This window comes from Polypterus senegalus, chromosome 12 (genome assembly GCF_016835505.1).
Source record: "Polypterus senegalus isolate Bchr_013 chromosome 12, ASM1683550v1, whole genome shotgun sequence".
Lineage (NCBI taxonomy): Eukaryota > Metazoa > Chordata > Cladistia > Polypteriformes > Polypteridae > Polypterus > Polypterus senegalus.
In genome coordinates, this window is record NC_053165.1 from 12,127,355 (window position 1) to 12,271,533 (window position 144,179).

A 144,179-nucleotide genomic window follows, 5' to 3' on the forward strand; every position below is an offset into this window, starting at 1 on the left:
TCTCAACCTGCTAGTCAGTTCAGTTGTGAACTCCGTTTACGTAAAGACACGTTTTTCTCTTTTTGATAATTTTTCAGTATACCAGAGTGGCCATCCCCAAAAGTTTTTCTGTCTGCCGCCTAATTGTTTTATCCCAATATAGAAACATCTGGAAGGTGATTAATAGAATGGGATGCACCTGAGCCAAAGCACAGGGTTGGAATATTTGTGATATTCCATCCATCCATTTTCTAACCCGCTGAATCTGAATACAGGGTCACGGGGGTCTGCTGGAGCCAATCCCAGCCAACACAGGGCACAAGGCAGGAACCAATCCTGGGCAGGGTGCCAACCCACCGCAGGACACACACAAACACACACCAAGCACACACTAGGGCCAATGTATAATCGCCAATTGGAGCGCCCGGAGGAAACCCACGCAGACACGGGGAGAACATGCAAACTCCACGCAGGGAAGCGAACCTGGGTCTCCTAACTGCGAGGCATCAGCGCTACCACTGCGCCACCGTGCCGCCCTCTATTTGTGATATTTCAATCTTTTATTTTTAATAAAGTAGGGGGCCATGCCCCCTGCTTACTTTGCTCAACAACCCCCATGCGGGCACTATGCTCTAGCTCAGGGGTGCTCACAGTTTTTCAGCTTGCGAGCTACTTTTAAAATGACCAGGTCAAAATGATTTACCTACATTAAAAATGATATCTATCTATCTATCTATCTATATATATATATATATATATATATATACACTGTGAGTGGAAAAAAAAACACACCAAAATGTTTTTCATCACATCTTCAACAATAGTCGGCCGATTTTGATAAAATTTAGAACATTGTATAAACTTGTGTCAAAGCAGTATAAGATCTTACTTATTTATAAATTTGGTTGCCATAGATACGTGCAAACGCAGACAATAAAGTTTGTAAACAAGTTTGACCCTTGCTAAATTTGCAGATAAAAATGGGTTTCAGTACAGAAGACCGAATTTTTATTAAGAATTTGGTTCTGCTAAAGGGTTACAGCAGTCGTCGACTGATAAAGAGTTCCCACAGAAAGGTTGGAACAAAAACGGCCTCGATGTGCTGCTACGAAAGATTCGGTCGACCGGCACTGTGGACAGGCAACCAGGCAGTGGTCGACCACCCTCGGTGCGTACACTTGAAAACATTGAAGCTGTTAACGATCTTGTACTAAGCCAAGAAGACGCACCACAGACTCACAGAACAACTCGACAGATAGCTAGAGAAATCGGAATAAGCCAAAGAACTGTGGTTGAGATAATCCATAAAGACCTGAAGCTGAAGTGCTTGAAAAAGCGCCGTGCACAGTTAGGTAACAACAGCCCAGTCTACCAGACTCCAATACAAGACATCGAGGACCTGAAGCAGCGCCTCATCTCTGTCTGGGCTGAACTGAAACAGAGTGTTGTTGACAAGGCAGTTGATCAGTGGAGACCAAGGCGGAGGGCTTGCGTTCGTGCCAAGGGAAACAACTTCTTTAATAAATCATAAAACACTTATTAAAATTACTGTTCCACATCTTGTTGATAACTTTGAATGAAAAGGTAATCTCATTTTATTTATGTCAAAACACGAAGACTAATATCACAAGACCAAACTGGATTTATTAGGGGCCGACACTTATCTTCAAATCTTCGACGCCTGTTTAATGTAATATACTCACCAACTAAATCAAACACCCCAGAAATATTATTATCATTGGATGCAGAAAAAGCATTCGACATGATTGAATGGAAATACCTTTTTACTATTTTGGAGAAGTTTGGGTTTGGCCCGAACATTTGTGCATGGATTAAATTACTGTATACTAACCCAGAAGCTTCAGTTTGCATCAATAACATTTGCTCAGACTACTTTAAACTAGAACGTGGCACAAGACAAGGATGCCCTTTGTCACCACTGCTGTTTGCAATTGCCATTGAACCACTGGCAATACATTGTCGAAATACTGATCAGATAAAGGGGATTAGCAGAGAAGGACTGGAACAGAAAATCTCATTATATGCAGATGACATGGTACTGTATATATCGGACCCAGAAAATTCTGTGCCTGCAGTCTTAGCAGCACTCACAGAATTTCAAAAGCTCTCTGGTCTCAGAATTAATCTGAATAAAAGTGTACTCTTTCCGGTGAATTCGCAAGCATATAATATTAGATTAGACACCCTTCCTTTTATCATTGCAGAACAGTTTAAATACCTCGGGGTAAACATCACAAGTAAACATAAAGCTCTTTATCAAAAAATTTAGTCGTCTGTATGGAAAAAATTAAACAAGACTTGCATAGATGGTCAACCCTTCATCTCACACTAGCTGGAAGAATTAACACTGTTAAGATGAATATTCTTCCTAAGCTCCTTTTTATTTCAAAACATACCAATATACATTAATAAATCGTTCTTTAAGCAATTAGATTCAACAATAACCTCATTTATTTGGAATTCTAAACATCCACGCATCAAAAGAGCGACCCTACAAAGACAAAAGGCAGAAGGTGGCATGGCTCTACCTAACTTCCAGTTTTATTACTGGGCGGCAAATATACAGTCGATAAGAACCTGGACACAAATAGAAGAACATACACAGGCATGGACCGCAATAGAAGTAAAATCCTGCAGTACTTCTTTGTATTCCTTGCTTTGTGCTCCAATAAACACACGTTATCGGCAATACACTAATAACCCAATTGTGCTCCACTCACTTAGAATCTGGAACCAATGTAGAAAGCATTTTAAGACGGAGAAGCTTCTTTCTGTGGCACCTGCAAAAGAACCACCTCTTTCAACCCTCACAAACATATGCAGTTTTTAATATCTGGAAAAATTTGGAATTAACTTGCTTAGAGACCTTTATATAGACAACGTCTTTGCATCCTATGAACAATTACGTTCCAAATTTAACATTCCAGCTACAAATTTCTTTCACTATCTTCAAATCAGGAACTTTGTTAAACAGAACCTTCCAGATTTTCCTCATCTTGCACCCTCATCCACGCTGGAAAAATTATTGCTCAATTTCAAGGAGTTAGACTCCATCTCTACAATATATAAAATCCTTTTACAATCCCTTCCTTTCAAAGATCCAAGAGGACACTGGGAAAATGACCTCTCAATTAATATATCAGAAAAGGAGTGGAAAGTAGCAATGCAGAGAATTCACTCAAGCTCCATATGCAAAGCATACAATTATACAACTCAAAATTATATATCGAGCACATCTGTCTCGACTAAAACTCTCCAAAATGTTTCCAGGGCATGATCCAACCTGCGAACGTTGCAACCAAGCCCCAGCCTCACTGGGTCACATGTTCTGGGCCTGCACCAAATTAACATTATTCTGGACAAAAATTTTTAATTACCTCTCAGACAGTCTTGGACTCACAATCCCTCCTAACCCATTAACAGCTGTGTTTGGGGTTCTTCCAGAGGGTCTTAAAGTGGAGAAAGACAAACAAACTGTGATTGCATTCACTACACTGTTGGCACGCAGACTTATTCTGATAAACTGGAAGAACCCAAACTCTCCTCTTTAAGTCAGTGGGAAACTGATGTGTTATATTATTTAAAATTGGAAAAATCAAATACTCAGTTAGAGGATCTGTGCAGACTTTTTCAAAACATGGCAGGATCTAATCAGTAATATTTTGAAATGATTTTATAAAGCACAGAGAATTTGTTGATTTAGGTATTTTTAAAAGCCTTAAATTTTACACCGTTTGGCTTGCTCTCTCTCTCAAGGGTGGGGATCGATCTGTTCTTAGCATAATTCTTTTTTTTTGTAAAACTTGATTGCTATGTATTGATTGTAATAAAATTAATAAATAAATAAAAAAAAAAACGAAGACTTAAGTTCAATAAGCTAGTGCAGCGATGTTGTTTGTTTGATGTGAGTAATTAATACAACTGTTGTTGGAAAACATATTACATACACTTTGTATCAAACATTAAGTAAATCAGCCGACTATTGTTGAAGATGTGATGAAAAACATTTTGGTGTGTTTTTTTCCACTCACAGTGTATATATATATATACTGTATATTCATGGCATTCGTATTCTAAATCACAATCTGATTGTATGGGTAGTTACCTACCAGGTAACGCTTGCGGCTGATCTCGTAACTGAAGAGGGCACCGTGGCAGATGTTTGCCCATTTGCAATGTAAAGATAGACTAAAAAAATTAAAAATTAAAATTTTTTTGAATGCAACGCAATCTACCTGCACTACTTTTCTGATCTACTGGTCGATCGCGATCGACGCATTGGGCACCCCTGCACTAGCCTCTTCGTGGCTCTGCCGCTTGGTATGGGGAAGCGGATGTACAATTTAAACAGATTGTTATTTTCATGGCCAATTGTACATATGCATAATAGAGCTAAATATTTTACATTACAACAAGTTATTAACCAGAAAAATAGAAAAACGTAATAAATCGAAAGAAAATGATGTTTCATCTTGCGTTAGGGGTATTCATTGCGTTATACGCTTTCATTCTGTTTGGCTTTGAAATTAACACATAGATTCTTTTTAAATTTACACTTTGAAACTTCAGTAAAAACAATATTTGGAATTAACTTTTCGTCAATATCCCGTTGAATTTTGATTCCGTGTTTGGACTTACATCGTGATAACGTAGCGCATAACTGCCCGTGAGTGAATATCGTTACTTTCTCTCTAATTATTAAACCAGCATTTTTGAATGTTTGTCCCTGTGATTTGTTAATTGTCATAGCAACAGAGCAAGAAACCGTAAACGTTTTATTATGAATGGCATATTGAGACCTTCTTTGGTGCCTAACGTTATCCCCTGAAGATGGACTACATGACCTTTCTTATCGCCTGTTAAAATTTTATATGTTAGAATTGTTCGACCAATTTTCAATACAACTAATCTTGTCCCATTGCATAGCCCATCACTCAGACATCAATTACACAATTACATTACGATACCTTCTTCTTTCATCAGTAATTCGTGCGGTGGAAGACCAGACGGTGTTAACGGTTGTGGATATTCTTTGTGATATTGTAAGTTGAAGCTTTCACCTTCCGCACCATCACCACCAGCTGTTTCAGCAGAGTCTATTGATACGCATTTAATCAATTTGCCGTGTAACCGATTGACAATTTTTGCTTAAAAGCTATTGTAACAGGAAACTATAAATGTTTTAATACAAATGGCATATCGAGATCTCCTTTGGTGTCTAATGTTATCTGCCGAAGATGTACTACATTGCCTTTCTTGTCGCCTGTTAATATTTTACATGTCATTGCAGTGTAACCGATCGACAATTTTTGCGCTCATTCGTTTGAGTTCATCGTTTCTCAGTGCTGGGATTGCCCGTGTTCTCATTTCTTCTGTTGATAACCCTTCGGGATGAAATTCTTCAAAAAGATTTGGACATAATAGGTCTTCTTTAATTGAAAACTTAAAGTGAGGAAAACAGAAAAATTTATAACAGCTGAGAGCGCAGGAACTGTGTCTGACAAAAGGATTCACACGAATGAGAGGTGAGAGGACTGCGGCTGTGGGCCATCCATCCATTCATTATCCAACCCATCCATCCATCCAGTTTCTAACCCTCTGAATCCGAATACAGGGTCACGGGGGTCTGCTGGAGCCAATCCCAGCCAACACAGGGCGCAAGGCAGGAAACAAACCACGGGCAGGGCGCCAGCCCACCGCAGGGCGCACACCCACACACCAAGCACACACTAGGGACAATTTAGAATCGCTAATCCACCTAACCCTGCATTTCTTTGGACTGTGGGAGGAAAACCACGCAGACACAGAGAGAACATGCAAACTCCACGCAGGGAGGACCTGGGAAGCGAACCCAGGTCTGCGGCTGTGGGCCGTTCACTAGAAATGGTTGAGAGGAGGGCGGGACCCCCTCTACCAACTTGAAAAAAATCTCTTGGCAATAGTCTCATCTCGTCTCAAGATATGCAAAAATTCCTAAAAATCCCGTTCTTGCTTTGTCATTCTGTTGTATTAAGTGTTGCTCGATAAGGGAAAAAAACACTGCCACACAACAAAATGTGAACAAAGTGAAGGGGCCAGAATGCTTTCTGAATCCACTGTATGAATGGTGGTCTCAACAAAAGTCCAGAGATGGGTTTTTTTTTTATTTTTTTTATCCCAATTCTTAACAGGATGCAAAGCAGGGACTGTGACAGCAAGGGGCGCCAGTCTACCACTTGTGCCATTTCAAGATGTCAGAGGCCTGGATCTTCAATGGTTGGATTGTAGGAGCAAACTTGAGAGAAGCCAAACTAACACGAGGACTCACGCCGGCTCCCTGGCCGTAAACAGTTGATTTCACGTCAGTTTGTATCAAAATGAATGCCGCAGTCACACTCTGTCAGGACTGGACGTGATTTAGGTCACTTTCCATTCTGTCATTTCCCAGGATCAGCTGGGATCGTCGAAGCAATTTTCCCTCCCTTCCTACTCCTTCCATTATCATCGTGAAGACTTTAAAAGATGCAAAAAGTTACTCGCGGAGCTGTGAAATCTCTAAGTTAGCAGCTCGCTCCCTCCCTCGTTACGTTGCTGCTTAAAATGCCTTTCAGACGCTACAGTCTGTAAAACAAAGGAAGAGCGTCTTGCTGTATTGATTCTCTCAAACATGGCAGCTGCAATTAATTTCGCACTTTTCGTGCCTGCCTCACAACATTTGACACGTCCATCAAAAGTGAACAGCGCTGTGACAGGAGCTGCTCGGCCGTGGCATTGTTTAACAAGCGTGTCGGCACATCAGAGCACATCTGCCTGGGCTTCACCAAGCGCACATGAAGCGGGTTTAGTGGCTTGTCCAGCCAAGCATGCGGCTAACTGGTGCCAGCCGCGGTGAACTGGCTGTATAGGGTTAGACCCCCCTAAAGACGTGCAGGTGAGGTCATTCAGAGTGTAGCCTTTACAATATCGAGTGCAGCAGTCATGGCGTGTGTTCTTCTTCTTCAGTTAGGCTCTTAAACGGGACATTGGAGGTTTTCCTGAGGCACAGAAGTCAAACTTCACTATCTCTGATATCTCATAAGACTTCAGCCTTGCCCTAATGAGCCCATGGCCTACATGACTACACTTTTATATAAAATGAGCTGATTGATCGCATGAATCCTACACTAAAATGCCCCACCATGAGTAAGAACGTTCAGTGCATTCAGGGTTAGGGTTAGGGTTAGGGTTAATTAACCCTAATTTGTGCCTTCTGCGCACTTTATTGTGTTTATAAATTGGTAAACTTGCCATTTTTGTCCATCGATCTACACTCGATAACCCAGAATGACTTAGTGGACACAGGTTTTCACAAAGGTTTTGCTAATTTATTAAAAAACCAACACTGAAATCTCTCCCTTATAGAAATATTCAGACCCTTTGCTTGTGGTACTCCAAATTGCACCCCATTGCCTCCTGTCTGCTTTAATCCTCATTGAGATGTTTCAAGAACTTGATCGGAGTCCATCTGTGGCAAACTGAATCGACTGGATATCGTTTAGAAAGGCACATGTGGACCTGTGTATAGAAGGCTCTACAATTCACACTGCATGTCAGGACAAAAACCAAGCCATGAAGTCCAAGGAACTCTTTGTAGACCTCTGTGATCAAACTGTGGTATAGCACAGATCAGGACAAGTTGATTAAACCATTTCTGAAGAGTTTAGTGGCCTCTGAAATTATAAAAACGAAAGAAGTTTGGAACTACCAGAATGTCTCCTAGACTTGGCCAAACCAGTGACCAGGTGTGAGTGCAGCAAAAGAGAAGAAGGCACAGAGTAGGAATCAATGCTGGAATCAGACATGTTCACTGACATGGGGGACCTGACAATATATGCAAACATGACAATAAATAGTCAACTTTCTTTGCTTGATCTTTACACGCATTTGCAATTACACCAAAGTTGTAGTCAGAATGACCACCGATGCAACGTGGAACTGGACTATACAGTGGGTACGGAAAAAAGTTCTATCTTGGAGTTTGCTAAAAGACACCTGAAGGACTCTGAGATGGTGAGAAATAAGATTCTCTGGTCTGATGAGACCAAGATAGAACTTTTTGGCCTTAATTCTAAGCGGTATGTGTGGAGACAACCAGGCACTGCTCATCACTTGTCCAGTACAGTCCTCACAGTGAAGCATGGCGGTGGCAGCATCATGCTGTGGGGGTGGTTTTCAGCTGCAGGGACAGGACGACTGGTTGCAATCGAGGGAAAGATGAATGCGGCCAAGTACAGGGATATCCTGGACAAAAACCTTCTCCAGAGTGCTAAGGACCTCAGACTGGGCTGAAGGTTTACCTTCCAACAAGACAATGACCCTAAGCACACAGCTAAAATAACTAAGGAGTGGCTTCACAACAACTCTGTGACTGTTCTTGAATGGCCCAGCCAGAGCCCTGACTTAAACCCAATTGAGCATCTTTGGAGAGACCTAAAAATGGCTGTCCACCAACGTTTACCATCCAACCTGACAGAACTGGAGAGGATCTGCAAGGAGGAATGGCAGAGGATCCCCAAATCCAGGTGTGAAAAACTTGTTGCATCTTTCCCAAGAAGACTCATGGCTGTATTAGCTCAAAAGGGGGCTTCTACTAAATACTGAGCAAAGGGTCTGAATACTTAGGACCAGGTGATATTTCAGTTTTTCTTTAATAAATCTGCAACAATTTCAAAAATTCTTTTTTTTGTCTGTCAATATGGGGTGCTGTGTGTACATTAATTAGGAAAAAAATTTATTTAAATGATTTTAGCAAATGGCTGCAATATAACAAAGAGTGAAAAATTGAAGGGGGTCTGAATACTTTCCGTACCCACCGTAAATTGTTGGAAAAGAAGCGTCTGACTCCAACTCCAGCTATTCTATATATTGAACGTAGCTTTTATGGATTAAATTATGAACTCTGATTGATTGGGGACTACTCGGGGCAGCTTGAATTGACCTGACATTGTTTAGAAAGGCACACATGTACCTGTGTGTAGAAGGTCCCACAATTCACATTGCATGTTGGGGCAAAAACCAAACCATGAAGGCCAAGGAACTCTCTGCAGACCTTCGCATCAAAGGGCACAGATTGGACAAGGAGATAAAACCATATGTAAAGCTTTGAGTGTTCTCAGGAGCACAGTGGCCTTAATAATAATAATAATAATTCTTAATATTTATATAGTACTTTTCTCAATACTCAAAGCACATTTTCATAGACAGTGGGGAGCCACTAATGTGCATCCACCTGGATGATGTGACGGCACATATTTTTACGCCAGTACGCCCACCACACATAAGCTATTGGGAGGTGAATTGGCGAGAGACAGTTAAAGACGGGGGATAATTAGGGGGCCAGAATGACTAGGAGGTGGTGGGCAGTTTAGGCAGGATATCGGGATTGCCCCTACTCTTTTATGAAGGATGCCCAGGGATCTTTTATGACCACAGAGAATCAGGACCTCAGTTTTACTTCTCATCCGAAAGACAGCACCAGTTTTACAGCACAGTGTCCCTGTCAGTGCATTGGGGCATTGAGGTCCACATTCAGACCACAGGGTAAGCGTCCCTTGCTGGCCTCACCAACTCCTCTTCCAGCAGCAGCCCAAGCTTTTCCTAGATGGTCTCCCATCTAAGCACTGGCTAGGCCCAAACCTGCTTAGATTCAGGTGGATGACCTCTTCTGAAGTGAAAATCAAATGGAAGAAGTTTGGATCCACCAGGAGTCCTGAGAAGCGGAGTTAGGTGTTTGTACTTTCTAGTTTTTATACTGATTCCTGCTGCAGCTTTAACTGAAAGGTGCATAAAGAATGGTTTGAACAGCCGGCGAATATCACATTGCTGTAGCCATCTGTTCTAGACATAAATGCATACATTAATTTTGCAGTATTCTACCTATTTCATTGACACGGGGGACCCGACAATGTCGGCAAACACGATAATAAATAGGCAACTTTCTTTGCTTGATCTTGACACGCATCTGTAATTACACCAAAGCTGTAGTCAGAATGACCACCGATACAACGTGGAACTTGACTATATATTGTTGGAAAAGAAGCGTCTGACTCCAATTCCAGCTATTCTATATATTGAACGTAGCGTCTATGGACGATATTATGAACTCTGATTGATTGGGGTCCGCCTGCAGCAGATTGAATTGACCTGGCATTGTTTAGAAAGGCACACATGTACCTTTGCATGGAAAGTCCCACAATTCACATTGCATGTTGGGACAAAAACCAAACCATGAAGTCCAAGGAACTCTCTGCAGACCTTTGCAATCAAATTTTGAAGAAACCCTGTGGGCGGAGCCTTTCCTCTACAAACGTTTGCACGAGTTTGGCGTGAGCTGCCTTTGGAGAATCTCGACTGGCATTGCAAGACTAGGGGCATCCTGCTCAGAGTGAGTCCATCTCTGGGTAGGCTAGTGAAGGTCCAGGCCTCCTTTGTGGGACTTTTAGTGGGCTTCATGCCCTCTTTTATTGTGTTTGTGTGCTCTAATCACTACACCAGCAGGGCCGCTCTGACACCAATGCCATTTCTTACCTGTTCTTCAGTGTAATTAATGAGCAGAATGACTGAAGGAGTCAGAGAGCACAGGACACTGGGTACTTAGGGCTCCAGTTGCGCTTGAAGTTCACCTATGAAGACGAGAAGCAGAAATGTTTGGCAATATTCTCAGAGATCGGAGGCTAAGCTGTAATAAATATTAGTTATGCTAAAGGAAGCAGCTGTAATCGGCTCCTGTCAACTGGATCGCTTCCAAGGCACCCAAGTGTGAAATGATGTTTCTGATGAAAACCACTGGGATTCACAAGACTCTGAGCTTCAATCACCACACCCTTCCAGGTCAGGCGGTCTGCTCAGCTCGTTCAGTGAACGGGGCTCTGGGGTCTTCATTTTTCTCTTACTTTTTTTTTTTATATAAATTTTATTATGTCTGTAATCCACTTTCTAAGCTTCAGATTACATATTGGAGTGGGCTGCATTTTGTGTTGCTCTTTATAGAACTTTTTTTGAATGAAAAAACACAATGCTCAGCTAAACAGGAAACGTTTGTCTACTCTTCTCAAAGAGCTTTACAAGGGGTTCTGTTTTGCCCTGGCAGGGTCCTAAGGTGACCCGTTTTCCCTTTATACTATTTCCTAACTGTGCTATATATCTGTAATCCAAATAACTTAGACCTCAGCATTAATGTTTTTAGTGCACTGTGAAATGTTTTATGTCATTTGGTATTTGATTCGGAAAGGTAGTGCTAATGTTTGTGACGCACCATCTGTTGGAATGACACATGTATTGCATTTTATTATTAAACATTTTTTGATGCACCATTTTTTAGAATAGCAACTGGGCAGACTTAGAGACAGACACACAAACATCTATCCTGTAATTAAAGTGGATGCACCATCTGTTGGAAATACAAATGCAATGCATTTTATTATTAAACATTTTTTGATGCACCATTTTTTAGAATAGCAACTGGGCAGACTTAGAGACAGACACACAGACCCTTATCCTTTAATTAAAAAAACAAAAACTTAGAAGTAAAAAGTTCCATGGCTCCCAAGAGAGTTTTAATTACATAAACAGTTTTTGTGCATCTCATCTGGGCATGGAAATTGGAAGGATGGTTTGGCACATTCATTATTAACATCTCTTGATACTTCATGGTTGCTCTCAGTGCTGCTCCACTTCCTATTTTAAGCTGACTTTTACTATTTCTCCTTGCATTTTACTAAAAAGGCAAATAAGTGCATGCTGTGTAAGAAGCAGAAGAAGAGGACCGGAGGAGTAAAATATTTATTGGCTCACTGATGTGCTTAATGGATTCCATAACAGCATGAAAGCTTAGGAGGGAGCTGATAGGAATGACCCAGCAGACTGCGCCTCGGAAGCCGGAGGTTCATTATCTGAGCTCAATGAGTAAAGCGACCATCATTTCTGTTAATCCCAGAACCTGACAGCTCACGCGTGGAGTATGCGGGTCTTGCCGGACCGTGTCAAAGGAAATATCTTCATTTTCACTTAATGTTCCATTAGTCTCACCGTACCTTTACCTTAATGAACCCTTCAAGTCGTCTTAATACCTATGCTGTCATAAGTGATTTCTATCAGACCTTTTCCATCCTTCCATATTCTCTATTGCTTGTCCACTTCAGGTTTGAATTTGTTTTTGTCTTAATTTAAAATATCTAATTTTATAAGTGCAAACCTATATATGCCTGAGTGTTAAAAAAGGCAAATGTTCTGTTGGGCCACATGGCAGCACAATGGTTAATGCAATGGACGCAACATTAAAGCTCGGTTCTTGGCATCGCGGTTGTGTCCAACTGGGAATGAGTTCTTTTTTGCGGTGTGTTACATAATCTGAAACTATCCTTATATATAATTTGATGCTATCCGTATGTATGGTGTTCGCGTCAATACCTCGACTCAATACAAGTTAGAACCATGCAATGGGACTCTGCCTCTGTAGTCAGAACGTCACGTGGCAAACGCGGACGCAGTATTGCAAAGAATGTTCGAATGCTTCAGTGACGCCGCTGGATGGCCGAGTATCGTAAGTCGGTGTTGGTTCGAGCAGATAACAGTAAGTTTGGTTGGCTTTTGGAACGTTGGTTTGGTGGGGTGTACTTTCCAGGACTAACATCGTCAACTGACTTAAACACTTCGACAGCTCCTGAAACATAAGTAATTTAGAACATATCGCCATTTGCTTGGTATGTCGAAATCTATCTTTGGGCAGTTCGGTTTTGGCATCCGTCTTCCTGACATCTATTAGCAAACTGAGTAATGATGGCTGGGTATTAACAACGGTCATTGTTTAAATTTTAGCCGATCTCAGATCTAAAATGACCACGCCAACATAATTATTATTCCGACTCTGATTAGAGTCGTAAAATACGGTTTGTTTTGAAAATTTGTTTGCCTGAAAAAATCAAATGAGGTGCACTGAAGAGCTGAGTTTACATCTCGCAGCCCCGTTTAAACAGGAAGCTCTTCATTACATCGGCCGAAAAGGTCTATTTTAAGCGCAAATGAGTGCCATGATAACAAAATAATTTTATGGACTTAAAAAAACAAATAACTCTTTGCAGAGAAAGTATTGATTTCACAAACGTGGAATTTGTAGCCCGATTCGATCGGTCTCCCAGTCGCTAGTATAGATATAATATAAAAAGGCGATACCCCTCCCTTAGTGATGCAGCAGTAAGAAATCACATAGGAGAAGTAACTTAGTTTTGTTTAATGTCGGCTTACGCTGTATAACAGATGAAGGAAGCCAATGGCAAGAACCCAGTTCGGGTAGTAGGGACCCGATGTGTAGAGTCTGACATTTTTCAGTTGCAGTGGAAAGATTTTCCAGATCGGATGACGTTATTTTCCTATCTGTCAGTTGGCTTCAAAGGTGTGCCGGGCAATGTTCCAAGGTTTTATACTCTTTCTTCACGAGCAGGACTCCCACTTAGGTGAATCATGCCATTCCAAACAAGGCAGAGAGGATATCGTTTCATGCTGACTTTGAGAGACATACAGTGGTGTGAAAAACTATTTGCCCCCTTCCTGATTTCTTATTCTTTTTGCATGTTTGTCACACAAAATGTTTCTGATCATCAAACACATTTAACCATTAGTCAAATATAACACAAGTAAACACAAAATGCAGTTTTTAAATGATGGTTTTTATTATTTAGGGAGAAAAAATCCAAACCTACATGGCCCTGTGTGAAAAGTAATTGCCCCTTGTTAAAAATCACCTAACTGTGGTGTATCACACCTGAGTTCAATTTCCGTAGCCACCCCCAGGCCTGATTACTGCCACACCTGTTTCAATCAAGAAATCACTTCAATAGGAGCTGCCTGACACAGAGAAGTAGACCAAAAGCACCTCAAAAGCTAGACATGATGCCAAGATCCAAAGAAATTCAGGAACAAATGAGAACAGAAGTCATTGAGATCTATCAGTCTGGTAAAGGTTATAAAGCCATTTCTAAAGCTTTGGGTCTCCAGCGAACCACAGTGAGAGCCATTATCCACAAATGGCAAAAACATAGAACAGTGGTGAACCTTCCCAGGAGTGGCCACCAAAAATTACCCCAAGAGCGCAGAGACGACTCATCCGAGAGGTCACAAAAGACCCCAGGACAACGTCTAAAGAACTGCAGGCCTCACTTGCCTCAATTAAGGTCAGTGTTCACGACTCCACCATAAGAAAGAGACTGGGCAAAACGGCCTGCATGGCAGATTTCCAAGACGCAAACCACTGTTAAGCAAAAGAACATTAGGGCTCGTCTCAATTTTGCTAAGAAACATCTCAATGATTGCCAAGACTTTTGGGAAAATACCTTGTGGACTGATGAGACAAAAGTTGAACTTTTGGAAGGCAAATGTCCCGTTACATCTGGCGTAAAAGGAACACAGCATTTCAGAAAAAGAACATCATACCAACAGTAAAATATGGTGGTGGTAGTGTGATGGTCTGGGGTTGTTTTGCTGCTTCAGGACCTGGAAGGCTTGCTGTGATAGATGGAACCATGAATTCTACTGTCTACCAAAAAATCCTGAAGGAGAATGTCCGGCCATCTGTTCATCAACTCAAGCTGAAGCGATCTTGGGTGCTGCAACAAGACAATGACCCAAAACACACCAGCAAATCCACCTCTGAATGGCTGAAGAAAAACAAAATGAAGACTTTGGAGTGGCCTAGTCAAAGTCCTGACCTGAATCCAATTGAGATGCTATGGCATGACCTTAAAAAGGCGGTTCATGCTAGAAAACCCTCAAATAAAGCTGAATTACAACAATTCTGCAAAGATGAGTGGGCCAAAATTCCTCCAGAGCTGTAAAGACTCATTGCAAGTTATCGCAAACGCTTGATTGCAGTTATTGCTGCTAAGGGTGGCCCAACCAGTTATTAGGTTCAGGGGGCAATTACTTTTTCACACAGGGCCATGTAGGTTTGGATTTTTTCTCCTAAATAATAAAAACCATCATTTAAAAACTGCATTTTGTGTTTACTTGTGTTATTTTTGACTAATGGTTAAATGTGTTTGATGATCAGAAACATTTTGTGTGACAAACATGCAAAAGAATAAGAAATCAGGAAGGGGGCAAATAGTTTTTCACACCACTGTAAATAGTATACAACAGTCCTCAGTGTGACTGCGCGTGTCCCAGTTGTCTTGTCTTCTAATGCTTGCCTAGCAGTTCTATATGGTGAACCCCTGTGCTAAATCTGGCTCTGTGTCAACTGTGCATGTGAGTAGATTTATAAAATGTATTTGCACAGAGCACAGTAACATATTAAACTTATACTCTTATTACAGCAGTTCACTCACCGCCAATGGGACCCCAATTCAGTTTGTAGCCCACTCACTGAGAGCGTTTACAAGCACACACAAAGCCAGGATAAGATGAGCTCTGTCCTCTTCGTGTGCAGGTCAAACACTGACATCACCATCTCTGGGTGGTCCCTTTTTATAGCATTGGTGCAGGAGAAGGTGGAGTCTTCTGGTAGCACTGTGGGTGGAGCTAGGGGTTGCCCTTGGGAGGCCTTTCAATGCTATATGGGAGAGAGAAGATGCTGTTAGTGTCAGAGTCCCTCTTCGTCCCAGGTTGGAACTGCTTACCTCGACCAGAACCAGAAAGGTGGTCCCCTGGCACACATACATGACAAAACCTACTCTCATGATCTGGTGGGTTGCTCTAAATGTAAAAGATGCCTCCTTCCAGGAAGCCGGAACTCTTAAAGTGGAAACATTGGAAAGGGTGAGGCTTAGTGCCCTCACTGGGCGGTTCCTCTGAGTTGCGGGGAGCGAAGTGGAATATTAGCAACAGTGCCCTCTGTTGCCGCTACACCCCCTACAGGTCACAATATATACAGTGAGAATTTCACTGTATTCTGTACAGGTGACAATATTGGCCACATTTTTATAAAATGTCATGTAGCAGGTGGGTGCAACAGGGGACTTTAAGAAAATCAGCTTTAGTGTCAGTCGCACCCTGATAGATCTCCACATTGCTCCAAGAATAGCCTGATAAAACAGCGCCTGCCTCATTGTCACCTACTCTTGACTAATGTGTCACAGGTACAGTAACAGCACGTGAATCTTTGTTACCAGGAGAATCCAATGACAATGTGGCATCTCCGGCAGGCGAGTTGACAGATGCAGTCTCAACAGGCCCCCGGAGCTCAATGACAGCCTGAGGTCGCCTGGAAGTCCAGAGTGACAAGATGCTCTTCCGCATGCACTGGGAAAAGGGGGCTCTTCAGAATGAGATGATCTGCTCACTGATTCAGTCCCACCACTTTTGATCGTTTCCTAGGGCAAACATTTTAAGCATTTGCACCGCGTCTCGGGGCTTTTTCCCTCAATTGTGCCGAGTCTATTTGGATGTTTTCAGCTGCCTTCAGAGTTACGCTGCTGTTAAGAGAATGTGTAGAATGACTAAATCCCATTCCTCCTGGCAGATCCTCTCAAGCTCCAACAGATTGGACAGAAGTGTCTGTAAACCGCCATCTTCAGGTCACTCCACACATGTTCTATGGGGACTTTGGCAGGCCCCCCCAAGACGTGTACTGATGCCACTGATGACTGTTGTGGTTGAAATAAGGCACTGCAGGTTCCCACAGGAAGGGTTGGAGTGCCAACCCGGTTGTCCCCAATCCAATAAATGAAACAAAAAGGGCCCCTCTATATCTAAAGAGCAACAAAACAAGTAAGCCAATCTCTTCTGGCAATCATTCGTCAAGTCTGTCACAGCTCAATCCTTTGGCTCAGTCGAGTTAGAACTGACTGCCTACCTTGGGGCGGAGTCAATTGCCCTGACTGGGCGTGTTCTCGCCACTCCGGAGGGAAAAGAAGAGGAGATGGTTAGCGAGAGCGCCCCCTCTCAGCTCGGGGTGGTATTACCTGCTTTAGATGACTAATCCACAGACATGCGTGGGTGACCTGGAAAATGCATGGCTCTGGGCACCTGGGGCATCACAATGGAGTAAAGGCTGGGCACAAAACACTTGCTGCCACCATGGCCCTCCAGGATCTGAGTGTGACACCACTGGCTTATCTGCAGTGTGCCTTTTCCAAAAAAAGGGCGCCCTTCATATTTCATAGCAGGTCTTGAATACTAACAGCAGTGCCCGACCGTCCCTGGCACCTGCAGTAAGGCAGCCAAACATCTTCTTTTCATTTAAGCTACTTGATGCCCGGAGCTTGCAGAAAGAACAGCAATGGTTTAAGAAACCTGCCACCAGAGAGGAGTGATGGCACTATCAATAAATTCGCATTTATAAATTTACAGCCCAAAAGATTTTAATAAATATCGATTCGCATTCACCCTTCTGGCATAAACCTGCCATTCACTGAGAGGAAATCTTTTGCCTCGAGAGGTTCTGAGCAGAGATATATGGGCAACAAATAAAAGAACGAGCAAAATATGAGCCCTTTCCAGAGAAATTGTGACATTTTTTACGGCTTCCACAGACAGCTTTAGGCAGAAAAGAACACATCGATAAAAGAGTCCATAACTCAATTCACTGTGCTATGCTTACACTACTAAGACACGCTGTAATTTTAAGATTCTAATTTTATGTATAATTATCGCTTGAATGGCTTATAAAAATTGGTTACTTTCCCCCCCAAAGCAAGGGATTGTTCTTTTTGTCTAACTAGTAAGGAGATGACAAGGGCAGAGTGTTTTATGCCTGCCGTTTTCCTGACGCGCCTCCGGCAAGCCGCGCTGGGTTTGTGCTTCACGTATCTCATAATGTGACACTTACATCGCCGGCGAAGATGGATGGCAGCTGAGACGTTATGGAACCACATGCTAATTCCAAGTAATCTTTTTATGGCGTGCAAGGGACCACTCGGGTTTATCTTGAAAAGACGCGTTAATATAATTGAGACGAGAGAATTCCAGAGTCATGGAAATCTGTCACCATGGCCTCTGGTGACACATAAGGAGAAAAGGCAGCATCTGCGCTTTTTTTTTTTTAACTCCTTGCCTGAAAAGTGCTGAGTGGATTAATACGAGAAAACTGAAGTGGTCAAGTCGCCTGAATCGATGCAGCAGTAATAATATTATTTTGTCGGAGGTGGCACAGTGCTTAGTCCTGCTGCTTCATAGATCCAGACTGCTGGGCTGAAATCCCGTGTCCCGTTATTGTGCATGTGGAGTTGACATGTTCTCCAGGGGTCTGCATGGGTGTTCTTCTGGGCACCTTGAGTTTTCGAACCACATCGTCACTAACTTGTAGGCAGGCCTGTGGAGTCGGCTACTGTTTTCTTTTTGCAGTTTTTTCCCCTATACGCCGACTCCAGTACTTAAGTGTTGTAATAAGCAAACGTCCTGCTGCAGAACTTCAAATCCAGCTGCGACATCTATCCGCTTGTTATTATTATTATTAATTACTAGCCGTCCCCCACGGCTCCGCCAACGTACTAGTGAAACAGGACAGTGAGGAGGGCCCCACTCCTGACGTCACGCTTCCTCCTCCCCTCGGCCCGCAGCATCTGTTAGCGTAAATATAGCGTGGTCCAGATCCAATTATGCAATTTTCATTACGCTATAACTTATTAAGTTTATTACATAGAAAATCACCCAAAAAATCCCGGACCATCGAGAAGTGTGCGAACTGACGACATGAAGAATCGTCTTCGCGCCGAACTGGAATCGTCCCCGCATATATCCAAGTCATCCAGACGATCTGGATCTGCTTAATTAGATCTGGACCACCGTGTATATCGCTCCTGCAAGCGAAATATGATTCTTAGCGCAATGAGAGAAGTCACAAAATCAACCAGCATGTTCAAACAACTGATAGAAAATGACCCGATCGAAATCCGTTAAGTAGTTCTCTCATTCACTAGCTAAGTGGAGGTAAGGTATACACCCCGAGGCTGGAGTGTGAGTGAGGAGGTCCCCGTTCCCACCCCCTCGGCCACTGCGTGTTTCTCGCATTCGTGCAAATAAATCGGTACCGCAAGCAAACTATGATACATGGTGCAATGAGAGAAGTCGAAAAATCAACCGGAATGTTTAAGCAAATTATAGTAAAAAACCCGATCTAAATCCGTTAAGCAGTTCTCTCCTGAAAAGCAGACAGACGTTCAGACAGACGCTGGATTTTAGATATATAGAGACTAGCTGTCCCCTGCTGCTCCGCTCACGTAGTAGTGAAACAGGATGGACTTTAAAAATCAATTAAAAAATGTAACTCTGGCCAAGCGGAAGGTGGGTACGCTCGAACGTCAAACGTTGCCACTGTATCTGATCGTGTTCAGCTCTGACGAGACAGCGCCGCCCGCATGGGGAGAAAAGCATGGCTGTGATATCTCTGGCAATCAGCGGCTACCCTGTAAAACACACATAGCTCCGATTTTTCGGGCTGTAAATTTATAATTGCGAATTTATTGATAGTGCCATCGCTCCTCTCTGGTGTTACTCCTTAACAATCTGTAGATGATGATGTCTGCTGAACAAACAGGTATCACTAGCTAAGCGGAGGTGAGGTGCACTCCAACACGTGCGGAGGCTGGCGTGTGAGTGAGGAGGGCCTCGCCTGGCTCCCCACTCCTGACGTCATGCTTTCCCCTCTCCTAGGCCCGCAGCCACTGTCTCGGATTAGCACGAATATATGGCTCCTGCAAGCAAACTGTGATACTTAGTGCGATGACAGAAGTCGCAAAATCAACAGGAATTTTCAAGCAAATTATAGAAAAAAACGATCTAAATCAGGTAAGGAGTTCTCTTGAGAAAAGCGGACAGACATACAGACTGACAGAAGTAGGAATTTTTACATATATTTTTTTATAAAAATGAATGTACCACTTTTTAAACCAAGTATAGCATCCAGTCAATGACACTTGTGGGCTGTTGATCTGGTCAGTTAAGTAACAGAGGGGCTTGTTCGTCAGTTTCAGCTGCTTTGGTGCACTAGAGGGGCAACAATGAGATGACCCCCAAAACAGGAATGAATGGTTTAACAGGTGGAGGGAGGCCACTGACATTTTTCCCTCCTCGTCTGTTTTATCACTCGTTTTGCATTTGACTACGGTCAGTGTCACTACTAGTAGGTATCAAGTGGCCATACCTGGACCCTACAGAGCTGGCACAGGTAGTCCATCTTCTCCAGGATGGCAGGCACTTCAATATGTGGCATTGCCAGAAGGTTTGCTGTGTCTCCCAGCACAGTCTCAAGGGCATGGAGGAGATTCCAGGAAACAGACAGGCAGTTACTCTAGGAGAGCTGGACAGGGCCCCTCATAGAAGGTCTTTAACCCATCAGCAGGACCCACTGGTAATCTGGTCCTTTGGACAAGGAGGAACAGGATGAGCACTGCCAGAGTCTACAAAATGACCTCCAGCAGGCCACTGGTGTGAATTTGTGACCAAAAAATCAGAAACAGACTTCATGAGGATGGCCTGAGGGCCCAACATCCTCTAGTGGGCCTTGTGCTCACTGCCCAGCACTGTGAAGCTTGATTGGCATTTGACATAGAATACCAGAGTTGGCAGATCCACCACTGGCGCCCTGAGCTTTTCACAGATGACAGCAGGTTCACCCTGAGCACCTGAGGCAGACGTGAAAGGGTCTGGAGAAGCCGTGGACAACGTTATGCTGCCTGTAACATTGTTCAGCATGAGCGATTTGGTGGTGGGTCAGTAATGACCTGGGGAGGCATATCCATGGACAACAACAACAACAACATTTATTTCTATAGCACATTTTCATACAAAAAGTAGCTCAAAGTGCTTTACATAATGAAGAAAAGAAAAATAAAAGACAAAGTAAGAAATTAAAATAAGACAACATTAGTTAACATAGAAAAGGTGTAAGGTCCGATGGCCAGGGTGGACAGAAAAAACAGAAAAAAAACTCCAGACGGCTGGAGAAAAAAAAAAATCTGCAGGGGTTCCGGGCCACGGGACCACCCAGTCCCCTCTGGGCATTCTACCTAACATCAATGAAACAGTCCTCTTTGTAGTTAGGGTTCTCACGGAGTCACTTGATGTTGATGGTCATACAGACTTCTAGCTTTTAATCCATCCATCATTGTTGGAACATCACGGTGCTTTGAGTAGATGGTGGTGTTGGGACGCACAGACCTCTACAGGATAGACAACAGCACCTCGGCTGCCGTTAGGTATCGGGATGAAATCCTTGGACCCATTGTCAGACCCTATGCTGGTGCAGTGGGTCCTGGGTTCCTCCTGGTGTACGACAATGCCCGGACTCATATGGAGAGAGGATGAAGGAACTGATACCATTGACTGGCCCCCACGCTCACTCGCCTGACCTCAATCCAATAGAACACCTCTGGGTGGGACATTATGTTTCAGTCCATCCGACGCCTCAGACTGTCCAGGAGCTCAGTGATGCCCTGGTCAAGATCAGGGAGGAGATCTCCCAGGACACCATCCGTCGTCTCATTAGAACATTGTCAGGCATACATACCAGCATGTGTGGGGGCCATGCAAAGTACCAAGCATGATTTGGAGTTGCTGCAAAGAAATTTTGGCAAAATGGATGAGCCTGCCTGACGCATTATTTTTTCATTTCGATTTTCGGGATGTCTTTGAATTCAACCCTCTGTAGGTTGATCATTTTTATTTCCATCAAAGGATGGGGCATCCTTTCATTCCTAACACATTACCAATCCATATCAGATAGCCAGCAGGATGTTTTTTTTTTTTCCCATTGAGATCTGATGTGTTTTCAAAATGTTCCTTTCATTTTTTTTAACCTGAAAATAACACCAGAGGTCATGTATAATGGATGACCCCGCTCTGTGACTTCCAATGTTTATGCAAAAAGACAATTTCCCCTTGGGGATTAGCAAAACATATCCTAATCTCAGATTCATGTCAACCTCAAACAAAGAAAGCTGACTATTTAATGTCACGTTTTCATACGTTGTCGGGTCCCCCGTGTCCGCTAGGCTGCTGCCTTCCAACATTCTGCTTCTCAACTGTGGCTTTTCCAGGTTACTCTGTGCCTTCCTCTCTTTTGCTGCATTCAAGGCCCTTATTGTCCGGTTACTTAGTTTGGTGGGACAGCCAAGTCTTGGAGAGATTGTGGTGGTTCCAAAACGTTTTTCATTTCACAATTGGGCTCCTGGGAACACTCAATGTTTTAGAAATGTTTCTATCCCCTTGTACTATAGAGGTCTACAGAGAGTTCCTTGGACTTCAGGCTTGGTTTTTGTGCTGACATGGAGTGTGAATTGTGGGACCTTTTACACATAAGTTCATGTGTGCCTTTCCATATGATGTCCAGCCAATTAGCTTGCCACAGTTGGACTCCAATCAAGTTCTTGAAACATCTCAAGTAGAATTAAAGCAAACAAGAAGCCAGTGATCACAATTTGGAGGGCCATAGCAAAGGTTTCCATTTGCTTGTATGAATGAGAGATTTCAGTTTTTGATTTTAATGAATGTGCAAACTTTTCACTTTGTCATTATAGATTATTAAAATGTAGGCTGATTGATGGACCCATTTCAAATGAAATCTGCAACACCATAAAGTGTGCAGAAAGTGTAGGGGTCTGAAGACGTTCTGAATCCACTACCTGCATTCTGATGTCAGAGGCTATCTTTAAATCGGATTGGTTGAAGGCAAATAACTGTCCTGGAATGACAAGTTTGATAAGGTTGAAGAATCAACAGAAAGCCGTTGACATCAGATTGACCTATAATATGTTTATCAGACCATGGCTTTGTCTTTACTTTGACTTGGCTCTGCAGTTCTGACAAACAGAAACATTTTTTTGTATATTGAACTGCATCCCTCCTGTGGTTGACCTCATTGACCAGTTTAGATAATCCAATCCATTCCAGTTCCTCTCCTACTGAAACAGTGGTTTATGGCACATTATTTTGGATTATTTTGCAAAAAGATCAGGTCTGTAGAACAAAAGCCCTTCAAACGAAACCGATACAGGCAATCAATGTTGCCATAGAAACAAATCCTTTAGAGAAAACGGAGGTCACAGTGGAAGGCAGTGCCCCAAGATAAATCAGCGGAAGAAAAGGGAACTTTGCCTCTTTTGTTGGATTCTTTTTTTATTCCCGCGGAGAGTGTGTGAATTGAATTTTCGTGTAGCGTAGTTTTGTCAAGTTTCGGTGTGCCCTCACCTGACAACATAACTTTTTTCCTTTGACGTGTCCAGAATAATATTTTGATACGTAAAGTGAGACCGTGCTCTAGGCAGAGAATTCTTTTTTGTGAGAATTAGGAAGAAGATGAAAAAAAAAACTAAAGTCTTAAGAGGATCGTCAGAGGAAATCAGGGTCTAAACTGGGAGAAATACATTGCATCCCAGATCTCAAGGACATGTCCTACTCGGACAGACTTAGAGAACTGAGAGAGGACTGTGTGGGGACCTAATCCACCTCGTCAAAATCCTCAAGGGCATCGATAAAGTAGACCCAAGAGAATTCTTTCAATTCAATGGTGAATCACGTACTTGAGGACGTCAGTGGAAGAGTGAAATGCATTTAAAGAAATTAAATAAGAAACTCTTTATTCAGAGGGTTGGGGGTATCTGGAATAAACTACCAAGCAGAAGTTGAAAAAGAAACCTTAACAACTTTTAAAAAGTATGTAGCAGCACTAGTGAAATTAACTCCAAATCCCAGCAGCCCCGGTAGTGCATCACCATTGGTCAGTTTTGGATGTTGCCACTGGGGTTACTGGGGGAAGCTTGGTGTGGTGTGGACTATAAAGGCGCACCAGAAGAAGCCGACAATGGAAGGCTGATATTTGTCACATATCAGATTCAGAGCTGCACAAATAAAACTTAGAATGGGCCGTTTAATCACACTTCATTCTTAAACTTTTAAAAGCAATGCTGGAGTACAGTAACCCCTCCTCGATCGCGGGGGTTGCGTTCCAGAACCCCCCCGCGATAGGTGAAAATCAGCGAAGTAGAAGCCATATGTTTGTATGGTTATTTTTATATTTTGTAAGCCCTTATAAACTCTCCCACACTGTTTATAAATATTCCCTGCACAGTTATACAGCATAAACCCTTTGTATTCTCTTAGATATTAGGTAAGATTCATTGAAATTATGTATGCAAACACACTGTTTATATACAGTAAAACCTAAATATTATTTTAAAGATATCGAGCGTCTCCGATATCACATATGTTACAGCCATTATGATAGACAGGCCACCAGCAATAATGGAAGAAAAATAGTATACAGTAAATGTGTGTACAGTGACACTAAACGTACATACATGTACTAAGTACTGTAAGTAGAAAATTAATTATGGTTACTCACCAACAATGACACGATGACTTGTCCGATAACAATGAGTTTAATTTTACTGCACAACAAAGGAGAGCGTTACAGCTCTTCTAAAGGAGCCTCTTCAGGCGACTGTGTAGCACCGCCATTGTTCTTCTAACTGGCAGTCTTCAATCCAAATCCCTAAAGCAGATTCCATCCGGACTATCGCCTTATTACATCCACTTACAACTCGTTTTGCACCCTGGTTAAAGGACACTGCGGCCGTAGATCTTATATTCCTTTCCTACTTTTTAAATAAAAAGAATCGTGGACTCATTGATGCCGTAATGGCGTCCCTACAGCGGTGTAGCTTTTCCCTAACTTCATATCCAAAACGTTTACCTTTTTGGCAATCGTTAACATCTTCCCTTGGCGCTTGGGCACGGCCCCTGAAGCAATAGCAGGAGCAGATCGTTTTGGAGCCATAACGAAGGGCTTGACTATGCACAAAGATAAACACAAAAGAGCACAACTCTTTACACAGCGAAACACGTTGATGCTGAATGAGCGAGATGAGACTTCCTGGTTAACGCCGTGGAATCAAATTCGGCGCTCCGTCGCTGAGCCATTCAGCACACAGGAACTTAACTGCGTACTCTGATTGGTTAGCTTCTCAGCCATCCGCCAATAGCGTCCCTTGTATGAAATCAACTGGGCAAAACAACTGAGGAAGCATGTACAGGAAGTAAAAAGACCCATTGTCCGCAGAACCCGCGAAGCAGCGAAAAATCCACGTTATATATTTAGATATGCTTACATATAAAATATAACAGAGTGAAGCTGCGAAAGCCGACGTGCGATATAGCGAGGGATTACAGTATTTCAAAGGCAAAGAGCAAAAACTTGATAAACTACAAGACACGTTTGACTCTGTTTCTGTCTTCATGGAATTAAAACAATTCAAAGTCATCATCTGCAGAACTATCGAGATGCAGTGAGGCCACAAGGACCCCAACCTAAGGATGAACTGCTTGTATTAGACAATCAATCACTTGTGAAGGTTTTTATTACCGTGAGATATGAGACTTGTGTATGAGCACCTTTGATCCAGCATCTCTCTCACGTCTGTCTGAGTGAAAGTCTGGTTTCTCTTTAAAAAAGGAACTCTAGAAAGGGAGAGTGCAGCCTGACTCCTCACACCTTCACCCTCTGCTTCTCTCGTATCAATTCTACAAGTGGAGAAAAGATGTCACAGATGCACGTCTGAGGATCTCCTTGCTTTTTACGTTTTCCTCACTTTAAGTTCCCAATAAAAGACGAATTATTATGTCCAAATCTTATTGAAGAATTTCATCCCGATGGGTTATCAACAGAAGAAATGAGTACAAATTAACACGAAAATTGTCGATCGGTTACACGGCAATGACATGTAAAACTTTAACAGGCGACAAGAAAGGTAATGTAGTACATCTTCCACGGATAACATTAGACGCCAAAGGAGATCTTGATATGCCATTCATAATAAAACGTTTACAGTTTCCCGTTAGGATAGCTTTTGCTATGACAATTAACAAATCACAGGGACAAACATTCGAAAAAGTCGGATTATTTATTAGAGAGAAAGAAACGATACTCACTCATGGGTAGGTATACGTTGCATTGTGACAATGCAAGTCCAAACATTGAATCAAACTTCAATGCAATATCGATGAAAAGTTAAGTAAACAATTTGTTTTTACTGAAGTTTTACAGTAAAAGTGCAAGTTTAAAAAAGTATTTGCGTGTTAATTTCAAAGCCAAACAGAACAAAAATGTACAATGCGACAAAAACCTCTAACACAAGATGAAACATAATTTACTTTCAATTTATTACGTTTTACTATTTTTTACTATGGTTAATTACTCGCTGTAATGTGAAATATTTCGCTCTATTATGCGTATGTAACAATTCCCATGAAAATAGCAATCTGTTTAATTGTACATCCACTTCCCCATAAGCGAGTGGCAGATCGACAAACTGGCTGGCGCATAGCACCCACCCGGGGGTTGGTGAGCGAAGTGAGCAGAGGGTGGAGTTCACTAGTTTCAAGCTAAAAAAATTCTCGGAATATCCCAGTCCATAACAGATCCGATGTACTTCCACATCATTGGGTGCCTCGTGTTCTAATTTTAGCCAGTGATTTGCTATTGCTGGCAATCGCCGGGTCTGCTCTTCAGATAAGCCGTCCTCGTGCAGTAAGTAACACAATCACACTTCAAGGATCATACATTTCAGGGAGCTCTTCATGGAGAAAATTAATTAGACTTTTCGTTGCTACAGAATATAATAAAAATGTGCATTTTAAGCACTTGGAATATTTATAAGTGTTGTTGCTAATTAATGGAGGAATTTGCATTCTTCAGATATGATTTGTGATTAATGACATGATTTTTCTCCTCAAAGGCCCCAGAGTTCCCAATTATGGCTGTGCATTTAGATAAATTGTTTGCTTGCCAGCAGTGTGTCCTGTTCGTTTTCCTTTTGCAGTTTCTCCACAAAGGGGACATAAAGCCCCTGAAAATTACTTTGGCTTATGAACAATGATGTTGCGCTTTGGGGTCACACCAAATTCAATACGACTTGTCGCTGCAGCCCCAGTCACTTCCATTGTGTCCTTCTCTAATCCTTTTTTCAAATCTGCATTTCCTGTCTAAACTCTCCAGTTGAACCAGCAGGTCACTCCTACCCATTTCAATCTTCCCAGTGTAGATTTTGAGATTATATGGAACACCAATCAATTTTCAAAACCATGGATGGAGTTACTCATAGTTTCCATCCCAAAGGCAGTTGGTACAACTAAGTGCAAAAAAACACCAGACAGTTTGCCTTTTCTGCCATTTCGGATCTTGGAGGTCCTCAGGAGTTGGATGAAGAACACCACAGAAGCACAAATGACCAAAGAGCCAGCTGGTTTCAGACCGGACAGAAGAACTATTGAGCAGATCTACGGTGTATGGCTACGGAGAGCATTTTCAAAAGTCTCCGTTTTCAGGGGTTAATAATACCAGAGTAGTGAGGTGAAAATGGAGACTAATGTTTGGGTTTTTATTCAAAAAGTAGTATTGTGGATGTAGCCTTTGTATGTCAATAGAGAAGATCTTTAGTGAGAAAAAGCAACTTATTCTGAAATTTCATTCCAAGGATTTTTACTTTCTTATTCGCTTTCTCTATTTTAAGGCCCTGCTGTTTTGTTGCCTGTATATGAACTTTGCCCATTCCGGATAACATTTTTTTCAAGCCCTGATTGGCAGACTGCTTTATTGAAACACAAAAAAATTAAAACACCTTTTGTCTCAGCATTGTGAAAGTCAGAATACAAAGTCAAAAACAGAACATTAGGTCAAAAAATTCCAGTAAATATCACTAAGGACAGAATAACTGCAAAAGACACTCACCAGTGTCAGTGCATTTAATGAACCGCAAGGGACTGAAGGTTTTCTTTGTTCTTTACGGTTATGGGCAGATGGCCCCCACCTCTTAGGGGACCACCCACACAACACAAGGAACATTAAAGAAGATACTTTCATACTTAGAAAAAACATAATTAACAATTTGTTTGTTTCTTATTTTAATGCTTTTTTTCCCCCTGATGTTTTGTTGTCTGTGTATGAACTCTGTTCAGTCCAGACTACACTTTTCCAAGGCCTACTTTATTGAAACAAAACATTAAAAACCTGTCATCTTTGTATTGTGAAAGTCAGGATACAAAGTCAAAAGCAGAACATTACATAAAAAAGAATCCAGAAAATATCACAAAGCACAGAATAACACAAGAGACACTCACCAAGAGCAGTGCATTCAATGAACCACAAGGGACTGCAGGTTTTCCTCATCTTTTACAGGTCAGAGAGCAGTTCCTCATGCTGGTGAACAAGAGGTCCCGCCTCTTAGGGGACCACCTGCACAACACAAGGAACATAAATAAAGATACTTTCATACTGTGGACCACCCAGGCTGGCACTGCCAGCTGAAACCGACACAGGCAAGCGTGGGACACAAGTTCAAGGCACACTCTGATATTTTATTTTATTTTTCACCTTGTGGGCAACACCTTCCCCGTTCCCACATGCGCAACACAGTCCATCACAAGCACAAACACAAAACAATTCTCTTCCTTCTGTCTTCCACTACAAGCTTTGTCCTCCCCTTCTTGACTCTGGCTCCCCAACTAGTGGCTGCTGGCTTATTTTATAAGGCACCCAGAAGTACTCCAGGTGCTTGATGACTTGGGTGTGATGGAAGAACTGCCCATAAGGGCTCCACAGCTCCTGCTTCATCACCCCGTGGCAGCGCCTGTGGATCCCAACAGGGCTGAACCAAACTCCAACTCACTTGAAGCCCTTTGGGAGTCCGTGGCACTGCTGCAACCCAGGGGGGTTGCCATCTAGAATCCCAGGGGAGGTAATGCTCTGGCTACGCTTGCTCCCCTGGTCCTCCCAATGTGGAGACGTCCCGGCTTGGCAAGGGCCCAGGCCGCACGCTACAATACTTAGAAACTACATAATTAACAATTTGTTTGTTTCCTATTTTAAGGCATTTTTTTTGCTCCACTATTTTGTTACCAGAGTATGAACTCTGTCCAGTCCTTCTTCTAAGCCCCCCTTAGGCTGTGGCTTTATTGAAACACAAAGAAAATTAAAAAAAAAAAAAAACTTTGGTCCTCGTATTCTGAAAGTCAAGTCAGTTATGATACGCTTCCTGTACAAATCTGGAATCCTCTCCCAGTCCATTGATGCACTTTGAAGTGACAGATTTCAAGTGACTCGGTTTTAGGCAGACTTGTGTCCCCTTCAGGGCAGGCTTGAGTATTGCTGTGTAGAGGCTAATGAACTGGAGCGTACACCAGAAAGAGACCAGTTCATATCCCCACCATTTGGTCACTGTATGACCCTGAGTGAATCACTTAGCCTGCATGTGCCAGGGTTGAACAGATGAGCATACTTCTAAGCTCTATGTAAAACATGTTTTAGGATAGTGTTTACAATGGAAAGGTGCTATATAAAAAGGTTCTAATTTATTATACCGTAGTGTTCATTGTTAAAAATGTATAAATCTTCCATCCAATCAGGATTGCATAAACAAGTTATGGAAAATGCCCCATGTAGAGTAAAATGTGATTGATTGACTGCTCTAGCTGTCTACCTGCATCTATTACAGATGGCTGCCTTCAAGTCCCCCCTTAAGGCATGTCACAGCTGGCCACTATGATTCGTGAGACAGAGGGAGCAGTCATGGCCTGACAAGCTGATCTACCAGAGGAATCATCGGGCAGTGCCACGGCTTGACCTGCGACACCGAAATGGAAAGATCACATTTGTGGCTCCCAAGTGAAGCGCCAAGCAATTTTCTCACCTAATTGTCCAGCTGAGACAGACGGGGACGGATTTACAGGACCGCTCTGTGGCTGGGATCAACACAGCGGAGTTTCTGCTGTGCCCTTCAGCTTAAAATAAGAAATGTCATTCTTACTTTGGCTTGTAGACGCACGCTGAATTGAGCAAATGCAATTGCAATTCAGATCAGCTCTTTTCACACAAAGACCTTAAGTAAAAAGCCGATCAATTTCATTCATAAGCTGCTAAGACACCACGGCTGCTCTGTGAACGTTCAGTTTGAGATTTCCACCCTCTAGTTCTTATTCTAGCATCTTGATTTCTCTTTTTTTTTCCTTCTTTAACTCCATACGGCTACGGCACGTGGAGAACACAAGGCTGGCGGGCGTCTCGGGAATCATTAAAAAGGCAAGAATATCTGTGAATCCAGCAATTAGGTCTGCTGCGGGCATTAGGCATTCAGCCGCGCTGCTCGGCAAAACAAGCTGATCCAGCTGTTAGCTGCCGTGAGATAAGAAGAAACAATTTTGTTCTAAATTGTGCAATTTATGAAACTATGCTTGGCAGCAGTAAGATGATGCCTTTTATTTTATTTCTCACTAGTTAGAATCTTAATTGCTCTTGTGCTGCTTTCACAGTGTGCATCATCAGCGATGTTTCAATGCTACAGTCCTTCATCTGATTGCAAAATGTATTTCGGGGCCACCTCTCACTTTTGCACACACCTTTCTTACGTTTTTTGCTCCAGGTCAGGACTGATAATTGCAGTTGCCCGGAAACTGCGTTACCTGACAGTTATATCCTTAAGCTGTTTAGGATTGTGTTTCCTTAAAATGATCGATCTTAGTGAATAACGAACAAGATATTGAATGATCCACCATGCGTTAGAACCTCCTCTCATTTTTGGACTCACCCAGTAGCACACCTCTCTCATGGTTTTTTGCTTCTCAGTATGACTGATAATAACAGTTGCCCGGAAACTGCACTTACATCACAGTTATATTCTAAAGCTGTTTAAGGTTTGCATTTTCTTAAAATGATTGATCTTAGTGAATAACGAACAAGATGTTGAATGACCTACCATGTGCGAGAACCTCCTCTCACTTTTGGACTCACCTACCCACACACCTTTCTTATGGATTTTTGCTTCTGGCCACAACTGATAATTGCAGTTGCCCGGAAACCACGCTTACCTAAGAGTTAATCCCATGAAGCTTGTTAAGGGATCAGTCAGTCATTTTCCAACCCACTATATCCCAACACAGGGTCATGGGGGTCTGCTGGAGCCAATCCCAGCCAGCACAGGGCGCAACGCAGAAAAAAACCCTGGGCAGGGTGCCAGCCCACCACAGGACACACACCCACACACCAAGCACAAACTAGGGACAATTTAGGATCACCAATGCACCTAACCTGCATGTCTTTCGACTGTGGGAGGAAACCCATGAAGACACAGGGAGAACATGCAAACTCCACGCAGGGAGGACTCGGGAAGCGCACACAGGTCTCCTTACTGCTAGGCAGCAGTGCTACCACTGACCCACCATGCCGCCTTGTTTAGGGATGTGTTACGTAAAAATGATCCATCTTAGTGAATAATGAACATGATATTGAATGGTTCACCACATACCAGAACCTCCTCTCACTTTTGGACTCACCTAGTGGCACACCTTTCTTACGTTTTTTTGCTTCTGGCCACTAATGACAATTGCAGTTCCCTGGAAACTGCGCTTACCTGACAGTTATCTCCTAAAGCTGTTTAAGATTGCATGTCCCTGAATTGATTGATCTTCAAGAATATTAAATGGCCAACCATATACCAGAACCTCATCTCATTTTCAGACTCACCCAGCAGCACATCTCATGGTTTTTTGCTTCTCACTATGACTGATAATTTCAGTTGCCTGGAAACTGCATTTACCTGATAGTTATCCCATAAAGTATGTTTAGGGATGCATTTCCTGGTATGATCCATCTTAGTGAATAACAAACAAGTAATTTGAATGGCTCACCATATGCTAGAACCTCCTCTCACTTTTGCACTCACCTAACAGCACACCTTTCTGATGTTTTTTTGCTCCTGGCCCTGAATGATAATTGCAGTTGCCTGGAAACTTCACTTACCTGACAGTTATCTCCTAAAGATGTTTAGGGTTGCATTTCCCAAAAATGACTGATCTTAGTGAACAAACAACAAGGTATTGAATGACCCAGCATATACCAGAACCTCCTGTCACTTTTGGACTCTCCCAAATATTGAATGACACATGTAAAGAATAAGTGAGTTTTGTGAGCTTTTCCTGACGCCCTCCATTACTGGGCAATTAGCAAATGCGTTTAAAGTACTTCTTTGTTGGCTCCTCACTAGCATCCACATCAGAAAATCACAGACTGTTGATAACCAGAATATCGATCCCTCATATGATTTCACAGGTCCAATATAATTGGTTATATTGTCACACCAGAGATGTGTAAATGTAACAAAAACATTTATAAAAAAACAATTAAAACATGCAAAAGCACACCAAATAAATGCAAAATTAATTAATTAATTGAAAATCTATAAATGGTCTCAAAACAAGATGTGGCTTTGTTGCAAAAAAGAATAATGGTGGGCAGCAATCGGAAAAGGAAACAAAACCTTATGGAAGCGGAGGAAAAAATAAAGAAGTTTGATTTTCCAAGACTTGTGGTAGCCCCCGAGGACCCCAGAATCGCCTCGTCCAAATGAGCAGAGCACGGTCTACAAACAGTGTGAGTGCTTTGGTGTGCGGGGCTATACCTCTCCTCAGACACGGTTCTGGGGATTCAACACTGGAGTTAGGGGGTATTCATGAAGAGGATCGTGACTGTCACCCAGAAGCCAGTAACATATAATCGATTGCCACGTCCCAATAAAAACGCTAACCCAACTTTGTAATTTCCTCGATTTACATTAAAACGTATCTTTTTTAATTAAGGTAGGAGTCCAATTAAAAATGGAAAGTAAGTTGAGAGGAAATACCGCAGCCAGAGTCGTCATGTCTCTGTCAGGGTCCCTTCCCTGTCTGAGGTTTAAATTCATGCTTTGTGTCTCTTTTTTAGTTTTGGATTCTTGTATCCATGTTAGTTATGTACATTAATCTCTGTTTCTTGGTGCTGTCTATGTATACTGGTTGCCTTTGCTATATTCCATGCATTTTGTAGGTTTTTCCCCAAGAGGCGGAGCCACCTGCCAATCACTGCCAGGAACTGCCCACCACCTTATAAATCTGGAAAGTCTGGAGGCTCATTTCAAACATGCTACGGAGTTGGTGAGTTTACTTAGTGGCTCTGAGGCTAGGAATCTGCACTGGCCATCGGAAGGTGGCCGGTTCGAATCACGTAAATGCCAAAAGGGACTCTGCTCTGTTGGGTCCTTGAGCAAGGCCTTTAACCTGCAATTGCTGAGCGCTTTGAGTAGTGAGAAAAGCGCTATATAAATGCAAAGATTATTATTTTTTGATTTATTGTATTTATGAATTTTTTTAAACCTTATTGCTCATTCTTGACTATGTTTCTGGAATACTGTTTTGGAACTTTGCTTGCATTGGAATGTTCTAGTGTTTTTGGGCAGTTCTTTTGCTTGTTGTGCTCCATGTAGCTTCATTGTTTTTGAAGAACATCTTGTGAGAAGGGACTTTTTATTTTTATGAGGATATGGTGCTTGACCTCATTACTAGCCAGGGTTTGACTGTGATATCCCCCTCTTGTGTTCATTTCTAGCAAGTGCTTTTGGAACTTATTGGGATCTATGTGCTAACTGCAGCCAACAATACCTAGAACGTACATCAGGTAATGCCCACAACGTCAGTCGTGAAATGCCCCTTGAGTCCAATAACCCTAATCTTAACAATAATGTAGGTGGGCATGCAATGGGCATTTTGTGACTGATGTTGTGGCTGTCATGTGACCAACCACATAGCTACTGATGTACTTTGGGACTCCTAGTTCACCACAAAGTTGAGACACAACCACTTGGACTGAACTTGAGAAGGACAGCTCTGTGCAGGGCGTCTGACCAACATGTAGTTGTGCTCAAGTTCGACTTCCACCCACTCTCATGAAAACATCCTGAAATGTCTGCAGGCAAAGCTCAAGCCCCGCTTCATTACCAGCTTGGTGACTGAGCTGAGAAAAAGGATCCATACTAATAATACGAGTGGCAGCAGCTGAGCTCCACCAGACAGCTCGAGGCGCGACTCGGTTAATGCATGAGGCAGGATTTGGGATGTTTAAAGCGGTTACCGGGGCACCGCTATCGATTGACTCTCTGACCCGAAAGTAATGGCAGTGGCACACAAATAATAATAATAATAATAATAATAATAAAAACAGCTCGGTGATTTGTGGGTTATCAGACATGGAGACACTGCAGCACCCGGGGGAAAAGAATCCTCTGGTAGGGAAAGCGAGAGAGAGAAAGAAAGGAAGAAAGACAGGGAGAGAGTGCCGTTAAAAAAGGGGGACCGGCGTGTCGCCCTCCTGTTTACAAACCAGCTGTGCATTTCAGATCCATCAAAGGGAATTCCTCACCTCGTCCACAAAACAAATATGGAGATCTGGCGAAAAGAAAGGAGCTGCTAGCTGGCGACTGTGCTGTTAGGTAATCTCAGTGAACTGCAGAAGGAATCAAAAACAAAAAGGAAGGAAACAGAATTTGATGGCTTAAGGGCTGAATGAACACCTCTGCCAAAAATGAAGTAGTCGAATAAGTACTGTGAACTTTGACCCGGACACAGACAGACGGACAACATAGTCCCACCACACATTGTTTACTTACAATAATTATTTACAAATCCACGTGCACTCCCCAGTGCCTCTTGCACCGGTTCCCCAATTGTCCAGGCCACACAGTCCTTTGTGCCTTTCTCTCTTGACCGCCTCCCGTCCTCTCTCCAGCTCTGTCCACTTCCACCCGACATCCACTGCTGAATGGTGGGAGGCGGCCCCTTTTATAGGAACCCGGATGGGCTCCAGCTGCTTCCTGGCAATCTCCCGCAGACACACCCCCGTGTGGCGGAAGTGCCGGCTGCGCACCCGGAAGCCGTCTGGGTGTCCCCTGGGCTTCCCCGGCACTTCCTGGTGTGGTGGAAGTGCCGGGCTCCTGGGATAATCAGGCACTGGGGCGCCGCCTGGCGGTGGCCACGGGTCCCTACAGGGCTGGGCTTCCAAGCCCTCTACCCGAGGCCTCCAGTATAACCAGGACGGACGCCCCCTCTCAGTCTGGAGGAGGCACAAGCCCTCCTCTGGTCCTCCTGGGCGTCCCGGCCGGGCTCGGGGACCACAGTACGGACTAAATTAACAAATACAACAGAGAAAAAAATACAATGATACAAATTAGGAAACACATACTGTCACAATATATGTGAGAAAGTGCAGCAACAGACAATTGAAAAGTAGGCACCAAAGCAACACGTATTGTAAGCAGTGCAATGTGGCAATGACTGAAATTGGCTGCTTTGAGCGAGATCCGACTTTGCTGTGTAAAATGTATGTGAAATCATAGAGTATGCAGGCTCATACAACATGCAAGACAGTAATATTTGTCAAAAGTAAAATATTTTTTGTTGATTTGATATGTTAAACAATTTCTTTGTGTTCTTTTTTAAAAAATGTAAGTTTTCGGAAAAATATTCAGCCCTGGGAGATAAGAAACAAGAAAAAAAATTAGCCCTAAAAGAGTTAATAGACCCTGTGACTCCATGTCCCATGTGAGTGAGTGTGGGGGACACGACAGACTGCTTCCCAATCCTGACCTCTGCACAATTGCAACCATTAACTGTAGTACCAGGGTGTTGTAGCGTGTTAGCCATTATGAACGTAGAGAAAAGCCAAGCAAAATGACCCCTTTTATTGGCTAACTAAAAAGATTACAACATGCAGGCTTTCAAGGCAACTCAGGCCCCTTCTTCAGGCGAGATGTAATACAGAAACTGGAGTTCCCTGTGTTTATATACACACTAGGACAAGAAACAACATTGGTAAATCTTTAAATGAGAAATCTTAAATGTAAAAAATTAATAGATTCCTTTAGGCTAGGGTTAATGTAACAAGAGAGAGAAGAACAATGTATGGTCAAGATCTTTGGATAAGATAACTGTCCAACAACCACTAACTGTGAAATGGAGGTAAGAAGCCAGATGGGTGAAATGGTTCACATTCAGCTAATTAATCTGATCCACTCAAATTTGACAAGTGCAACAAAAATAATAAAACATATGCAAGTTTTATTAAAGGTACGAACAGATTCAGACATTGTGAAAGGTCACTTTTTCTGCTGTGGCAGACGACTGGGGACCTTGCCCACCGGGATGCCTGGTGACAGGAAGGACTGGGAGAGGTACAACATCTTCCCCGGGGCGCAAGAGGGTAGCCCCCCTGGATTACATCAAGGCCACGGATTGGGAGTTTGGAAGCTCAACCCTGTTTTGGGTCCGTGGCCACCGCAAGGGGGCTCCTGGATGATCCCTTAGCCCTGGATGGCCGCACTTACCACCACACCAGGAGATACTGCAGGAAGTTCATCAGGGCGCTCCTGGAGCACATCCGGGTGCAACATAAAAGGGGCCGCCTTCACTCCATTTGGGGAGCCAGAGTTGGGAGGAAGAAGAGGAGTGGAGGTGGCAGAAGAAAAGTAGAGGTAGGAATAGAGAAAGGGGCAGAGCATTGTGGGGTTTGTGTAAAGTGTGTGGGCAAGAAGAAGGAAATAAATGTGTGTGTTGTAAGACATTCCAAGTCTGTGTCTATCTGTGTCGAGGCTGATCGTTCACACTGCTCATTTTGTATTGGAAAAGAAGAAAGACACGCTTTTCTGATGTAGAGTGGGCTTCAAGTTTGCCAGTTGTGGACCCAATGTGCAACACAGATTTTTTAACATGAAGAGTGAGGGGCACAGACGTAGGGGGCTTACAGCATGGTGATGCAATTTTTACGATTTCCCCATTACAAAAGCAAGCACCCTTGACCTAATACTGGTGGCTGGGTATTGCTTTGATTTAGGAGCTACCATGTGATACCAGTGAATGTTGGAGGTTGTCAATTTGGAGTTTCCAGCACCACGATTGAAAATTTGGGACGCTAAACAACAGTGCCGATACTCATTTGAAAGAGCTGGTACTCAGCAGCAAAAACTCAATGATGTGCCCGTCAGCTTTGTAACCTTACCCCGTTTCTAAAAAGTCCCCCAGCCTGGTGTTATATTCGATTTTGTGGACCTCTTTTGCACGTATCTTTGGATAAAAGTGTCTTCCCCGCAAATAATTATAAAATGTACGTGTAAATGAAGAGAAATTTCATTTTACCGTTTGAGTTACCAAGTAGGTAGTGTCTCAGATACTGAGAGTTCTGGTGTAAGTATGAGTTATGGAGCTGCCTTGAATTTCAACTGCCGAGAGGTTCAGGCAAGAACTGAAGAGACCCCATCTCTCAATTACAGAAGAAGAAGCCCAGACAGGTGGATGCGTCCGTCTGAAACGAGCTAATAAATCAAGCTTTACCACCGCTTCTAATTTTAGACTAACAGCGGCGTCATTTCGCACCACTTTATGTTTTTAGGGCAATCGCTTAGCCGTCCGCGCACTCGGGTAGGCGTGGCCTGAGAAAGTCGATGACACAATGCAGCAGCAGCAGCAGCCTCTCATTAGAAATTCCAGGGGAAATCATTAGCAATTATCAATAGGTATAAAGACAGCGGCTTTGTTAAGATAATTAGAGGCTGCAGGAAGAAGGATTAACTCGGTACAGTTAATTGCCTTTACTCCGCATTTCTCTCGTGGTAACCGGCAGGGCACTCTTAATAGGCAGGCTCAGGACCCGTTTTACAAAAATGGCAAAATTCACAATGAGCCAGTGCTTAACAGAAAAAGGCTGAGTTGAGTTTTTCAACATTTAACCCCCTAAGCTCCCAGGAGTTACACACTACATCCATGATGTTTGGCATGGAATTTCTAATGGGGGTAGAAAAACTTGAAAGAGAGAAAGAGGACGAGGCTGTTAGGAGGGGTGGAGTGTATGTGAGTGTCGTGGTCAGATGCTACATTTCTTTATTTTGACTTTTTTTGTGCATTTCTTTTTTTCATTGTTCTTCGTGGTTTACTATCACATCTGATAATATTGCTCTGTTCATTTATAATTTAGCAGCCTCCTTAGTGTTATGTTTACCCCGGAAAAAACGAGTCAAAAACGTTGAAGTAATTTCAACAGGAAAAAAAAATGTTTTTATGTGCAACTGAAATATTCTTTTCTCGAGTGTGTGCCCGTAAAGCCTTTCTCGCCTCCTGTCCGGTTTTGTACTTTCCGTACACTGTGTCTTTGAAGACGACTCTCTCAAGGTGCCTCATATGCCTTCACTCCTCCTCGTGTGTCTCACACTGGCACTTCCTCTTTCATCGCGACACCAAAGCCAAATTGACCAATCCCATCAAAGTTAAACTGAGAAATCAGATTGCTCTGAAGGACTAATGTTGGTGTTGGTGCATGGGAGGGTACAGGTCAGACTATATATTAATTATATATACACTCTGCTCACTTCACTCGCCAACCCCCTGGACAGCGCTACTCGCTAGCCTCTTCGCAGTTCTGCCGCTCACGTATGGGGTTGTGAATGTACAATTTAAACAGATTTTGATTTTCGTGTGAAGTGTTACATTTGCATCCACGTGACATATAACTGCCCGTGATTGCATTTTGTTTCAGTCTCTCTATTAAATAAAATGAGTTTCTCGAATGTTTGGCTCTGAGATTTGTTAAATTGTCTTTGCAAAAGCTACTCTAACGGGAAACTGTTAAACGTTTTAATACGAATGGCATATCAAGATCTCCTTTGGTGTCTAATGTTATCTGCGGAAGATGTACTACATTACCTTTCTTAGATACATCCTTCTTTCTACAGTAATTTGTGCAGTGTATTGTAAGTTGATGTTTTCATCTTCCACATGATCACCACCAACTGTTTCACAGTCTATAGTCTATTGATACTTGTTTAACCAATTTGCAGTGTAACCGATCAAAATTGTTGGTGTAAATTTGTTTGACTTCCATGTTTCTCGGTGCTAGGAATGCCTGTGTACTCATTTCTTCTGTTGATGAAATTCTTCAATAAGATTTGGACATAATATGTCTTCTTTAATTGGGAACTTAAAATGAGGAAAACATTAAAATTTATAAGAGCTGAGAGTGCAAGAAGTGTGTCTGACAAAAGCATTCACATGACTGAGAGGTGAAAGGACCACGGTCTCGTTTGAAAAAGGGTTGTAAGTAGGATGTGACCTAAAGAATCTCATGGCAAAAGAGTTGATTCCAAAAAGTCTCTTCAAAAGATCACGTCTCGTCAAACTCGTCAAAGGATAAAAAGTGTCATCTCCCAAGATTTTTTTTATTATAATATATACAGGGGTGACTAATCCTACTTCTGTTATCTTTGCAGGCCAGATACTGGAAAAACCTACCTGTTATACCATCAACAATGTCACTTCCAGTTCTGGTGCCACGAACGATGTCACCTCCGTGTGCGGCGTCATGAATGACGTCACCTTGGGTTGCGGTCACAGATGACGTCATTTCCAGTTTTGGCCTTTAAAGCCGCCTTCTTCTCACTATTCAGTCACTTCAATCTGGGAAGACTATGTGGGTGGCTGCCCCAACCCTTTTTTTTCATGTGTTGAGACTTTTATTGTCTATCTACATATATATCTATACAAATCTTCAGTGCCACCAACATATATATATATATATAGTCACACAAGTGTGCATGGGAGACAGCTAAAGGGCCTGAATGACAGCAATTCCATGCCAGACCAGGGGATGGTGGAGTGTACTAACTCTTTCTGTCACTTTTCTGCAGACCTGTTACAGGAATTTCTGCCTGGCCACGATGATGTCACTTCCGGTCCCGGGCCTACTGATGACATCACTTCCTTCACTCTCCTTTAAAGCCGCCATCTTTTTACAAGCAAATCAGTTCTGTTCTGGACTCCAATCTGTATACTTCAACATATCAGTTCGTTCAAAGTTGCAGCCAGGAAACAATATATAGCCAGTTTTTTGTGGCTTTGTTCACGTTTGTGACTATATTATATATATATATATATATATTGTCACACACGTGCGAGTAGGAGGCAGCTAAAGGGCTCGAGTAATTGTAATAAAACATCCGACCAGGGGGCGGCGGAGTGCACTGACTGTCTTTCTCAGTTTCCTACAGACCTTCCCCGGGAAATCCTGCAAGGTTACGGCGCCTCTGAAGACGTCACTTCCGAAGCCGGCCCCTTTGATGACGTCACTTCCAAAGCCGGCCCCTTTGACGTCACTTCTGGTTCCGGCCCCTTTGATGACATCAGTTCCTCTCAAGACCATTAAAGTCTCCATCTTAGGCTACTATAACCAGTTCTGTTTTGGACTCTGTGATATGCACATCGTTTGTTTGATAAAGAAAGCCCTTTTGCAGCTGGGAAGAACAATAGATGGGTGGCTGCCCCAAACCTTTATATTGTCTTGGACTCGTTTTTATGACTATATATTATATATATATACACACACACACACACACATACATACATATACTGTAAACAAAAATGTATGTTTGTTATTCGATTAGTGGGTAGCTCAAGTGTGGGAAGCATCGGTCCTGGAGGGTTACAGTGACTGCAGGGTTTTGTTCCAATCCAGTTACTTAATGCAAAATCAATTATTGCTGATAAAGCACTTATTGCTTAAGTGTCATTATTAGGCTTCATTTTAGTGGTCTCGCTTGTTAAGGTTCCTCACCCTTAATTGCTTATTTTGATCTTAAACCGCTGCATTCACTCTTTTTAATGGGTCCTTATTAGCATGCAAGTGACAAAGGAGCCAGCAGTTCTCTATCGAACTTGTTTCCATTCACACCCGTGTGGATCCATCCTGCACTGTTTGGTTTAATAAAACACTTAAGAGAAAATGTGACAGACTGATAAATGATCCATTTTAGGCTTTCAATAATTTAGATCACGGGTGTCAAACTCCAGGCCTGGAGGGCCGCAGTGGTTGCAGATTTTCATTCTAACCACCTTCTTCATTAGTGACCAGTTTTTTCTGCTAATTAACTTCTTTTGCTTTAGTGCTAATTAACTTGACTCAGGACCCTTAGTTGTCTCTTTTTTTTAATTTGCAGCCAAACAATAATGAGACACAAAACGAGCTGCCACATGACCAGCTCACCTGTGCCCGTCACACAATATCTGAAAATAAACAAAAATGAAGGTCTCAGTAAGGTTGATTTCTCAGGTCACCAAAACATTTTGACGTACAGAAAATCAACAGTTTTGGAAATGTCTGCTGTGGTAGAATGAGAGCAGCAACAGGCCGCAAAATTAAATAACGGGCTTAATTAACAGCAAGAATCAGCTTCTCATTAAGAGACTGGTTGGAGTGAAAAATTGGTTGGAGTTTGAAGTCCCAGGTTAGCTGCTCATCTGTTGGCTCGTTTCACGTTTCATTTCTGTTTGGCTGCCATTTCATGAAGAAACGAATCAGTTCAGAAGACTGAATCCTTAAAAAACAGGGCTATTAAAATGAAGGGGAAAGGAGTTAATTAGCAGTAAAAACTGATTAGCAAAAGGGTCAGAATGAAAACCTGCAGCCACTGCGGCCCTCCAGGCCTGGAGTTTGACACCCCTGATTTAGATGATATCCTTGGAAAGGGAAAAATCTACAATATAAGAAGCTAACATTGCAGACTAACAAGCCACAAAATTAAATCAGGTCTGAGATTGGCAATTGTTGATTTTTAATTAAGCAGTTGGGTTGGAAGAAAAACCGGCAGCTACTGCAGCCCCCCAGGACTGCCATTGCCCACCCCTGTTGTATTTAGTTGGTGGCATAGAAGATTTGTTTTATTTGCTGGCCCCCTCGTGGGTCTGTGTGTGTTTTGTTCTTTTTTTTTTTTTTAACTCTTGTCCTGTTGGTGGCCTACTGCCCTCTCTTCAGAATTTCTATATAATTTATCATCTCCCTTAACATCTTTATTATTGGGTATTTTTGTCTTTTTTATTTATGTTTCATTTAAACTAGTCATATTTTTTGATGCCCATTCTGTTTTTGCACAACCCAATAAAAACTTCATAAAAAATTAAAACTCTCCAGCAGGGGGAAATATAAAAACAAAACGGGGGGAAAAAAAATCAATCCAGAGCACAACCACAGCCTGTGTGTAATCTCGGAGAGTATAAAATATCTTTTACAATCAAATAAAACCAAATCCACTCAGGCTCTGGCAGATTTGTGCTACTTTGACGCTGCATTCATTAAGCACATTCTACATTGCCAAAATCAAGCTATTTTTCTTTTATACTGTGCACAAAATGTACGCATTATTTACAAATAGAAAACAATCCCACTTTAAAAGTGGATTTTAGGAATGAAGTGAAAGATGCCATAATAATAGTGTCACACACGATAGTGTGCATGAGAGAAAACTTGATGGCTCATAAAAATGTAACTACACTCCCAGCCAGGGGTTGGCGCTGTTGCCTAATGCCTTTTCTCTTGATTGACAGTCACATCCCTAATGATGTCACTTCTGGTTCCTGACCTGCTAAACCCGCCTCTTCCTGTCCTCCCAAGTGAAAACTGGCTCTGTCGCCATATTGGGGCAGATGAAGATTGCCTCACATCATAACAGCGATTATTACTTTAATTTTGTACTAGGGGGCTATGCCCCCTGCTCACTTCACTCGCCAACCCCTGGGCAGGCGCTACGCGCTAGCCATTTCATGGATCTGTCGTTCATGTATGGGGAAGCAGATGTACAATTTAAATATTATTATTTTACATATGCGTAATAGAACTAACTATTTTACATTATAGCGAGTAATAAACCATAGTAAAAATTAGCAAAACATAATAAATTGAAAGAAAAATTATGTTTCAAGTTGCGTTAGAGGTATTAGTTACGTTATACGTTTTCGTTCTGTTTGGATTTGAAATTAACATGGAAATACTTTTTAAACTTACACTTTTACTGTAAAACTTCAGTAAAAACAATTTTTTGAATTAACTTTTCGTCAATATCGCACTGAATTTTGATTCTGTGTTTGGACTTACATCGCATCGTGACAACGCTTCATATACCTTCCCGTGAGTGAATATCGTTTCTTTCTCTCGACTTTTTCGAATGTGATTTGTTAATTGTCATAGCAAAAGCTATTTTAATGGGAAACTGTTAACGTTTTAATATGAATGGCATATCGAGATCTCCTTTGGTGTCTAATGTTATCCACAGAAGATGTACTACATTACCTTTCTAGACGGTGTTAACGGTTGTAGATATTCTTTGGGATATTGTTGATAAGTTGATGTTTTCATCTTCCACACCATCACCACCAACTGTTTCAGCAGAGTCTATTGATACGCATTGAACCAATTTGCCGTGTAGCCGATCGACAATATTCACGTTAATTCGTTTGACTTCATTGTTTCTCGGTGCTAGGATGGCCCGTGTACTCATTTCTTCTGCTGATAATCATTTGGGATGAAATTCTTCAATAAGATTTGGACATAATAAGTCTTCTTTTATTGGGAATTTAAAGTGAGGAAAATGTAAAAATTTATAAGAGCGGAGACAAAAGCATTCAAACGGATGAGAGGTGAGAGAACAGCGTAACTGGTTGAAAGGAGGGTGAGACTTGAACAAAATCTCTTGGCAATAGTCTCGTCTCAAGATTTTCTTTTATAATAGAGAGACTTTATTTTTGGACTGCCGATTATATGGGGGTCACCACGGTACCTCAACACTTTATCTGTGTTTTTTTCTCATTCTTATAATAGATAGATAGCTAATCAACATATTCAAGGCACTGTTTCAGGGGTCTGCAGAGCTGGTTCTGGAGGGTCGCAGTGGCTGTAGGTTTTTGTTCCAACCCTATTCCTTAATTAGAACCCCATACTTGCCAATAACAGACCTTATTGCGTTTTATGACGTGTTTCACCATGTCATGTCACTCTGATGTCGCAGATTTTTTTCTTCCTCCCCCTTTCCAAGGATACCATCACAATGATTTGAAACCTGAAGCAGATGAGAAATTCTGAGCTCTTCACTTTAATCATTCTGGTATCCTGTCAAATATTTCGCTGGACCATCTTCCAGTGGATTAAGAAAGTCTTTAGACCTCTTCAGTTTCGGCACACTTTACGGTGTCGTGGATTTCATTTTGAATGAATACATGTGCCAGTGATCTACACTCAATTGCCCATAATGACAAAAATTTCTTCAGAAAGGTTTGAAAAATCCAAAACTGAAATCTCTCATTTGAAGAAGGATTCAGGCCCTCAGTACAGACCCCCTTTGTAGTAGCCTCTTTTGGCAGCATTTCTAGGTTTCTTCTGAGAAAGAGAGGTCTGAGCTTCAAGGACAGACTGAAGGAGATGAACCTTTTCACTTCAAGCAAGTGGAGATTAAGAGGTGACATTCCTGAAGTGTTTAAAATTTTAAAAGGAATAAGCAGTGACATCACTAAAGGGGGGGGGGAGTGAGGACCACACCGGGTGACACCATCAACACCCAAATGACTGTCTATAAATTTTTTAGGCAGTGTTTCGGGCTGAAATCACCAAGGTGGGGAACCCCCCACCCCAACTGAGTCAACCACCATCATACACCCTTATCTCTCTGCCCCTAAGCCCCCTGGTGTCCACGTGCTGAAATCACCAAGGGGGGAACCCCCCCACCCCAACTGAGTCAACCACCATCATGCACCCTTATCTCTCTGCCCCTAAGCCCCCTGGTGTCCACGTGCTGAAATCACCAAGGGGGGGAACCCCCCACCCCAACTGAGTCAACCACCATCATGCACCCTTATCTCTCTGCCCCTAAGCCCCCTGGTGTCCACGTGCTGAAATCACCAAGAGGGGTAACCTGTTTAAAGAAAGGATTGAGTGACTGTGGCTTAAAATCGTCAAATAGGAAAGCTCTTGCATCAAACAACCAAGCAGACCAACAACCCAAGATTTTTGTGTTTTGGGCTGAAAGAAACTAAGGGGGTTCTCAATGAAACAATTGAATGGCTGTAATAACGAAGGGTGAAACAAACTCCATGCGACAGTCAAGTATCTGCTGTGGTGGATGGCCAGAACCCTAACCCAGCCGGGACGTCCCGAGTATGGAAGGACCAGGGGAGAGAGTATTTTCAAAACCGTTTCTCCCCCGGAACAACAGAGGGCAGCCCCCTTTTGGCTTGCAGCAGGGCCACAGGTTGTGAGCATGGAAGATCAACCCTGCTGGGGCTTGTGGCCACTGCCAGGGGGGGGCGCGCCTGGATTTTTACAGGGCAAAATTTGGCAGCACCTCCACAAAACCTGGAAGTGCTGCCGGAAGAAACTCATCGGGCACCTGGAGTCCTTCTGGGTGTCTTATAAAAGGAGCCAGTCATATAACGAATGGAGCATTAATTCATTATAGCACAGAGTCGGAACCCTAAGTGGGAACCCCCCTCACTCTTCAATGCATTTCATAAGGCTTGGATCACCAACGGGGGTACCCTAAGAAGCCCCGCTCATCGAAACCTCCTGTTTAATGTAACTGAGGTGAGAAAGCTGGTATGGCTAGCAAAGTAAAAATCTTATTGCCGATCCAACACTAGTCTCACGTTGGATATTCCATGACGCTGGACGCTGAACATGAGCGGATATTCGAAAGCATTCAGATAAACAAAAGAAGTGAATCCAAACTTCTTATATAAAAAAAATGGAACAAAATTGTAATTTATTTTAGTCTTGGCTTCATTATACAACATCTTTTGTTTCTTTTGTTTAAGTCACAGCAAAAGATTAAGTGGTCATCGAGAGATCCTAGCAAATTAAAAAATAAGAAGTATAAAAAAAAGTGTGGCTAAGGTTCTACCTCCTAACTAAAGTTAGCAGACATTCACTCTTCTATTGCTTGTTTACAGTACTTGTACCTGCAAACTAATACAAAAAGAAACCCAAAATATTAGTAGTTTTGTTCAACTCAACAAACTTTGTAAATGATAGTTGATACAACATTACGGTACGATTAGCTAACGTTATTCAGTAGACAGAGTATGCCGAGTCTAATCCACTCGTGTCAGCTTTTACAGTCAGTAGACAAATCATTTTCAGTGCACAACAGTTAAACTGTTTTACTAAATGGAGAGGCGCACTGCTGTCTCAGTTTGAGGCGGCGCAGAACAAAAAAACGGGGCGGCGGGATTAACACCCCAAATCCCATCCTCTGCTCCACAGAAGGCTAAGCGGACCCCCAAAAGTCACCGACAAGTCCTGGAGACAGCATCACAAAAACGAACAAGAGCCGCAGCTAAGATTTCTTAGAGGCTAAAGTCGAGCTGCCAATTAAACATTTTGAGAAAAGAAAAAAAAAAAAAAAGTCAAGGCGATACGCTATACTAAAATTGAAACAAAACCACCGTCTGAAGTGTGCGTCCCATTGGCTTCACTCTGCCACAGACGAGCAAAGCTGAAAGTACCAAAAAAAGAAGAAGAAAAAAACAAAAACGGTCAGCTTCTTACTTTTGCACAATAAAGCAAAAAGAGTGTCTCTGTGCTTCCTGGAACGAGAAGCGAAAAATAAGAGAAGGACAGAGAGAGGGAGAGACCAAAAGGAGGAGAGAGGATGGGGAGCAAACAAAGTCCTCCGAGGTTCACCACATGTAGTAGCTTCTCGTCGTGTCCACCTGAGAGGGCTTGGTCTCCGAGGATCCGTCCTTGTCCTTCTCGCTGTCTCCTTCCCACAGGTTGATGAGCGGTGGATAAAGCTCGTTGAGGGGAATGGAGGAGGTTTTCTGCATGTACTTCTTCAACGAGTGATGATAGTTCTTCCTCTTGAGCCTTTTAGCGATGTAGACCGCAAACGAAGCAAAGCTGATAATGGCGAACATCGTTCCCATGACTGCCGCCAGAGCTGTGCTCGTTCCCTGATCTGAAATATCCAGGGCGAAGGCGGCGTTCTTGGTGGTTACATTCACGCAGGACTTCTGCGTTTGCTGGTGGATGTTCGACACGGTGAGGCAGACTTCGTACTCGGTAGACGGCTGGAGGTGTGTTAAATTGTACTCGTGGACATCCACCGGCACCCTGGCGGTATAGGTAATGTGCGGATTATCGATCTTCATCGTCGCAGATGACCACTTCAGATTGGAGGTCATAACATTGGAGTTAACCTTCCAGGACACTAGGATGGAATGGGACTCGGTCTGTTTGACGTAGATTTTCATGACCTGAGTGCCATCAACCAGGGTGCCATTGACGCGAATGGTCGACACTCGGGTATCTGCTCCTTCTGAGTTTTGAGCTACGCAGGTGTACCGGCCAGAGTCTTCTACCTGAATGCGGGAGATTTCCAATGTGCCTTCACTGCTGAGCCGGTATTTGTTCGATAATGTGTCCACCGTTATTTTATTACCCAGGGGTGTCACCCAGTAGATTTCTGGCTCTGGCTCAGCCATGGCACGACAATCCAGACTGACTGTCATGCCTATGTCCAAGTTTAGATGATTAGGAAAAGTATCATGAGAAATCATTGGAAGACACTGCTCGGTCGAGTCGTGCATTAGAACTTCTTTAACATTTTGCCCCCTGTATTCGGGGGGCATGGCACAGAACATGGATAGTGGTTCCATGAACCGAATGTTTGTCCTGTTTGAATTCATCCACTGTATGACACAGTCACATCGAAGTGGGTTACTGTGGATGCTGACCTCGCGGAGATTTGGAAGGGATTCCACTGTCTTCTGGTAAAGGGCATTTAGTGCATTATTGTTAAGCATGAGACTCTCCAACGAGGGAACATCACGAAACGCCAGCCTGTTTACGTACGACAGTTTAGGGTTGTTGGTGGCCTCCAATTTGGTCAACTCGGGGAGATTATCAAGGGCGTATCGATCGATGGATACCAGCTCCACCATGTTGTTAATGCCAAGCTCCTTCAGGTGAAGCATATTCCTGAAATCTCCTTCTTGGATTTTATGAATGGGATTTTTGTTCAGGTCCAGGAATTTCAAATTTGGAACATTTTGCAAAGCATGCTGGGGGACCTTTACTAGTTTGTTGTCATAAAAGGAAAGGCTTTCCAGGTTATCCAGACCAACTAGGGCACTTCCTGGAATGTCAGTTAGATCCATTCCTGCCAGAACTAAGCTCCTTAGATTGGCTAGTGGCTTGAAGTTCATGTCCAATATTCCAATTACCGGATTCTCCCCAATCATGAGGATCTCCAGATTGGGAGTGGATTCAAACCAGCGACTGTCGATGATTTTCAACTTGTTAGAGTTGAGATGAAGCCTCAAAAGGTTTCGCAATCCAGAGAAAGCATTACTAGAGATGGAGCTGATTTGGTTGTGGTTGATATAGAGCTCCTGAAGGTTTGTCAGATCCTGCAAGCAAAGATCAGGCATTTCCTTGATCTGGTTCTCCTCTAGGTGCAAAGTCGTAAGCTGGGAGAGGTTGGTCAAGCCAACGTCCTTTATGTTGCTGAAGTTGTTCTGAGATAAATCCAGCTCGGTTAAATTAAACAGCTGCTCCAGCTCATCTGTGGTCTTTGCAATGTAATTGCTTTGCAGCAAAAGAACCTGGGTGTCACTCGAAAGGTTACTGGGGATTCGGGTAAGGCGCAAGTCATTGCAGTCCACGGTTGTGGCCTCCCTGTAGGTTGACTGTGGAGTAAACCAAGGCCTGATTTCACAAACGCACAACTGGGGGCACTCGCTGTTTGGCACGGAGGAAACGGTGAGCGACGCAAATAGTAATCCTAGAAGCAGCCGGCAAATTACCAAGGATAACCTCTCCCCCGCCATGCCGTAGTCCCAAAAATCCCAGTCAACTGGAGGGAGGTTTGCAAAGTTCAATAAGCCAAGATGATTGGATAGCAATGATCGGAAGTGGTTTAGTAGTGTCTCATGGAGCCTGTCACGTCTGCTGGGAGCTTCTCTTCACTGATTTAAGCTTCAAGAACAAACCTGAAAAAGAAGAACAACATGGATCACCTGTATGTCAGGAAGTGGAATCGTAAAGAAAGATCTACCAGAGAGCATGGGAGTTGGGTTTGGATTGACTGAAGATGCACATCATCAGGCAATGGGAATCACTGGGGAATCGTGGGTCTCTTTAAAACACCACTTGGATAAGATAACAATATGACAGCCAGTCCCACTTTTCTTTGTCCTTAAGCCGATTCCCCAGAAGCTTTGTGGTCGAAAACTTACAAATCACAATGGACCCTCTTCAGTTAAAATTGTGTCATAATTTGTTTTACAGGTTCCGTCATCTTCTTATTATGATAGGACTGAAAGTAAAAGAGATATAAACGTAAATATTCTCTCTAGGTGATTTAAACTTTAGCCTAGTGTGACCACTCGGGGGCGTTGCAGCACCCCAAACCTCAGACACCAGTTCCAGTATAAATAAAAGGTTCATGCCCAGCAAATGCCTTATACAAAGGCTTCAAACGCGACGTAAACCAACACAATTCTTCTCCTTCTTTTTCCTCTCTCCTTCCACTCCTCCAGGTGAGTTTGTCCTTCGTCCACCTGACTCCATCTCGCCTGGATGAGGTTGAGCAGCCTCTTTTATCTTGGACCCGGGAGTACTTCCGGTTCTAGAATACAGCCCGAAGGAAGTACTTCTGGGTCAATCAGAAGTCCAAAAAAGTACAGATTGTGGATCCCATCAGCTCTCGCTCGTGGCCCCCACAGAACCCAACCAGGCTGCCTTATGGGACTACAGGTCCCAGCATGCCCATCACGTGGGGCTCCTAACCCTAGGAGGCTGCCACCTAGTGTATTGGGGGAGAAAACATTTATCAGTGCTCATCTCTCCCTGTCCTTCCATTGTACTGGACTCCCGGCCAGGTAAGGGTCCTTATTCAATCCCAACCAGGGAAGCCAGTATCTGCGTGCCGTCCATTACACTATCTAGAAATTGTCATTTCTGGTTTACTTACTCGCTTAACTTTTCCAAGGTGAGGAATCAATTAAGGAATCTAACCTCAGTAGTTTTAGCAGCACAGATAAAAGAGAAGTTTGTTTTTACGATAAACCGAACGAGATGTCGAGGAGGCAGGTACACGTTAATCACAAAAGCCTAACTACCGAAGCCAAAACGCTATTCAGAATTCCTAATAAAAACCCAAAATGAGTTGGAGCCAAATGGATTTTTATCATTTATCAGGCTTTTTTGTAAATTGCTCCAACTTACTACTGTAGCAGCCGATTGGCTGCTGAGGAGGGTAGATGGGTCCAGGAACAAGACTGAGAATTGCGAGATGTTCAAGCTAAGGAAGAGCTATTCGGAGAACCTTGAGGAAGACGAAGGGAGGTGGGCGGAGTCTGGGTGTGGCGGTTAAATAGGAGACGGGTCAAGGAAGGAAAGATGCTGTATCTTCTGAAGGAGCGAGGGGTGAAGAAGGGCTAGACTGGTTAAGACGTTCATGAGGTGTTTCCCGTGGCCAAAAACAACATGAAGGTTTAGGCGTGCTGTTTTGTTGATTTGAACTAAACCCCTAGTTTTGATATCCTCAAGTTGATGTTTGTGTCATTACTGCTGCCCCGTGGGCCTTCACAATACTCTCATGGTTGTTTCTGAGGTTGATCCGAAGTTCGGATGGGAGTTTGTCCATACTGAGGCGGTGCGTTGATGTCAAACTCTCATGGCTACTAATGTGCACCCATAAAAACCACCTGTAAAAATTTAAGAACCAAAATAATAACTGTCAAAAATTTTAAAAAATAACTAAATCTCTATTCAGACTTGATTAGATTTACACCAGGAGGCAAGGTAAAATAATTATCATCGTAGGATTCTGTCATTCTAGCCATGTCAGAACTGCTCGAGTCCATAATGTTTTGTGGACTGTGTGTTCACATCCTGGTAAAGATTACAGAGCCTTTTAACTCTAAAAGTCTGTAAAGAACAACTCAACACCATAGCACTCAAAAAGGTGCGCAGGGGATGAGCAGAGGGGAAGGGATTCCCCCTTGAAGACTGGAGCCCTCCTGATGGCATATGATATAAAATCGACCAACGAGTACTGGGGGGTGGAGTTTCTGTTTGGGATTGACACCTCTGCCATTGCATAAACATATACAGACAATGAACACTCTCAGACGTCACGAAGGTTTGGGGCAGCCACCTGTATATTGTTGAAAAAGTGCAGAAGAGATGTTTCTAGATCAGAGTCCACAACGGAACTGAACTACTGCCTTAAGAGGGCAGCTTTAAAGCCAAGTGGAGGATGGGACGTCATCGGGGCGGGCCCGGAAGTGACATCATCAGCTCCACCGGAACCGGAAATGACATCATCGGAAACACCAGAACGAGATAAGATTTCCCAGGAAGGATCTGTAAGGGATTGAGAGAGGTAATCGGTGCACCTCGCTGCCCCCTGGTTAGGCGTGGAATTACAACTATTCAGGCCCTGTAATTGTCTCCTATTCGCACGTGTGTGACAGTTGTTGGGGTGGAAGACTCGGCGCCTTTGCAATTGAGTATGAAATTGCCGAGAGTCTCCATTTGAGATTGGCGCCCTCACGATCGCATATAAAAATCGATGAGCAAGGGAGGGGAACCCTCAAGATCACCTATGAAATCGACAAGTTTGGGGTTAATCAACGCACGTCTTGAGAACAGAGCAGGGCTCAGGGAGGGACTTTGGCACCCCATGGCATGATACCCCTACTCAGCCTATGCCTAGAGCCAGTCCTTTTTTTTTTGTTAGCATATTTGGCTTTTTTTGGGTTGCTGTAGGTAGTCTGCCCCTTGCCTGTTATTCAACCAAATTTCTGCCATTTCGCTCCCTCTTCTTGTCCACTAACACCTTCCTATTAGTAAGCTGTTCATATTCCATGGGTACTACAGATGTAGAGGTGGTGGACTGAGCAGAACTGTCCTCTCTTAAATCGATTTTTTAACCAGCACTTGATTTAAGCTTAGCCCCATTAGCTACTGTTATATATGGGGCGGGGGAATCACAGTCATCATCGCTCCCAGTTCTCCTGTAATTGCAAACTAAAGAAACGAAATCATTGAAAATGAGAGCTCATCAGGCTTCTGTGGGTGTCCACTGCAGCACTCCTGATAGAGCTGATTTTACTGATACCCAATATTAGTGCGCATTATTTTGTCCGAGCGTCTCCTATGAAGCACGCAATTGTGCAGTTTATCATTTTCTGCAGCTAAAATAGCATCGTACCAAAATGAAGGCATTTTTTTTGTAAATATTTATAAAACTCTCTGACACTGATTCATTGCGTGCCGAGTAAAGCAATACATTAGAAGAAGCAACTGAAATGAAAGAATCAATCAAAGCAAATGAAAAATGGAGCAGAAGTGTACTGCAGCCTGCCGGGCAGCTTTAACCCGTTCCTGTCGAGTCCGTATGGTTCCAGGCCCTCCCTGGGTTATATGTTGGGGCACAGAGGTGCCCGTTTCATCAGACATTGGGTGGAGGACGTCAAGAGTTTAACCCTGCCATCCGTTTTTATAGATCTGTGACTGTCTAGGCAGGCTCATGAAGTGACGTGAAATGGTGGGAATGACCCTGCGGAGATCATTAATACAGGTATGCGCTGCTTACAGTAACATCCATGATGCGTTTTGAGAAGCAGGACTTTATGCACTTAGCAAAGCTACATGGGGGTCCATGGATGGGTTTCAGGGGTCTGTGAGGGTCAAATAAAAATGAACATTTATATTCACTATACAGCCTGGTACTGTTGATTTGGAGTAGATGTAGTAGTAGTAGTAGTAGTAGTAGTAGTAGTAGTAGTAGTAGTAGTAGTAGTAGTAGTAGTAGTAGTAGTAATGGTAGTAGATCTGCTTTAATTTGCCCAAGAGGATTGTATTTTATAATTATAACGAGTGGCCGTTACTTTTTGCATAAAAAAGGAGTGTTTGTTTTAGATTCTTTACTTTCAAGTTTAATAAAACTCTGTGTAGGTCATATACAGTGTATCCGGAAAGTATTCACAGCGCATCACTTTTTCTACATTTTGTTATGTTACAGCCTTATTCCAAAATGGATTCGATTAATTTTTTTTCCTCAGAATTCTACACACAACACCCCATAATGACAACGTGAAAAAAGTTTAGTTGAGATTTTTGCAAATTTATTAAAAATCACAGACCTGGGATTACTTCTGGTACTTCTAGAGCATGGCCTGACGGAAGCACTTCTGGATCAAATGGAAGTCCCATAAAGCAGGGATGAGGAATCCTTGTAGAAGCCCCTGGCAGCTCCTACTTCAACCATCAAGGCTCTTCTTCAGGCCTACAATATCCAGTGTACCTTGTGGGTATCTGCAGAGGTACAACTGCCCAAGGAAGCTGTCATCTATTCTGTTGGGGGAGCCCATAGTCCTGCTGAGTCATCCTCCCAACTGGATATTGTCCCTGAGTCCAACCCAGCTGGGACACCAGTGTACCCTCTCTGGCATTGGCATCTTCAGTCCTGTGTTCTGTTCGAGATAAGACAATTTTTGCCCTATTTCTTGTGGTGGCATAGGGCTGGCCTTCTGTCCACTTAAAGAACCATGCTCCATCCTGACCGGGACGTCTACATACGTGTGTTGTCCATCACAATGGTTATGCGGTAAACTTTAGTTGTAAGTAGGGAAAGATCCCGTTGTAATAAAATGATAGAAAGTACGACGCAGGACTGCCACCACAATGGCTTTGTATACAAGAGACATGAGATACACGTGTTGCGTGCGGGAACCTGTTGCGTCCGCTACATCACGTTCACCAATTGGGATTTCTGAACTCTATTATAGGACATATGAGGTTGGACATTGCCTGAATGGATATTATAGGTGCCCAGCTGTAGCGCCATGGGGCACATTCACCCACACCAGGTAAGTTGACCCCCTATCCTTTTTGGGTGGGGATCTAAAACAGTGAATGTGAGCTCTTGGAGGTTTTTGAAATGTCCATATCTGGGCAAAAAAAAAAAAAAAACGAAATGCCCATCTTTCAATTGACCCTTCACTGTGAGTGCAGATATATTCTAGGGACCGCGTTACACGTCTTTTACAAAACTTTTTTTTTACAACGCTACTCAAATGCACAGTCCGCAAGAGTCGTGACTAATGATGAGTCAAACGATCCACATAAGTTGAATCTGCAAAAATTAAATTGTGCTTCGCTTCCAACAAAATCCACGCCATTCACCCAGATGGTTCCTATTTGGATACGTTTTCAGGCATTAATTCCACATGCGTCTGCCTGTCATTCAGTTTTAAATAAAGAAGCATACTAGGATAAGATAATGGCTCAAGAAGGGGGTTATAGCAGAGTTCTGCGTTTTCCGTGTATAACAGCGTGTTTTAGCGCACTGTTTTATTGGCGGTGGGTTGTGAGGTGGGCCGCCGCTCCAACGATCTTGCTTGATTCACCAAAGGGACACCTCTCTGACAACTGTGCTCGATTTACCAAGGAGGGACCCTTCAGTCCAACTGGGACAACTGTGCTCATATTCACCAAGGGGGACCATAAAGCTCTAACTATCTATTCGATTTGAAAGGGGGACCCTCAGAAGACACTTAAGTGGGGAAAAAAGCTCGAGAAACACTGTTTTAGTGCATCTTCATAAAGAAAATATGCAGCATATCACATTTTTAAAAAACGTACGCCCTCCTCTGTATACGAGAAAGTAAAAATAAACCCCGTAAATCCCCCCCAAAAAAACCTCTTCAGTGAGTTTTGCTTTTGCAGCTGTGAAATTGCCTGAAAAACGATTTTTTGGTGAAATTGTATGCAAATTGACTACTCAGAACTTCACCCTGCCATGTGCTGCACTAACTTTGTAAACCTGACGTATTTCAAGAATTCTCTCTGGTAGTGTAACAAACGCTTAGATCCATTTTGGGTCCTTTCTTATTCTCTATATACCTTCACAATATTGGAGCTATTTTTAGGGAATTTAACATTTCTTTTCACTGCTATGCTGATGATACTCAGGTTTATATTCCTGTCTGCAATAAATCAACTGCACAACTGACTTTCTGAACTAAGATCTGGATGGCTAATCATTTTCTTGATCTGAATCAAAATAAAATGGAGGTGCTCATAAGTGGGTCCATCAGCTAAAGCCCAAATTGGTCTTGGACTTCTCGGCTCTTTCTCGGTCTTTTGTAAACCTCAAGTCCGCAGTCTTGGTGTTATCTTTGACAGTAACCTCTCTCTTTTGAGAAACAAGTACATTCTGTAGTCAAGAGTTCGTGTATTAGGTAAGATCAGGCCTTTTTTATCTTCTAGGGATCTTGAGAAAGCTACTCCTGCTTTTATCTCTTTCTCGCCTTGATTACTGCAGCTCGCAGTAATTAGCAAATCGCTGATACGCAGGTTACAGTTGGTCCAAAATGCTGCCACTCGCTTCCTGGTTGGGGCAAGAAAGTCTGATTCTGTTCCTCCAATATTAGTTTCTTTACACTGGCTGTTCAGTTTTCGAATTGATTTTAAATTCTTGATTTTTAAATCTTTACATGGGCTCGCTCCTGCCTGTTTATCTGAATTGTGTGCTGTACAGCAGCCATCTAGAGTGCTTAGATCTTCTGGTCAGCGGTCTCTTGTTGTCCCTCATACCGAGTGTCAAACTAAAGGGGACAGACAGGACTTTGTCAGCCTCACCTGTGGAGCTCTTTACCGCGTCACATAAAGGAGTCGACGACAATTCAAAACGAGATTAAAGACTCATTTCTATTCACGTGCTTCCATGACCTACAGTAATACTGATGGTTTCCTCATTGTGATTATATAACATCACTTCTATTTATTATTTATTTTATTTATGTTCATATATTTTATTTCTATTTATCCATCCATCCATTATCCAACCCGCTATATCCTAACTACAGGCTCATGGGGGTCTGCTGGAGCCAATCCCAGCCAACACAGGGCGCAGGGCAGGAAACAAACCCTGGGCAGGGCGCCAGTCCACCGCTGGGCACACACACACTAGGGACAATTTAGGATTACCTGCATGTCTTTGGACTGTGGGAGGAAATCCACGCAGACGCGGGGAGAACATGCAAACTCCACACAGGGAGGACCTGGGATGTAAACCGGGATATAAGTGCTACCCACTGTGCCACCGTGCCACCTTCTATTTAAGGTTATTTGTATGTTTTCTTTTATTCTATTATTGTAAAGCACTTTGGCCACAGCATTCCTATGTTGTTTTAAATGTGCTATATAAATAAATTGACATTGCCAAGTAATAAAAATAACCTTAGTAACGTATTGCAGCATGAAGCCACTCGCTGCCTTTGTGGAGTTTGCACATTCCCGAGTTTCCCTCGTGTGTTACGTTAATTGGCTCCTAATTAGCTCCATGCTGGTGCATATGTCAGTGGGCTCTGCAATAGACTGAGGACCACCCAGGGTTGGTTCCAGCCTTGTGTCCACCGTTTCTGGGCACTGCTACCGAATCCCACCCACCCACCTCCTCCATCATCATCATCATCATTTCCTTGAATTAGATTAGCAGGACTGAGAATGCTATGTTATTATAATATGCAAATTAGGCCTTCAGAAGACTTCGAAAGTGTGATTCATTTGCTTCTGTGACTTCAAAGGTGAGAGATTCTGTTTAGCTCTTCCTGTGAAAAATCTACGGGTTCTTTTTTTTTTTTCCCCCCCTCTTTTCAAAACAAAACTAATTTAACTCTTTATCGCTTTCATTTGGATGCGCTGCAGGGTGATGAAGGGTTTGTAAAGGCCTTATTGGTCCTCGAGCTGGACAGTTGCTGGGAGGTTCTGAGCAAGTCGATGAAGTCATAGTGGTCATTGTAGCAGTGTCGAGAAACATATTATTACCACACCACACCATTTGTTAAGCTTGCTTAGTCCTGAGGTGGGTTGCAGGAAGCTGCAGCCTAACTCAACAAGCATAGGATGCAAGGCAGGAACAATTCACTAGACGGGGCTTAGCTATGAGCTAAACAAAGGGGCTTGATGAACCGAATTGTCTCCCCTCACTTGTCAAATTTGTTATGTTCTAACGATTCCCTCTCTCCCGTCTTCATCGCCTGTATGAGTGGCCAAGTTGAGTTATGGGCGATGTCATCATTCAGGTCAGGTCAGGTCAAGCTGGGTAGCGTGCACTGGTACAGCGCATTGCCACACCCACCACACAATGAAACAGCTCGGGATCCTGGTTGGCAACCCCCCTAGGCAGATACGCGGTTCAGTCGCACCCATCTATCTGCCGCAGCCAGGTGTCACATTGGCATCCTCTTGGCCTGATCCAGCCTGAATCCTGCCAAGATCCTGTGAGCCGGACCACCCTCAGGGAAATCGCACCACATGGCCGTAGTGCCGTAACTGACGCTCCCTCACAATGTGCCTCATTCGGGCCTCCATGAGCAACACAAAATCAAACCAGAGGAACCCAAGGATTCTCCAAAGAGAAACACGTGAAGGAGTCCAGTCTTCGCCTCAGGTCACTGGATTGCGTCCATGACTCACAAACATTGAGCAAGATTGACTTGTCTCATCATTCCATCCTACGCTTTTTTTTCGTCTCTCTGCTGGTGAATTTGACCGCAGCTTTTATTATTTACTTGAGGTTGCCGACAAACTTTGTAAAGGTTTACTTTCACTAGAAAGCCTCGGCCTGCGTGACCCAACTCCGCACTCTCTCCCTCTCTCTTTCGCTCTGCTTCTACTCTCCCGTAGGAATAAAATAATTACAACTTTATCGATCCGCTACTTTTCAAGCGGATACCACTCCAGGGAATAATTAAGAGTGAAGGTGTCCGACGTTAGTTTAAGGCAGCCCATCAATATTCAGTAGGGGAGAAAAAAAAAAAAAAACAACAAATGCTATGTGAATCCCGTCAACGGTGTCGTTGGGTTTTATAGCTCCTTTCCACGCTGGCCTAAATGACAGGCAGACCTTTCCGTGGAGCACATAGGCCCACCTTTAACTCTTTCAGGGCGGATGTTGAACTTTTGTCAAAGATTGGGGGTAGAGGACACAGAGCTCCAGCTTTGACTTCATCCTAGCCGGTCGCCGGACTCTTGGACGTGTGCTTATACGGTAAAAACTGAAGAACAAGAAACGAAGGCAAGTGAGCGTTGCGGACCACGTAAATGGAGAAAGAACAGAAGTCGGTTCATTGATGGGTCGAGATTACCTAAACCGGTTGAGCTCTCGGCTAACTAAGGACGTTTATAATGATTGGCTGTCAAGCTGAAGTGATCTCAAGATACGTTTGCAGCACAACGGGTGACTTGGATATGTGATGGAATGCCATGAAGGCATTGAGTAATTACCGTATATACTCGCGTATAAGTCGATCATAAAAAAAAAAAAATCAATCAGACCTCAACTTATACGCCCGTTCAAGAATACAAATTTTTTTTTTACATCTTCTCGCCTCCTCCAATCTTGCATATCAAATTTTGTTGCAGAAGCGCAGTTATCAATTTCTTTCGCCACTTCAACTCCAGCTTCATATTTCCTTCTGATTGAACGCTCCATCGTAGATAAGGGATGCTCTTACGATAAAGGTGTATCAGGGTGTGAGATACAAAAAAAAACAAAACACAAAACCGTGCAAACATCGCTTCGGAATAGTTTGGGTATTACCGTGTAGTCACGTTGGCACAATACATATTGGCCGTGTGTGCCGTGGTTACTCTCTCAGGTGAGCGTTAGCATATCGTAATCACTTGGACCAATAGCACGAGTTTTCCACATTCGACTTATACGACTGACATTATAAAATATGGGAAATTATACGGTAAGATCAACCTCGACTTATCCACGGGAGAACTTAAACGCGAGTTTCTCCCTGCCATTCTTCGTTGCACGATTTGATACTCTCATACACAACGAGAAGTCGCGTCGAATCCTGTAGTAGTAGGGGTGCCGGCTTTAGGAAACAAACATTTCCGCTAGTACAGATGCGACATCTTCTATGACTGCATTATTACTGACTAGTTTTCTTACTCCCGGCCATAAATCTACCAATAAAAGACCCCAATGGAAGCCATGTTTCTAGAATTTTTGGACCCTAAGTGTTCTACCTATTTTGGGGTTTACCCAGTCTGTCTTCTCTGTGTGAGTGGGGAGCTTCCCATTTGCCACAGGACCCCAGGTGGTCTTTTAGGTTTGTTTATGCCAGAAACCCAATCCTGAGCAAGCCATTTGTTAAATCAGAGTACACAGTGACAGTGGCGGCCGCTGTTTCTCACTGGGCAGACTGGGGATGGCATTCTCTATCAGATGAGGAAAGGAATTTAAATTTGCACCAGCTACTGTATGTTTCAAAGAAACATTTCTCATGTGGGCAACGCAATAGAAAACCAATTAGGCGCACGCTCTGATGGTCTTCCTTTCTTCCCGGCTCATTTTATCAGATTAGGTGGACAGGTGAGTGGGAGGAATTCCTTCGGGGCCATAAGGAGTTTAGGCTTTACTTAGAAAAACGAAGGTTTGTGGGGTGGGCGTTAACGCTGTCCTACATATGAAGACAACCATAACAAGAGAAATGGCCTGCATGGTTAGTAGTAATAGGCCTTTAATCACTGCAAATCGTTCCCTTTGAAAACATTTCAAGGGCAGCGCGGTGTAGGGGACGACAAGATGCGGGTTCTGTTCGTGACTCCAACGTATCGTGCGATTTGGAGAGACTCACTTAAGCAGCCTGTGCTTCGTTTGTATATAAATATTTTTTTTAATCTTTCAAGTGACTTCAACCAAATCTCCAATAGCAACGTGGGTCGTCGCCCCAAAGGTATCCCCACCAAGTCTTTTAACCAGAGTCACAGCGATGACTTAATGTCACCTCACCTTACGGGCATTTCATAGGCCGCTCTGCTCTTCACCCTACTTTCGTTTACTTCCAAGGGCTTCCCCAAGCATTCTGTCTACCAAAAGACAACGGATTTATACTTTTCAGAAGATTCAAAAAGCCACAAGGAATCGGCCTCCTGAGACCTGTCCCCTGATGAAAAAATGATCTATTCTTAGAAATGTTAGCATCTCATAGGTAGGAAAATAAAAATGCTGCTTGTCCCATTTCTCGGAAACACTGAGGCTTTTCCTGCCGTTTTTACAACCCTGCGGATATCTGAAAACAGAGGTGGAACGTGCGGAGGTAACGGCAAGCTGAATAGCGGCTCTGCAATGCTTACTTTTAACTGGGCTGGAACAATATGTGTTAGACCACCAGGGGGTGATATGTCACCAGATGTGATATGTGCGTCATTAGGCAGAGGTAGGCACCTTCAGACACTTCTATCACATTTTGTGGTGTTGCAGCCTTGTGCTAAATGCCCCCAAACCCCAGCATTAAGCAACACTGAATACCCCAGAACAAAAAAGTGAAAACAGGAATTAAGGAATTTTTCAAAATATACTAAAAATTAAAACCGAGATATTCCACCGACACAAGTATTCAGACATGTTGCCATGACACGTGAAATCTGGCCTCAGGTGCATCCCATTCTATTCCAGGTTGGCCCTTGCAATCCGCGGGTTTGCGATTCATGGATCCCCCTATTCGCGGGTTTGTCACCAATAAGTAAATAAGAAATTATTTTGTCAGTATTGAGGCCTGTTGCGGAGAACTGCAGACGACGCTGCAGCCCTGTTACTTAAATGGACTGCAAATCCCAGCAGTCCCAGGAGTTCCTTGTCATGGGGCAGCTTCGCTGTTTTGATGTGGGGGATGCTGGGTGAAAGATGAGGGTGCTCGTGTTATAAGTGAGCCGTAGCAAGCCGGCAGGATCGCAATCAGTGGTGTCTTTCTGTTTCAATGCTTCACTGCACAAATGGATTATAATTACACCCATCAGATTACAGTCTTCTCTGTGCCTGCTTATTAGTGTGATTTTGTTGGGGTTGAAAAACTAAGCGCAGGTGCAGCAGAGATGCCTGTCACACAGAGACATCAAGCAGCCATGCTCACCTTCTACAATTTACTGCATATTCCCCAACATTGATTTTTCTCAGACAAATTCTCCTCTGTTAAAGCAGCAATTAGGACACTCGTGCTCCCTGTCGCTGGCCACTAATCACCAATAAATGCAGGGGTTTCTTCCTCTGAACGCACTTGTAAATTCTTGAAGCAGTTAATGGCTCACTCAGCCCGAGCCCTGGGCGCCGTTGACAGCTCCTACTTTCCGAGATGGTCAAAAGCCAGAGATGTTCACTGAGACGCTAGAGGCGGTAAAGCGAGGACACCAGAAACCCGACAGCTTCGTCAATCAGGAACAACTTGTCTTGTTCAGAAGCTCATTGGCTGGAAGGTGAGTGACCAAGTTCCCACTTCCGCTGTGAAGCCCCGTCCTTTCTGGGATGGGATGGCACTATAAAACTGTCAAAGCCTCCAGAGGTACGCAGTTCAGTAAAGAACCAGACGGAGAGGAGGACAGAATGACTTTATATATAATATAATATAATATAATATAATATAATATAATATAATATAATATAATATAATATAATATAATATAATATAATATAATATAATATAATATAATTAGTGGCAGATGGCCGGGACCCATGCCTGGTTGGGATGCCCCTTTGACACTGGGAAGCAGCCATGGGATGCACACTACGTCCCCCGAAACACTTGGTGGCAGCCCCCACAAGCAGGGTTGCGTTGGGGCCAATATTTTGGAACACCGGAGCTCATTCCTGTTGGGCTCTGTGGCCACCAGCAGGGGGAGCTGAACGGGCCTAACGAACCTGTCTGGGCAGGAACACAGCCACACCAAGAGGTGCAGCTGGAAGTGGGTCAACGAGCACCTGCAGCACTTCTAGGTGGGCTATAAAAGGAGCCAATAGTCACCACTCCAGGTGCCAGAGTCGGTAGGAGGAGAAGGACAAAGCTGCCTTGGAGGAGTGAGGGAAGAGGAGTGATTTTTGGGTGTTTTTGGTGTTTTGGGAATGTGTTGGACCTGTGGGACACGGGGAGACGTGCCCCATGGCTGAAGAAAAATACAATTTTTTAGTTTTATTTTATGTGTGCCTCTGGTGTCTGTGTCGGGTCAATGCCTATACAGTGCCTTTTGTCACAATATACATACACACATACATATATCAGCACACACACACACACACACACACACACACACACACACACACACACATATATATACATACATATATATATATATATATATATATATATATATATATAGTTTTAAAGTTTCAATGTGTAGTGAAAATCCCTGCCACTTGCTAAGCAGACCCCATGTAAAAGAGGCTCTGGGACGGTGGTCTATAGGAAAGGCACTACATTGTAGACCTGCGATTATATCAAAGCTGAACACATTTCTTCTAACAGTGAGTGCTGCATTACAGAATTCAAAGTTGGCCAAAGGACGTGAATTCTCCGGATAGACGCACAATGCCATCTTCCTCAAGACGCTTCCCCACCTCACGTACTCTCAAGCTTTGTTGTGCCCCCCCCACCCCAAGAGTAATGCGCAGAGACCTAATTAATCCACTTAGCTGGGCAGCCGTGGCTCCGTCACATGGCTTGGCTGACGATGCCGTCCTTGCAGGTGCCATTTGGCTTGAGCTGCCAGGTCTCGGGAGGGCAACAGCTTATTTCTTTACGCGTCCAACACTGCTGATCCGACAGACTTAAATGCTGACCCCACCCCCCCATCCTCCCCCAGTTCCACACCTCCCACGCCTCAATGTCACAGAAGTGGTGGCATCACCAAGGTGATCCTGAGCTGGCAGTTCCTCCTCCTGGTCATGTCGCTGCTTCTGCCAAGACGATCCCTAAAGTCACATTAGATGACTTTTTACGGCAATTTTTTTAGCCAATCTTAGCCAGTGAGAAGGCAGCTGGTGCTGCGCTCCCTTTATCGCCTAAGTGCCCAACGATGGAGACCAACTAGTCGGAGACCGGCTCGATTTCCCATTAGACAAAGGGACAGGCAGTGTATGCAGGAGACCAACCAATGCTCATTCGGAAGTAAAATGCACAGAATGTAATTGATGAGTAATTAGGAACCTCACAAACGGAAGAGAAGACCATCTGTCTGACATCTCGTGTTTTATGTACTAAAACTGAATGGACAAAATAAAAAAACATTGAAACTGAAGAAGAACGCACCACAGCTATTAACCCTTCGTACACTGCATCTGTACAGCTCTAGCTCTGTGAATCTCGTCTGTCTGATGTCTCATATCTCACATACCATAACAGAATCGAAAAAAGAAATAAAGGGCACTCGCTGCACAGATGTTAATCCTTCATAGCACGCCGGGTCGGCGCTGGCTCCGTTGGGTAACACACTATTGGCTGTCAGAAAAATGGGCACACACGATTGCACTGGAAGATCATTGGTGACAAAGGGGGCCATGCCAGATTTTCAGTTGTGTAACCTGACATGGTGCAGAGACGAGACCAGCAAATCTGAAATACCTCTCAATAAAAAGTCGCGTGATGTGACATCAGCTTAGTTCTTCACTCGGATCAGAGGCGGCTACAGAGTTTTCTCAGCCCTCCTTTGAGGTCACACATCAGGGTGTCCACTGCTGCTGCCATCTAGTGGCACCAAAGAGCACCAAAGCACAGAAGCCTGTCTGCCCATCTCCGGCACACTGCAGAGCCCACACATTGGTATATGCAATAAATACAGAGAACGTCATAATACCCTCTGTCTGTTGTTTAACTTTTTTGGGTTTAATTGATTTTATTTATCCATTCTTATTTGCATAAATTCCCATCCCAGCCCAGCGCAGTCAAAGAGTGTTGGCATAGGTGCTGTTTTTAATCCGGAAATATCAGGTCAAAAATTTGGGTCGGGACACAGTCTACAGCAGCATTTCCTAATTTGGGAGTTGTGGCATTGCAGGTGGGCCACAGCCTATCCCGGATAAAAACACCCCCAATCCAGGGATCTTCATCAATTCACAGCAGCAGCGTCGCAGATAGAAGGTGGCCTCGACTCAGCAAGAAGAAGAAGCATTGACAAAATTCATCTAACGCTCTAACGTTTGGTGATTGCACGAGACGAACCCCTGGTCATGCTCGATTGACCTAAGGAGGACCCCCCCCCTCCAATTATTAAATATACCCTGAAATGTGAAAAACTGGCAAGACATCGCAAGTGTTGGGAAACAACGGTCTACGGTCTTCTTCAGATCAAGTGAGAGAGTTCTGCACATTTTGGCAGAGGTTGATCAAACGCTGTGGATTTGTAAACTGGACACACACACACGCACTTTGCATATTAAACTAGTTACATTACAGGGAATACAATACATTTTTAAATATTTGATATCTCTTGCCTTATGTGTACCCTCAATGTACGTCCTACACCTTCATTCTGGATCATTTATGCCCGGGTCCTTCGGGTAGGATTCTGTGAACTGTAAGTTATCTGCACTAAGCCAACTTATTTAGTGGTGTCTGTGTGTATTGTACATCATTTATATCAATTTCAAACCAATTTGAACTCAATTCCTTTAAAAACCCTTCTTTATACCATCATATGTTTCTTTCTGTACTTCAATCAATTCTACCATCCGCACGCTGATCGTTAGATCCTGTCATCTGTAGTCCTGTGATGGAGTATCCCTCTAAAGGCTTTATGAATATCCAGATCCAGAATATCGTAAAGCGCACCACAGTCGAAAGCTTCATAAAACACAAGACTGCCACCTACAGCCACACTGCTGGCTGTCGGTCTTATCTTCTGTAATCACTTCCATCCATTAGCTGGCCTATTGTTCCTGGTGTCAGCCTGACTGTTCATTTAAAAATGTTGCTGATTTTCTTCCGAAAAACAAAATTTCTTTAGCATTGCCTGAAGATTCTGGTGTGTCACGGAGTGGTGAGAACCAATGAAAAATACAAATGTTCTTCCTTGTGTGTTTTATTTTACCCTTTCCTGCTCTTATTAGACCTCTTTTGCTCCTTGACCATTCTTTAATATTGAAAAAACTTTTCAGCTATCCTTTATGTTATTGAAAATACTAAATTCAGTTTAATGTAATGTTGAAAAGACAAACAGAACTTAAAAATCCAGCATGCTGTATATAATTACAAAAACTCACATGACAATGTCAAAACGAAAAACACAATATGATGTGCGCACAGAAACAATTGATAGATAGATAGATAGATAGATAGATAGATAGATAGATAGATAGATATTAATTTTAGTATAGTAGGCAGGATTAGATAGATAGATAGATGCAAGCATACTATAGAATAGATGTTATCACACATAGGGGACAGCTGAAGGGCCCTAGTGACTGTAATACGACTGCCACACCAGGGGTTGGCGCTGTGTCTTAATATCTTTCTCTCTTCCTTCCTCTGCAGACCAGATGATTGACAGCTAGAACATCTCTGATGTCACTTCCAGTGTCCATCCACCTGGATCCGCCTTTTATTGCTGGGAGGACTGAAAATTGGGAGTCCGCCATCTTTGCAGGTTCTGTCCTGAACTCATTTCTGAAGTCACCTCTCTGCAGTTATTTGGTTGTTTTTTCTATTTTGCTTGTGATGCAATTATATGGGATTAACAGATTGGTACCCCAACTCTTTATGATTAGATAGATAGTTAGAGGGTGGTCCAGATCTATCTTATGCAATTTTCATTACGCTGTAACTTAAGTTTATTACATAGAAAATCACCCGTAAAATCCCGGACCATCGAGAAGTGTGCGAACAGACGACATGAAGAATCGTCTTCGCACAGAACTGGAATCGTCACCCCATTAATAAAAGTCACCCAGACGATCTGGATCTGCATAATTAGATCTGGACCACCCGATAGATAGATAGATAGATAGATAGACAGACAGAGAGAGGCGCTCTACACAGGTATGAGTGACTGAGTGAAAGCAGTGTCACACTTTTTCATTCTTAGAACAGAGGAAGAAAACTAAGTGGAACTGTGATGTCACTTCCGCCGTCCTGCCAGAAGTCCCACCATTTCTGCTCCTGCCAGTATTTAAGACCAACATGGACCAGATATTGGCATTTAGTATTAAACCAGTAGCCCAGTGTGACGAAACTATGGCTCTGGAAGCCCTGAAACCCGGCCGAGGAGGCCGCTATTAAGGCTCTGCGGTCTTATGTGTCATTTCCTCTTTCATTGGTGAACCTCGCTATTTAACAGGCTCCAGTGCAACTGCCTAAGTGAAACTCTGTAAAGCAGGCAGATCATTTCCTTCTGAAGCTACGCCTTCAACAAGCAGAAATATTCCATTTCACCATCTATCATGTTTCAAAGATGGCTAGGAGAAAAGTAAAGAATTTGGAAAAAGCCATATACCTTCAACTCTGTGGATCAAAACTGTGAGTTTTGGAAGAAGATGGACAGACGTGCGGACAGACAGGCACACGTTAGGAGTTGGCTCCCTTCTACAAGCATGTCTCTCAGCTAACCTCGCAAGTCACATGATACATCTTGGATCATGCTTGTTATTGTCTCTGTCACCATGGCAACCTACAAATGCCACCAGTGTGCCAGCTTCACACACAGCCGTGCAGAGGTCACATCAGCCTAAATGCTGATTTGATTTAAACAATGATGACGAGGCTTGTGAAAGCAGTGCTATAAATATATATTCAATCCGTAATGACTGCCCACACATATTACTTGTAGCAACAGTTCAGAGTTTGTGTTCTTCTTCAGAGACATCGCGTCCTCCGCTGGGGGCTGCTAAGAAACACACTCCGCACGCAGACTTGAATAAAGAAACCAGGTGTCTGGTCATTAACCGATGTCACGAAACTCTCCATAAAACATTCTAGCACAACGAGTGCAGAACCGTATACAGCATTCATGTCAACACCAGCAGACGCTGCCCCAGATGTGTGTATTACGGTAACGGGCAGCTCCATAGTAATGGACACGTCCTGAATTGGCTATGGCACTCGCAACTCTATACTAGATAAGCAGGATACCACACAGGACAGATGGACGGATGCCAAGAGTTTGATAATCCTGGTGTTTCTTACTAATGTGATCAAATAAATGGTGTGTGAAATGCTTTTTGGGCAGGATGGGTTTATTTTATTTCTTTTCAAAGGTTGCAAATCTGTTTATCGCCGATAAAGTTGCACCTCAGACTGATCAATTGAGCTTTTAAGAGAGCCTTTCTATGACTGACCGAGGACACCCGTTTAGCTGGCAGATGAAGGTCCACAGCATTGTGAAAATTCAGATGATTCTTCATTTCTTCAGGCCTGCATGTGCCAGGAGGTGACCATATGCCAATCGGCGGGAAGCTAGAAAGATGACATTCTCAATCAGTAAAAAATGTTCAAGCTGCTGGAGTGTGATCCACTCATGTAAGGGTACCAGAACTGTGCCAAGGTGGACACGAGGACATCCTCTTACTTTCCATCACATTTAAAGATTACGTAGAGAAGTCAACCCATTATATTAGCCTGGGGGGAAGATGACACAAAATGGGTGACTTTATAGAATTCTAAAAAGGTTTTAGTATCCGTCAGTCACTAGAAGCCTGCACCGATAGCTTGTTGCTGCACCCACCACACAACGAACCACCTGGACTGGGACCCCAGTGCAGCGAGTGACAATTCAGCACCACACTGGAACAGTATGAGGTTTCCACCTTAATAAAAAGAGAAGTGTGTCTGCGTATCTGTGTGTGCATCTGCTTGCTATGGCTTGGTTATTCCAACAGATGGTGCATCACAAACACTTGAAACAATGAAATACATCTGTTGGAATGACAAATGCAATGCATATGTCTCTGTCATGTGCCATTTAGTATGGGATTCATAAAAGCAGTGATAATGCGATGTGATGCTCCATATGTTGAAACCACCAATAAAATGCATTTTATTATTACAAATGACAAAAGCAATGCATTTTATTACTACAATAACTGTGATGTGCCATCTCTTGGAACAACAGACATAGTAACTGGACGGACAATTTGAAATCTACATAATCAAAGCAGACCTCAGTGTTAATGTTTGCAGTGTACCATTTATTGGAATATATGATGTAATGCATGTAGTAATAAAATGCTATTTGGAATGGGATTTGTAAAAGCAGTGTTAATACTTGTGATGTGGCATCTATTGGAATGATAAATGTGATGAATTTTATTACTACAAATATTTGTGATGTGCCATCTGTTGGAATGACCAATTTAATATATACAGTACATCTCTGTCATATGCCATTTGGTATGGCATTTGTAAAAAGCAGTGTTAATGTTTGTAATGCTCCAACTGTTGGAATGACTAATTTAATGCATTTGTCTCTATAATATGCCATTTGGCACATACTGAATGCCTGTGTTATATTTCATATGGTATGGCATTTGTAAAAGCAGTGTTCATGTTTGTAATTTTCCATCTGTTGGAATGACTAATTTAATGCACATGTCTCTATAATATGCCATTTGGCACATACTATATGTCTGTGTTATATGTCATTTGGTATGGCATTTGTAAAAGCAGTGCTAATGTTTGTAATGCTCCAAATGTTGGAATGACTAATTCATTGCATATGTCTCTGTTATATACTATTTGGTATGGGATTTGTAAAAGCAGTGGTAATGTTTGTATTGCGTCATCTGTTGAAACGACAAATGCAATGCAATTTATTACTGCAATGCACCACCTGTTGGAATGATAGAGACATAGCAATAGGACGGGCACACATGTACACAGAAGCACCGACACTTGTCCTTTTATTCAGGTGGATTATTGAATGAAGTGTTTAGTCAACGTTATGTGACACCTTCGAATTGGAGGCTACAACTGTAAAGTGAAATGTCGCATCTTATAATACTTGAACACACAACAATAACAGACCCCAGAGTGGTGAGTGGAAAGACACTCTAATAGACCCAGACTGTAATATTTTTAAGTCTCTTGCGCCCTGCTCAGCTTGTTGCCTTCACAACCTACACCAGGAAAAGTGGAAGGCAAATGAACAGAGGATTATAATGTCACGCTCAGCCTTATCTGCACGCGCACATGTACATGCCTTCTTGAGCACTATATAATCTATGGTAATTACACCGCATTTACATTATTTAGCAGAAGCTTTTATCCAAAGCGACTCACACTTGATTAGAACATATAGAATACGTGTCGCTTGGCAGGTCTGTTTCTAACTTCTTTGTGTTTCCACTGTGTTGGCACACTTCTCTCAGATCCCCGATGCTAATTAAGACCAAAGAAAGCCCAGCGTAGTGATCTGAAGAACGGCAATTAGCGGCGCGCGTCTCGCTGCTGCTGCTGCAGATGCTTCTGTGCGGCTTCCCGAGAGCTGAAACCTCCACTTTTTGTTTTCTATCTCATACAACCCGAAAACGGCAAAGCGCCAACGTCTCTCTCTTTTTTATTTATTTATTTATTTATTTTAAGTTCACCAGATATGCTGACTGGCGCTTTCTCGGTGTATTTTACCGGCCGCTAATCTCCAGTCTGTGGCCAAGCATGCGGTTACCAGGGATTTGGCAGATCTTCCTTCCTCCAAGCTGATTGTACTTAACGAGACGCGATGGAATGGCGCTCTGTCGAGGGCTGACACTGCCAGGATAGACATCGACCCTTACAACCCCGAATTGGAGTCTGTTTTCAGCACGGTGGTCTTGCCGCAGCAGCTAGGGACCTGCGTCCAGCTCCAGGCTGGGTGATGATCCACCTTCAGTTTTCACTTTCTTTCTCTCAAACTCAATCATGTTGGGTGATGAGGTGAATCTAAATTGGCTCAGTGGGTGAGCAAAAAAAACGTCTGATCCACATACTGCGTTGTCATACCCATGCATCCCAATCAGTGTCATATAGTGCCTTTCATTCATCTGAGTAGTGGGGAGGGTTGCTTGGGGGCTCACATGCTGCTGCACACAAGAACATGAGAGGACCCTTCAAGGCTCTGAGGAGGTAAGAACTTGGCCCACCCAGCCTGGGTTTGTAAGGTCATTAACTTCTCCTGTGGAGGATGAGCAGTAAGGATCTCTGATGTCACTGGCGGGGACAGCCTGCTAGTTCCACTCTGCCGCGTATTATTATTATCCATCCATCCATTTTCCAATCCGCTGAATCCGAACACAGGGTCAAGGGGGTCCAGTGGAGCCAACCCCAGCCAACACAGGGCACAAGGAAGGAATCATTATTTGGCGGACGCCTTTACCCAACATTTCTGAGACGGTTTCTTTTTGCTTTTCCACTTGGATCACAGGCAGCTGAAGGTTAACCACTCAGGTTAGGGGGGACAGGCACTGGAAAAGCGCCCACCATATGATGAAATAGCTGAGGATCCCTGCTGCTAAAAAGGCAGACATGCGGTCCAATCCCACCCTCTGGAAATGACCCTCTTTCTGCCGCAGCCAGGTGTTACGTGGGCATCCCCTTGGCCTGGTCCAGCCACTCGGGTCCTCAACAATGAAGGTCCTGTTAGCTGGATCACCCTCGGGTAATCACGCCACATGGCCGTAGTGCTGTAACTGATGCTCTCTCACTCGGGACTCCATGAGCGAAACAAAGTCAAACCCATGGATGCTCCGAAGAGACACCGGAGTCCAGTCTTCATCTCAGGTCACTGGATAGCGGCCATGTCTCACAAACGGGAAGCAGCAGGACTCTAAAGGCTTGGACCTTTGTCCTTTTGCAGAGATATCAGGAGCGCCACACACCCCTTTCCAGCGACCTCATGATCCCCCCCCATGCTCTCCCAATCCGTCTACTGACTTCATATGAAGAGTCACCAGAGACATGGATGTCACTGCCAAGGTAAGTAAACCTCTCGAGGAGGTCGACACTCTCTCCGTAGACAGACACACAGCTGATGGCCGTGCCCAAGAGGTCATTAAAGGCCTGGATGTTGGTTTTTATCAGGACCCTCGCAGGCCCAGACCCTCAGACTCTCAAGAGTCCTGATCAGAGCCTCCATTGACTACCCTAACCACTGCTGCCATATTATTATTATTTAGGAGATGCCTTTATCCAAGGTGACTTACAAAGCAAAGTACACAACATTTAAGTGAACAGAAGGAGAAAGCATCAAAAACAAGAAAAAGACGAGCCAGAGGGAGCCGCACTGCTACTAAATAATTAAGGCTGCAACAAGACAAAGATGTAAATCAAATCCCAAACTCAATGTCAGGACAATAGCATCTCTCTTGGAGAAGAATAACCAAGCAGTTCCAAAATATTTACTAAAACATGGCTTCGAATAGCCAAAGGGAGGCCATTCCATGGTTTGGGAGCAAAGATGATAGAAGCTCTTGGGCACGAGGAGGACACCACAGCAGATGGGAAGAGGTGGGACGGAGATGTCCTAAAGGGACATATGGAGATGCCAAAGACTAGTGGCAGAGCAGAACCAGTCAGAGAGTTTTGAACCGGACCCCGTCTGAACAGACTGGCTGGCCAGACGTCGGCGGTCAAGTCTTGAACCTCTGCCTCAACTGAAACAACAATTGATTTCTTGTATGGCCCAAAAATCACACCAGGAACATCTCAATGGGCTTTAGCCCTCTTTTCTTGACATCCCCTCAGCCTTGATTCTTAGAAAAAACAAGAAAAAAAAAAAGAAACAATGGACGAGGACAGAACTCCCCTAGCAGAGGCTCTAAATATCTGAGTAACCTTTGAAATATAAGAAACACAAGAAATTGGATAAAAGAGAGGAGACCATTCAGCCCATCAAGCCTGTTTGTTTAGCTAATCGCTAAGCTGTCCTGATATCTCATCCAGATTCTTCTTAAAGGTTGTCGAGGTTTCATCTTCTTCTACTCCATGTCTCTGTAGTTTGTTTCAGAGATTCACAACTCTCTGAGTGAAGAAGTGCTTCCTGGCTTCAGTTTTAAATGCACTTCTCCTTCATTTCCACTGATATCCTCGAGTACCTGATTCACCCTAAAGCTGAATGAATGTTGCTGAAAGGCACTTGATCAGCGCCTTTGAGGATTTTAAAGACCTGGATGAGGTCCCCACTCGGTCTCCTCTGCTCGAGACTAAACAGCTTTAACTTTAACAGAGTGTGTCACAGTAAGGACACGTCCTCATGTCCTGGCCTCTGTGCAGCTTCAAGTGACATAGCATCAATCCATCCATCCATCCATTATCCATCCCGCTATCTCCTAACTACAGGGTCACGGAGGTCTGCTGGAGCCAATCCCAGCCAACACAGAGCGCAAGGCAGGAAGCCAACCCCGGGCAGGGTACCAGCCCACCGCATGGCACACACTGGACAATTTAGAATCGCCAATGCACCTAACCGGCATGTCTTTGGACTGTGGGAGGAAACCCACACAGACATGAGGAGAACATGCAAAGTCCACGCAGGGAGGACCCGGGAAGTGAACCCAAGTCTCCTAACAGCGAGGCAGCAGCGCTACCCACTGCGCCACCGTGCCACCCTGTGACATAGCATATAGACTTAAATTCAACAGTTTTTATGATATCACCTAAGATTTTATTTGCTTGACGCATTGTATCCATTATTTGTTTTCTGACAAACTGTCATTTCTTTTGCCTTATGTATTAAATGGGGTACTGGGGTGGTTTCCAACATTATAATATTGTCCACACGTATTTTCCTACATTACTCATACTTAGTTAAGGCTGCAGCCCTGACTGAGTCCGACTACGATCAGTTAGCACCTGTTAGGGGTTTAGCAGGCACCTCGCCCTGTAATGGCATCGGCTTCTTGTTGTGGGCTGGAATGATAAAACAGGAATGGACCGTCATCACCGGAGCGACTGGCCAAAGTTCAAAGGGGTAACTAGCGGACAGACTGCTTTATGATAATCACTTTCAAACTGCTTTGTTTTCCTGTTTGTTTAAATAAATCTGTGTCTTGGTAAATAAATATGAGAGGCACTATATAATAATAGATAGATAGATAGATAGATAGATAGATAGATAGATAGATAGATAGATAGATAGATAGATAGATAGATAGATAGATAGATAGATAGATAGATAGATAGATAGATAGATAGATAGATAGATCGATCGATCTGCGGTGGGTTGGAACCCTGCCCTGGATTGGTTCCTGCCTTGTGCCCTGTGTTGGTTGGGATTGACTCCAGCAGACCCCCGTGACCCTGTATTCTGATTCAGCGGGTTAGAAAATGGATGGATGGATGGATGGATGGATAGATAGATAGATAGATACTGTATGTAAGGGGCTATATTATAGATAGAAGGAAAGGAAGAGGTAAACAGATTGATAGACACGTGAGAAACTATTACAGTATGGATGCTTACATGTGGGGTGGCACAGTGGGTAGCGCTGCTGCCTCGCAGTTAGGAGGCCTGGGTGGTTTGCTTCCCTGGTCCTCCCTGCGTGGAATTTGCATGTTCTCCCCGTGTCTGTGTGGGTTTCCTCCCACAGTCCAAAGACATGCAAGTTGGGTGCATTGGCGATCCTAAATTGCAAGTGTGTGCTTGGTGGGTGGGTGTGTGCCCTGCGGTGGGCTGGCGCCCTGCCTGGGGTTTGTTTCCTGCCTTGCACTCTATGTTGGCTGGGATTGGCTCCAACAGAGCCCGTGACCCTGTAGTTAGGATATAGCGGGTTGGATATTGGATGGATGCTTACATGTGTCCATTTATCATCTTCTTCATCTGTCTATTAAATAGTTCTATGCATATCTCTGTGTCTGTCTTTCTCATAGTTTCTTACATGTCTCTCTATCTATTCATCTATTTTCTTCTTCTTCCTCTTCATCTATTAAACAATTTTTTACACATCTCTCTGTGTGTCTGTCTTCTTCTTCATCATCATCATATATCAATTATATACAGTAGTTCTGTAAATGTCTCTACACCTGTCTATGTGTGTATGTATGTTAATAGGCAGACAGAGAGGCCTGTAAGGAACTATATGAAAAATGGACAGAAAGACAAATAGGGAACGATAGATAGATAGATAGATAGATATTAATTTTAGTGTAGTCGGCAGGATAGATAGATAGACAGATAGATAGATAGATAGATAACCGTGTCCAGTTCGAATCTTAAAAACATCTAAAAATATTTTTTAATAAAGTTTTGGTATCAGGCGTGACGTCAGCAGAAGCTGTAACGCTCCACCTGAGAGAAAAACTGTAAGGCTAGTCGCCAGCATTCAGACATCAATTCTGATTGCTTCACAGCCGAACAGGACACGGTAAAAAAAAAAAAAAAAGATAGATAGATAGATAGATAGATAGATTTTAATTTTAGTGTAGTCGGCAGGATAGATAGATAGATAGATAGATAGATAGATAGATAGTTTTCTTATATCTATCTATCTATGTAATAGATATTGTCTGTCTGCCTAATTAATAAAATGCTGCTTTTAACTGATGTACAGTTGCTGTAGTCTTTAATATATACTGTACATATACACACCATACAGTATTTGTCCCTCTAGAAGTCCCTAACCAGTCTTTGAATGTATCGATATGTTGCTTAATAGATTTCCTGTTACAGTCTCCAAAAAGCTACACAAACGGATAGGCAGATACACCAGAATACGCTGGAGTGAATTTCTACGGCCGTTCAGAATGCTGCAACTTTTAGATATGCTGAAGTGTGAAGAGAGAAAAAAAAAAAAACAAAACAAAACCCTGCGCTCAGCAGAAATAGACAAATCTGGATTTTTTTTTTTATTCGTTTTAAAGAGCCCCCCTTGTGAATGGCGCATTGAGACTTTGCTAATCTACACGCTCCACATGTGGTCCATTGTCCTCTCATTTTTCTGCTTGAGCACTTCAGCACACAGGACTTGTGTCAGGCCAGCCCAACACCTCACTAATGGGGCATTTGTGTTTAATAAATACAGGACCAGAAAAATGGCTACAAACTCCCCCCTGCCTCAACCCCCACCCCCGTGTCCCCGCTGCAACCAAAAAAAAAAAGTAAAAGAACTGACGACTGCTTAATAAATCCAACCACCGCTAGGCCACACAGTCAAACCAATTAAAAGAAAAATGTGCAATGGGCCGGACCCTGAAGAGAAAAGGGCCAAACCTTTGCTCTTGTCCCCCTCTTGCTTATATTGAGCTGTTTTTGATGAAAGTGCCAAACTGGCCCTTGAGAGCGATGCCTTAGGGGAACCATTTAGGGCTCCCAGAAGAACCATGTAACATGAAAGTTCCAGAAATAACCTTAACTTCTTTTAGATCTGTTGCGTAAACAGCTAAGATTAGATGATAACGGATAACGTGAAACACCAACATGCTCGTGATTCCTGAAGGACTCTCGCTCCACAGTCACACAGGCTAAGTTCAGACTTTTTTTAATCTGTTTGTATCCTGCTAGATAGCCCAACAGGCATTAAAGATGTCTGTGTTGTCCGCATATTAGGAAACTTTTCAAAGTCCAAAAGAACCAACTTCATACGGAAAGATGATACATTTCTTTGCCAAGCAATGGGATCTACAAGCAGCCACCCAGCCCAGTAAAGTGCCAGGGTAGAACCAGGATCCTTAAGAGTGTATCTAACGATGTACTTCCAACAGTCCAAACTGCCAACTTCCTTCTGTCCCTAACTCCCCGTGTGACCTCCCTTGATCTGCCAGGACTGCCATCTAATGACATGCAGACAACTGCCCCCTAATGAGCATGAAGCGTGTGCCAGAACTGTGCTCACTATAGAAAGGCGCTATATAAAAACAATCACCAGAAAACAAAACAAATACATACCTTATAACAGGGTTTCTTACTCTTTTCTGTGCTGTGACCCAATCTTACCATTCTGAGTGTCTTTCCTAGTTAAATGCCTGAATGATCAGAGTTGGATAATCACGGACAAGCATCAGAGCGTTAAATCGAGGATGATCGTCATAGCAATGTCGATCAGCCTGCGGCGACCCACCACGACCCTCTTCACAAACCGTCTGTGACTCAATACCATTAAATACAACAGTGACTGGCGACACAACGGCGGCCCCCTGACCCACCCTCTAAGAAACTCTGCTTTATAAGATTTCTGTCAGTCAGTAGTGATAGAATAAAAAAATAAATAAATAAAAAATGCAAACAGGTCGTGCCCCTCAAATAACGGGGACACGATTAGAATCCCAGGTAAACTCTTCGCAGCGGTGGCCTTTTTCCGTGTTAAATCGGCCCCAATGTGTGTGTTCGCCCTGTAATGGACTGCTGTTGTTCCTGGCTTGCACCCGATGCATGCTGGGATGGGCTTCAGTTGCCTCGCCACCCTGATTAGGATAAACACATTTACAAGATGGATGGATGGATGAACTGAAATTTCTACTTTCGGCTGCCTCTAATGGAACCCACAGCCTGTTGTTTTCATTTTGCGGTTAATCTGAACGGGGGCTGCAGGTAATGATCCGAGAGCGGAAGTGGGCTTGTGTGTCCGAGGTGAACGTTAGCAGAATGGATACCTGTAGTCGTCTCAGTCGTGGCTGAAAATTAAATAAAGGGCTTCGTTTCTACATAGTCCCACCCTGCTTCCAGAACGTGACCCCACTTTGAATCGTCTACGAGATTACAAACATCCAACCCGTGCGAAGCCCCATTTGGGGTTGGCGCCTCATCTCGAGTGTGATCTGGATCGGCGCCCCGGAGTGCCACAGAAAATACACAGACTTCTCGAACCCCTTGTCAATTTACATGCAAACACAAAAGGTCCCTTAAGGAGGAGCGATCGCGATCACCCCTTATGAACTCCATAGCAGCAGTTTTAAAGTTGCGCAGGCCGGTTAAACACACGACTTAAGTCTGCCAACAGGGCATGTCGGTTGCAATTTGTCCTGCTCTTGCCTTCCGCTCGTAAATTCATTTAATTGATCGCGTTTACGCCGTCGTCCACAATGCCTGTCTAAAATAAAAATTCTCGGCACAAAGGCACCTGAAGATTTGCGGTTTAGTTCTCCAAAGATTTATTTAGAGTAGCTACCTTGAATTAGCCAATCAGAGGCAGGGGATGATTAGGGGGCCAGAATGACCAAGAAATAACTAACCGGTCAAAGCTGGCTGGTACAAGCAAATGTGTTGAGGTCTTCCTCCTTGGCTCTGTCATACTTGGTGGTTGACTTACTGCTCTCCAGTGTGTGGATAGACAGCTCAACAAATCTCAGAGCATCATAAGAGGAGGTCTCCGTCCAACCCCCCTCAAGTGGCTACCCGTGCCAGCTAACATGGCACCCCCTCACATTCGCTGTAATGCTGCTACTGCTGGCTTTTTTTAACAAAATACGAGAAGCAAGACTGTTCACCGATATATGGTGACATCATCCAACATCTAAGACTCTATCACCTTTCCTGGAAGCCGATTTGGTGGTCACCTAGGGAAGTTACTGTTGCAGACATATGGAAAAAGCGATGGGAGGTAGACCCTTCTGCAAACTCTTTCCTGATCAGCGTGCCAGGTTTTGACCTTCCCTGTTGGGAGTGGGTCACGAAGAACTGCTACCAAACAGGGGTTGGCAGATGTGCTGCAAGCTGACATAAATGGGGATATAGTGACCACCTGCTCTGTTCCTGTGGACAACAGCAAATCACAGCCCACGTCGTCAATGACTGTACCATCCTAAAGTTACGCGGTGGTCTTCCCATACTGCATACAGCCTCGGTATCCTGATCCTGATTGACTGGTTGAGATGAGAAAACTGCATTCGCTAAACAACATGGCCAAGCCATGGTGGGCAACTTGGCCAGGACATTAGGATACACCCTACTCTTTAGTGGGGATGCCCAGGGATCTTTTATGACTACAGAGAGTTGTATGTCTCTTTTGGATGGCAGCACACTGTCTGCCATCACAGCACTGGGGCATTGGGATCCTCACACATACCACAGAGTAAGCTCACCCAGCTGGCCCCACCAACAACCCAAAATTTGACCTCAATGGTCTCCCATCCAAATATTGTCCAGTCCCAAACATGCATAGCTTCATGTGGATGACCTGGTCTGATGTGCAGGTGGTATGGCTGCTGCAATACTTAATTATATAGTGACTTGACAGTGAGCAGCAATCTAAAGTGCTTTACAGGCTCCCCACACTTCTACATCTTGAATGCTTTCAGGTGAAGTGACCCCCTAAGGGTCACACAGGGCATGGGGGTGCTAACTGGCAATCTGGTGTTTTACAAGCCAATGCCTTACTGGTTGAGCCACACTGGCTGTCCATGGAAGTTGGGGACGAGCCATCGTTTGGCATTTTGCCGTTAAGGTGTCATTCAGACTCGCAGGGCCGTCTTAACAGAGTCATAGACCCCCGGGCAAAGTAGAGCGCAGTGACCCCTGTTTTGATAGCAAAAAAGAAACATACGTAGGCATCAGAAACACGGTGGGCCCCTATGCTGCTGGGGGCCCCAGCCAGTGCCCATTGTGCCCATACGTTAAGACGGCCCTGTGTCAGAGCACATATATCATAAAAATGGTGGCACTATTCTGGGCTGTGTGGGTCCCTGTAGAGCAATAGATTGACAGAGTCGTATCAATCTGGGAAGGGTTAGGGTTTGCATATGAAAAGTTCTTCAGGCTTTGAAAAGTGTCACTGATGGTTTTATAGCGCCTTTACACTATACTGAATAGACGATTTCATACTTATTATTAACGGTCACAAACGCATCACTACAGAGTTACAGAGTGAATTGAAGCTAAGGAGGGTTAGCTTTTCGGAATTAGTTGAATGACTGATTAATTGATTGATGAACGTATAAAGAGAAACAACCAAAGAAGGCGGTGGGAGAGCATTTGTTTTATTACATTTACATTTCTTTGCTTAGCAGATGCTTTCATCCAAAGCGACTTACAAAAGAAATCAACGTAACTGAGTAAACATCAGTCTGGGGAAGGGGGGCTGTTTGGGGATCAAGTGTTACAGGAGAAAAGTGACAAAAGTGATCACCATTAAGTGATGGGCTCAGAACAATTCCTACGTTACGAAAATCGAACACGTTAGATGGAAGTTCAGCGAACAAGAGGGTCTTCAAACACTTCGGAAACACATTGAGGAAGTCAGAAGTTCGAATGGAGAAGGGAAGCTCGTTCCACCAGCCAAGAGCTACACAAGAAGACTCTGGATTGAGATTCGATGACACGCCTGATCAGCGGCAGATCTGAATGCTCAAGAAGGAGCAGAGGACCTCACAAGTGTCTCCATATCAACGGGGGTACCTTGAAGGCAAACACCAAGCTACTACAGGGAGCAAATATAGTGATCTGAAAAGAGGAGTGACCTGTGCCCACCATGGTTGTTTGAACACCTGACGTGCTCCTGCACCTCGAATCGATTTCTCGTCCTATCTAGGCTTTGTATAACAGATATACTGAAGATCGTGTCGGTGATGCCAATTGCTCCAGAAGTGGTAGAGGAATTCACTAATGATTTTACCGATTTCCATCCATCTCAGGGTGGAGTGGTGGCTCTGAGGTTAGGATCTGCACAGGTAATCAGAAGGTTACCAGTTCAAATCCTGTAAACGCCAAAAGTGACTCTACCTGCAATTGCTCCATCCTGGGTATGATGCTAATCTGCAAACTGGTCCTCCAACCTGCAGGGAAAAATATGGGAGTTGGTGACAGAATTGGCACTCCAGCCACCATAAAAAACCTCCCACTGTTCCATTCCAATCTATACTGGTGTGGTGCTGAGGTGTCACCCATCACATGGCTGCACTCGGGTCCTAATCTGGAACCTGGAGTTGGCTTTTCATGTGGTGGGTGCAGTGACGTGATGCATCAGCGTCTGCTCCTTACCTCCTCATCCATCTCCCAGTTTCACAGTTGACATTTCCACCACAACTCTACTATTATTAGCTAGCAGTCTTTCCATCAGCTGTCTATGACATGCCAACTGACTCACACAGTTACCTTCTCTACAGCTCCTTCCATTCTAAAAACTCTCCACCTCTTTCACACTTCCTTAGTTTCCACCATGTGATGAGGTGGACTTCTGCAACGAAGCACTCAGAATGATGAGTTTCTTCATTGACAGAGGACACCCTTGTCAAATTGTAGACAGGGACCTCGATCAAGCCAGGAGTAGACCTCATCACATTCCTTCTAAGGGGATGGTCCTCCAGTTCCACCGTAATACTGTTTCTATCCCACAGGTCACCAAACAAAACTGCCCCATTTTGCAGTCTGATCCTTCCACAGGAGTCTTTTCATCCCCCAACTTGATCTCCTTTTATTGACCACCTAACCTGTGCAACCTACGCACTTCACAGAGGAGAGACACACTTCTCACCAGGACCCATAATAATATAAATACAATTTATGTATATAGCACCTTTCCCATGCTCAGGAGCCACCTTGTTTTTGGTCCCTCTGGTACATTTCCATATTAAACAATGGGTTTCTTGCCGGTCTAAAAAAAATCTTATCGACTGCAATTCTTGTAGGAAGTGTCCAGGGGGGCGGCTAGCAGACCATTTCGGGGAGCACGTTCAAGGCGTTAAGATCAACGACCTCACAAAGCCTAACATAAATCGCTTCTCCTGAGCCACACTGATTTCTCTGTTTGTGATCTTTCACAGCACTTTAAAGACACTTGCAAAGAGATTCCGAAGATGTTTACCTCCTTCTCAGACTGAGATGGGGTCGGTCAAAGATCACTTCAGGTCTTAATGACCGATTAACTTTTTAAATCACTCCCTACATGTCCTCTTACCTTTTGTCTGCCCTGTGTTCCCTCTTTCTCCTCTTATTCATTTACCTGCTTTTTACTTTTTAGTTGCACAGCCGATGAGGGCTATGCAGCCGTAACATTTAACTTTCTTTCCTCTTCAGCATGGAAATCACCTTTTGCCCCAGTGAAACTGAACATTTCTGTCCGACAATTGGAATAAATGCTAACGAGTAAGAATGCGCCATAGTTATCTAGTAATACCGTCTTTCTTCACCTATTATAATACTGGCGCGATCGAATTGTCCCACACAGCAGAATAATTAGACATGACGGACACTTCTAACATAATTTGATGGTCAGATGGGGGTGAAGGCCTTCAATAAAGAACAGCTGCGAATTGATACTATTGTGACCGATCCACCCCCCAAGCCACAACCAAACCCCAAATGACACAATGCAGCGACACTTTTCTTTGTGTGCTTCTTCTTGGCCGACGCCTTTTGTTTGGGGTTTTCTTAAGACTCCTTGTCTCCTCGCATTCCTCCATGTGAATAGGCGAATCGAGACATCTGCCAGAGTGTCCGCACATTCGAATGCAAATCAGAGATTAGCGGCTCCCCGGCACGGGCACGCGCGCTCCCGGAGCCGGACTCGCACCAGCGGGAGCGCGTACGGCTGCCCATCAGCTGCACCCGCATCACATAAAAAAGGAGGAAAAAAGTTTCAAACAGCGGGATTGGTCGAATGTAAAGAAATTGGTGGGCTTCGGCGCGCAGTCTTTGCATAGGCACTATAATTACTATTAAAAATAAAAACGACCCCAAAACATGCGTTTTTAAATTAACATGAAAACACATAGCGCAGGTTGGGCGGAGCTTTAAAACTAACACCAAGTGTGTCAAATCGGTAAATACGAAAACAAATAAACTTTTCTCATAAACCACGTCGTCTGTTAAAGTTCTCTAAAGCCATTACACCTCGTGTCTCACGACAAGGACACTCAAGTGCTTCTGCGACAAGTTCTCATTAAAGAAGCTACTACCGATATCGAAAGGAAGAGATTCGGGTCGGGACCGGTCTCGTTTTCCCCGTTCTCTGTGCAGATCCTAAGAACTACACGAGGCAAATGCGACTATCGGTGTAACAAAAGTAAACCGTTAAATGCGCCATCGCTACCGCGTGCAGCTCGGAGAGCGACGCGTCCGCAGCGGCTCGCACGCGTCACCCACCAGAGGTATCATTGGATCATCCGCGCTGGAGAGAATTGTAGAATCTTGCCCTCTGGCTTTACTGCAGCGGGTCACTCAAGTATACGGTCTCCTTGCTTGTTTGCCGGCCAGTCGATGGAAAGAAGCACCCGATCTCACCCACCCAAATGTGCACAAGCTGCCAAGCACTCACCTATCGTGGGGCTGATCCGTCTTGCCAGGTGCATCACTCTTGAACATTGCGTCGGGCGGGCGGGCGCACGCACGGATCGATCTGTATGCCAGTCCAGCCACACTGAAGACAAGTAACCAAAAAGATCGCCACCCCTTCTTGCTTTGGCTGCCGTTGTATCCACAAGGCGTGTGTCCTACGCGTCCCGCCGCGGCTGCCTCACTCTTGCCGATAACACCGCACCTCCTCTCTGCATTGTGCTACCAGTACAGACGAGCGACTGGAGCACCTGGTGCGGCCGGACGCGTCAGCTGATCCGCAGCCTCAGGATTGGCTATCGGCAGCTGTCTGTCACTCGAGCACCATCTGTCAGGGCAGGCGGAGTAGGGGAGAGGAACAAAGGATAAAAAAGGAGCTCAATGGGCAGAGCAAAGGAGACGGAGCGAGCGCTATTCACTTGTGGGAACACCTCGAGCGAGGGCACGCTGCCTCCTTTTCTTCTTTGTTTCATTTCGGAGCCATGCGAAGTCACGGAGACCTGTTTAGGGACGCCGATGATCGCTGCGGTGAACCAATCAGAGCTTGTTTATATAGCGCCATTCACATGCGCCGGCCCTTTACAGAGCAAACGAGACTAATGTATGGTACCACACGGACTTTAACTCACCAGTTATCTAACATCACAAATACAGCGCAAGTAAAACAAATTAATATAGCGTCGTGAACATCGCGCTCTGTCTCTAGGTTACATGGCAGCATTGTTTTCATAGTTGTAATTTATTCATGTTAATATTTCTAATTTATGCAGCAAGATTCTTAAACTCAATTTTAAAAGTATGGACAAACTAGATCATATTTTATTTCATATAGCGCCAGGCCTGGATTAATCATTAAGTAAAATAAGTACGTGATAAGGGCACCAAGGCAAGTGGGCACCGCTGAGTTTTTAATCGAAGCTATGAACTCTTTTATTGCCTTACCGGACTTTTTATTGAACTTTTTGCAATTGTCCTTATCTGCCGTGTTGGACTTTAATCCGCATCGTTAAAAAGCGTTTGTCTTCGTCACGGTGAGTGACTTAAGCTATAAAGTTTGGTTTAAAAGTATCGTCAAACACTGACGTTTCGGGTGGTGGTGGTGGGGCCGGTTTTGTTCAGAAGACCCTGATCTCTTCTTCCCACCCCATGATTTTTTTTTATCGTGTTTAGCCCCATATTATATAAGACATAGATCCTGCTCTGTGCTGCACGGTGCTTCATGTAGTGCCTTCCTATCTATCTATCTATCTATCTATCTATCTATCTAATCCTGCCTACTATACTACAAATTCATATCTATCTATCATATAGTGCCTTTCCATCTGTCTGAGGGATATCCATCCATCCATTATCCAACCCACTATATCCTAACTACAGGGTCACAGGGGTCTGCTGGAGCCAGTCCCAGCCAACACGGGGCACAAGGCAGGAAACAAACCCTGCCCACCACAGGGCACACACACACACACACACAAGGGACAATTTAGAATCACCAATGCATCTAACCGGCATGTCTTTGGACTGTGGGAGGAAACCCACATGAGAACATGCAAACTCCTCGCAGGAGTGGTTCTCAAACTGTGGGGTGGGCCCCCCTGGGTTGGGGGTTATGAAGTAACAAAAAGAGGGGTGCGAAGATGTGAAAGAAAGAAAACAAGAATCAAAAAATATGAAAAATACATCTATTGAAACCCAAACAAATTAACTTAAACTACATTTTGATACTAGAAAAATAAATATAGAGTTAGATAGATAGATAGATACTTTATTAATCCCAAGGGGAAATTCAAAAATGTCAATAAAAGTTAAGTAGGTATAATAAAATATGCACCTATGATATATCATTAATTAAAAAAGAACAAATTGGTACTAGTGGGCTCCTTTCAAAAAAACCGTTAGGGGGGCGCGATTAAAACTGTTACGAAAACTTAAAGGTTGAATGTAAAAGTGCTAATGAAATTCCTATGTCTGTTCACAATGCATTTTTTAATTAAAGAAATATTAGAGATTATAAGAATCTATCTAAATATTATATAGTGCCTTTCTATCCTTCTATCTATCTATATTATGAAGGCTAGTTAGAAACAATATCAGGAATCTGTCAATTCTTTGGTGCCTTTCTATCTATTACAGATATAAGAATCTATCTATCCATTAGAAGGCTAGTTAGAGACAACTGCAGGAATCTACCTTTGACTTTTTAAAGACTGCTATTGTAATCCAGGTCTGTTCAGCACCAATCTGTCCATCACTCAAAATGTGTTTTATGTAGTGACTTTCAACATGATCATCAAACTGAAGAATACACTTTTTTAAGATGCCCTTATTGACATTCTGCCCTGGCTATGACATCCTTAATTGGACCTCAGCTTCCCTAACGTGTCTCCTGTAGCCCGCCTTTATTTCCTCTTGTCCACTCTTTTCCCCCTGGGCTTTTTCTGCTTACTTCTAATTAAGGTCAGAGTTTGTTCTGATGAGAAGTCAATCACCACTTCCAGGATGTCTACAATGAAGCCTTTGCCTTCCCAAGCACTGCTGCTAACGACCCTCTGCCTACCTGAGGGCACTTTGACCTTAATTAGTCCTAATTACCCAGGAGCCTCTAGCATATGGCAATTAATCAGGCCAATTAAGGTCATTCGAACTTCTATAGCAGCCTGCCAACCATAGTGCGTGTAAATTAGTGAAACAGTAAATGCTGTTCAGTCATTCAGGCCTACTTTCGTTGTTAATAATTTCATTCAGAGCAATTTTTTAAATTAAACATGAGTCATATAAAGATTTGGTTGAAATGCATTTATTACTATAATACAATTCAGTCATAATCCATGGAGTGGATGCAGCAGATTCAATAATAATCATATCCTACAGAAAAATGACATTTTGACAGGATTTCATATCACTTTGTGGAGAATTATAATAAAGTAATTTTAACACCCTTATAACTATTACTATATACATATATATAGAGAGAGAGTTATGGAGGCTGGCACAGTGGTTAACGCTGTTGCCTACCAGATCCAGAATCCTAAGTTCGATTCCCATGTCCTGTCCTTCTCTTTCTCTTTCCTCGTCTTGTCTTCATGGAGTTTCCTTCAGGTTCCCCAGTTTCCCTTCCACACCCCCAAACATGAGCCTGTTAGATTAACTAGTGACTCCATATTGGCCCACGTGTAAGTGAAGTGTGTGTGTGTGAGAGAGAGAGAGGGCTCTGGGATGGACTGGCATCCTGTCCAGGTTGTTTCTGGATATGTGACCCTTTTTCTGAGGCTGAGTTCTGGTCTCCTGCACCCCTGACAGAATGTGTGCATGCACAATTCCATGTGTGTGTGTGTGTGTGTGTGTCCACATGGTATAAATATTGTAATAGATGAGAGCCTAAGAAATGTAGCACAGGTACAGATTTGTGCAAATATGGCCGGAAGAGAGAGGGTGAAGCACCGCCACTCACATGCTTTCTGTTTCTCCTAGAATGGAGGGGAAGGCACCGGAAGACGAATGACATCACTTCTGGTACTGCAGCTGCAAGCCCCGCCTCTTCCCGTCACCAGCCTCACTGGAAGTCCTCGTTCATTTTCAGACCTGTCCTTGTTGAAGATGGAGGTCCACCTCTGAAGAGTAATTTTTTTCAACTTCTCAACTCAGAGGAACCAGAATAATGACAGAGGACATTGTTTCTTTTTTACTTTCAGTTTTTCATTTTATATATATATATATATATATATATATATATATATATATATATATATATATATATATATATATATACAGTACAGGCCAAAAGTTTGGACACACCTCCCCATTCAATGTGTTTTCTTTATTTGCATGACCATTTCCAGCACTCCATCACTCTCCTTCTTGGTCAAATAGCCCTTACACAGCCTGGAGGTGTGTTTGGGGTCATTGTCCTATTGAAAAATAAATGATCGTCCAACTAACCTGACTTCTGCACAACACAACTGCTGGTCCCAACCCCATTGATAAAGCAAGAAATTCCACTAAATCACCCTGATAAGGCACACCTGTGAAGTGAAAACCATTTCAGGTGACTGACTACCTGTTGAAGCTCATCGAGAGAATGCCAAGAGTGTGCAAAGCAGTAATCAGAGCAAAGGGTGGCTATTTTGAAGAAACTAGAATATAAAACATGTTTTCAGTTATTTCACCTTTTTTTGTTAAGTACATAACTCCACATGTGTTCATTCATAGTTTTGATGCCTTCAGTGAGAATCTACCAATGTAAAACTATTTGCCCCATTCCTGATTTCTTATTCTTTTGCATGTTTGTCACACAAAATGTTTCTGATCATCAAACACATTTAACCATTAGTCAAATATAACACAAGTAAACACAAAATGCAGTTTTTAAATAATGGTTTTTATTATTTAGGGAGAAAAAATCCAAACCTACATGGCCCTGTGTGAAAAAGTAATTGCCCCCTGAACCTAATAACTGGTTGGGCCACCCTTAGCAGCAATAACTGCAATCAAGCGTTTGCGATAACTTGCAATGAGTCTTTTACAGAGCTCTGGAGGAATTGTGGCCCACTCACCTTTGCAGAATTGTTGTAATTCAGCTTTATTTGAGGGTTTTCTAGCATGAACCGCCTTTTTAAGGTCATGCCATAGCATCTCAATTGGATTCAGGTCAGGACTTTGACTAGGCCACTCCAAAGTCTTCATTTTGGTTTTCTTCAGCCATTCAGAGGTGGATTTGCTGGTGTGTTTTGGGTCATTGTCCTGTTGCAGCACCCAAGATCGCTTCAGCTTGAGTTGACGAACAGATGGCCGGACATTCTCCTTCAGGATTTTTGGTAGACAGTAGAATTCATGGTTCCATCTATCACAGCAAGCCTTCCAGGTCCTGAAGCAGCAAAACAACCCCAGACCATCACACTACCACCACCATATTTTACTGTTGGTATGATGTTCTTTTTCTGAAATGCTGTGTTCCTTTTACGCCAGATGTAACGGGACATTTGCCTTCCAAAAGTTCAACTTTTGTCTCATCAGTCCACAAGGTATTTTCCCAAAAGTCTTGGCAATCATTGAGATGTTTCTTAGCAAAATTGAGACGAGCCCTAATGTTCTTTTGCTTAACAGTGGTTTGCGTCTTGGAAATCTGCCATGCAGGCCGTTTTTGCCCAGTCTCTTTCTTATGGTGGAGTCGTGAACACTGACCTTAACTGAGGCAAGTGAGGCCTGCAGTTCTTTAGACGTTGTCCTGGGGTCTTTTGTGACCTCTCGGATGAGTCATCTGTGCGCTCTTGGGGTAATTTTGGTCGGCCGGCCACTCCTGGGAAGGTTCACCACTGTTCCATGTTTTTGCCATTTGTGGATAATGGCTCTCACTGTGGTTCGCTGGAGTCCCAAAGCTTTAGAAATGGCTTTATAACCTTTACCAGACTGATAGATCTCAATTACTTCTGTTCTCATTTGTTCCTGAATTTCTTTGGATCTTGGCATGATGTCTAGCTTTTGAGGTGCTTTTGGTCTACTTCTCTGTGTCAGGCAGCTCCTATTGAAGTGATTTCTTGATTGAAACAGGTGTGGCAGTAATCAGGCCTGGGGGTGGCTACGGAAATTGAACTCAGCTGTGATACACCACAGTTAGGTGATTTTTGAACAAGGGGGCAATTACTTTTTCACACAGGGCCATGTAGGTTTGGATTTTTTTTCTCCCTAAATAATAAAAACCATAATTTAAAAACTGCATTTTGTGTTTACTTGTGATATATTTGACTAATGGTTAAATGTGTTTGATGATCAGAAACATTTTGTGTGACAAACATGCAAAAGAATAAGAAATCAGGAAGGGGGCAAATAGTTTTTCACACCACTGTATATATGGGCTTATTTTGGTCTATAAAGCTAGGTAAGGACATTCAGCAAAAATAGAAACAATTGAAATAGGACGTGATAGAATGAGAACAATTGTCCTCGGGGCCCACGGGGCTCATGAACCCTTCTCCAGAAGCCCTTTAATCCTCCCGCATTTGAAACGTTGCAGGCCCACATCTCCTCCGAAAGGCCCTTGTTAGCGATTCCCTGTATTGCAGGCTTTCTGCCATCCGAGGCAAATTTTAATGAACGCTTTGAGCCAGTTGGTTGAAATAATTTCCAAAGTGTCTTGTTAGCTCTTAAGTTGTATGTCTGATCGCAAACTGGGCTCGATGGCCAAAGTCTTGGGAGGTAATTGGGAGTAAGCACACCGTTTATTTATTTATTTTCTGGTCACCTTGCTTTATAAAATGAGCATTTCTTTCCCTGAACATAACCAGCTTTTCAATATGAGGGTCTCGGCAGACATCGAGCGAGTAAATATTCACAACAGCGCAGCTGCAATTAATTTCTTGCCAAGTGAAATCAATCAGAGGCGGCCTGTCAGGATTTTTTTTTTCTCTTTAAGCTTTGAAAAAAGCTATTTAGTGTCTTGGGGAAACCAATATTACCAAGTCCACATGGACCCTCACCTACCCCCCCCCAATCAAACACTCTGCTCTTTGTGCCTTAATCATCAAAAGGAAAACTCACTAAAGTGGAAGGCAGTTCGGCAAAGATTGTGGTACCGCTCTCCTCACAGATGTGTCATTTTAAACAAAACTGAACAAGAGGAACAAATGGAGTCCTTGAAGATGAAGGCCTCAGTAGCAAAAAATCAAAGGGCTTGGAGTAGATGGAGAGGTCTGAGACATCAGAAAGTACGACTTCTACAGTTCCATATCTTCCTCTTTTACGCTCATCCCCTGCATGTCTATAAACCTTCTCTTAGGCCTTCCTCTTCTCCTCTTGCCTGGCAGCTCTATCCTTAGCACCTTTCTCTCATTATACCCCTCAGCTCCCCTCTGCACATGTCCAAACCAACACAATCTCGCCTCTCTGACTTTGTCTCCAAACCGTCCAACTTGAACTGACCCTCTAAAGTCCTCATTTCTAATCCTGTCCATCCTCGTCACACCCAATGCAAATCTTCACATCTTTAACTCTGCCATCTCCAGCTCTGTCTCCTGCTTTCCGGTCAGTGCCACCATCTCCAGCTGGTCTCACTACCGGCCTGTAGACCTTCCCTTTAATGACAAAATGCTAATCTGGTTCAAGCGATCTTGGGAAACATAGCTCTTAACTTCTAAATGGTGGTCAGAAACCTAGGTGTTGTATTCGACTCTGTCTTGTTTTTATTATTTCCCGATTATCGCTGAACTTTGGGGGCACTGAGAAAATAATTCATGCTTTTATTACCTCACGGTTGGATTATTGTAACTCCTTGCTATCAACTCTTAGCAAAACCAGTTTGGCTGCTGCAAGACTCCTCACCAGGTCTACGTCCTCTGCTCAAATCACTCCTACTTTAGCCTCATTACATTGGCTACCAGTTAGTTATTGGATCCAGTTTAAGATCCTACTTCTAATCTATAAATCTCAGAATGATCCGGCTCCAGTATACATTAAAGACATGTTTCATGATTTGGGAGACCAGAAAGCACTGGTACCAAAAACACTTCTGAAGTTGCCCAATACAACATCGTTGAAATACCCCAACTAGAGACCCAAAGGGCAGAGACAAATGTTAATAAAATAAAAAGTTTATTTTAGCAAACAAAAGGCCGTGCAAGCCCCAAAGCTCTGAAGAGCACAAAGGAAACGCCTGAAAATAAAATCCCAATACAGAATCCAAAAATCGTGGTCGAAAACAGAGCATAGGTTCAAAAACAACAACAAACACAGTCCCAATCGGAAATCCAGTGGCGAGATCAAAAGTAGAGCAAGGGTCCAAAAAATCAATAATCACATTCCCAAAATGAAATCCAAAGATGAAGTACTGGGCTGGAAATCCAGAAAGCGCAAGCAGTTGCAATGGCACAGAAACTCACCAAAACTCTCCACTCCCCAGCGCGTTCAATGAACCGCAAGGAACTATGGGAGGCCCTCAATTAAATAGGGCAGTGATTGGCTGGTGGCCCCTCCCCTTGGGGAGCCGCCCACAAGACACAAAGGTTATGTCCTTTTCCCAACACACACACACACACACAGTAAAATGTACAAAAGAAACATTTATACCAATAAATGATACAAAATTAAAGAAAACAGACAAGAAACACAACTGAGAACTCCAGCCAGAAATGAAACATGACAACATGCTGAACCTTTATCGTACAGGTAGACCTCTTAGATCATCTGACCAGTGCTTTCTTGTTATTCCACACACTCAATTAAAAACAAAAGGGGACAGATCCTTCTCTACTATGGCCCCTTGAAGTGTGACAATGTAATCTGTGACGTTTATTTCAAAGCCATTAATGAGCTGACGAGGTGAAGCTGACAGAGAGATGGACATAAACAGGTGGAGGACGACTCAGGCAGGCTAGGGGCCCCTAGTCGGTCATAATAGCCAGGGGCTCCTGTCTTCAATTTCAAAGTTCTCTCTGTGAACAGTTCCAGGGATCGTTATTTTCAGGCAGAGGCCATGAGTGATTCGAACAGGGGAAGGTGTTATTTGGGTGCCATCCAGAAATAATATTGAAAGCTCAGATGGCAAGGTTCGTAAAAAAATCTTTATACTGACGAGGATCCATCATGAAGCCAGAAGACGGCCAATGCTGCCCCTCACCCTACTGGACTGAACTCGTCAGCATTCCCCATTGAAGAACTGAATGACGACTGTACGTCCCATTGGCTTCTCTCCGGCCTTGACATGTATGCATAAATACATTGTCATTTGTGAGTGTTAATACATACAGTATGTCTCTTTGTAAACCATACCAGCTGTGCCCCGCGGCTCTGCCCGTGTATTACTGAAAAAGGACAGTGAGGAGGACCCTGCCCGGCTCCCCACTCCTGATGTCATGCTTCCCCCTCCTCTCGGCCCGCGGCCTCTTTCTCAGGTTAGCGTGAATATATCACTCCTGCAATCAAACTATTATTCTTAGCGCGATGAGAGAAGTCGCAAAATCAACCAGAATGTTCAACCAAATTATAGAAAAAAAAACCCGCTGTAAATCTGTTAAGTCGTTCTCTCATTCACTAGCTAAGATTGTAGCAGTGCTACTGGGGATTGAAACTTCTACTCCCAGCAGTCCCAGCAGTGGCTCTGACTGGTCGTCTGCTAAGGGTGCAGGGGCTGCTGGGTACCATGAGGATGGCGTGACATTTAAAAGGGGGGCCAGTGATACAAAAAGGGAGAAGTCTTTGTGGTGTTTCATGTCTGGAGTTTCTTGTCTGTGTGCCTTTCGTGGATTCTTGTTTTGTCGTGGATCATCTCTTGTTTTGGGCTATGGACTGTCTGGTGTCTTCCTGCACATGAGGACTGTCCGAGGATTTGTTGTCATCCTGTGAAGAAAGGAGCGCTCCTGATCCCATTCATCCGTCGTCATCTCATCAGGAAATACTGGTGGGACTGATCTTTACATTCCCATTCACCGTGCTGATCTCTGGACTATTTACCTCCATCAGTTGCTGTTTTCCATGGACTTTACTGCGAGTGGTTTTTGTTTGTGGTTTCTTTTGTGCTTATTGTACATCGCTTTAAGGGGAACTGGGGTGGAATCATTTAGCGTGTTGTTATATTTCATGTATTAGTGTTTAATACAATTGTTTTATTACCTGTTGTTGTTTGTCCCTGCTTGTGAGTGTGTGCGGGTTGGGCCAAGGCTGAGTGCATCCCTGGAATCTCCACTAAATATATAAACAAGTCTCTCACAGTCTCTTCAGCAGTGGGAATCTTAGCGGCACCGGACCATTACAAAGGTAAGGTACACGCCCTGCCCCTTCCATTCGACCACGCCCCTTCTGATCGGCCCCGCCCCATGTCTCTCGATTCTTAGCGCAATGAGAGAAGTCGCAAAATCAACCAGAATGTTCAAGCAAATTCTACAAAAAATCCGTGAAATAGTTCTCTCGTTCGCTAGCTAAACAGAGGTAAGATACACGCTCTGAGTCCGGCGCGTCAGTGAGGAGGGCCCCGCCCCTCTCCCCTCAGATTCGCGCAAACCGTAAGCAAACTCTGATACTTAGCACGATGAGAGAAGTCGCAAAATCAACAAGAATGTCCAAGCAAATTATGATTTACAGTGGTGTGAAAAACTATTTGCCCCCTTCCTGATTTCTTATTCTTTTGCATGTTTGTCACACAAAATGTTTCTGATCATCAAACACATTTAACCATTAGTCAAATATAACACAAGTAAACGCAAAATGCAGTTTTTAAACGATGGTTTTTATTATTTAGGGAGAAAAAAAAATCCAAACCTACATGGCCCTATGTGAAAAAGTAATTGCCCCCTGAACCTAATAACTGGTTGGGCCACCCTTAGCAGCAATAACTGCAATCAAGTGTTTCAAGATGTTGGATTTTACATATTGAGAGATTGCTCCTGTCTGATTATTTCCGCCATGGTTACTAAGATGTGTACGACTTGAGTCTGTTTGGCATCAATAAAGAAGGCAATCCCAGGGAGTAAGCGCCCCCTGCTGGATACAGCCCTCAAACTCCGGATCTGCCTCCCTCTTGATATCAGAGCATCCAATTCTGTAACCACATTCAGAACTCGATTAAAAGCATATTATTTTAGACAAGCATTTCTTTCTTGTTAGGTTGTTTTTATATCTCTCAATTGTGCGTTTTATCTGTTTATTTGTTTTTAGTTATGATTTTTTTTTTTTATACAGTTTCATGTGAAATATTGTAATGGTTCTTTGTTTTATTTTTGTTATTCTTTTTTATGCCTCTTTGTTCTGCCATTGGAAAGCACTTTGTGCATATTGTTGAAGAGGGCTGTATAAATAAAATAAATGAAACGGAAAAAAAAAAATAATAATAATAACGGTTAGAGATTTTGCCTCACATTTCCAGTTGGTGGCTTTTAGTTCCTGGCTTGATCATCTTCTGTGCGGAGTCACACAGTTTACGATGTGGCCTGAGCGGGAAGAGACAGACAAAGGAGTGGGTCAGCCAGGACCTCACAATGCAGCGTCCACTCTGGGCGACATAGGGCCGTCTTAACGCATGGGCATGCTGGGCAGTTGCATGGGGACCCCACGAGCATAGGAGCCCCAAGCTAATCTATGTATGTCGAGACTAGCTGAGTGGTTGTGTAGGTAGGGGCCTGTGATGATGCGGGTTGGTTGCATGCTGCCATCATCTGTCTGGGAGCCCTTGAACCCTTCACCGTCGGTAATGTTACCGATGAGCTTAGCAGTGAGGCACAACAAAGCAAGGAGATGGTGCAAAAGTGTAAAGTGCTTTCATTAAAATCACAACAACAACAAAAAAACAATGTTTAAATTAAATAAAGTGCAGTGTCCAAAGTTCCAATAAATAAATAATCCATAAAAACAGATGTGGCACGTGGAGGTTAAAAAAACCCCACTAATAAATCCCTTAAAACGACGAGGTTAAAACCATGGCATGCAGCAGTCTCTGTTTTAAAAAACAACAAAGCACTGCTACCTTCTCTACTTGGCGGCTCCCCTGCTTCTCCCATAGGGCTTTGCAACAGGAGAGTCACCTACCTGCAGGAACAGCTGGTCGACTGGTCTGGAGGCCTCCCGATCCCAGGTTTCGGTCACGCACTCAAACCAGACCGAGACTTGGTTTCCTTGATGACCAGGACGCTCATGTTGGTTCTCCAACCAAGCCTTCTGTTCTCCTCTTTCTTTTTCCCTTTAGTCGACTCGCACTTTTATATATCATGAGGGCGAGGTAGCTGTGGCAAATCAGCAGCCCTGAGCACAATCGCGGATGTGGACGATTTTCACCTGTGCACTTAGGCGAGAAACGTCCACAACACAAATCATCCCGGGACCCGCTTCAGCCACACTACCATGCCCCCTCGCCAAGCAGCGAGCGTGGTGATTATTTATTGAAACCTGGCCTTTGACGGGAGCTGTGGACCCACCATACCACAGGACCCCTCCAGTGTACTGCTTTGCCTGGGGGCCTATAATACTGTTAAGACAGCCATGGGAGCAGAATGGGGAGTGAGGTGAGCAATAAAAAGCCGGCGCTTTCTGAGTGGCATATCTGGACCGAGTAGGTCCTCGTTATCTCCGCTGTGAGTCTACAGCACCAACTCCAACTGGATTCAAAACTCTGGCTTCTGTGTAAAGAGAAGATGGAAATGAATAAGGTGTTGTGGAAATAAGGAACAGAAAAACAGGAAAAGGTTTGGGGGTAGCCACCCCGTATACTTGAAAAAGTAGGCTTTGCACAAGAACAGTACAGAACCGAGTCAAACCATGGCGGTTATGTAAGTTGAACTGATGGAAAAGATGTCAGAAGGGCCAGAACCGGAAATAATGTCCTTAGACTCAGGTGGGACTTCCTTCGGGTGGTCTGCAGTTGAAAGAGAGCAGGGGATAGTGAACACTGCCACCTGCTGGCCTGGCATGTAATTGCAGTCATTCGAGCTCTTTACTGCCTGCCATGCGCACGTGTGTGACAATGTGTAGAAAGCGGGGACTGAAGATTTACGGTACAGTTTGTCCATTTCTCAAGCCAGGCATGTTCTTGTTTATTGACCTTTGTCTTCAGATTGCACAAATGCTGTAAAAATAGTGTTTTTTGTTTAAAAAAAAAAACGATATTTTTGTTAGATTCTTCCATTTTTAAAGAGGTCTGGCAGTGCTGTTCATGTCATAGGCTTTGCCTGTGCTGTGGTACCACTGGGCTGCTTGTTATTTTAACTTCTGGCAATTAAAAGTTCTTCTTTACTGCCTTTTCACTTTCCACGGCAGTACACCTGGAGTCCTGCTTCAAAGAGCGGCTGCCCCAGAACGTCTCCCTGCAGCCCTCAAGACGGCCACTAGCTATTTCTCCAACCAGCCATGCGTGACATCTCTGTCTTATTTACCAAAGTGCTGCAATAAATCAAGTGAGGCCCCACATGGAAGGCTCACACTTTTTCGCTCTGAGTGTCCACAGCTTGTGATGATTGTGATTTCAGCAACAAGACAACTACTAACAATATTTCAATCAAATTCACAAACATAAACCATTAAAGGAGCAGAGAGCTGTGAATATTTACCAAGGATTCAAGGAAAATGAAGTCTTTGACTAGACCCAGGAGGGGCAATGAGAAGTAAAACTGAGAAGTGTTCAATTTTATCATTCGTTTTACACTTTATGGCATCATCAGTAGTAATGGCATCATTAGTGTCATGTATTAATAATACAGTTCACCTTCATTTGATAAGAACGGAGGAGCAGACAGCGCGTGCCTTTTTCTTTCTTGTCTTTATTTGAACAACTAACAAATGTGCAAGGCATTACCAATCAAATCACCAGGTGTCAACCCACAATCAGACATCAATAGCTGAACTGAAATGTACACTTATACTGATATATAACAATTCCTCCCATCTAAAAATTAGAAGTAATTAACTTATTCCCTTTTTTTTTCTCTGAAGAAATCAAAACATTGAATTCTATCTTTACATTTAATTTTCAATTAGTCTCTGTGGAGGCTTGCGTATGCGAATTGGGTAACGTCTCTCTTCACAGGGTAATTTTTCTTGAATTGTTACAGCAGTGTTAGCCTCTGCAGAAGGTGATGGAGATAATGCACATGGGCTCTGTACTTGTGCTGCTTGAGGAGATGGTAAGTGCTCTGGACAGTTTGTAGGAGCAACAGCAGGGGAGTCAACAGGCAGTGTGGGTATCTCTTTAGCTCTAACCAACCCTGATTTTCTCAACTGGTCGACATGACGTCGCCATATGACACCTTGAGTAGCCTCTACCTTGTATGACAAGGGACCAGTTTGCTCTTTCACTAGTGCAGGAACCCATTTCTGATCTCCTCTGTAGCTCCTGGCAAGAACTGATTGTCCAATGGCAAAGCTACGTGTAACCTTGTCCGTTGCTTTATGACCTTGTTTGATTTGTCTGTCTTGCACAGTCTGCTTAATATTTGGTTGCAGCAGGTCTAATCTAGAGCGAAGAAGCGCCCAAAGAACAACATAGCTGGAGTCTGGTTAGTTGTAGCATGGATGGAATTCGATATGCAAATAAGAAGTTGGCCAATTTTGCTGAAGGGTCAGCTTCTCATTTGTCATTGCTCGAAGGGCTCGTTTCAAACTTTGCACAAACCTCTCTGCCTGGCCATTTGTGGCTGGATGCCATGGGGCAGATGTAATGTGCCGTATGCCATTTTTGTGGAGGAAAATCTGAAAATCTGTTGCTGTGAACTGGGGTCCGTTGTCACTCACCAGTTGTTGTGGAACTCCAGTTCTAGCAAATAAATTCCTTAGTACTTCAATAGTGTGAGAAGTAGTGGTGGAGCTCATAATGAAAACCTCTGGCCATTTAGAGCATGCGTCGACTACCACCAGGAAAGTTGTCCCCATGAATGGTCCTGCAAAGTCGATATGAAGCCGCTGCCATGGTAATGTAGGCCATTCCCATGGATGAAGTGGTGCACGTTCTGGATCATTCTGAACCATCTGGCAGCCACTACATTGCTGCGCTATTTTCTCGATGTCTTCATCAATGCCTGGCCACCACACAAAACTTCTGGCAAGTGCCTTCATTTTCACCACACCTAGATGTCCCTTGTGAAGCTCTTTTAATACTCTGTGTCTTAGTTTAGTGGGTACAATAGTTCTTAACCCCACATCACACATCCAGCATTTAAGGCAATTTCATCACGTCTCGAGTAATATGCAGCCAGCAGGGATTTGTGCTGGGCTGTCCAGCCATTCAGTGTGGCAGCATACACCTGAGACAGGACCTTGTCATGTTTTGTTTCTGTTTTCACCATGTCTGCCGTGGCGGGCAGACTTTCAATCTGGCTGATGGAGATCATATCTATTGTTTCCTCATCTCCAAACTCATCTTTTTCAGCCTCCAGTGGCAGTCGCGACAACCCATCTGCATTTGCATGGCAGGCTGTACGTTTGTACTCAATCTTGTACCTGTGTCCACCTAAAAACAATGCCCAGCGCTGCATTCGGGCAGCAGCTGTGGCAGGAACTCCTTTCTGCGGGCTGAAAATTGAGGTTAGCGGTTGGTGGTCTGTGACAAGGATGAATTCCCTACCAAAAGATACTGGTTGAACCTTTTACACCCCACACTAGACTCAATGCCTCCCTATCGATTTGGGCATAATTCTTCTCAGCTGCAGACAATGAGCGTGATGCAAAAGCTATAGGCCTCTCACTGCCATCTTCCATAACATGAGACATCACTGCTCCAATGCCGTATGGAGAAGCATCACAAGCCAGCTTGATTGGAAGGGACGAATTAAAGTGGGTTAGGACTGTGTCAGATGTCACCAGTCTCTTTGCATCTTGGAATGAATTTTCACATTCTTTGGACCATTTCCACTGTTTTCCAGCTTGTAATAGCTCATTGAGTGGATATAGCACAGTTGCCAGGTTTGGAAGAAACTTATTATAATAATTCACAAACCCCAGGAAGGATCTAAGCTGTGAAACATTTTGTGGTTGTGGTGCCATCAATACAGCCTGAATCTTGTCCTGACATTTGTGCAAACCTTGGGCATCTATGGTGTGCCCAATACCTGACACTGGGCTTCAGGAACTCACATTTTCCTCGCCTGGCTCTTAGTCCATACTCTTCTAACCTTTTCAGAACCTTTTTGAGGTTTTCTAAATGCTCTTCATCTGTCGCTCCAGTGACAATAATGTCGTCTAAATAGCACTGGACGCCTGGCAGTGACTGAAGGATCTGATCCATTGCTCTTTGCCAAATAGCTGGGGCAGAGGCTACCCCAAACACCAGCCTGTTGTAACGATAAAGACCCTTTATTGTATTAATGGTCAGGAACACTTTAGAGTCTTCCTCTACTTCCATCTGGAGGTATGCATCTGCTAAATCTAACTTTGAAAACGCTGACCACCCGACAAACTGGCAAAATGTCCTCAATTCTCGGCAGAGGATACTGTTCAGCTTGTAGCACAGGATTAATGGAGACCTTAAAGTCCCAGAGCCTGACTGTACCATTTCTCTTTATTATTGGGACAACTGGGGTTGCCCAAGGACTCCAGTCTACTTTAGAAAGTATGCCGTTTGACTCCAACCTATCCAATTCCTTTTCAACCAGGGGTCGGATGGCATAGGGTACTGGGCGTGCCTTGTGGAACCGTGAGGTCGCACCACTCTTAAGTACAATTTTAGCTCTAATGTGCTGAAGAGTCCCAATGCCACTCTTAAATACCGGGGCGGCTTTTCTTAATATCAGCTCTAGGTTCTTTTCTGTAGTCTGTTGCACAACAGGCAAAACACGGAGGCTTTTAATCTCTCTCCAGTCAACTCCCAACTTTCTTAACCACTCACGGCCCCATAATGGTGCACCTCCATTTTGTATTATGTGTAAATCAAGTACCTCTTTTCTTCCATTATACTCTACTGTCACATGCAGCACTCCAATAGGCATAACCTTTTCACCTGTGTATGTTCTGAGAAGAACAGAAGAGGGTTCAGCTTCTCCTTCTTGAAATACACCTTGTAATCTTTCAGTGACATAACTGAAACAGCTGAGCCAGTGTCCAATTCCATTTTTACCACCTGGCCATCTATCTTGGGGGTGAGCCAGATTGCCTGCTTGTCTTTTCCACTAAGGCTAAATAATTCCAGACTTGCTAATGCATCTTCACTATCAATGTCAGAGACTTCTGCAACATTATGCACATTTTTCTTGTCGCTGTGATGCATTTTGTGTTCCGCACTAAACTTTGCCTTTCCACTACGACAAACTCTTTGAATATGGCCCGTTTTGTGGCACTGTCTGCACTCTTCATTTTAAATCGGCACTGTGAGGGAAGATGGGAGTCGCGTCCACAGCGATAGCAGGGCCGTTTATGTACTTTGCTTATCTTGGCTGCCGCCATTTTATTTACGCTGCTCGTATTCACTCCTCTTTGTAGTTCAAGTGCATCTTTAGCTGCAGTTTCCATTGAAATAGCAATTTCTACTGCTCGTTTAAATGTCAAATCTGCCTCAGTTAACAGCCTCTTCTGGATTCCCTCTTGAAGGATTCCACAAACCAAACGATCACGCAATGCATCGTTTAGCCCGTCACCAAACTGACAATATTCTGATAACTTTTTCAGTTCTGCCACATAAGCCGCAATTGTCTCTCCCTCGTTCTGATTACGCTTATGGAATCTGAAACGTTCCGCGATCAGTAATGGCTTTGGTGACAAATGATCCCGCATTACACGGACTAAGTCGTTAAAACTTTTCTCAGCGGGTTTGTCTGGGGCAGTTAAACTACGGAGGAGGCCGTAAGCTTTCCCTCCCATGGCACTCAGTAGCACAGGAACGTGTTTTTCAGCTGGAATATCATTTGCAGCGAAATACTGTTGCAGCCTTTCAACATACATATTCCAATCTTCCGTGGAACTATCAAAAATATCTATCTTTCCGATGTACGACATGTTTGCAATTTATCGTACTCACGTTGCACTATCGCGTCGGGTCCTTGCTTTTCCGCTTACTCGGTGCGGTTCTCGCTGCTGTTATTCAGTGTCACAGTGCTCAAAATTAACTGCTTGATCTCGTCGCCACTGTCATGTATTAATAATACAGTTCACCTTCATTTGATAAGAACGGAGGAGCAGACAGCGCGTGCCTTTTTCTTTCTTGTCTTTATTTGAACAACTAACAAATGTGCAAGGCATTACCAATCAAATCACCAGGTGTCAACCCACAATCAGACATCAATAGCTGAACTGAAATGTACACTTATACTGATATATAACAATTAGCATTAAGAACTGTGAGGTAAAGCAGAAAAGCAGAAGTGAAAAGGTTTACCCAGGAGATGGAGGCCCAAAAGGATCAGACAGAGACGTGGCCAGGACTTGTCCAGAAGGTCAGATAATAACAGAAAAGAAAGACAAAATAATGATAATCAACAGTCCAACACAATCACAGTCAAAGGGACGCTCCAGATGTTCTGATGCCAAAGACGTATTTGGAAGAGTTTTAGCTTCTGACACTGGAGAGAATGAGAGAACCTTGTGAAATCCCTCCACACAAAGCCCAAAAACGGGGGAGCAGGTCTCCAAAAAGTCACAGAAAATACATGACCGACCTGCACAAGCCCAACATGGAGGTAAGGATTATATTAAAGTCTCACAATGTCTGAAAAACTGGGTAAGAAGAAGACAGTGAAATCCTCTAATCCCACATAAAACAAAGCAAGCAAGGCAGAAACAAAAGAAGACAAACCTTGGGATTCCCCCCTTATGCCGTCTCTTAGCAGGCACCTTATCCTAGTTGAGGATATGCACACTTCTTTTCTTTTCACTTTCTCGTGTATGAAATATAGGGAAAGTATTGTAATCGTTCAAAAATTCAATGTCAAGATTTTGATGAATCTTGACATTTTAGACTTCCTGACTTTCTTGCATACGAAGTACAGTAGAACCTCAGTTCACGACCATAATTTGTTCCAAAACTCTGGTCGTAAACCGATTTGGTCGTGAACCGAAGCAATTTCCCCCATAGGATTGTATGTAAATACAATTAATCCTTTCCAGACCATGCGAACTGTATGTAAATATATATTTTTTAATTTTTTAAGCACAAATATACTTAATTAAACCATAGAATGCACAGTGTAATAGTAAACTAAATGTAAAAACATTGAATAACACTGAGAAAACCTTGAATAACAGAGAAAACTAACACTGCAATAGTTCGCTCTATAGCGCTACCAACCGCTGGCTAAAAGCACTTTTTTTAATGAGTTTTAAGCACAGGGAAAAAATGAACATTTGAAAAAATTCGTAATTTAATAAACCACCAAAAAAAATAACATTGCAACAATGCACGCTACGAACAGATCGCTGGAAACAGAAGTGAAAACAAAATCAAGCCCAGTGCATTCTTTAACTGCCTCCCTACCTTAATGCGTCCAGCTCTCTCTAACGCTGCCTGTGTTTCTGCATCTCGCGCTGCCTCTGTGTGTGTGTGTGTGTCACGCTCTCTCGTGCTGCCTGTTTGTGTCCATCCACACGTTGCCTGTGTATGTGCATCTGTCTCTCTCGCGCTGCCTGTGTGTGTGTGTCTGTGTGTCGAGCTCTCTCGCTCTCTCTCTTGCTCGCTGCACAGGAAATGCACAGGAAGAAACTGAACATGTACAAACCGAAAGGGAAACTGGCTTGTTCGTACACCGAGTGTGTGGTCGTGAACCGAGGCAAAAGTTTGGCGAACTTTTTGGTCATAAACCGAGTTGTACATGTACCGAGACGTTCGTGAACCGAGGTTCCACTGTATAGGGAAAGTATTGTAATTGTTCAAAAATTCGATGTCGAGATTTTGATGAATCTCGATGTTTTAGACCTCCTGACTTTCTCGCATACGAAGTACAGTGATCCCTTGCTATATCGCGCTTTGACTTTTGCAGCTTCACTCCATCGCGGATTTTAAATGTAAGCGGATTTTTTGCTGGTTCGCGGATTTCTGCGGACAATGTATCTTTTAATTTATGGTACATGCTTCCTCAGTATGTTTGCCCAGTTGATTTCATACAAGGGACGCTGCTGGCGGATGGCTGAGAAGCTACCCAATCAGAGCACGTATTACATATTAAATAAAACTCCTCAATGATATACGATATGCTCCCCTTGTGGTGCTCCGCACACTTAAAAGCTCTAGCAACACCTATTGTTTTTTGACTGTTTGCTTTTCTCTGTCTCTCTCACTCTCTCTGACATTCTCTGCTCCTGACGGAGGGAGTGTGAGCAGATGGGCTGTTCACACAACGGCCTACAGGATACGGACGCTCCTCTCAAAAATGCTGAAAGACTACCTTCACATTGCTCCCTTCCTTGCTGCCGCTTTACCGCAGTGCTTCTCATACTTAAAAGCCCAACAGCACATATTGATTTTTGATTGTTTGCTTTTCTCTCTCTGTCTCTGACATTCTCTGCTCCTGATGTGCACTCCTTTGAAGAGGAAGATATGTTTTTCTTTTAATTGTGAGAAAGAACTGTCATCTCTGTCTTGTCATGGAGCACAGTTTAAACTTTTGACTAAAAGGTGTTCTTTCATGACTAGAGGGCTCTAATAATGTTAAAAAACATATTTAGAAGGTAAACAGGTTTTCTATGCTCTAACTGCGAAAATATTAGATTTATAAATAAGGAATCCTACTTTGTGGAAATTCATTTATCGTGGTAGAGTTGGAACGATTAACCGTGATAAACGAGGGTTTACTGTATAACTGTGTGGAGAATATTTATAAACAGTGTAGGACATTTTATAAAGGTCTAAAATATATAAAAATAACCATACAAACATATGGTTTCTACTTCGCGGATTTTCACCTATCGTGGGGGGTTCTGGAATGCAACCCCTGCGATCGAGGAGGGATTACTGTATAGGGAAAGTATTGTAATCGTCCAGACTAAACATTTTTATCCTTGTGTCAATGGGGCACATTTCTCTTGAAGTGAAATGCAATTAATTTCAGAATTTTTTTTTGCAAAACGAAGTTCTGAGTTTCTCTGTAGATTTAGTTCTGCAAATTGTTTCGCTCATCCCGAGTTACTGGAAGGGGGATCTCAATTCTCCTATATGTGTGGGTCTTTGTGTGACTGTGTCCTGTAATGGACTTCATCCCATCCAGGGCTGGTTCTTGTCGATGCTGCCCAGTCTGAGCCCTTACTGGACACGCAGGTTAAAAACTATCTGGCTAAATGGGTTCAGCTGTTTATGAAGCAAAGTAAAGAAGTGTAATCCATGTCGAGTACCACATCCTCTGGCTGGGGTTCTTATTCTTGTTTTGTGTCAATTTTTGGTTCACTTTCGGGTCTTTGTTTTATGTTACTATTACCTTCATGCATTCTATGCTTTGTGTATTATGCCGTGGTGATGTTCTATGTGTTTAGTGGGTGGTCTCCCAAGCCTGTTAATCACCGCCTTATTAATTCCAATAATTCCTGGTGGTTCATTTCAGATGTTCTAGGGAGTTCTTGTGTTTTGCTGTGCTTTTGTGAAATGCTGGATATTTGACCATCTCTTGCTCCTTTTGTGACCATTTTCTGGATCTGTGACTTTGCTTGGGTTGCCTTGTGTTTTAGGTCAACTCCATTTTGCCATTGTGCTCTTCAGAGTTTCAGAGAATTACAGTTTCTGGGTTTGCTTGTTTATCTAGCCAGGGTTTGGCAGTATATCGCCCTCTAGTGGTCATCTTTAGGAAGTGCTTTTTGGGACCTTGTTGTTTGGGACTCCAAGTTCACAACTTTGGCAGCATGGCACTGGCAGGCCTGGCCCTTTCCAGTGTATCCCACATGCCCAGCAGGACCCAATAGGGTTACTTCTAGACAAGCTTTTCCTATGTCAGTTATCCAGCTATTCATTGATGGCACTCCAAACCCAACATCTTTCATTTTCTTACCAACTGATTCGCATACGCTGGCAGCCTTTACCTACACTGATATTGTTGAAGCAGACTGGCGCAGGCACCCTTAGCCCCAATGAAGGCACTCAAGGACAGACAGCAGAATCAGGCTTTATTGTATGGCGCACATACAGACTCAACTCAGATGGAACAATGAGCCCCTCAGCAATGGGCACTTTTTACTTTTATTACAATTCTTATCATTTCCTCATCTGACTTCTAGCATTCCATTCCTCCAGTCCTGCCTCTAATTAATTCCACCAATAATTCTTAGTTGAGGCGGTGTCAAACACTGCTCTGTCCATCTTATCTGTTTGATAAGGGGCTATTCTCTCCCTCTGCTATCTCAGCGCTTGCTATCGTGACTTACAACCAAAGAGTTCACATTCCCTTCTCTTAAGAGAGGGGCAGGTTCTTCGGTTCTCTAGCACGTCTGACCTTTGGCTTATGAAAAAACAGTGTCTTCTGGCTCATACAAAAGAATAAAGAATAGTCTTTTTAATCCTAACTCTTACATCTTAATGCTTAGTATAAAACAATGCTTAAGTTTTCACATCCTTATAATACTTTTCTAGTACGTGTAAATTACCAATTTGAAGAATACACTTTTCTATAATACTCGAGGGCCTCCAGATCCTTTCACCTTCACGTATAAAAAGAAAGCAATCATGGCAATATCCAGAAGAGGGGAGGCAGACACAATGAGAAAATTAAGGAGAAAACGCTTGACATTTCTTCTCCTGCCTCCTGTTACCCTTGCGAATCTTGTAGATTCAATTTATTGTCACAGGGCCAGAATAAAAGAAGCTGTTACGCAATTCAATTTGCACTCCATTTATCTTCATTTCACGCCAGGAGTTTGGCTGGGGATGTGACAAAGAGACGGACAGCTCCTTTTACATTCTCTAACAGGAAGGACGGCAAGGACTGCTTGACGTAACACAGCTGACGTCTTTACACCCTTTGTGCGATTTCTCTTCTCTATAATATTTTATGAATGTTTTTAAATGACGTGAGAATGCAACAGGTGACGTTAATATCTGGGTTCATCTATTCATAATCTCCGTCTGCTTTTCCGTTACAGGGTCACTCATTAGCTGGATCACACAAAAGGCAGGAACCCACGCTGAACAGGGGGTCACATTGCTGGAGAGCATGCTTACATGGATTGTCTTCTGGGCTTACCTGTGGTATGCCATACCAGTTCCGGGATGAAAGGGGGCTCTGCCATTAATTCTGTTGTCTCCTTTCCCCCTTACAGTACTGTGAAGACACCCAATGGAAGCAATTAAGCCAGAGAAGCTCTGCCCAGATGGTAAAAGACCAGATGTCCCTGTAGGTGGTGTCACATTTTGAACCTGAGCAGCCAGGGGTACGCAGACCTGCCCAAAAGCCTAACCCAAGTCCTACAAAGTCCAAGTGAGACATTAACAGAGGTCATAGCCTATACAACGAATGCTTATTTCTTTTCTGTTTTTCTGTCAGCCATAAACGGTGGGTCCAGCTGGCACCCCAACACTCTGTGGGACTCCTTTTGGTTGTCATTCGGTAACAATGCTAACCTAACATCCATCCACCCTTCATCATCCCACTTGTTCATAGGTTTATGCGGTCAATATTGTGTCACACATGCGCATCTGAGGATTGCCTTCCAGGCTCAGCCATGGTATGCAATACCACCCCAGGATGAGAAGGGGCGCTGTCAATAATAGTCTTCTTCTTCTTTCGGCTGCTCCTGTTAGGGGTAGCCACAATGGATCATCTTCTTCCATATCTTCTTGTCCTCGTCACCTTGCTCTGTTATACCCATCACCTGCATGTCCTCCCTCACCACATCCATAAACCTTCACTTAGGCCTTCCACTTCTCCTCTTGCCTGGCAGCTCTATCCTTAGCACCCTTCTCTCATCATACCCCTCACCTCTGCTCTGCACATGTCCAAGCCAACGCACTCTCGCCACTCTGGCTTTTGTCTCCCAACAGTCCAACTTGAGCCGACCCTCTAATGTACTCATTTCTAGTCCCGTCCATCCTAACAGTATCGTCTCTTTGTGTTTCCACCGCATTGAGAAGACACCCAGTGAGGGCAACTGACTCTGGCTGTTCTGGTCGGAGGGCTATAAATTCGAGGAGCTCCCAGAAGGTGGCATCTTATTTGGCAGCTCCGGATCTGACCTGCTGATTAAAAGGCATCTCTGGCCAGCATTTTTGTTTGTTTGCACCACTGAGGGCTATTTCTTTATTAAACGGGGCGACCTGGCTGGCATCCCAACATTTATTTTGGATCCTGTGTCATGCCTCACACGATTTCAATTGTCACATGTACAGAACGGAGCAAAATTCTTACTTGTTAATCAACGAAGGTAAGATACGACCCGAGGCTGGTGCGTCTCTCTTGGATTCGTGCAAATAAATCGGAACTGCAAACACACTCTGATACTTAGCCCAATGAGAGAAGTCGCAAAATCAACCGGAATGTTCCAGTAAATTATAGAAAAAAACCTGGTTTAAATCCGTTAAGCAGTTCTCTCATTTCGCTAGCTAGACGGAGGTAAGGTACATGCCCCGAGGCTGGCACGTGAGCAGGGCCGGATCAAGGTGGGTGCTATTGATGCTGCAGCATTAGGCCCATTCCTGAAATAGGCCCAGATGAAAACAGACAAGAATTTTCCGGAAGCTGAACAGTTTTCCTTTGCTATATTAACCTCAAGATAATTCTTAGAATGAAATTTGAAGTCCGACATTCGGACGCCTAGACACAGCGTTACTTATTGTACAGTTCCTATTGTTCTTTGCGCTGTGACGTAACTATAACGTCGTTGTTTTTATTGTTAACCAAAGGTTTCAAGTTAATGCTATCAATTTTACTTTAAACTGTTTACTTAGTAATTTGGCTGCGTTTTTTGCAATATTTTGTGGATTCTTGCCACTTTATTATTGTTCGGTAAGTGCCACGTAGTAAATTTTTCACCTTGAAAGTTAGTTGTACAGTAAAATTCGATGGCTATTTAAATGGTTATCTGTAAAGGTAAAACTAAAAGCTGGCCCACAGGCCTGGCATGGATGTTTCGAATTTTTTAAATCCTCGACAGGATTCTGGTCCGTTATGAAATTTAAATCGTGGACAAATTTTTACCCTCATGAGCCTGAACTGAGTCACTTTGACCCAATGTCAAATTCATTTTTTCTTACTCTGTTTCGTAAGAGAATTGTGACATTTTGTGTATTTCATTGTTAGGTTTTCTGCATTAAGTGCACTTTTCAGACAATTGCTATTGAATGTTGATGTTACATAGTTTGATGTTAATCTCGAGTTACGATACTACGTCGTTCTTATTATTCATGTTCAATAAAGGCTGGCTAACCCTAACCCTAACCCTAACCCTAACCCTAACCTTGGTCGATCTGAGTGCGCGTGTATGGTGAGTGTCGAATACACTTTTGTGCACTGCAGCATCAGGCCCAATTTCCTGGGGATGGATTTGACATCTTTTCTTCACGACTAACCAACCCCCTCTATACTGAACTTAAGGTCAGTAGGAGTAGCCCTGATGTTAAGACCCAAGAGGGGCTTTTTGAGGATGGAGTACTTTGGTGTGACTCTGAGTTGAATACCCCTGGACCTGATCTCAAGGGGATCCCTTTTCGACGAACCAACCCCCCATATACTGAGCTTAAGGTTAGTGGGAGTAACCCTGATGTTAAGATTTGGGAGGGGCCTTCTAGGAATAGGATGCTTTGGTGTGACCTGGAGGGGAATACACCTGGGTATGGATTTGACATCTTTTCTTCCCGACCAACCAACCCCCTCTATACTGAACTTAAGTTCAGTAGGAGTGGCCCTGATGTTAAGACCTTGGAGGGGCTCTTTGAGGATGAGATACCTCGGTGTGACCTTGAAGTGAATATCCCTAGGCTTGATCTTAAGGGGATCCTTTTTCGACAAACTAACCCCCCAAATACTGAGCTTAAGGTTAGTGGGAGTAACCCTGATGTTAAGATTTGGGAGGGGCCTTCTAGGAATAGGATGCTTTGGTGTGACCAGGAGGTGAATACACTTGGGGATGGTTTTGACGTCATCTCTTCTTCACGACCAACTAACCCCCTCTATACTGAACTTAAGGTCAGTAGGAGGGGCCCTGATGTTAAGATCTTGGAGGGGCTCTTTGAGGATGAGATACCTTGGTGTCACTCTGAGGTGAATACCCCTAGTTTTGATCCTAATGGGATCCCTCTGCGACGAACTAACCCCCCATATATTGAGCTTAGGGATAATGGATGTGTTGATTCAATTCCATGTTCGTATAGAAACATCTTTCGGAATGTGTTTTGTGAGAGGGGGAGAGATTGGTTTGGAGTAAGAGCGCAGGGAGAGGTAAACATAGGACATGGGGAAATAAGTTTTCCGGGTCTACAGAACAATCCCTGTGTAGAAGAACAGTGGGGAGTGGATCTCACAAGAGGTGTTCTAAAAAGATGGGAGACAAGGGTCTTACAAGAGAAAAGGAGTGGGGATAGTGAAGATGATCAGGAGGAACAGCAGACACTTGGAATAGGACAGGGGCAGGAGGTTGAGGAGAGGAGGCGGGAGGAGAGGGGGATCATCCCTTTGGTCTTCACATATTCTAGTTGGGCACAGAGAGTGGTGGGAGTGTTGAGGAGTAATTTCTTAAAGATACAGGGGACGGATGAGGATTTACAAGGCTTTAGGATAGTGTCGGCCTACAGGAGGAACAAGAACCTTAAAGACTTGCTAGTCAGGGCCTCCTGTACGGCTAGACAGAAATAAGTGTGCCTGGGTGATTCCCTTCAAAAATAAAAAAACAATTAAAAATTCTGCTGGGACAAGGGTTTTTCCAATATTTCAAGAATTATCCTTGACCACGGCAAATTGTGTATATGGGATACAGTGCACATCATGTGTTTCCCTGTATATTGGGGAAACTAAAAATGCTCTAAAACTTAGGTGTGTGCAGCACCTTAGATTTATGGAGAGCCAAAAGAAGTCCTCGGTCTTGTATAAACATTTTCAGGATCCGACCCATACTCCGGTATTCTTCCCATTGGAACATGATTTATTATGGTCCAAAAAGGCCAGATTACGTAAGGAGGCCCATTGGATAGAACAGTTGGGAACGATGGTCCCAGAGGGACTCAATGAAATTACTTAATTGAGGATTGGGTTGACCACATGATTTGTCAAGTAGATGTGGTAGAATGTTTGGGTGTTAAATTACTTAATAGATAGTCATGTGGGAATGTTGACATGTGATAATGTTTTTTAGTGAACTCATGGGACAATTAAAAATAGTTGGAGAATATAATTATTCACTCACTTAGTGAACCTGCGCACCTTTTGGATTATCACTATAGGTGGTATCCCCTACCCTCACCCTAACCCTAACCCTAACCTTGGTCGATCTGAGTGCGCGTGTACGGTGAGTGTCGAATATACTTTTGTGCACTGCAGCATCAGGCCCAATTTCGTCTTAATCCGGCCCTGCACGTGAGTGAGGAGGACCCCACCCCCCTCCCCTTGGCCCGCTGCGTGTTTCTTGGATTCATGCAAATAAATCGGAACCGCAAGCGAACTATGATACTTAGTGTGATGAGAGAAGTCGCAAAATCAACCGGGATGTTCAAGCAAGTTATAGAAAAAACCCAATCTAAATCCGTTAAGTAGTTCTCTCGTGAAAAGCGGACAGACAGATAGATGTTGGATTTTATATATATATATATATATATATATATACAGAGATGTAGTGAGAAGTCAAGTACAATGACAAATTTAATTGGCTAACTAGAAAGAAGTTAGTTACCCAATAAAAGGTGTCATTTTGCTTGACTTCTCACAAAATCCATAAATGGCTAACATGGTACAACACCCTAGTACTCTTTATTTTATAATTTACCTCTTATTAACTTTTCTTTTGTAGATCACATTACAAATGGTCAGCGACCTCACTTTTCTCCAAATAGTCTGACTGGATATTCCCGTGAACACACTGAAGCAGGACGGTGACGCACTTACGACAATAGCACATTAAGGTAGCATCAGTGTGGGTGGAGATCGTTTTTTATCAAAAAACACCATTTTTAAATGAATATATGGACAGAACCTTATTTAGCGCCGTACAGCTTAATGTTATACTTATCCCTTCATGTTCAGAACCATGAACATATTATTTGTCTGTTAGTCTTTATTTATTTGCTCGCACAATGTATACACAATGATGAAGTGGGAGTGGCATCGTTCTGACACGCCCACTTTCCTATCACTAGGTTACTCTCACATTCATCTCACAGCATTCTTGAATTTGCTCCGAGTCAGACACCAGCAGTCACTCAGTCATTGAAGGAGACGTCAAGGCGGTCATCAAAGTTGTTTTGCCGGTTGAGCTTATCTTAAAGCCAAATTCAATTTTTTCCACCCTTCAATAATTTATCTCCTAAAGGAGAGAAGCCTTTAAATGGCAGAGTCACATGATGGCACAGCTGTTACTTGGCGGAGTGTCACTGTGGGTCACTCACTCACTCACTCACTCGCTACGCTGTACCAAGGCTTTCCCTGGGCTTCATGAATAATTTGTGAAATTCTGAAACCACCGGATGCTCATCTTTGAATTCCCTGCAGGGATTTGTGTCTCATGTGTTGCCAAATTATTCTGTGGATTTGGATATTGCATTTGCTTTGTCATTTCATTATTCTCTACAACCTGCCACACAGGAAAAACATTTTCAAACACATACTGTAGTCATTGATAGAATTTCTAAGTAGAATTAGGACTTAAGCAATCTGTTGGTAACCTCGTATTTCCAGAAGAAGAAAAGAACAAACCCAAGTGACCACAATGAAGGATGTCCAGCAGAAGGTCATATATCTGAATGTCTTCTATTGGGATACCCAAGGCTCTCCACCACATGCACGTTCTTTAGGAGGTCCTCATAAAGTTCTGAGATCCTGCCTACTGATTTTCAGATATCATTCCTGTCTGCTCTGCTAAAGAAGGAGGATTTTGATTTCGGGATCAGAAATAGAAACAAAATGGAGGAGACACAGGGGTCAAAACCGAAGAGAAAAAGCAATCGTTTGGCAAGACAAGAATCAGAATCGTAAGGCAGAAAGACAAATGGATAGCCAAACGGTGCATCACATGATCCTTTATATGGTCGCCCAGATGACATCACACAAGCAAGCTACCAGGGACTTCTGGGAGGTTTCTTCTGCAATGATCGACGCAAAAATCACCAGGATGACTCCGCCCATCAATATTCAAAATGGCACCACAATAAGATGTTAAACAATGAAACCAAAATAGGACACAATAACTGTGTAATTTGTATTCCAAAGGCAAAAACAATAATAATTGAACAGATTGATTAACACCGATTGATTTTCAGCGTATCGATTTTTTCCCCGTCTGGTTGTTACGCAGCACGGTTTTGGTTTTACGAACTCGAGTTTTTTGCAGCACAAACTACATCATCATGTTGGCTCATTCTCCTGTCTTGTTCTAAATTGAGCTCCTGGAATTCCCAGATGAGGTCTGAGCTGGTAAAACCTGCCCAAAAAGCCCAGCAAAATGAAAGTCCATTCTGGTCTCAGGTTTCACCGACCAGACAACCGGGTTATAATGGTGTCTCAATGGAGTCGGAGTACTTCACAGGCAAACTCATGTCTGAAAAGTAATATAATGTCAGCATGGAGGCGGGAGGTTGTGTTTCCACCAGAAGGTTTAATTCAAATGTGTCACAACGCATTGTGGTCAGCTGAGCACTCAGCTGCACTACGCTGCTAATGGAAACAAAGTGAATTTATCATCGTTAGAGCAGCAGACGGCAGCGTGGCATCCTTACAAGGGCAGACTGGCACACATTCTGTCACCGATGTGCATTCCCAGCAGTACACAGTACCCCCTCCCACCTCACTCACTAGACCCCTGACCCCTTCAGCCCTGATCCCCTTTTAATGAACTCTTCAAGCTCTCAAGCCATGTATGGCACCCACACTAGCCTGGCCTGGTCTGTAATGTCACCTGAGCACCACCGTCTCCAGCATGATGGGCCCCTTCATTCCCTTTCTGTTCTCTCCTTTCCTTGACTTGGCTGGCATTTGTGTCTGCGTGCCAGGCGGCAGCTGTGGGGAAAGTCGCTGAATAGGCACTTCAGAGGCACATTACTGGTGAGCCTGAATGAAGTGTGTGTTACAGTCACAGCGGGATGAGTCACATCCCGCCACCTTCGCGCCTCAAAGAACGTTCTGGAGGGTGTGCCATTCAACTAGGAGGCTTTTCAGATCGTTGCAAAAAAAAAAAAAAAATTGAAGTGCTTGAAATTCAGATAAGTGATGGTTGAAGCTGCCAAAAATATTTTTTATCTATTTATTCATTTTGTAACCTGCTTCTCCAAATCAGGGTTGCATTGTGCAGGTGGCTGTGCCAGCAGCAGCAGCAACCCTACATGGGGTCCTCATCTATCACAATGTCCTGACTATGTGTGCAAGGGGGTCCTGTAAAGGACTGGCACTCCATCCTGCTCCACAACATGTCTGATTCTCGGCGGTCCTTGGATAGGCTCCGCCCACCACGACCCGGCATCGGATAAAGTGAATTTATGTTACGTCATCTTATATTATGTTATGTGGTGTTGTGTCATGTCGTCTTATGTTGTTACAATATCTATCCATCCATTTTCTAACCCGCTGAATCCGAATACAGGGTCACAGGGGTCTGCTGGAGCCAATCCCAGCCAACACAGGGCATAATGCAGGAACCAATCCTGGGCAGGGTGCCAACCCACCGCACGTTGTTACATTATACAATGTATAATTTTAATATAATATATAATTATATATTAATATAATATAATGTATACATATGCTATGTCATGTCATCATAAATGTTGTTATATTACTATATGCTGTGTTGTGTCATGTCATGATATGTTATGTTATGTTGTCATACTATGCCATGTTTTTATGTTATATCATCTCATATTATGCTATGTTGTGCTAATAATATGTCACGTCATGTTATCTTACACTGTTATAGTATGCCAGGCTTTTCATGTTACGCTATTCCATGTTATATCATGTCACAGCATGAATTGTCATGACATGTTATGTTACATCAGGATGTGTCATATGTCATATCATGTTATGTTATATGTGTTCTGTCATGTCATCTGATGTTGTTACATTATGCTGTGTTACATTATGTCATCTTAAATGTTGTTAAATTAGGCTATGTTGTGTCATGTCATGATATGTTATGTTATGTTGTCATACTATGTCATGTTTTTATGTTATAGCATCTCATATTATGCTATGTTGTGCTAATAATACGTCACATCATGTTATCTTACTTGGCTGGCATTTGTGTCTGCGTGCCAGGCGGCAGCTGTGGGGAAAGTCGCTGAAACATCTCATAGTATGTTATGTTATGCCATTTTATCTTATGTTGTTTTAACATGCTCGGTTAAAATATGCCAGGCTTTCATGTTATGCTATTCTATGTTATGATATGTCACATCATGAAATGTCATGACATGTTATGTTACATCACGATGTGTCATATGTCATATCATGTTATGTTATGTTGCACTATGCCGTGTCATGTCATCTTACACTGTTAATCTATGTTATGTCATATCATGTTGTTATTTGTGTTCTGTCATGTCATCTTATGTTGTTACATTGCGCCATGTTATGTTATGTAATCTTAAATGTTGTTATATTATGCTGTGTTATGTCATGCCATGCCATGTTTTAATGTTATGACATCTCATAGTATGTTATGTTATGCCATGTTATCTTATGTTGTTTTAACATGCTCGGTTTTTCATGTTGAGCTATTCTATGTTATATCATGTGTGACAATCAAGAGTCCAAGACATCATAAAGGTTTGAGGCAGCCACCCATATATTGTTTTTCCCAGCTACAAAAGGGTTAAAATAAGTAGAACAATGTGCATATAACAGAGTCCAAAACAGAACTGACTATAGTAGCCCAAGATGGAGGCTTTGAAGGCCTGTACAGGAACTGATGTCATCAAAATGGCCTTAACCAGAAGGGACATCAGTAAAGGGGCTGGCTTCGGGAGTGATGTCAGCAAAGGGGCCGGCTTTGGACATGATGTCAGCAAAGGGGCTGGCTTGAGGAGTGATGTCAGCAAAAGGGCCGGCTTCAAAAGTGACGTCAGCAAAGGGGCCGGCTTTGGACATGATGTCAGCAAAGGGGCTGGCTTGAGGAGTGATGTCAGAAAAAGGGCCGGCTTCGGAAGTGATGTCAGCAAAAGGGCCGGCTCCGGAAGTGATGTCTTCTTAGGCGCCGGAACCTTGCAGGATTTCCCGGGAAAGGTCTATAAAGAACTGAGAAAGACAGTCAGCACACTCTGCAGCCCCCTGGTCGGATGTTTTATTACACTTACTCAGACTCTTTAGCTGCCACCTACTCGCACGTGTGTGACACCTGTCACATTATGTCATCTCTGTTGTTGTATGATGCTATGTCATGTGATGGTTTGTTGTGCTATGTCATGTTATCTTATTTTCTTATATTTTACTATGTTATGTCATTTTACATTGCTATTTGTGTTGTATGTTAGAACATTAGAACATTAGAACAATCTAGACGAGAACAGGCCATTCAGCCCAACAAAGCTCGCCAGTCCCCTCCACTTATTTCTTCCAAGAAAACATCAAGTCAAGTTTTGAAAGTCCCTAACGTCTTATTGTCTACCACACTACTTGGTCTCCAACAGGTTCCAGCCTGTTAGTAAAACACGACCTCCCTCTTCTGACCCCACGCTGACTGTTCATCATAACTCCTGTCCTTGCCATGTGTTGCTCAATCTTATCCTTAATAATTTCTTCCATTAATTTTCCTGTGATGCTCGTTAAGCTTACTGGCCTATAGTTGCTTGGATCTGCCCTGTCACCCTTTTTATAAAATGGGATGATATTTGCCATTTTCCAGTCCTTTGGAATCTCTCCAGTGCACAGTGACTTCCTAAAAATATGTGTCAAGGGTTTATATCTGTACTCACTAGCCTCCTTAAGAACGCAAGGATAAATATTATCTGGTCCTGGTGATTGTGTTACCTTCTGTTGTTATATTATGCCATGTTTTATTATGTTATGCTATATTACCTTAAATGGTATTCTATTATCCTGTTATGTTATGTCATCGTATATTGTTATATCATGCTATGTTATGTCATATCATGTCATGCTGTATAATGCCACATGTTGCGTCATGCCATATTATGTTGTTTTGTTTTACATCATGGCATGTTATCTTATGTTGTTATGATATGCTATTTTATGTCATGTTGTTCTAAGCTGTACTCTTTTACGTCATGTCACGTTGTTATATTATGTGCTATGATATGCTATATTGTGTTATTGTCATTACGGTGTTACATTATACTGTCCTGTGTCATGTCATGTTATGTTACATTAGGTTAGATCAATGCCAAGTCACGTCAAGTCATGTTGTGTCATGTCACATGCCCCCTTCTAAACTTCTCTTTCAACTTTTAAATTACACCTGCTGTCTAAATTAAGTGAAACAGTCAATAATGCTGGAGGAGCTTTTAAGCCCCATCAGCCCATCAGATGCTGCCAGAGCAAGTCAAGCCGATGCTTAAGTGCAGAGTCAAGTCCCCAGGTAAAGTGGAGAGGATGGAACAGAAGGGAAAACCTGCACCACTAAATTATTTAGCAGCTCTCCAGCTTTTATCATCAAATAATTTAAATGTAATGGAGGGGCGTCTGATTTGAATTGCTCTTCAAGCTGCCACCCTCTTTTAGTGGGTGAGTGGAAGAGGTCAGAAAAATTCCACTTGAATGCTATAAACACGGGCGATCCCTGGAACAATGTGCCTCAGTTTGGACCTAAATTACGACCTGGACAGAGCTCCTGTGCTCTATCCATAGTTCCCTAATCCGGGGAAAACATTGATTTGTGGGCTGTCAGAGCTGTCTCTTAAGATGTGCCATCATGCAGTGTTGTTATTGGTACTTACTTGTTTAATGGGACCACCCGGTTGGTGCCCAAACAATTTAAAGCTGCCTCACCTTCTCTGTCGAACCCGGTCAAAAGAGATATATATATATATATATATATATATATATATATATATATATATATATGTGACGTGTGAGTCCCTGTCTTGCACCCCAAAACATGAGGCCGAGTCTCAGTACTCAGCAAAACCAAGTTTATTCAGCTTGAAATAGGAACAGCACGGTTATTTATTGTAGCAAGATCTAACACTCTCCTATACAGAGACACAGCAATCAGGCAGAGTCATGGCCAAGTAATACTGTCCCCTTAATTTAAAATGTTCCTTGCATCACCCATCGACAAACGTAATCGACTCAGATTTGCTTTTGCTGTGAGTTGCTGCAGAGCTGGGAGCCTGCGGTTGCCCCAACAACTGATAGGCTGTCTTCCACAGACGCAGCGATCGCACTTCAGGACACTCTTTGGCATGTCGTCCAATTGGGAGAGGTCCCACAAGAGTTTAGAAACCCTACAATATATATATATATATATATATATATATATATATATATATATATATATATATATATAGTATATATATATATACTGTATACAGTGGTATGAAAAACTATTTGCCCCCTTCCTGATTTCTTATTCTTTTGCATGTTTGTCACACAAAATGTTTCTGATCATCAAACACATTTAACCATTAGTCAAATATAACACAAGTAAACACAAAATGCAGTTTTTAAATGATAGTTTTATTATTTAGGGAGAAAAAATCCAAACCTACATGGCCCTGTGTGAAAAGTAATTGCCCCTTGTTCAAAAATCACCTAACTGTGGTGTATCACACTGAGTTCAATTTCCGTAGCCACCCCCAGGCCTGATTACTGCCACACCTGTTTCAATCAAGAAATCACTTCAATAGGAGCTGCCTGACACAGAGAAGTAGACCAAAAGCACCTCAAAAGCTAGACATCATGCCAAGATCCAAAGAAATTCAGGAACAAATGAGAACAGAAGTAATTGAGATCTATCAGTCTGGTAAAGGTTATAAAGCCATTTCTAAAGCTTTGGGACTCCAGCGAACCACAGTGAGAGCCATTATCCACAAATGGCAAAAACATGAAACAGTGGTGAACCTTCCCAGGAGTGGCTGGCCAACCAAAATTACCCCAAGAGCGCAGAGACGACTCATCCGAGAGGTCACAAAAGACCCCAGGACAACATCTAAATAACTGCAGGCCTCACTTGCCTCAATTAAGGTCAGTGTTCACGACTCCACCATAAGAAAGAGACTGGGCAAAACGGGCCTGCATGGCAGATTTCCAAGACGCAAACCACTGTTAAGCAAAGAGAACATTAGGGCTTGTCTCAATTTTGCTAAGAAACATCTCAATGATTGCCAAGACTTTTGGGAAAATACCCTGTGGACTGATGAGACAAAAGTTGAACTTTTTGGAAGGCAAATGTCCCGTTACATCTGGCGTAAAAGGAACACAGCATTTCAGAAAAAGAACATCATACCAACAGTAAAATATGGTGGAGGTAGTGTGATGGTCTGGGGTTGTTTTGCTGCTTCAGGACCTGGAAGGCTTGCTGTGATAGATGGAACTATGAATTCTACTGTCTACCAAAAAATCCTGAAGGAGAATGTCCGGCCATCTGTTTGTCAACTCAAGCTGAAGTGATCTTGGGTGCTGCAACAGGACAATGACCCAAAACACACCAGCAAATCCACCTCTGAATGGCTGAAGAAAAACAAAATGAAGACTTTGGAGTGGCCTAGTCAAAGTCCTGACCTGAATCCAATTGAGATGCTATGGCATGACCTTAAAAAGGCGGTTCATGCTAGAAAACCCTCAAATAAAGCTGAATTACAACAATTCTGCAAAGATGAGTGGGCCAAAATTCCTCCAGAGCGTAAAAGACTCATTGCAAGTTATCGCAAATGCTTGATTGCAGTTATTGCTGCTAAGGGTGGCCCAACCAGTTATTAGGTTCAGGGGGCAATTACTTTTTCACACAGGGCCATGTAGGTTTGGATTTTTTTTCTCCCTAAATAATAAAATCCATCATTTAAAAATTGCATTTTGTGTTTACTTGTGTTATATTTGACTAATGGTTAAATGTGTTTGATGATCAGAAACATTTTGTGTGACAAACATGCAAAAGAATAAGAAATCAGGAAGGGGGCAAATAGTTTTCACACCACTGTATATATATATATATATATATATATATATATATATATATATATATATATATATATATATGTCACACACGCAGTAGGAGGCAGTCAAAGAGCCTAAAGGTGAGTGAAATCTCGAGAGACAAGGGTTTATCACGTGGTACTTACCTGAATCTCTTTCTATCTACAGAAAACCGGAAGAAAAATAAAACACTTTCCAATTTTAAATCCAAAATGGCCGCGATGACGTCACTTCCGGTTCCAGTCTGATGACGTCACTTCCGGTTCCACACTCGATTGCTCTGGTCTACTCTTGGTGACGTTGGTTCCATGGTCCCGCCTCCAATCGTCATTTCCTGACAACCATTTCCTCTCCCATCATCCCATCTGTTATAAAAACGCCTTCTTGTTGCAGTCATGTATTCACTTTGTACTGAAAAGTCATTTTGAATCAACTTTTTCATTCTCTGTCTGGACGACAATATATGGGGACATACCCCAAACCTTTTCTAGTTTGAAAAGACTCTTGATTTATTACAATTGGCGTAGTCGGCAGGATACATTGTTCATCATGAGCGAAGAACAGGACCTCAATACGGTACTTCACACCATCATGGGAGATCTCCAAACATTGAAGATACAGATGGGAGAAACCAGGACTCAACTTGCAGAGACCGAGGCTCGTTCTCGTGCTGGTGCACGGCCGGAGGTGGTTCGGCCACAGCCAATCCAGTTAACTCCTTTGACTGAAGAAGATGACATCGAGTCTTACTTTTTGATTTTTGAGCGTACCGCTAAGCGGAACGCGTGGCCGAAGTCGGAGTGGGCATACCTACTGGCTCCCTATTTGAAGGAACGCGAGAGGGCTTATTACGATTTAACCGAGGAGCAGGCGGCCAATTATGAAGCTCTGAAAACGGAGGTGTTCAAGCGCTACGGCGTTTCACAAGAACAACAGGCGAGAGAGTGGAGGGAGTGGCAATTCGATCCAGAAAGGCCGCTAAGAACTCAGGGCTTTGAAGCTTGGGGTAAGGTGTGTCGCTGGCTACGCCCGATATAAATTCCTCCCATAAAATGGCTGAGCTCCTGGCATGCGAAACCTTCGTGCATGCCCTCCTGACCACATCGCCCAACAAATAAGAAAGCACACGCTCGAGGATATGGACACCTAATACAAATAGCAGAGCGTCATTGGGCAGCCTATAAATCGGGGCGATCGGAACGGTCTTCTCGCCGAACCCAACAGATACGTGGAGCAGTCCTTGAGCCCCCCCGACAAACTCCGAACCTGCCGTCCGTAGAAGGGACAGACTAGCCGGTCCCCCTCGCTGTTTCAAGTGCGGGGAGATTGGACATCTGTCCCGAGCTGTGCCTACGAGCCTATGGATTGCTCGATAGTGAGGGAGAAAGGTACTGTGCCGCAGTGAATAACCCTCTGTCTCTTCCATATACAGGTGCAGTTATAATAAATGGTAGAAAGGTAAGGGCAATGTTTGATTCCGGGAGTAACATTTCCATTGTTGCTGCCGTTACGTATTACCGCGACAGTGGACTAAGGAGAAAACTAGTCTAAAATGTATTCATGGGGATATTAAATATTACAGAACTGCCAGGTGTGTAATATCGCTAGAACATAAAATAACCAGTATGGCTATGGCAGTATTACCCGATCCCCCTTTTCCAGTCATTTTAGGAAGAGATTGGAATAACATCAACAGCGGTAAGAACGTAACTGCATCTAAAAGAATTTAGGCTTAGTAATGGAGAATAATGCTCCGACTGCCTCCACGCCGTGTCCCTCAGTAGCACGGATCCATACGGGTACCCAGTGCGAAAATTTTGATGTCCCATCGTCCTCTGCGGGAACTGATACAGTCGGCCGAAGACGTAGAGGCGATAGCCCCTCCCATTGAACTCGAAAGAGACCCTATTCAAAACTTAGCAACTCAATTTGGTTAACCCCATCATCATTCAAAAGAGAACAATGGAATGATGATTCATTAAAAAATGCTAGAAATGCAATAGTATCTACCGATGGTTATACAAACCTAGATCCCATGCCACCGATGCCGTTCTTTGTAATTAAAAATGAATTATTATATAGAGTGGCAGAACACGAGGGTGAAGTGCGGGCTTTGCTGTTAATTCCACGTACGTTTCGGCGAAACGTATGTGAATTAGCACATGCCCACCTTCTAGGAGCCCATCTAGGCTCCGAAAAAACTTTGGAGAGAATAAAACTCAGATTTTTTTGGCGGGAGTTAATGAGGAGGTCAGGCGATTTTGCGCTTCATGTCCGAGTGTCAACTTCGCCAGATACCCAGACGGTCTAAAGCTCCTCTTATTCCCCTTCCCCTTGTTGACATCCCGTTTGAACGAGTAGGTATAGATCTCGTTGGTCCATTAGAACCCTCGTTAAAAGGTTTTAAATATATTTTAGTTCTAGTAGATTATGCCACTCGCTTTCCAGAGGCTGTTCCTTTGCGCTCAGCAATTCAAAAAATATCGCACGGAATTAGTAGGGATATTCGCGTGTTGGGATCCCCAAAGAGGTCTTAACAGATCAAGGGACTCCTTTCACTTCAGAAACGTTCAGGAAGTGGCCAAATTACTCAGGATAAAACATCTAAAACATCAGTTTATCATCCTCAAACTGATGGACTGGTTGAACGTTTTAATCAGACGTTAAAACAGATGTTACGCAAGGTAGTTAGCGAGGACGGGAGAAACTGGGATCAGTTGCTTCCCCTCGTTTTGTTTGCCTACAGGAAGTCCCTCAAACCTCAACAGGGTTTTCTCCTTTTGAATTATTATATGGAAGACAACCCAGGGGGATTTTGGACATGTTAAAAGAAGGTTGGGAGGAGGAGGTACTCCCTACCTCAAATATTCTTGAATATATCGCAGTTACGCGATAGGCTAGAGAAAATCCGACCTATCCTAAAAGATAATTTAGAAAAGCGCAAGCAGCACAGTCACGTTATTATAATAGAAACACCACCATTCGAATTTGTCCCGGTGATCGTGTTATGGTATTAGTCCCAACCTCCCATTATAAATTATTAGCTCATTGGCAAGGACCTTATGAAATTAAAGAAAGAAAAGGTCTCGTCGACTATTTAGTTAAACAACCTAATCGTCGACCGAGTGAAAGAGTGTATCATATTAACTTGCTGAAACCGTGGAAGGAAAGGGAGCCTGATCCCTCCTCCGGACAGCCTAGTTCACTTTTTATGTCCTGTGCCAAACTTAATTTTGGTCCCGATTTGACACCCGAACAGAGACAAGATCTCGAAAAAGCTATCTTGTCTGTACCTGAGGTGGTGGACGAATTACCTGGACGTACTGCGTTGATTGCACATGATATTATTACGGACCCTGGAGTGATTGTCAGGAGAGACCTTACAGACTCCCGGAGGCAAAGAAAGCGGAAGTGGAGTTGGAAATTAGGCGAATGCTGGATTTAGGGGTTATCGAAGAAAGCTATAGCCCTTGGTCTAGTCCAATTGTTCTAGTTTCTAAACCCGATGGGTCTTGGAGGTTCTGTAATGACTTCCGACGACTCAATCAGGTCTCTAAATTTGATGCGTATCCGATGCCGCGAGTAGATGACCTGCTCGATCGGCTAGGAAACGCTCAATTCCTAACTACCCTTGACATGACAAAAGGGTATTGGCAAATTCCCTTAACGGATTCTGCAAAAGAAAAAACCGCGTTTAGCACTCCCAGTGGACATTGGCAGTATAGGGTCCTTCCATTTGGTTTGCACGGGGCGCCAGCTACTTTCCAGCGTCTGGTAGACACACTGCTACGGCCCCACAATTCCTTTTGTGCCGCCTACCTAGATGACGTTGTCATCTATTCCAGCACATGGAAGGATCATGTACGGCAGGTGAAAACGGTGCTTTCCACACTGGCAGCAGCAGGGCTGCGTATTAATCCAAAGAAATGTTTCTTTGGATTGAAGAAGCCAAATATTTGGGCTACCTAGTGGGGAGGTGTCGTGAAGCCACAATGTCTTAAAATTGATGCCATCATTAATTGGCCCGTCCGATAAATAAGCGGCAAGTACAAGCATTTTGGGATTAGCTGGATACTATCGTGCTTTGTACCTCATTTCTCAGAAATTGCTACGCCCTTATCCAATTTGACAAAGAAGCGAGCACCTGTTAAAGTGGTATGGGATGATAAAGTAGATAAAGCATTTGGTGACTTAAAATTGGCCCTTACGTCAGCACCTGTATTAAAATCTCCTGATTTTTCTCTTCCTTTGTTCTCCAGACCGATGCATCGGCCACAGGATTGGGTGCCGTGTTGAGCCAATGTATCGACGGTGCTGAACACCCCATTATGTATCTGAGCGGAAACTGCTGGACCGGGAGATGAAGTATGCTGCGGTGGAGCGTGAGGCTCTGGCGATTAAGTGGGCTATTACATCATTAAGGTACTACCTATTGGGGCGAGAGTTCACTCTGATAACGGATCATGCCGCTTTACAGTGGATGTCCCTTCATCGAGTCAAATCCTCGTGTCACTAGGTGGTTTTTGGATCTTCAACCATACCGTTTTAGCGTTACTTATCGTAGGGGTTCCTTACAGGCCAACGCAGATGCTCTCTCCCGGGTCCACGACCTCTCGGTGCAGATCGCCCGACCGGATGGGTCTGGGCTGGGGGGGTCATGTCACACACGTGCGGTAGGAGGCAGTCAAAGAGCCTAAAGGTGAGTGAAATCTCGAGACAAGGGTTTATCACGTGGTACTTACCTGAATCTCTTTCTATCTACAGAAAACCGGAAGAAAAATAAAACACTTTCCAATTTAAATCCAAAATGGCCGCGATGACGTCACTTCCGGTTCCAGTCTGATGACGTCACTCCGGTTCCACACTCGATTGCTCTGGTCTACTCTTGGTGACGTTGGTTCCATGGTCCCGCCTCCAATCGTCATTTCCTGACAACCATTTCCTCTCCCATCATCCCATCTGTTATAAAAACGCCTTCTTGTTGCAGTCATGTATTCACTTTGTACTGAAAAGTCATTTTGAATCAACTTTTTCATTCTCTGTCTGGACGACAATATATGGGGACATACCCCAAACCTTTTTCTAGTTTGAAAAGACTCTTGATTTATTACAATATATATATATATATATATATATATATATACACACTGTATATCCAGCCATCCATTATCCAACCCGCTATATCCTAACTACAGGGTCACGGGGGTCTGCTGGAGCCAATCCCAGCCACCACAGAGCACAAGGCAGGAAACAAACCCCGGGCAGGGCGCCAGCTCACCACAGGGCACACACACACACATACACACACATACACATGCAGATACACCAGAGACAATTTAGAATCGCCAGTGTACCTGACCTGCATGTCTTTGGACTGTGGGAGGAAACCGGAGTGCCCGGAGGAAACCCATGCAGACACAGGGAGAACATGCAAACTCCACGGAGGGAGGACCTGGGAAGCGAACCCGGGTCTTCTAACTGCAAGGTAGCAGCACTACTCACTGCACCACCATGCCACACCGATATATATATATATATATATATATATATATATAGTGGCCCGTTAGATGATCTGCTGTGCGTTTGTCTCATTAGCCACCGGCTGTTGCGTGCTGACACTCTTTACTTGCCCACGTTACCACGTGTCGCTTGATGCTTAGAAGGTTTAAAGCTGAGGACTCACCTACCCTTTTGCCTTCTCTTTCTACCTTTTCTAGACTGTGCTCGAGTCTGCTCCACCCTGTGTTCCTCTGCAACTGAGCCAGCCTCAAGAATGAGTTCTTATAAAGTGAAGGTAATGGCTGGAGCAGGACAGGTGCCTCAGAAGCCTCTTCACTAAATAATGTCTTAATGCTGTTCCTGCTAGTCCCAGAATAAAGCTCTTCCAATATATACAGTATATATATATGAGGGGGTATCCAAAAATAACCAGAACCTGTACCTGGCTCACAATCTCGACTTAGTTGTGAATTTCACCCCGAGGCGTAGCACACTTACAGAATTCTGTGCCAGTCTGCCAAGTGGCATTGCTCTGTATTATTCATACGACATTCCATGTCAGTTTTTTTGGTGCTTATTAAACGTGATTTTTCTGATGGGTGATCATAAAGAACAGCGAATCTGCATTAAATGTTTTCTCTTCAGGAAAACAGCTGCTGCAAGTGGAGTGATGCTTGAAACTGCTTGTAAAGAGGAAGTGTTAAGTAAACCACAGGTCTACGAGTCTAAACGAGGGGAAAATGTCACTTGAAGACCAATTGGGTAACCTTCAACGTTTAGGATTGACAAATTCACAAAGATCTTCGTCGAACTATCGAAGAGATTTCTAAGTTTACTTGTGTGTCTTGGAGTTCTTGCCACCTTCCCTACTCACCTGATCTTGCATTCTGTACAACTTTTTCTTGTTTATATGAAGAAAAGAACTTGTGACTTGTTGGTTTCCAGATCTGCAGGAGGAAGAAGAGGAGAAGCAATATAAGGCAGCGCCAACCTGTGGTGTGGGGTGGAATTACAAGTTGATAAGCCCTGAAATTGTCTCCAAGGGATACGTGTATTACAGTGTGTATCTATTGTGGCAGATGGCTGGGGTCCCAACCCAGCCAGGACGCCTGGACAGATCAGGAGAGAGACAATACCACCCCTGGACCACGAGAGGGCAACCACCCTGGTTTGCAAAGGGGCCCGGAAGATTAACGAGTCCTGGAGCTAAGTCCAGAAAAACCCGAAGTGCTTCCAGGTGCTCCTACAGCACTTCCACCACACCAGGAACTATCAGGAAGCACCTGGAGCACATCCGGGGTGGTATAAAAGGGGCCGCCTCACTCCTGTTGACGCTCCGGAGTTGGGCAGAAGGAGACGGAGCTTGTAAGGAGGAGAGTAGAGGCGAGAGTAAAGAGAAGAAGAGGAGAGAGTGTTGGTGATAAGGCATTGTGGTGCTGTTGTTTAAAATAAAAGTGTGTGTTTTAGGACATTTGGTGTCTGTCTTTCTGTGTCAGGGGGCTATATATATATATATATATATATATATATATATATTCTAGCTGTGTAAGCCCATGCTACAAAAAGCCCAGGCTCGTAGAAACTATTGAAGTCGTCAGAAAAAAAAAATTGAAATGCAGAGTCAGTGGTTTCGTTTTGCGGACGTGCTCGCCCCCCTTGTTTATCAGCGGCTAAACGAGTTTCTCTCTTGTTTGACTTTCCTCAGCGATTTCACTTTGGTGACGGAGTTGCTTTCTTTCAGCCTAAAGCTGTAGCCTCGCACTTCTTTCTTCTTCTGACTCATTAACTTGGGGCTGCCTTGCTGGCTCTTTGAGCTTCATGCTGTACTTCCAGGTTGGACAGACAGACACACACACTTGCAAGTGTAGACGTTTATATATACATATGTATATATATTATATACTGTGGTGGGCTGGCGCCCTGCCCGGGGTTTGTTTCCTGCCTTGCGCCCTGTGGTGGCTGGGATTGGCTCCAGGAGACCCCCGTGACCCTGTAGTTAGGATGTAGTGGGTTGGATAATGGATGGATGGATGAATATATTATATATATTGGGAAGGACGGCTGGCGTTTCACTCTGGCCAGGATGTCCCTCAACAGAAAGGAGGAGGAAGAGGAGCCTTTTCAGGGCACTACATCTCCCGGGACGCTAGATGGCAGCTCCCCTGGATGGAAATGGTTCCCCGGATTCCCACAGGGCATCTTGGGACATGGAGCCCGGTTCTTCAGCCCTGTTGCTTTCCGTGGGTGCCACCAGGGAGAGCTCACAAGGAGCCTGGGGACTCCTACTGTCATTACAACCCGGAAGTACTTCAGAGGCACGAGGACAGAAGCCTGCAGTACTTCCGGGCTACTTGAGGAAGGAGGATGTGGCGTTTGACCCGGAGAAGGAACACTTCTGGGTCAAGGACTATTAAAAGGACTGGTTGAAACCCAGAGAGCGGAGCTGGAGTTGGGAGAGAGTGTGACAGAGCTACTGGGTGGAGAGGAGGATTGATTTATTATTATTGCATTGTTATTGATTTATTGTTCATGGTGGTGGAGGTGCTTTGGGGCACTTTATTGAAGAATATTATTAAAAATCAATTTCTGGGTGATTTTACAACGTGTACTGCATACTGTCTGTTGTGAAAAAAGGTGGGCAATAACACCACCAAGCGTCCATGTATTTACAATATATATATAGTGGTAAAATATAAATATTAGACAGAAAAAGGTTTGGGGATGGCCATCCCATGTACTGAAAGAATCAGCACAATAAAAGAAATGTGTCTTTACAGCTTCAGACATCACAACTGAACTGGCTAACAGGTTGTTTACTAGTCTTAAATATGGTGGGACACAGGAAGAGGTGGAGTCAGGGCAGCCGGAACAGGAACTGATGTGGCGGTAAGATGGATTCTGATGTCATCAGAGAGTTGCCCGAAATGATGCCAACAGTGAATGGACCGGTGGGGATTTCATTGAGAGGCGGGGTCTTTGCTGAACTGCAGAGGAACAAGAAGAGAGAGGATCAGGTGAGAGCGCCAACCCCTGGTCTGGCTGATGAATAACACTATGTGAGCCTGTAAACTGTCCACCAAGTGCACATGTGCCACAATATATAGAGAGTGTGAGACAAAATAAGATGAAGATGAGTATGGGCACCTTAAAGGCCGACCCTATGTAATTGATGGAAAAAAAAGAAACATACCAAATACCATTAAGGTCTTGTCAGACTGAAGCCAAACAACAGAGAGGCTCAAAATGGCAGAAGAACCCCTTCAAAGAAGGAACCCATGAACAGAAAAGATGCCTCACTGATCCCCTGGTCGTCAAATACGTAGGGGAGTAAGGAGGAGAAGTCTTAAGCAACAGCGCCACCCCTTGACTTGGGGTGCAATTACCATTAGATAAGCCCTCAATTGTCTCCCATGTGCACGCGTGTCACTATATATATCTACAGACATTACAGCCAAGTGACCAATTGTATTTTTAAGTTGGACATTAACTTCCACTGTTTTACTGTCTTAAAAATCTTCAGCATTGCCTGTCTTGCTTTTTTATTATTATTGTAAAGCACTTTGAGCTTCTTTTGTGTTTGAAAATGAGCCACTGTATATAAATAAATATTGCTGTTGTAAAAGCTTCAGAAAACAGATGGCTGGCCTTTTGATTTGTGAATTGCTTTAGATAAAACCTCAGCTACGTAGATCAATTGAAAGGTTTATAATTGCCTGATAATTCCATTTGGCTATCTGATCGGGCCGTTGAAGACGCGGCCAGTGTTCTGCAGCTCTCAGATCTGTGTGCCCAGTGCACCATATGTGCAAAAATCAGAGCCATCTCGGACTATTCATGTGTTTTATTAAGCAAAATTATTAAATAATAATGAATTGTATTATATTATCCATCCATCCATTATCCAACCAACTATATCCTAACTACAGGGTCATGGGGGTCTGCTGGAGCCAATCCCAGCCAACACAGGGCACAAGGCAGGAAACAAACCCCGAGCAGGGCACCAGCCCACCACAGATATTATATTATATTAGATTAGATTATCTGCGGTGGGTTGGCACCCTGCCCAGGATTGGTTCCTGCCTTGTGCCCTGTGTTGGCTGGGATTGGCTCCAGCAGACCCCGTGACCCTGTATTCGGATTCAGCGGGTTAGAAAATGGATGGATGGATGGATGGATGGATATTAGATTATATTATATTATTGTATAGCTTTTTATGATTTGTGACTTGTAAGATTTCTTCTATTCTGTTTCAGCCACCATTGTTTATTCAACATACTACGATGTTTTTGTCATTTTTCAAATATTTGTTTGTGTATGACATTGTTAATTCTGTTTTTCCTTTGTTTTTTCTTCTGTGTTTTGATTATTGTTTAGCTTACGGTGGCTTGCGTTTTTTAATCCACCCGTCTACACTCAGTAACCTATAATGACAACATGAAAATGTGTTTCCAGAAAGGTTTGTAATTGTATTAAATTTCAAACACTGACATCTCTCATTCATGCAAATATAAGATCAAGGCTGGGCCGTCTTGTGACACACCTGCATGAAAACCATGTTCTCCAGATGTTTTATGGCCCCCATCAGATTTGTATTTCTTGGTCTGACCCGGCCAGGATGCACAGAAGGACCAGAGGAGGGCTTATGCCTACCCCAGACCATGTGGGGGCAGCTGCCCTGGTACCTTTGGGGGCCATGGGTACAGAGCTTTGAGGCTGAACCCTGTAGTGGCCCGTGATCACCACCAGGGGGCGCCCCAATGCCTTTGAAGCCCAGGACAGCAGCACTTCCACCACACCGGGAAGCGCTGGGGGGAAGAGGAGCAGGGACACCCGGAGTGCTTCCGGGGATGCAGCCAGCACTTCCGCCACACTGGGGCATGTCGGTGGAAGATTGCCAGGACACACCTGGAGCACATCCGGGGGAGCATAAAAGGAGCCGCCTCCATCCATTCGAGGGCTAGAGTCGGGTGGAAGAGGACGAGGTCTCTGGAGGAGGCAAGGAGGTGGCCTGAAGAAGCAAGGCATTGGACTGTGTGGCCAGGACTTTATTATGTATAATAAACATGTGTGGGGTGATTTACACATGTATGCCTGTCTGTGTCCGGGCCAGCGTTCACAATAGATAGACAGATAGATAGATAGATAGATAGATAGATAGATAGATAGATAGATAGATAGAAAAGGCACTATATAAGATAGATAGATAGATAGATAGATAGATAGATAGATAGATAGATAGATAGATAGATAGATAGATAGATAGATAGATAGATAGATAGATAGATTGACTTGGGGTCCCACGGCCCCTATGGTGTTCCAGATCTGAAATAGACTGATGTGCACACAACAATAGAAATGTGCACTAAATCTTTGTTCTCCTCACTTCTGTATCAGTAAGGCTCACCGTCAATATTACACAACTTACCAGCCAGATCTCCCACCATTCTCTTCCCTTTGCTTTCAGTAACAAATCTGTGAAAAATTAATGAAATGTTAATATAAAAGTTGTGAAATAAATCCCGTGCTCTGTGACAAAAAAAAAATGTCAAAAGAGCCGCTTTTAGACTCCCACTGTGCTCACGCAGTCTTTTACTGTTAACACACTGTAAGTGACAGAGACGTGTCTAAGGATCAGTGTTAAAATCTCGCAGGCCTCCATAATCCTCCCACCTATCCAGCCATACCTTCTCACTATCCATTTATTTTTCCTGTGTCACAAGACCATCTGTTGTGAATTTTGCAGGTTAAACATTCAAATGCCAGTAGGTATGTCTCTTTTCATTAGTTTTCACAAAAGTGCCCAGATAACCTCATTCAATAACAAAGACTCGTCTTACGATCCATCCATCCATCTTCAGAACCGCATAATCTACTCTGAGAGTATCGGAGACCCGGTGCCATCCCAGCAGCATGGGGTGCACCCCTGGTTGGGACCCCAGTTTATCATACAGCACCAGTTCAAGGTTTCCAACTAACCATGCTATGTAAGTTTTTAAGGATGTCGTAGAAAACACTTTTGTTTGTTTTGCCCACAGTGGTCAATTGAGTGTGGTCAGAATCTTCTGCCACGCTGGACAATGAAGTCTTTGCTTCCTGAACATTTTTGGGTTTATCTTATGGATTTTCCTTTTTTTTGTCCACTGATCACAATACTCACTTTTAGATTTTCCTGTCACTTACTGTGTCACTGTAATTGCACACTTTTCTGATTTATTGTCATTTTATAAGCATACATACTGTCAGGGGCTTAACTAGGGGGTAAAACATTGACTCAGAGGATGACAAAGTGTACTAACATCATTTCTCCTGCCTCTGCAGATCACAGGATGGAAAGACCACTTAAAAGCCAATCGGGTTCCACGCCCTCCTACTGACCTCACTTCTGACCAATCCAGTTGGACCCTCCTCTTCGTGCCCGCTATTTACAGGGTGGCACAGAGAAATGGGAAATTTTCAATTAACATTCAATGCATGAAAAAACACATTACAAAATACATTTAATGATGAAATGTATTGTACAGGATATGCAATTAATGATGGTAATCAATATTCATTTTATGCTTTGAAGAAAACATTATGAAGGTGTTGTTCATTTCTCCGTACACATTCTGACAGCCCATTGTGGAAATTCTGCATTAATCGACGTAACACGTCAAGATGAATGCCAGCGATTTCCTCCTCCTTTATAGTTGAGCAATGGTGACAGGACGTGTGCGGTGCACTTGGCTATTAAGATGGAAAAAAATCACAAACAGTGAGATCTGGGGGTCTCGGAGGCCATGGATTGTCACCGATGTGTGAAATTGACGTGCCTTCTAAACAATCTCCGAATAGGTGCCATCGATTGTCGGGCAGTACGTGGGGACTTCTTTTTTTTTTTTAAGGCCGAACCCGTTACTTTGAAATTATATGCACCCATGTTGGAATCGCATGAGCAGACGGGACACGATTAGGATGTCCTAACTGGTAATGACACCGAAATTCCCTTTGCACAGCAGTCCCACCGTCACCATTCTTATAAAAGGCTTTCACAGCGAACGCTCGTTGTGCACCACTCCACTAATGGCAAGGGGTTCTAAAGGAGGTCGCATCGGTCCCAAACAACTGCCAGGGTCGCCAACACCTACTTCCAAAATTTGCTGTTTCCCAGCACCACCCTGAATAAAGCCAACCTCTTGCCTCCCACCGTTAGCCCCGTCCCAGACTCAGTCTTTGGAGACTACTCTCTTGCCCTAACGTTATTTGCAGATAACATTGCTAATAAACGTGATGGAACCCCAAACCTTTTTCTCTTGTCTCTTGTGTTTCTTCCACCACTGGAACATCTGAGGAGATCTAAAAGTAGACGGCTGAGACACGGCAAGTACTGCGAATAGGACGGCCCTCATTCCGTTAAAGAGACCGTGTGCCACGTACTTGTAAGCCACTTGTCGACCCAACTGAAACGATTTTTTGTCTTCTCTTCAAATTCAGCTCGGACAGATGAAGAGCTCCGTGATAGCACTGAACAAGGAGTTCTTTTAAGGATGTTTGAAACATTTCTGCCAAACCTCTTGGGTGTTTATTATCAGCTGACGCTGGACATTTTGTGCGACTTTCAAAAATTTAATGGAGGCATTTGGTAGCCTAATAGATGAAAGCACAGTGTGAGAAGTATTAAAATAAAATTACTGCTGCTGAGAGGCGTCCACATGCAGATTCAGAGCGCAGCACTGCCTCCCTCGTCTGCTATAACAGTTTCGTTTTATGTTCCAGAAACTGCAACGAAAAATGAAATTATTTCTTATTAACGTAAAGCAAGTAATAACAAAGACTCTTTAATAGGGACTTTAAAATAAAGACGTGAACGCTGTGTGCCTGAACGGTTGTAATTTGTTATATAAAATATATCACGTGTTAGTTTAGATTGCTCCTTTATTTATGATTGATTCATTATGTATACACACTGCGGATTCATGACAATTAACTGGCATTGAACTGCTGGTGTCAATAAAATTGCATGTGTGTGGGCGTGACTAATTGCTGTGGGTGGGGCTGGATGTTGGGGAACAGCCAATCACATGCTCAGTCATTGTCACAGCTGATGCTGTGTTTAAGTGCCAGCGTTCAGTCAGCTTGTTGTGCGTTGCTTGCACGGCTCCTCAGTTATCCTGAACATCCAAAAAGAATTGGGAGAAGAGAAATGAGACGCCATTCCTTTGAATGTGCGGCTGGAACTGAAAGGATTGTCGGTGAACAGCCTTCTTAAAAAATATTTAAGGAAGAGGAGATGTCTTGTTAGGGTTTGTCATGATGGCTGATGTTAGTACCTGTCAATTTTCATGTCTTTTCTTATTAATTGAGCAAACGTGGGGGTCTAAATTAATAAAATGTATGCACGGAAATTCACCATGCAGAGGAGTTTTCAGGGGATGGATTCGCTTCATAAAGCAGAGAAAGCCTGTACTTTATTATGTGCTTTGTAAAGGGTGCTGTAACACCGTTTGCCGTCAACCTGCCACTCATTCATGACCACACGTTTCATTCTAATTCAGGATGACAGTCTGTCCTAGCAGTGACAGGGGCACAGCAGGAGCCAAGCCCTAACGTTTAGACTTCCACACACAGATCCCCCGTTACACACACACTTTAGGTCAGTTTCCATCCATTTCAGCCAACCATTTATCCATCCATCCATCCATCCATCCAATTTCCTATTTCCAATTCACATTGATGATAAGCTATGACATGTGCCAGCAGTACTTGGCACAAGACAAGAACTGACTTTGGATGGGGTGCCATTCTGCCATACCACCCACCCACATACACACATATCAGTCCACCTTCCATTCATCCATCTGTACATTCCTCAAGTAGGTTATCCGCCTTACATTGATGGTAAGCTATGACCTATCACAGCAGTAATAAAAAAGCAAGGTGGGAACCAACCCAGGGCTTGAATCTCTACAGATCAAACTTCCACATAGGGTCCACTTACACCTACCTAAACACTCTTCAGGACAGTTTATGTCCATCCATCCATCCAGTTTCCTATTTCCAATTAATTTATGATAAGCTATGGCTTGTGCCAGCAGTACTTGGCACAAGACAAGAACCAACTTTGGATGGGGTGCCAGTCTGCCACAGGGCCCCTTCACAAAAACATCATTCCAGTATTCATCCATCCATCCTTACATTTTCTCAAGCAGCTTATCCACCTGTTGGCGAGCTGTGACCTATCATAGTATTGCTGAGGGCAAAGTGAGAACCAACGCTGGGCTTGAATCTCTACAGTTCAGACTTCCATACTGAGCCGACTTACACACTTAAGCACTCTTCAGATCAATTTCCATCCATCCATCCATCCATCCATCCATCCAGTTTACCGTTTCCAATTAATTTATGATAAGCTATGACCTGTACCAGCAGTACTTGGCACAAACCAAGAACCAACTTCGGATGGGGTGCCATTCTGCCATAGCACCCACCCACATACACACATATCAGTCCAGTTTCCATTCACCTGTCTGTACATTTCCTCAAGCAGCTTATCCACCTCACATTGATTGTAAGCTATGACTTATCACAGCAGTAATGAGGGCAAGGTGGGAACCAACGCTGGGCTTGAATCTCTGCACTTCAGACTTCCATACTGGGCCTACCTGCACACACCTAAGCACTCTTCAGGTCAATTTCCATCCATCCATTGATCCAATTTTCAATTTCCAATTCACATTGATGATAAGCTATGACCTGTGCCAGCAGTACTTGGCACAAGATAAGAATGGGGTGCTAGTCCACCACAGGGCCCACCCACATACGCACATATCTGTCCAGTGTCTATCCATCCTTCTATACATTTCCTCAAGCAGCTTATCCACCTTACATTAGATAGATAGATAGGTAGATAGGTAGATAGATAGATAGATAGATAGATAGATAGATAGGTAGATAGATAGATAGGTAGATAGGTAGATAGATAGATAGATAGATAGATAGATAGATAGATAGATAGATACTTTATTAATCTCAATGTGAAATTCCCATACTCCAGCAGCAGCATACTGATAAAAACAATATTAAATTAAAGAGTGATAACAATGCCGGTATAACAGACAATAACTTTGTATAATGTTAACGTTTACCCCCCCCGGGTGGAATTGAAGAGTCGCATAGTGTGGGGTCTCCTCAGTCTGTCAATGGAGCAGGACGGTGACAGCAGTCTGTCACTGAAGCTGCTCCTCTGTCTGGAGATGATCCTGTTCAGTGCCCAGTGCAGTGGATTCTCCATGATTGACAGGAGTCTGCTCAGCGCCCGTCGCTCTGCCATGGATGTCAAACTGTCCAGCTCTGTGCCTACTATAGAGCCTGCCTTCCTCACCAGTTTGTCCAGACGTGAGGGGTCCCTCTTCTTTATGCTGCCTCCCCAGCACACCACCGCGTAGAAGAGGGCGCTCGCCACAACCGTCTGATAGAACATCTGTAGTATCTTATTGCAGATGTTGAAGGACACCAGTCTTCTAAGACAATGGTAAGCTATGACCTAACATAGTATTGCTGAAGGCAAGGCAAGAACCAACTAGGATAGGAGCTTCAGTCCATCACTGGCTCCACTCACAGATACATCCACATGGGGCCAATTTATTCATGCCAATAAATCTAAACTGCATGTCTTTGGAGTTGGAAATAAAACTGAAGTGCCAAAAGAAAAACTCATGCAGATACAAGAGGAAGGTGCGAATTACGAAGCAAATGACACATGGATCAAACCCTGGGTGCTGGATGTATGAGACCAGAGAGCAAACATCCTAGACACAATCATTCCTTACCTTAACCCTAATCATCCCTGACCAAAAATCATCCATTTTCCTTCTGGCGGTGAGAGATGAGAGAAAGCTGCAATATCACAGCTGTGCTTCTTGTTTACCCAGCAGAGGTCAAAGGGCCAGGCTGCAGATCAAAGTCCCCCTCCCCCCCCCAGGGGACCACTGACAGCTTAAAGTGTGACCTCTCCAAGCCCCATGAGAGGATTCAGCAACTGGAGGTTTCTGAAACCTTCACATGGCAGTTTTGTGCCGGCTGATGGATGCTGAGAAACACCCTTTGCCCTTGACCCCAGAAAAAAACGGTGCTGGATTTGTGGTTCTCCATCAGGACATTCACACTTCCGTTTGAACTGAACAAAGCTGTAAATCCATCATCTATTAGTTGCAAATATGGAAGGAGCCAGTCGCCTATTGACTGGACTTTCCGTGTGTGAATCCCCAGAGCTGGAACCACAGGCCTAAATCAGCGATTGGTGAGACCAGCATAAAGCTGCGAGATCTCAAGTGCCTGGCTAGTGAAATTAGTGGACAGATGTTGCTGTGGTCATCACTTTTGGGACCCTCTTACCCAGGGTCAACAGAACATAAAGAGGTTATTTAATTAAATCACTAAACAGAGTATATGAAATGTACACAACAAGCAGGACTTAACAAGTCTTCTGCCCTCAGGGAATAATCAAAAGGGGGTCAATTAGTGGTGAGCAGAACAATTTGCAGTGTTTCACAATTGCCTGTCTTTTCTAGAGAAATTCCTGCCATCAACGCTAGAAAAATAGTGCTTCTTTCCTGTCTGGAAGCGTTTTTTTCCTAAAACATTTCTCTCTATTGGGCGGCACGGTGGCGCTGCTGCCTCGCAGTTAGGAGACCCGGGTTCGCTTCCCGGGTCCTCCCTGCGTGGAGTTTGCATGTTCACCCCGTGTCTGTGTGGGTTTCCTCCGGGCACTCCGGTTTCCTCCCACAATCCAAAGACATGCAGGTTATGTGGATTGGTGATTCTGTTTGTGTGTGTCCTGCGGTGGGTTGGCACCCTGCCCAGGATTGGTTCCTGCCTTGTGCCCTGTGTTGGCTGGGATTGGCTCCAGCAGACCCCCGTGACCCTGTATTCGGATTCAGCGGGTTAGAAAATGGATGGATGGATTTCTCTCTATTATATTGAGAAGTCAAGCAAAATGACACCTTTTATTGGCTAACTAGAACGATTACAATATGCAAGCTTTCAAGGCAACTCAGGCCTCTTCTTCAGGCAAGCTTATATTACATTAAAAAAGTTCTCCGCCATGTCCGCGTTATTCAGCCTTGACCACGCCCCTCCACACTGCTCGCCCAATCATTTCTCCTACTGCGCACATCCTTGCCCTGTCCCACCGTGTGACACTCTCAGTGCTGGTAACTCGCCCGTCAACGCAGTCGCTTATAATGGCGAGGCAGAAAAGCAAATTATCTGTTCAAGAATGTCAAATTTTAGATTGCGATTTGATGTGAATTTAGTTTTGTTCAATTTTGACTTAGATTGTATGGGATGTTATGTTTTTAATAAGTTCAATAAAAGAACAAACAAAAAAAAAAAACAAACAAAAGGGCAAACTAATTGGTTGAAATAACAGATCCTGTTTCGAATGAAGTCTTGAGACTATACCTGGCTTCTCCATGCAGTAATAAAGTACCTGTATTTTCCTTGGGGAAGAAAAAGAGAATTTTAGATCGCGATAGAAAACAAGCGGCAAGAGCTGATAATGAATGTCAAAAAAAAAGAAAAACAAAAAAGAGCTGCAGATAACATAAATGAAGAATTGTCCAATAAACGAGGAAGAGAAAAATATCCTGAACAATATACAAACAGAAATGTAAGAAAGCAATGTTTATAGAATGTAAGTCAGAGGATCAAGTGAATCATAATATTGATTTTGATGAGGCGTTAACATTATTTGATTTTTTATTTACTTTTTATTGCGTTTTACTTTTTTACTTTTACTTTTTACTATGTTTTATTATTTATTGGTATTTAAAATAGACAGTTGTAGTGAAAGTTTCAAGTAACTGATTTTCTCTCTATAATAACTAAGCGCCAACCCGTCTTCCTCCTGCACCCCACATACTCTTCTATATACCATCTCTTTAAATGCAATTGCTTTCTCTAATGGAGGAGCTCAGCCACAAGATAGCGGGCACCCAGCGCCCGCCCTCGGAGTGTTGGCAAGCATAGCAAGTAGGGGGCGGGACCTCCTTGTAATATGTAAATAAAGATTTCTACTGAAAAGAAAGAAGCAGAACTCTGCACTCGTCTCCTGTCAGGTCAGGTGTAGAAGTTTTCTTGAGACTTTGTGATTTTCTGTGGTACAAGGATATCAACTTTAGCAAATCTTGAAGAATGTAATCTGTGACCACAAGGGGGTGACACTGAGCCCCGAACCTCAAGCACAATGCAACCCAACAGAATTCTAGGTTCAAATAAAATATTTGTTTATTTTGCCAACATTTTTACACACAAATGTTAGCTTAAACACCTAAACAGCTAAAACGTCCTCCTCCAGCCTCCAAACTCTGACTGAGGAGGCTGGACCGCTCCTTTTATGTTGAGTACATCCAGTGCTGTAGTACTGCATAGAGGCAGCTATGCAACACAACAAGCACCATTGTAAGCCACTCTTCTATGTCCACCATGAAAGGCAACCAATCAGGGAATGCAACACTGTAATGAATAGGAGCCAATCAGGGAATGGCTAATAATAAGCATGAGCCAACCAGAGCACAATAAAATCTGCGCTTTTTCAGAAATCTTCATCTTTGCCCATCCACAACAAAACACTCAAAAATCTTCGAAACTGGGGAGCGTTTTTCAAACGTATTCACTATCATCGGTTGAAAATGCCAGGGTAGTGTGGACAAAAGGCAAAAATAGAGATGGAGCCCAAGGGAAGATGTACCAGACCACCATAGCGGCCACTATTGAGTTTTTAATTAGTCTAACACTGCTGTCTGTAGGGTTGTAGGAAGAATGTTGGAGGAGAAGAGAAAATCCCACACATACACTTGGAGAACATGCAAACTCCACAACCAGTCAGCAGAGCCAACCACTGCACCACCGTGCCATCGCATGCATGTCTCAGAGTCTGCAAGCAGCATAAAGAAAGTTTTAGAAAAAACAACTAAAAAGAACAGTGCTTCTCTGTTAAACGTGGCCACTAAAAGAACCATCACTGCCATCCGCTTTGCTTTATATGAAATAATCTCATTTTGTTTGTTAAAGTGTAAGCTCAGTTCACCTCAGCTGACCTCACAGCATCGAGACTCGGTGACAAGCCAGCAGTGAATGAAATGGCCTAAGGTGTGTGCCGGCATGAGAATCCCGGCATGACTGCTTCACAAGCACAGAATGAAAGCAACACATTAAAAGAAAAGGAAAAGGCAAAATGGAGCAGGCACGTAATGCGAGAACAAAAAAAAATAATAATAATAATAATAAAACAGCCCTGAGCCGCAGCGCTTGATAGCCGTGAAGCTGTGGGCTCTCCATTGTCTGCCGACATTTGCATCGACTGACTCTTGAAAAGAAGGCAAACCCCAGGGAAGTGACAAATCAAGATAAATGACCTCTTCATTGTATGCAGCTAAACAGAACCGGCGAAGGACAGGCTTCCCATGGACGGCTCCATGCATCACGCTGAGATGAGAATTTAAAGGAAACTCGGCTTTGTTATGGTGGGCGCTTTAGTCACCCAGGCCTTGTGTCAACCAAGCAGGCTGCACTACTTTATATAGTAGTAGTAGCAGTCATATATAGCACCTCACCACGGCAAATACTACGTCAGTGTTCTTTACAACTGCAGAACTAAAGAAAAAATATATTTAATTCTGATACTGTATTGTGTTTACTTTGTGTTTATGTACAGCACTTTGGTCAACACTGCTGCAGCCTCTTATAGAAGCTCCGGAATTCTCATTGTTTTACCCCCATGAACAAATAAAGTTCTATCTATCTATCTATCTATCTATCTATCTATCTATCTATCTATCTATCTATCTATCTATCTATCTATCTATCTATTATATAGCGCCTTTCCTATCGATTGTGACCAGTACGGCACCCCAAACCTCACACAACATCATACCAACACCCAGTCCCAGATTCAAATAAGTGATGTATTAACAACGCTACCTTCACAATGGCTCTTCCAAAATACACACTTCCTCTTTTCCTTCTCTCTTTCCTATCCACCACACCTCCAGGCAACCTTTGTCCTCCTTCCTCCTGTCTCTAACTCATCTGGATATGGTAGGGCAGTTCCTTTTATCTTGGAACCGGGAGTGCTTCTGGTGCCAGGGCATAGCCTAATGGAATTACTTCTGGGTCAATCAGAAGTCCCAAAAACCATGGAGCACAGCTCCTGGCAGCAGCACCTGTTAACACCAACAGGTCTCCTCCATGGCACTACAACTCCCAGAATGTCCTGTGGTTGTCCATTAATGTACCTGACTCCAGGGTTACTGCCTCCTAGCAGTTCAGGGGAGCATGTAGCTTGAATAATCCCCCTGTCCTTCCTTTAAGTTGGCCTCCCACCTGGGTAGTGTTACTCCATCTACATCTACAGTATAGTGTGTTTCACATCTATCTATTAATCCAGTCTATTATATAGTGCCTTTTCTATCTATCTATCTATCTATCTATCTATCTATCTATCTATCTATCTATCTATCTATCTATCTATCTATCTATCTATCTATCTATCTATTATATAGTACCTTTCAGATCTATCTATCTATCTATCTATCTATCTATCTATCTATCTATCTATCTATCTATCTATCTATGTGTGTTTTAATGTGATTTATAAATAAAATATTGATTGATTTATTGATTGATTGATGGATTGATGTGTATAATCCACAAGGGGGCACATTTTCCATTTCTATTCAGCCAGGACTAATGACCTGCTCAAGAATCACAAAGACGAACCATTAAAGAAAAATATAAGAGTTGGCCCTCAAGCCCAGCAGCTTTCTACAATTCTGGTTCCCCTGAAACAACACTATGTGAAGACATGGTGGTCCTCAGGGAGAGCATTTGAAGCAAACAATACAGAATTTTCTGTCTTCAGACCACATTTAAAAGCATGAATAAATGAACAGTCACATTTTCTGCAAAATACGTGGCGCCCTTCCCAGCTCCCACCCCGAAGGGGGTCTGATTTCAGTATTCTCCACCTCCGCCATCCAGCCTCCCACCTTGTCTTGACCTCCGGCCGTCTTCACAGCAGATGGGTTCACAGGGTCAGGTTCTCACAGGGCTCGCATGGCCGTAAAGCAGCAGGAAGGAAGCGAAGCACGGTAATGCGTTCACCTGGTGCCATGTTACACACTGCCTTGCCTGCCCACTCGTCACAGAGTGATTGAAAGTCTCCAAATGGCCACGGGTGTCAAGTTTTCCTTTTCAGGCAGCTGCCAGCATCCCAAATTGAGCCAGAAGCATTGAAAGCAAGATCACCTTCAGATGCACACGAGGGAAAGTCACCCGATGCTTCTGCATTGGTCCCATGGCCCGATCGCTTCTCAGTGTTGCACGTGCGCAGTTCCTGAGGGGCTAAGGCGGCGACTTCATAGACGTCTGACCGCTTGGCCGCGTTCTGAGTGCTTGCAGCTACTACATGCATGCGGAGCACAAATTATTAATCATCTGCTGAGCAAAGCAAGTTTGGAAAGGAAGGTCAACCCGAGGCTGAGTCGTTTTAAATTTGTGAGCTATAAATACTCGAGACTCTCAATTACGGGAACAAAAGCAAACAAAATCAGCAAACCACATCCGGTGTTGCTCTAATTAGTTGTGCCTGATTTGGAAGCCTGTTATTAAAGACTCCCTGTTAAGTTGTTTCTCTACACTATGGTAGCATTTCAGCTTTGCTTTGTGTTTCATGATTTTTCTCATTCTTGTCATTGTCACCCAGTCCCTTGCTTTTAGTGTGCCCACATTGCATTCTGGGTTGTCGTTTCACCTCTGCTCTTTCCTCCAACGTTGTCATTTAAGACTCTCAGATGCTGCATGAATTCCGCCTGCAGTCACCTGAATGTTCTTTGAGTTGGTTACTTTCCTTATGTTGTGACCTGGATATCACGACTTGTTGATTCTTTTTATTCAATTTGATAATTAAGTGGTATTTGTACTTAAATTGGGGGTTAAGGTCAAGGATCCTTCTCCTCTGTCATTATTTCTTTAATTTTTGTGGTCGTTAGACTTTCTTTTTTTTTTATTCTCTTCTCACACTTCTCACACAACTGTTGGTGGTGCCAACATACATAACTGCAATTGGTGTCACTAAAAATCAAGCATCACTTTTGGAGATGACATCGCTATGCAGAACGATCCAACTGGTACTCCACAAGGGACGTTCAAAAAGTTTCCGCACTTTCCGCACAACTCTCTTCACACTGGTTCCGTTCCATCTGAACTTGTGTGGTGCTGAGGTGTCACCCGTTGCATGGCTACACTCGGGTCCCAGTCTGGAATCCTGAGTTGGTTTGTTATGTGGTGGGTGTAGCAATGCGCAGTATCAGCGCCTGCTCCTAACCCAGTGGTTCTCAAACTGTGGGGCACGCCCCCTGGGGTGGGCACTAAAGCTGTACAAGGGGGGCTTCGAATAAATGAACAAGACATGAAAATACATTTTTATTTCAAATTTAAATTTGCAAGCATATAATCACAGCGAATGCATTATAACTAAAATTAAAATAAAACATTTCTAAGGCATAGATCTAATGACTAATATGTGCCTGCTTTAAAGTACACAGCCTGTCCAGGTTTGGCTTGATATTCGAGATATTGAGACACTCTGAGCTCCTTTTCTATTTGAAGTTTGTTTCTGTGACGAGAGGCGCCACTGCTTCTGCTGTTATAGTCGAGTATTTTCAATCCAGAAAGTTCGAGACGTATCGGTATCTGTCGCGAACATTCGGGTAACAGTAGATCAGGTGACAATGCGGCGCGACTACATCACATTGGCAGCATAGCCAATATTGCCAAATTGAGTTAATTTGCTGCATTGGGTTATTTTCATGATACAACTAACAGTGGTATAATATTTGTCAGTTGAAAATACCGTCTCGCGCAGATTGACTTCATCGGTGTCCTCGTTTACGAGATTTTTAAAAATTAAAACATATTTAATTGTTTCTTTACATAAAAAATAATTAAATAAGAATAAATAATTTATTCTTTTTTTGTGGGATTAGAATTACTACCTAAAAACCACACAAGGCATTTTAACAGTTATTAAAGCACTTAAAAAAAAAATAAATTGCAAATATTTCATCGAAGTTAGCCGAACAGGTATCCTTCAATAAGGGCGCGTAAATAAAGGCGAGCTTCAAAAGGGCGACCTCAGTTGGGCGCAGCGAATAAAGGCAAACGCAACACAATTATTACAGAAAATTTATTAGATTATTAGATTAGCCATTTGAACTAAATTATCTACGAATGCCTTTATTCGCCGCGCCCAATTGAGGTCGCCCTTTTGAAGCTCGTCTTTTTGTGCGCTCCATTATTGAATGTTTCCAGCCAAACACATGCATATCTTATGGAAGTAAAAATGATAGGATACCGCGACACTGCATGAGTATCATACCTTTATTAGTTGTATCAGGGGTTATTCTCATCTATTTTGTATTATGCAGGGAACGCAGAATTATTCCAGGTAGAAAAGGGGGGGCGCGAAATACGAAAGTTTGAGAACCGCTGACCTAACCTAACCTTTATTAAGAATTTCAAAAATGAATGCCATCACTTTTCTACACAGTCACCTTCTTTTGTGATGTAATTTTCTGAGTGTCGTACCAACATTTTTAAAGCCATCAGTAAACAATGTTTTTGGTTGAGCGCGTAGCCACTGATGCACCACTGCTTTTACATCATCATCATCACATGGCTGTAGCGCTCTCTGCATCCGTCACACTAGTACGGCCATTTTCGAACACTTCAATCCGGTCACAGATGACTCGACGAGAGAGAACTTTATCCCCATACTGAGCACACAAGTGGAGATGAATTTGTGCTCTCGGTTCATAAAAAGCGTATGACAAAACGCTGCTCCTCTTTGTAAGTTTGGCAGCCATCTTCACCACACTAAACTGCAAGGGCAGCCGGCTTGCCAGACAGAACTACCGTATATACTCTCGTACAAGTAGGGTCTTGAAACCCGAAAAATCGATCATAAAATCAAACCCCAACTTATACGCCCATTCAAAAATGCGACCCTTAATTTTTCTTTTTTACATCTTCTTGCTTCCTCCAATCTCGCACCAGTTTCTCAGACAAATTTTGTTGCCGCAGCGCAGTTAACCAATTTCTTTCACCACTTCAACTTCAGCTTCTTATGTCCTTCTGATCGAACGCTCCATCGTAGATAAGGGATGCTCTTATAATAAAGGTGTATCAGGGTGTGAGATACAAAAAAATCACAAAACAGTGCAAACGTCGCATCGGGTATTACCGTGTGATCACGTAGGCACAATACATATAGGCCGTGTGCCCCGTGGTTACTCTCTCAGGTTGGCGTTAGCATATCGTAATCTCTTGGACCAATAGTGTGAGTTTTCCGAATTTGACTTACATGACCGACATTATAAAATACTGGAAATTATATGGTAAAGGATCCGCGGGACAACTTAAACACGAGTATATATGGTAGTCACATGACACTCTCAGACACGACCAATTACGACTCCTCCCGCCAAATATAAAAGTGCGGAAACGTTTTTGAACGACCCTTGTAAAAATCACAAAAACTGAACAAATCATGGCAGGAAAAGGCTGGCGATGGTGGAGCTACAATATTTGTACCATGTAAACAAAGCCAAGGGAAGGGATTCCCTCTGGAACATGCAGGGAGTCAGTGGTGGGATTGTGTCCGGATTTACTAGTCCAACACCTCAGCTTCCTGGTAGTCAAGTTGGGTTTATGTATTTTGCAGCCTCTATAGTGGCTCTACAGTGCACCTCTGGACTGAAATATATAGATATTTTTTAATTTATTTTTATTTCTTGAACAGACAGACTCCATTAATAGGAATTATTGTGGCCAAGGGAAGAAGAGTCAGCAAAAAGCTGGAATAGTTTGGGGTGCCAACACGGCCCTCCCCGTTTACTAACAAGTCTGAAAACAAGAACAAAGCTCGACGGCGTGAAAACGATAAAATATAAATAAGTGCCACGTTAGCTGAGTGGGTACTATTCACTCGGCCATGCCGTTGGCTTCTTTGAACATGAAGCTCCTTTCTTTAGGTCGTCTCTGTGGTCAATGACACCTCCTTCTTGGTGGGACCTCCCTTTGAAGATCCCGGCCAGAAAATGGAGGTTTCATTTGCCCACACAGGGCAATTTCTCAAGACTGTGAAGAAAGACAATGACAAAGTTGTTAGTGGCAGCGCCCCCTCTTCGCCAGGGGTGGGAAGCGCTTGGATGGTGATTCTCAGACACATATGAGTGACAGAATGTAAATATCTTTTGGTTTTTTTTTTATTATTATGTTTTGTTTCTTTGCTTCTGGGCATAAAATATAAAGATTTGTTACGGCAGAGCTATTGGGAAATATTCTAACATTCCTAATGTCCTTTCCACCCTAACAATCACTTTTCTTTTACACATTGTTCTTTTGTCGATGATATTTTACGATTTCTCCAGCTATTTCATGCTGGCACATTATATTGTATATGTGAATACCCAAATAACACATCTTAAAATATCCAGAAGCCCTCACCCCAAGGTAAGGTGTCAGACTGTTTCAGCAGGCTGGTTGCCAAGCAGCAGCAACCTTCTTGTCTGAATATGGAGGAAATGACACACACGCCGCGCTGAGTCTTTTCTGCTTTAGTTGCCTATCACAAGTGGTGAAATGGGAATTTTAATATCATGGGACCACCAGATCTCAGTTGAAATATACTGTCAGACAGTATGACACCCAGGGTCATGATTTAACTTCATCCATCCGTCCATTTTCTTCTGTTAATCCTAGTCCAGATCACTGGGGTGCAGCCGTCTAAGCAAAGATGTCCATTTTCCCCATCATCCTCCTAGAGCAACTTCTCCCGAACAATCCAAGAAGAGTTTGGTGGCCAACAATGAACAATTCAGCATGATGGAGCACCGGGCCATAAGGGAAAAGTGATAACTTGGGGAAGAAAACATCAACGTTTTGGTTCCATGGCCAGGAAACTCCCCAGACCTTTAATCCCATTGAGAACTTGCGGTCAAGAGGCAGGTTGACAAACAAAAATCTACCAATTCTGACAAACTCCAAGCACTGATTCTGCAAGAATGAGGTGCCATCAGTCAGGATTGGGCCCAGAATTTGATTGACAGACAGCCTGCCAGGGCGAATTGCAGAGGTCGTGAAAAAGACACTGCAAATATGGACTAAACTTAATGTAATCTGTACTAATAAAAGGCAAAGCCCGCCCTCACTCACTCACTCACTCACTCACTGACTCACTCATCACTAATTCTCCAACTTCCCGTGTAGGTAGAAGGCTGAAATTTGGCAGACTCATTCCTTACAGCTTACTTACAAAGGTTAAGCAGGTTTCATTTCGAAATTCTACGCATAACGGTCATAACTGAATCCTAATTACGTGCATATATGCGGTCATAGCCTGCAGCTCGGTCGCCATGTGACGTCACCCATCACCACGCCTCCCACGTAGTTGGCTGCCTGCCTATATTGCGTCCCCATAC

The 144,179-nt window shown here is 43.3% G+C and overlaps 1 protein-coding gene across 2 annotated transcripts; it reads right to left on the reverse strand.

Moving 5' to 3' along the window:
* Window positions 1-15,529: 15,529 nt before the first annotated feature.
* On the reverse strand, window positions 15,530-81,879 carry lrrn1 (leucine rich repeat neuronal 1). 2 transcript variants are annotated; one of them, XR_005635846.1, is made up of 2 exons: window positions 81,552-81,879; window positions 15,530-15,562 (listed from the first exon to the last, which is right to left on the reverse strand). XR_005635846.1 is itself a non-coding variant. In XM_039771707.1 (2 exons), exon 2 carries the CDS (start codon window positions 48,430-48,432, stop codon window positions 46,282-46,284), a length of 2,151 nt encoding a protein of 716 aa, XP_039627641.1. In that variant the 5' UTR covers window positions 48,433-48,594; window positions 81,552-81,848; the 3' UTR covers window positions 45,340-46,281. The 2 variants fall into 2 exon arrangements, 1 of the variants encoding a protein (XP_039627641.1); XM_039771707.1 differs by lacking the exon at window positions 15,530-15,562 and adding an exon at window positions 45,340-48,594 and having other exon boundaries at window positions 81,552-81,848.
* Between the last annotated feature and the right edge of the window lie 62,300 nt (window positions 81,880-144,179).

Bases quoted from the DNA above. Each gene is read 5' to 3' on its own strand.
- lrrn1 (XM_039771707.1), bottom strand. From the start codon at position 48,432: ATGGCGGGGGAGAGGTTATCCTTGGTAATTTGCCGGCTGCTTCTAGGA.